The 122,916-nt window shown below is 46.1% G+C and overlaps 1 protein-coding gene across 4 annotated transcripts; it reads right to left on the bottom strand.

Moving 5' to 3' along the window:
* Positions 1-3,780: 3,780 nt before the first annotated feature.
* RREB1 (ras responsive element binding protein 1) lies at positions 3,781-120,811 on the bottom strand. 4 transcript variants are annotated; one of them, XM_072329096.1, is made up of 11 exons: positions 120,651-120,811; positions 66,247-66,366; positions 64,733-64,935; positions 60,134-60,223; positions 58,632-58,795; positions 41,765-41,903; positions 40,434-40,570; positions 27,017-27,206; positions 23,345-26,084; positions 7,928-8,674; positions 3,781-4,472 (listed from the first exon to the last, which is right to left on the bottom strand). In XM_072329096.1, exons 1-11 carry the CDS (start codon positions 120,688-120,690, stop codon positions 3,952-3,954), a joined length of 5,091 nt encoding a protein of 1,696 aa, XP_072185197.1. In that variant the 5' UTR covers positions 120,691-120,811; the 3' UTR covers positions 3,781-3,951. The 4 variants fall into 4 exon arrangements, with proteins under 4 accessions (XP_072185197.1, XP_072185199.1, XP_072185198.1 ...); XM_072329098.1 differs by lacking the exon at positions 120,651-120,811 and adding an exon at positions 119,941-120,219; XM_072329097.1 differs by lacking the exon at positions 120,651-120,811 and adding an exon at positions 89,693-89,787.
* Positions 120,812-122,916: the final 2,105 nt, after the last annotated feature.

Genomic DNA, 122,916 nt, shown 5'->3' with positions numbered 1-122,916 from the left:
GGATTGGGGAGGGAGATTTCACTCAACTAAAACCACATCCCCAGTAATAGCCATCAGCTGGGGCAAGATGCCGGGTTGGCCATGTTGAGAAAGGCCGGAGCCCAGACTTGCAAGCATGAGTTGGTGCAATTGCAGGTTGCTCAGGTAGCCCAGCACTGGAGGACACCACTGCAGCACGTTTCTTCCGCAGTCCAGCAGTTAGACACATCCTCATTAAAAGCCCCAATGCATTTTCCCATCCTTATCTTTTCCTGCATTACAAGAGAGGATGATATAAGCTGGAGCTATAACTCTGACTCTGCTTCCCTTCTTCACCAGAAAGACTCATCCCACCAGGAGGTAAGGAGACGCAGGTTCTCAGCTGCCCTGTACATCCCCGGCCTTCAGAACTGGATACGCAACTCAGATGATTCTTTGTCTCACCATCCTGTGAATGCACTTTATTTATACGAAAGCGTATAAAACGGAGCTAAGGCGGCTCCAGCTCCAAACCAAGCATCGACATGCCCACAAGAAGAGCCACGTCCACTCCGGAACCTCTAATTTTTAAATATAACATTTTATTGCTTAGATGGTTTGATACAGAACAACTTTTATTTTGAATTTGGAAGTACTGTACAACTGAATAAAAAGAGGAATAAAAGTACCAAAACAAACGTGTGATTCTCTGTTCATGTGGCATAAACCAGTCTTGTACACAATTCGTAGCAGCAGTTTAAGTTCCCTTTAGAAAAATATGAATTCTACATATTTATTACTGTTTCCTGCGTGGGATGAAATCACTAGGATTAACCTTCCTTTGTGGGGAGAGAAGAGAGAAAGGAGACACACAGAGGAGAGAGAAAACTGCGAATCATTCTGAAAATGGAATCAGTCTCACGTACAGCCCCGAAGAGTTGTTTCAGAATTGCCTCCAACAAGGTGGGGTTTGTTGGCTTTTTGCTTTTTAATTATTATTATATATTTTTTTTTAATGTTTTTTCTTTTTTTTTTCTTTTTTTTTTTAATTTTTTTTTTCTTTATTTCCTTTAGCGCTTTCACAGTCAAGTGCTCAATGTAGTGATTGAATCATCTCCGCGTTAGAAGTCCATTGCAACTCAGGCAAAAGAATTTCAGAAGATCCTTTTCTGTTTGTTTGTTTGTTTGTAAAAGCCCTGAGAGAGGAAAAACAAAACAAAAACAAAAACAAAAAAAAAAACCAACAAAAAAAACCAAAAAAACCCGAACAACTAAAAAATAAAAAATAAAAAAGATCCAAACAAAAATCGTATAGAGACAAATGAGCTGAACATGCAACCTAAAGCCTAAGATTCACCCATAGTTTAAACACATTATAAATTTCACAGTTTAATATTGGGGGGAAGAGGGGAAACAACAAAGACAACAACAAAAAAAATAAACCAACCCAACAACGGCAACGGTTCTCAGTCAAACTCAACTAATAAAAATGTCAATAAGATGTGGCAAGACCTTATACTCTACTAGGATACAGATAAAGGCTAAATAAAGCTTTAACTCAATAGTGATTATTGCTAGCAGATGTCCCGGCAGGCTGCTGGGAATTCATTACGTGCTACATCGTTCTGCAGCATATAGTTTAGTAATGGCTTCTCCCCCACAGTATTGCGCGGTTTAGTGTGGAGAGTTGCAGAAACAAAAAAACAAATTACAAAAAAAAACCCCAAAAAACAAAAAACAAAAAATAAAAATAAATCCCAACAAACGAGAACCAAAAAAACCCCAAAAAAACAAAAAAAAACCAAAAAACCCCAAATAATAATAATAATAATTATAATAATTATAATAGTAATAACGATTTAAGGGATGCGTGAACTGGTTTTAATTAAGTAGAATGCACCTGGGTAGTGAATTTAGTGAATCATTGGTTCTGAGTGACTCTCTCTGGCGTTAGCTTCGTTTCTGAACTGGTTCAAACATCCCTACTTAACAGAAAAATAACACAACAACAAACGACAAAGCGAAAAATAGAAATCACATATACCTCAACCATTCTCTTCTTATTCTATCTGCAAGAATATTACTTAAGAAAGTTTCTCTTCCTTTGAATTCCAGACAGTTACATTTCAGTCTCCAGAAACTTTCGGAGAATTTTTTTTTCTTTTTAATATAGATATAGCTATATATAGATATATATTATATAATATAGCATGGGTCCGAGGCCCACGTCCTCCATGTCTGATGAAAGCGGGAAAAGCGGATCTGCGGGGCGGGGAGATCACAGTGCGGGTTTGGGGCTGAGTGGTGGCATAGCACAGTGAGGCTCCGGCATCGCTATTATGGCTCTGTCTGTCCCAGAGGTCATGACTGAAGGACAATTAACAAACAACAACAACAAGAACAACAACAACAAAAATGCCGCCCGCTCCTAAAAGCGCGCAGCTACAGTAGGAGACATTTCGTTTAACCCCTTCAACATTGGCGGCTGGAGCCGCACCTGTTGCCGGCAACAGGAGCCATCCGGAGAAATTCCAGCTCCCAGCATTAAAGGGGTTAAATTACTGATATGAAATTTAGACGCACACCTCAAGTCTTCAAGCATCAACCCCAAAATCTCAGGAAGAATTTCTCTCTCTATATTTTTTTTTGTGTGTGTTTTGCTTCTGTTTTTTTCCTTTTTTTTTTTTTTTTTCTTTTTCCTTTTTTAATTTAATTACTTAATTTATTTTTAACATGTCTTATATCCGTAAGTTTTATCACCAGTAGTATTTTCTTGCTCCAGAACATGACGGTAAGTAGCAAGATGACGGTAAGGCTCGCATTTCTCTCTTGCTCGCGCTTTCGACTGGAAGACTGAGTCACCTCGCTCCAAAGGAAGGTGCGCTGCCACCAGGTGACGGCACAGAGATGGCCATCCTTCAGCACTCGCACCACGAGCAGCGGGGCATTCCCTGCACGGCCGCGATGACAACCTGCTGGCCTCCGATTGACTCTCCGGTCAGAGGAAGGGTTTCGATTAAAAGTACAGTAGAAGAGCTGCAACATAGGAGGTGGAGTTGGTGAAAGCTTGAAGTCAAAACATGTAGAAGAGGGGATCCAAGCTGCGTTATACGTCTGCGTGGGCAAATATTGCCCATTGGTTTCTGCTGACTGCAGAGACAAGCAAACTGATGAATTTATAAAATAATTATAAAATAATAATAATAATATACTGAAGCAAATCAAACATATATAACAGCGGGTGCGTAATTTTCATAGGTTACGTTGCTATGTAACTCTTCTCTGTAATACGAACTCAGTCCACGACGGCCAGAAGAAGAACCCTAGTATCTAGAACACCATTTCTAACGCTGAAAAGTGGAAACAAGTATGAGGTTGAAATTCTTTGCGCTTCCTGCTTTTGGCTCCAACCACTTTGAACACCTTCGGCTGCCACGCTGCTAATGCCTGGGACAGGCTTAATGCTCCACCGTGTGGCAAATGCGAGAACATCTACCGAGAAAACAACGATCGACATCTCGTCTGCGTTTCCTCTGACTGTTCCGTATGAAATTCACATAAATCGCTTCCAGTTATTGGCTGTGGTATCCAAGGGCCTCCCACCCCACTGCCCCATTTCCAGCTCAGAGAACAAACACAGAGACTATCAGATATACAAGACCAAGCTCACACACACCAATACAAAAGGTAACATTAATGCTTAAATGAAAAAGGTCCTCTCCAAATAATTCATTAAAATATTAAAAAAAAAAAAATCATTTTTGAAAAAAAAAAAAAATTCTATGATACCAAAAGATCTAATAAAGTAGTAAGGCACTCAAATCAGTATATACTGTAGTCTCTTGCATTATTATACTGAAAGGCATATGGCACTGCATCCAGTCTGCCATACTCTCCCCACAGCTGTAGGTCACTCTTCTGAAACGAGACCCTGGAAACCTTGCTCTGCTGGCTTCAGTTTGTGTGCTGGGATGGGCCCAGCCTCCTCGCAAGTCATTCCACCCCCAAGAGCTGAGGCGTGCTGTCTGCAGAGGCAAGAATGTGATTCATGGGAGACTTTTTGTTGTGCATCTCCAGCAAGTCTTGAATGAAACCCGGCGGTCTCTCTAGCTCGGAGCTACCCCGAGGCTCCTGGTCTGTTGCGGGCTGCTTCTGCACGTTCTTGGTGGGCTCCACGAGGCTGGCACCAGCTCCTTGCCCGCTCGGCCTCTCCTCTTCGCAGGGCACGTCCTTGGCCACGCCAACCGGGGACTCCTTTTGGCTTCTGGTACCAGATGGGTGGCTGCCAACAACCCCTGCAAAGTCGCACTCGTTTTCTGAGATGGGGTTGGTGCCACTGTGGCTAGACTCATTTTCGCTGTCTTCCCCGCACCTCGACTGGGTCTCTTCCTTGTCGCTCTCCTTCCCGTGGTTTCGAGTATTTTTGACTTTCTGGTGTATGCGCTGGTGACGAACCAGGCTGTGCTTCAGAGTGAAGGTCCGTTCACAGGTTTGACACTTGTACGGTCTCTCACCTGCAAGAGAATGAAAATACGAGGTCAGCCATGAGGTCACAAACACACCACCCTCTTGTTTCAAGCAGCCTAAGATGCTCCACGCTGGAAGTTCAGTACCTCCATCAAACTTTGGTGTTCCTTCTATTCAGGGTTTTTGCTTCTGTACTATCGTAGTATGCAAGCAGGTACAAAGACCCTTGGGCCCCTGTCACTCCAGAAATACAGATGAGTTCCGCCCCTTTATAACTTGATAATACCGGGGTACAATGTGCACTGGTGTCCAGTAGAGCTTTATAAACCTGTGGTTCTGATGTGCCAGGCTATTGAACCCACACAGTCCAATGAATCTGACTTCCCTTTTCCTCCACATGGTTGGAGGCAGCAACCATCTAGGGTAAAGATGGGCTTTCCATCCCACTTCCTCATATCATCTCCATAGTCACACAGTAACACCACAGGGTAGCACATTATGTACCCACTATATCTTCTCTTTCAGCCCTGCACTAAGGAGGGAGGAAGACCACAAGCCTCAGGTGCTTGTTAACATCCCTTCTACAGCAGCCCACCACAGGGGCTCCAAGTTACAGGCCCTGCTATATACAGAGAGATCGGATTTGAGTTAGGAGGACCCTGTCCAGAGACCTGTGGTCAGAAGGGCTTAAAAATGAACCAAACTGAACAGCGCATAAGAGAACATCTTCTCCTAGGTACTGGCAGATGAGTTACCTACCTAAATCAAAGAGAAGCTGTCATGAACTGCTCTTGACAGAACAACTACTACTCTTTTTGTGAAGCAGAAGGAGAGCACTGCTGTATTAAAATGGAAAGAGAAGCTGAAGGAGACAGATTTATTGGGCCTTCACAGGACACTAGAGGTGTCTGTCAGCAGTGGTCAGTGTTTACTGAGCAAATGAAAAACACAGAATCGCAAAACCACAAAGGTCATAAAAGCCCACTAAGATGATCTAGTCTGATCACCAACCCATCCCCACCATGCCCACTGACAACATCCCTCAGTGCCACATCCACACAATTCCTGAACACCTCCAGTGATGGTAACCCCACCACCTCCCTGGGCAGCCTGTGCCACTGCCTCACCACTCTTTATGAGAAGAAATTTTTCTCAGTATCCAACCTGAATGTCCCCTGGCACGACTTAAGGCCATTACCTCTCATCCTACCACCTTTACCTGAGAGAACAGGCCAACCCCTACCTAGCTATAGCCTCCTTTTAGTGAGTTACAGAGAGTATGTGCCTTGGGGTGCTGTTAAAAATCTGTTGATGTCCTTCAGCCCGCTGGAGCTCTACTCTTATTTCTGAAACACTTGAAAGCCCTTAAAGAAACCTCTTCACACCTGTGCAAAGAAATGCTACTCTCAGGACAAAATTCTTGCAGTCACTTTGCAGCGCTAAAAGCCTCAGAGCAGCTGCAGAGCTGCTCCTATGTTGTAATCAACATGGGATTTGCTCTGCTTTCAAAACCACTTTTTGCATCTGAAATGTTTCAATAGTTTCCTCAGCACAAGCACCTTGAAAAACAAAGCCACACCTCCACGTCTCTGCTGACAAATCTTCCCCCAGCTCCAGGCCAAGCACAGTGCCCCATGGTTCTGGATACCTGCCACCACTGCCATGCCAGCCCCAAAGAACCAAAAGTCCCATCCTGACAGCTTCATCCCATGTTTCTGATTGCCGTTGCTAAAGACTTCTCAGTGGTGCGATTCCATCAGGATACCACTGGTGTGGAGTAAGCCAGTCCTGCTGCCCGTGGGAAGCATGACGCTTCTAAGAGAAGCTTCTCCTTGCTGTTGACAGAAGACAGGACTCCAGCCAGGAGCATTTCTGGTCATCTGCTTTTGCCCATCCCAAAACAGTGCAGCTCTGCAGCTCACTCTGTGACTAGGACCCCGGAGCCCCCCAAAACTACATGCGAGGGTGAAGGAAATGTTTCAGCCTGACAGCCATTCAGCAGTGGGTTCCTTACACACTTTAGACCGCCTCAGAAGTTCCTCTTAGGAGAAAAAGTATTCGAAAAAGTATTCCAAAAACTTTCTATACTCGTCTTGTATAAAGCATGGTTAAAACCGAAGTATAGGCAATATTCTGCCATGTACCTGAGTGGATGGGAGAGGGAGAGGAAGGAGGAAGGCCAACCAGTTTTGAGTCCATCACAGCACTGAGGCAAAATCCGCATTTGAAAACGCATTATCTTAACAGTGGTGGTGTTTAAATTTGTTACATTTGAAGAACCGAGCCAGGTTTCTATTCCATTCTAACCTATTCTGTGTTTTTCTATGACACTGACATCTTTCGGAGTCAAATAAGAAAGAGAAACAAACAGCAAAATAAATAAATAAATAAATAAACAGGCATATCGATATGGTCTGTGCATCTCAGCATGCATTTAAAACACAGTATGGGAATCACTGGCATAGAACAGTTTCATTTAGGTCTAACATTTAGGTCTAACACTCAGCATTTTAGATATAGTCTCCTCGAATCTTCTAGATTAGTATGAAAATAGCCACAAGAGTGGGATCCATCTCTAGTTTCACTCAAAGCCAGATGAAAACAGGTCATCTTTGCACTTGAGAAGTCAATACTGAAGGTAAAAGGTTTGGTTAGGACACTAGTCTTTGGTGTAGCTTATTGAACATCCTCGTTCTTCAATTACAGCACAAATATTCTGTAACCAAAGTTAATTACAAAGATATTGTCTGCAGCAGAAAGCATTTCAAAAGACATGAAATGCCATTTTCCAACATCAGAACAGCCTACTGAGAGGTAAAATACATCATTAATGAGGATGCACAACTAACTCACTCTTGAGCTGGCTCATGACTTCACCTCCTTCTCAATGCACCCCTGAAATTTACTGCATAAAGCAATCCCTAATACTTTAACTATTGAGTAACTGGACAAATACTTTACTACCTGTATTCCACATTCTCTGCCCAAGGAAGAGCAGAATGCAAACGGTAGTTGTGCTTTTCACTCAAGCAGAAGGTCATGCGTATCACCAGCATAATACCAATACCAGGCCCAGATAATCAGACAAAACCACACGCTCTCTCTAAACTTTCACTTGGAAATGAAGTCTTACACACTGCCATGTTTCTCCACTGCTCATCAAAATACTGGGAAGACGTATAGCCACAGACACATTATGGGAAGGGAGAGAGAAGCTGGATCTGCACACCTGTCCTACCCTCCGAACGCTGTAAGCAAACATGGGGGAAAACTGTTTGGGAGCTGAAGAAAAGGTGGTGGTGTAACTACTCCTGCTCCTTCAATAGGCTTCGTGCGCAGTATGGCAGACTGGGGAAGAGGTGACACCTCACAGCTACCTTTAGGACTAAAAGCTGTGTCTCCAACTTCATGCACTAGCAGTAATTGTGCACCTACAGAGAAGATGCATCACTGTGGTGGCAGATCTGCTCATTATCTGCTCTGTCCTGAATTCTCCTCTTACCTGTATGAGACCGCATATGTCGTGTCAAATCTTGCAGAGACCAGAAACGCTTGTTGCACACAGTACAGACTTTCTTTCTTTTGTCTGCTTTCGCAGTACTCTTAGCCTCATCAGTCTTTGGTATTTTGTCATCACTGCTCTTCTCAGTGGACTTTCTCTCTGTGCCTTCCCCCTCAGAGATGCTTTCGCTCTCTTCATTCTCCTTTCCTGTTGCCTCACAGTCCAGAGGAGACTCCACTACTTTCAAGTCCATCGGAGACTCTTCCTGCTCAAGACCGGAGTCCTGCATCGAGGGAGCTCCTGCATCATCCTGGATGCTTTTGCTTTCATCCTCACTGCTCCTTTCATCTTTTCTGTCCTCACGAATGTGGGCCTTTTTGTGACGGCTAAGAGTGCCAGCAAACTTGAAGGTTTTGCCACAAACATCACAGGCATGTTTCCTTTCAGTCTGAGAACTGCTGCCTGTGCTCTGGTCACTCTCTGCCAGCTTGAAGTCCATTAATTTGCTGGCAAAATTGAGGTCAAGACTTTTGTTACTTACAGAATCTTCCTCAGGGCCCTCTTCATATTCATCTGCTTTTTCTTCGGCATCCTCTTCTGCTGGAGGGGAGTCAGCCTTTTGCTCCTCCTTGGGGCTGCACTCACTCCCCGGTAGCTCGCTGACTTCCTCTGGCTGCTCCTTCTCACAGGATGTCAGGTCCAAGACTTCACCCCCTGCAGCAGGTGCCTCCGCATCAGCCTGACTGTCTGCAAGCAAACAGAGAGAAACCTTCAGTGGGACACTCTCCACTAACACACAACTACCAGCAGTGAGGATTCACAGACCCACAAGCAGTGCTGCTGATCAAGTGTCCGAACATCTGCCTTATCCTATCTGTCACCCAGTAACTTACAGCTGAAAAGAGATCAAAACACCACAGAACCAATCAAAATGATGATTAAAAATCTGTTTAAAAGAAAAAAGCTTTGTTTTCCAAAATAAACTCACATTCTTAGCGATTTCTTCAAGTGTGGTGCAATCGCTTTTACCAGAGAATACAAAATGCCGCAACACCAAAGAAAAGCTTAGGTCACTACTGCTATAAATATACTGCACCAGAGACACGTGGATGTATTATTATCTGTAAACAGGTGTACAGAGTATAGATATAGACTGAAGTAATACACATCCTCATGTTACTCTAACCGATAAATTGTAAGCAGCGGGAAATGTTTTCCAAAGGGAATATAAAGGCCTCATGCAACCAACTGGTACAATTAAATGTCAAAGGTTATCGCAGGACAGTTAAAAAAACTGGCTATGTATCAGATAAGCAAAAGATGCCAAGGTTTGTCCAGGTGTTGACATCACCTGGATTTCACCTGGATATAAAACATTAAGCCAGGAAACAGTAGTAGGAAGCATCCTTTGCTGTTTTACCACCCCTCCAACAAAAAGGCAAAACACGCCTAAGAAACCCACCTTAATGACATTCTCTGTTCCCCTATCAGTCTGCACCATTAGCATCGCTAAAGACATGACAGCAACATGGAATGAGTAAAGCAAACAAAGGGGCAGAGCTGTACCTCTTCCAAGCTCCATACATAAGCATCTCAAGTGGAAATAAGCAGGACTGAATCTGGATGCTCAAGCTGACAAAGCTGCATGGCATGTAACTGCATCCCACGTGCTACTTTCCAGCAATTGTTCCAGGATGTGAGCTTAGTAAGGAAAGCTCATGCTTTCCTTGTGTTAAGTCCTCCCTCAGCTCCTTCTCGTTGATGGTGTGTAGCTGAGGCACCACACAACAGACACTGCAGCGTTTATCTGCAAGCCCAATAGCTGCTTGGTAACCGCAGGGATTTAGAAACTCCAGATGAGCAGTTTAAGTCCTCCATTTGACATAGAATCATAGAATTACCCAGGTTGGAAAAGACCTTGAAGATCATCAAGTCCAACCGCAGCCTAACCAGTACCCCATCTCTAAAAAAACCTCTGCTAAATCATATCCCTGAGTACCACATCCAAACGGCTCTTAAACACATCCAGGGATGGCGATTCAACCACCACCCTGGGGAGCCTATTCCAGTACCTAACCACCCTTTCGGTAAAGAAATTCTTCCTAATATCCAACCTGAACTTGCCCTGGCGCAACTTAAGGCCATTTCCCCTTGTCCTGTCACTTGTCACTAGTGAGAAGAGACCTGCCCCACTCTCACTGTAAGAACCTTTCAGGTACTGGAAGACGGCAATAAGGTCTCCCCTCAGCCTCCTCTTCCTCAGACTAAACAGCCCCAGCTTCCTTAGCCTCTCTTCATAGGGCTGATTCTCCAAGCCCTTCACGAGCCTTGTTGCCCTTCTCTGGACCTGCTCCAGTACTTCCATATCTTTATGGATATGGATCTTTATGCCACATAGCACAACATGCGCTTGTCCCTGCACTACATCTAAATATCTACCCATTAAAACATGCAACTATGCCCTAGTCGGTGTATAATGCTGGAGAATGTGAGAATGCGGGTATCTGGGGAAAAAAAAGGTCACCTACAAGTGCCCTACACATTTGCATTTGAATTCTGTGTTTTGACTCATTGCTTCTCGCCTGGATAAATTAAGGTAAAAAATTCAAGCAAAGTTATTACAAACATCAGGAGGCCGTTTCTAAAAACCCAGCTGAAGTCTCAAAGCGTAGTAATTAAGGAGCTGCACTGCTTTATAACTCGGAGAAACGTGAGACAGGCGTGGATGAGAAGCAGGGGGCACACAAAGCATTCTCGGTTACGTGCAGGCAGCAGGGTCTCGTGGCTGATGTTGAAGGCAAGGCAGTGAAACCAGAACCCAAACCCAGGCCACGTCTGTACAGGGGAAATGTTTTAAACAAAACAAAACAAAACAAAACAGAGGAAGCACTCCTGTGGGTTCCTGGCCTGCTGCCTTCTTCCACACATGGCATTCTGGGGACTGGAACAGCACATCTGTGTCTCACTGCAAATGCTTCAGCTTAGCCCAAGAGTTTGGATGAAAGGAAGGATTAATGACCAGAGACGTGACTCCACACTGCTGCTGAAAGGGTTCTTGTCCTTGACCACGGCCACCCAGCCTTGCTCCAACCTTAGCGGTGCTAACATTCACACACCACACAGCAAGCAGGGTCTTTTTCACCTCAGCGCAGATTTGGAGTGAAATGTGGATTTGGGGTGCATGAGAATGAAGTGACCCCTACAGTCGCTGATCCAAGAGCAAAGGGAAGGGAAACAACAGAGGATTTTCCTTCTCAGCAGCCCTCGGTTGCTGCCGTCAACAGCAGGTATTTGCAAACGATGGATGAAAAGACAAAACCGACCAAGTGGTCTGAAGTACAGAGATCTTCAAACAATGTCTATGGGAAGCACCTGAGTGGCTGCTGCACCCCTATGCTGGTGCTCACCCTCAGCAAGTTGAGCTCCATGGGCGAGGCCAGGAAACACTGCTGTGAGGAACTGTGTGTAAGGCCAAAGGAAAACTGAAAGCAGAATGAGAAGGAGGGCTTTACTGGGGAAGAGAGCAGGAAGGTATCTTAAGATGGAGACAAGTATGAGCATGGAGAGTCTGGGATGGAGGGAGCTTCACTTCTGTAACACCAAGAGCCACACTGTAATTCCTTGCTGCCCAAACACAAGGCAGCAGACGCAGAGCAAGATGACGCTTCAGACAGGAACTATCAGGAGCAACATGCAGGAGGGGAATACGAACCAGAAGCATTCCAGGAGGGGAGTAAGAACCAGAGAAGGCCAGAAACTGAATGTTTTGTTTTAAAAACCCCAAGTACTTTTTTTTAGGAGGAAATCGTTCAATTAATTGTACTCAAACTCAGCCTTCTTTTTTCCCCTCTGTGCCCTTCCCACCTGCAGTTCCCTCCTTGTGTTGCTGTCTTGTGAGTACATTTCCATGTGGAAGAGAGACTGGCTCTGAGGGACAGGTGATGTAGGTGGTGTTGCCTTACCAGTGCAGGCTAACGGGTGAGGATGACATCAAGTAAAAGAATATGAACCTTAACCATCAACATTCAGGAAGGAAAAAGATCTCAGACACCAGCAGCATGGATACACACACTTTCTCTTCCAAAACCAGCTCACCACCATAGAATGAACGCTTCCAAAATTCAGTTATGGACTTGGCCAGGAATATCCTAAGGTGTGGGCTTGGGTGAGCACTCTTCCTTCCCACCTGCACTAACAAGACCTGCTGCCTTTCTTGTCAAGGAAGAGCTTCACAGCTTCCTTATGAAACTACCTGCATATCACAAAATGGCAGCTCCTGACTAGTTGAGCTACTCTGTGGTTACCCCCAACCTGCGCGGTTGGTTTCACAGCTGGTGAAAAAGCAACCTGCTTTGCACAAAACCTGACTCTGGGAATGGGTGAGAACCAGCCCCGCTTTGCTGTGGACAAACTGGAAGAGCAGCACATGGAGGCGTGTGGGAAAGAGGACTGTCGTGAGGATGGCCTCACTGGTGCCTGGTGTGGGGTTCCTCCTGCAAGGCTGACGCTGCCGCTTTTAGCTTGTTTACAGGCCTCTTTGTAGAAAAACCTTGCTGGCCACACAGAATGCTGTATGACATGGGGAAAGATTCTAGCCAAGCCTTTAGATCTGAGCAAACACTCCTACAAAGGGCCCGAGTTCCTCTCAAATAGGTCAGTCAGTCCTGTTTCCAGAACCAGTGGCTCTATGATTGCATTTCATTTATCATGCTGTACAGTCACATGCATTTGAGGTAGTGAGGAAGGCATGGTACAAGGGAAAGGCCTGCTGTTTCTGTCTCTTACAATGCTGAAAATGCTCTCCGGTCTGCTTGTTATCCCACAGATAAACCTGGAGAAGACAAGAGCAGAACTGCCCTTACTGAGGGCCCTGTCCACTGCCACTTTCTCAGCACTTGCATCTTAGTTTAGCTACTCCTAAACCTCAGTTTTAGAAGACAGCTGGGAGCTGAGCACGTGGCCTTGTCCCAGAGGAACACAGTTTGAGTTGCTCCTCTGAGGTGAGGACATGAAGGTGTCAAGGTCTGATGAAGTCAGCTCTGACACAAAGCTGGAGACCGTGGGAGATGTAAGGGAGGGAGGGGATCAGCAGGGAGGTGAGGCCCTGAAGAGGAAGGCAAGGAGAAGCTGCAGCTCAGCTGCTACCTCTTCAATGTCTGGGAAAGAAACAAACTTCTCAGGAGATATATTCATAAGCAAAACTTGAACTGAGAATGCAAAAACTTTTCCTCCTGCATGAAAGAAAACACTATATACTTGTAGCCAAGATCACTTTTCTTGCAGCAGTTTGAAGGAAGAGTTTTGATGAAGTCTGTTTACAGCTCAAGCTGAAGGTTTCAGTCGGCCCAGTCAGAACAGTCCATCTTTTACAGGTGGCAAGAAAGAGAATGAGAAGTGAACTGCTTTCCTGTATACACAAACACAATTGTCCAGTGAGACACTGAACATGGAAAGTTTCAGATAAAAGAGCAGATACAGATCAAGGCGAGGAGGCTGCCGGTTTGATTCTGTTTTCCTGTGTCTGTCTGTCTTTCCCCTGGAACTAAGGCGGAATAGGGTATAGCTGGAGATGCTGAGTTGTTATTAGATAAAACAGGGTGTTGTAGTGGAAACAATTTTGTGACTTTAAAGCAAGTGTTTATTGCCAGACATTCCTGACATCCCCATAGAACTGTCAGAACACCCATCACATAAATAACACTAAAAAGCAGAACAGACAGAGCACTGGAAATAAAAGCTGGACAAGCAATTGGCATTACCAGTCAGATGAGCTGATGGCTTACCATTTTCCCCCCGTTAACTGAAGTAACCTGATTTATTTATTTATTTATTCTTATTTTACACTAGACGCAGCTACCGCTAGGTGGAAGCAGCCCAGTAAGTTTGGCACCTTTAATGACCTGCTCACACAGCTCTGCTCCTACTTACATCCACGGCTTAGAGAACAGCTTTTCAACCTGTGGAGTCAACTTGCAAAAACATGGGGGCTACCACTGTCCTTTTTTATCGTAAACACACGCTTTGCCACCTTTACCACATCACAATACATCACACGCAAGGTTAAATAGTTAAAACAGCCCACGGTTGAGGGAGCTTCAGCTGTTATGTGCATTACTCTTGAAATACAAACATTAAAAGACAGATGGCTGTTTTAAAAAGTGTAGGGAAAAGGAAAGGACCAATTCTAGAAAAGCAGACAGCTAAAACTACAACTAAAACCCTGGAGAAGAGATATATAGCATCACGCTGTTTGCCTTTAACACAACCTATGGTCCCCTCCAAGACCTTCAAGTGAACAGTTCAAGTCACCAACACAAACAAAGGCACTCAGGACTAGTTCTGACTGCACCTAGCAAGTAGGAATCTGCACTGAGCTGGGAGGAAAAAGCCCAGAGACTTTCAGTTCACAGTGAGCTGTGAGAAAGAGGGTTTTATGCAGAGCTGGCTATACATTCAAGTGAGTTATACATCATCTCCTCAGTATCTTTGACAGAACTGCTCTGCCATTCGGACCAACTTCAGCATCTCCTCTCCATTTGTCACTTACTCCTTTGCCAAGCAACTCTTGCCTTGCCATAAGTTACGGCTCTGGAGTGGCTGTTAAACTTTGCCTGACACCGAAACTGCAGTTGCAAGCCCTTTGTCCTCTAGGAAATAATGACAAATGTAGTTCAGAGGTACAGACAGCTACGACAGTTTGGAAAAACAACAAGTCCTCCACTATAACCAGGGCTCACATGATTTCTGGAGGGATCACAGAGTGGCAGATTTCTAGAGCAAAGATGAATTCTGCTTAAACACTAATCAGAAAATTCACTGTCGAGCGTACTTACTTTGTAAATATTTGCCTAGTTAACACAGAGTAGTTGTTTTTGACCCTCTCAAATCAGGTGCAGGCCTCTCTAAGAAAAGGACCTTTCCTTAGGATAGTATCTTCATGTACTGTCTAACAGATAAATCTCTCACCCCATTCCCGTCCCAACACCTCTCCTCCATCAGTGGTATTTGGTTGCAAGAAAGGAGCCTTCAGAAAGCCCCACGGAAGTGAGGGCAGGGCTGCTTTAACGTGATGAAAGTCCATGGAGTCGCTCCACAGGGCAGCTGCAGCGGCCTGCCCTGCTCTGAACCCCACAAGCTGCCCCCTCCTGCATGAGATGTTTCGGGCCCTGTTGTTAGGCTGCTCCCTTCTGTTTCGCGAAGCAAAAAGACACGCACAAACTCCATCACTCACACAGATTCCCTGTCTTCGACTCCTATTCAAAAGCACCATCCTGTTTTTTGTTTTATTTTAAAACAAGACCAAAAAGAAACCCTCTATAAACCTGTTCCCAGTGACACTCTATTGAATTGCGCTTCCTGCCTTACACCTCATCTTAAAGCTTTCCTCTCTGCTTCATTTAGAGCTGACCAAACACCACCCAAGCGTCTCCCATTCAGCACACAGTACAGCAACCCAGACTATGACACACTTGCAGATAACAGCTATTGAAAAGCTTCTCCTGTGAGCCCCAACCACACCACTTGCCCACCTTTTACAGCCAGCATAAGACGAGAAATGTCCCCCTTTTCAACTGAGCCACAGTTTCAAATTATAATTTACTTCCGCTGATTTTGAAATCCATTTTTCTTGTGCAATGGAATGAGGCCACATGTCCAAAGATGCTGAATGATTCTGGCCTGTGATTAAACACCAGCTGGCAAAGCTTGTTAAGAACACTAAGCCATGCTATGAAGTGCTCACGGTAATGCTACCAGCATAGGAGCCTTCTTTGCTTTCTGAAGCTGCTGCCTGAAAAAAAGAAGTGTTTGATGGCAAGGCCAATTTCAGCAGCATCCATCTGGTTCTCCCAGGAGATGCTGCCAGCTCCATCACCCTGCTGCACCAATGCACTCTTTCAGGGTCATACCATGAGCTGGATCTGAGAACTGATCTGAGGACTGCCAGTCCCTCCCCTTGCCCTTTTCATTTTTTTTTTTGGACAGCTAGGTCAGTTACAGACGTGGGGATGAACAGCTGGGAACAGGTTGAGCCAGTATGGCTGAGACGTGCTTTGTGTTATCCAACCATGGCCCAAGGCTCTGTCTGCCAGGGGCAGGTCGAACCACTCTGACCAGCCCAGCACCGGCTGCACAAGAGCTAAGAACAACATTTACCTTCCATCAGTGTCCTGCACATCCTATGTGTCATGCTCATGCTTGTCTGAGTGGCTTCAGAAAACCTTTCCTCCTGCTCACCTCATCAATCAGCTGAGCTGCCTTAGCATCCTTCTGACTAGTTTCTAGCAGATCCCATTAAGGCATTTTTACTTCATTCTGCTGCAAAGACCACAGAGGTGAGCACTTTCAGAGCCCTTTCTGCAGACTTTTGTTCTGCTAGGGGATCGTGTTATAACATGAGTCTTCTCCTCTCATGCTGCAACCATCTGTTGCCTGCAAAGGCCGAACCAGCTCACGTGACACTCTGGGTAACATGCTACAGCCCGGCAGAGTTACGGGCTGTTAACGTGGTAACGAGACATCTTTGTCCTTCGTGGCAAGCGAGAGCAAATCACGTTGCAACATGTTCTCTAGCATGGCAGATTTTACTGCCAGACTAGTACTGAGACTTGTGTGACTGCATCTGAATCACTGCAACACCACCTGCCGATTACAAGGGAAAGAAAGGATGTGAAGCAGACATTTCCAAACAAAGTTCTTGCTGCTTTTAGATTTGCTGTTTCAACAGCTCTTCCATATCACCTATTCAGTGATACAGAGCTGCCCTGTCTCTCCTGGAGGTACCTCTTTTGTGTAAGAGCTTGTCAGGCAAGGGATACGTACCAATCCACTGAGTTTCCTTCCCGCATCTATCCCGTTTGGTCAGCAAAGACAAACACTGAGCTACTGCACTCACCCACAGTTTGAGGCCAGCTCACTTCCTTTTGCTAAACGCCACTCACCTGCCTACAGCAAAGCCCCTTGTGATCTGACAATCTATTTCCTTTGCTGAAAAAGTCTCAAAATTGAGTGGGCAAGAAGATGACTGGGGAGCATCAGAGCAGACAAATTTAAGGTAAAAAAAAACTCTGGGAAAAAAAAATAATCTAAAGCAAACCTTCAAGATGCTGAAAGTGGCACTGGCATTCAGGAAAGAAGAGCCGTTGCATGTATCTCTCCAGGACCACTGCTTTGCCCTGCCTCAGCAGCCAATATAAAGCCAAGAAACGCTGTGTACAGCAAGCAAGAGTGGTGAGGGCAAAACAAAAGGCGTCCCTTTGCTGCTGTGTACTGGCCTGGTGTGCTCTCATTACAGGTTATGCATGCAGTTCTGGCCACAGCATGGCAGGAAGGACATAGCTGGGCTGCAGAAGACACGAAGTGAACCTAATCAAAGCAATGGGATGACACCAGAAAGGCCGAAGACCCTCATTTTTGCAGGAGAGGGGGTGATTATGATTGAGGCTTGTGAGCAGAGAGCAAACACAGAACTGCAGTTCACCAAATCCTGCAATGCTGGAATGAAGGGAGGCTCTCTGAAACTAGCAGGGGATCAGCTTAAAATGGATTTAAAAAATATTTCTTTACACAGCAGGTAGTGAACTTCTGGAGCTTGACGCCACGTGAGGTTGGAGGCACACAGCATCAGCAGGTTCAGAAAGCAACTAAAGTGACTGAGACAGCTGGTCCATGATCAGGTTCTAAAGGGAGCAGGCAGCAAAATGCCCTCTAACATGCAGCCCTAATGCAGTGGTGGATGCTGGCAGAGTGTAAGAGGAATAAACTGCAGGAAGTGGGCAGGCCCACAAGCTCACCCAAAACAGTAGATCCTACTGATACCACTGGAAACAGAGCATTTAACTGCATGAAGCACTGCTCTAACACAGCAGGGCATCAGGAGTTGGACGTGATGATCCTAATGGGTTCCTTCCAACTCGGGGTATTCTGTGATTCTGTTTCTTTCACCTTCGTGCTTTGCCCGTCTGCAGCGCTCAGCCCAACCTGCACGACTTGATCTTTCTATTCTATTTGAAAAGTGCCTGTGCTGTTGTGAGATCCAGCATCTCTTCCCTTAGACTGGGGGATAAACCCATTTCTCCCCAGGGATCAGATGGCAGGATCTGTGCAAATTCTATTAGATTTGGTATGACTAGCTGTTTTTTGTTTGCTTGTTTGTCTTTCCTCCTTTATAGCTTTCAGCCTCCCTTTCATTCTCAAGTCACCTTGTCTGTAATCTCTGGGACCAGCCTGTCAGAACCAAATCTGTTTCAGTGGAAAAGAACTCTAATTTCCCTACTCAAAGGTGACTTACTACAACATCCTCGTTGCAAGCTCCTCAGCAAGATGTTATCTTGAGATGACTATGTTCGAATTTGACAAAACTTCCATCAAAGCCATTGGGAACTTGATCCCCATAGACTTCGGTTGTATGAAGTCCTATGTAAGATCCAATTAATTCCCTGCAGGAGAAAGTTTTTCATCTCTGTAGTTCATTTAGATAAGTAGAAGAAGGGAAGAGGCCATATACAGGAAGAGCAGGAAGAAAAGCCAGGCTCATGGAGTGGAATGAGGAAAGTGGCCCCACAAGATGTATCTGTGATGGAGGAGGAGACTGTGAGGATGGGTACAAGTCAAAGGAGACCAGCTCCTGTCACACCTTCTCCCTCACATCCAAACCCCCTGAACACACACACACAACCTCCCAGACCAATCACAGCCTCTCTTTGATATGACACTGTGGGTACTTCCCTCACTTTCTTCTGCCACAAGTCGGTTCGGTTCTAATTAACGCCTCAACCTGAACGAGGGACTCCCCACATCTTGCAGACATTTCACTGCAGTTATTTCTTTCTCTTCCCTGTGTCAGCACAACGTTTTAGAAGCATCAAGGTACTGATTTCTGTAGGCTTTCAAGTTACTCACTTTTTCTTTATAAATGCCTGCTAAATCAACCAGAAATTTATGGCTACAAATACCACTTTCTGCACTTTTATTTGGCTTCTTTCACAATGCAAATACAAAACAGAACTTCAAAGTCCAGCAGAAATCTTTGTGCTTCGCGATCGCCTAATTCTTTTCACATTTCTTTTCAAGCATGCAATGACAGGATTAGCTGGGGATTAATTGCTTGAAACTCAACCTGCATCTCAGGTCACAATTTTCTCATATCTTCAGATTTTAAAGCTTTCCTATCAACCAAATATTTGTTATACAGACCAGTATCTACAACAGATAAGATCTTCTTTCCACACAAACATCCTATTTGGAGGTCTCAAAACTCAAACAAAAATCCTGCTTACTGCGCAAACTCTAATTCCCCCACCCCAAGTTACGGTCCTGTTCCCAAACAGAAACCGGACTGCTTTACACAAATGCCACCTTTTAAAGGCACAAGGAAGATCATCCAAACGAGCAGCATTCCTCACTTCCCATACTGTCCCTCAGAGGCACCTGCTCTTCTGATAAAATACACTTGCTGACTGGAAGGTCACCTCAGCAGTGATAGTTTAAGCACTATTTTATTTATTTCTTTATTTATTTCCATATGAACGATCATGGCTTGGATTAAAATACACCTGCAGCTGTGTATTGACTCAGAACTGACTGCAAAACTCAGTGAGCAGCATAGCGAGACCACTTGAGGCTGGACACTTCATGGAAGCCAGTCATTTGAACAGACTCTCTTTTGAAATAAAAGGTCATCTAAGCAATCATAGTGCATCAAAAGAGCATCACTTAATTAAAGTATCTCCTGCCACCGTTGTAGCAGTTGAAGCGCATTATTGCTGTGGTGAGGACCAGCTCTGCAAAGTGAAGATGTCTACAGTTCCACTCTTACTCAAGTCACACAGGCAAGGAATAGAACCCCTTCCAGCTCTTTGTTACAACTTGTATCCACCCATCAATAGGAAACATGCAGGTTCACAGGTTAGGCATAACTGTATTCTACTAACTAATTAATTTCTGTTGTTTATAGATATCTTCCCATCCGTTTAATTTCCGTGATATTCTGAATGCTTGGCAAGCAGCAGCTTATCTGCAAAAACAAAACGAAACAAAAAAAACCACCCACCCACACACACACAAAGAACCCCAACTAACCAAAAACACAAGAAAATCACACATACAGAACAAACAAAACCAAGCAAGAACCACCATCACACCACTGCATCTCACCTTTTACAAACATTATTGCTGGGCCAAATATGATCTGTTAGTATTGCTCTGAGAACACCCTCGAGTGATTCTCTGCAAACACATCTAGGTTATCTGTAACTAATGGCCACAGACCATTACTTTCATTTTGCATAGAACCCAGCTTGATTCATGTACCATAAAAGAGAAAAATTAACTGCATCATCTGCAGGGCACATCTTCTTTGCTGCTCTGAGAATGGAAAGAAGTCAAGAGATGGAGAGAAGGGCGAGAAAAAAAGGTAAACTGAGTTGAACACAGAAAATTAAGTAAGACAACATCAAGAGAAAGAAAGTATGAAAAGCAAGTGTTCAAGCATGTTCAAACAAAACACAGGTACAGCGCTAAACACTGTTTAAAAGCAAGCTGTGCCAAATTCCCAGAGCCCCACTTGTGAGCTTTGCATTACAATAAAAACCAATGAAGAAGATGTGTACTTCCCAGGGAAATGCTTCTGAAGTAAAAAACACATAGTGGTGTTGAGGCAAGACTGAGCAGCACGAAGGCTTTTATCAGAGGCTTTTGGCTGTGTGAAGGATATGGGTTACTCGCAGCATGCACATTTATGCCCTTTCACACAAAGCAAAACTAATCTTGACACCACATGGAAGAAGTTCTTCATGTTGAAATTCTATAGAACACGAAAGACATGCTTGCAAAAATCTTTTCATGACTGTAAATGGACGGAGGTTTAAAACTGGTAGTACCTACGCCACTTAAATGCTCAAAATGAAGTACCTTTTCCTCAGTCATATTTTCCCATGAGCAATTTCCATACTACAATAGGATGGAAAAGAGCTAGTTGCATCACTTTGCTCAAGTGACTGCGCTACTCTTCTTAAAGCAGTGTACTACAGTGATCTAGGAGTACAGTCAGCTTCACTGCTGTGATTCTATGAAATCTTCCCTGGGCAGCCTGATCTAGCATCTGATTTAATGTCTGACAACCCTGCCATGGCAGGGGAGCTTAAACTGGTCTTGGAGGTCCTTTCCAACCCAAGCCACTCCCCGATTCACTACAGACCAGATGCCTAATGTACACAGTTTGGGAGCACAAGACTCTCTAATTCACACAAGCTTAACTCAGAGAGAGAAGAGGCCAAGGTAGGGAGCAGCCACCAAGTTCAGACAATAAAGTTCCCTTTTTCTCTTTACAGTAAGATCAAAGATCAAAATCTTTCCTTGACTCCTTTTATAAAGCAAAGCTAACTAACAAGTCACTGCCTGTGTGACAGGTGGGAACAGAAGCACATTGCACTACAAAGCTGTAGATGTCTCCAGCAGAAACCTGTGTAGGACACAAACCCAGCAAACTGCTACATCACACAGCTGTCAAATTCTGCCCATGCCACCAGCACCTGAAAGCCAACACAGAAGCACAAGGCCCACTCAACCCCAGAGCATCTTGCACATCCCAGTGCATCTCAGCACTTGCTTTGGAACCACCTTCCTTGGCCTAAACCTCCTCTGTCTTCCCATCTTACCTTTCCCTTTCCCCTCCTGTATGTACACTGCTATCAGAGGGGAGCTGCTATGGAATCTACGAGCTCTCAGTATGTGCAATGCCAGAGTGCACCAGACTGAATGCAATCAGTGCCACTACTGTGGCACCACCAAAGTCCTGGACACGCACTGAGGACACAAGCTAGCTTCTGCTGCAGTGGTTTGTCTTCCCCATGGGGACAGCAGCACAGGCCTTCTAAAGGATGGTGTCCCCTTCCAAGCCCAGCAGTGGCAGGGGAGACAGGTTTTACCAGAAATGCATTTTCCTGTCTTCATTAAGGATTTACAGCAGTGCTGCTACCTTGGAAGTCCGCCATCAATAAGCAGGTCAACCCCCTCAGTCTGGGCAAAGCCTCTCTTTATTGTTTTCTGTCTCATGAAAAGTTCCTCAGTAACTATATATTATTTTTGGAGGGCAGGGTGTTGGAAAACAATTGGTACGAATAAAGAGCTCTCCTTCACTGCTGAAAGCAAACTGTACACTTAATAGGATAACAGAATTTGGTCTGTGCACACCAGAAAACAACAGCCTCACTGTTGCACCGAGTACCTTCAGGTTACATCCTCATGTCACTCAAATTGTAAGAGGGACTGCTCTGCAACTCAGATTCCCTTTAAACCTCTTAGCTAACACTTGACCTCTTCAGGGTTCCCCTTTAGTATTGAAATGGATCTTTTGCTTCATGAACCCTTCATTCTTTCAAAGTAAATAAATAAATCCTTTATCTCTTACAAGGCTGTACTCAATTCCCAGAAATTTCTTATGAATCTTCCTAACTTTTACTCTTTACATTAGGACTTGAGATTGCATAATGAGGAGAATGGTATTAACAACCATCCCTGACTTAAAAGAGAGCAAAGAAAGTAGAGTTTCTTCCTTTCCGTCACCAAGCAGGGTAAGAACCTACTAATTATTATAGTGCGAGTGGAAAAAGGAGTTAGCATCCGACTGACACAGTGTTCAATGAAGTCTTTCCTTCACAAAGAAGAATGAAAAAGAACCCCAAACTTAGAGTAAATCTCGCCCCCCAGTTCCTCCTTTGGTTTACCCCAGGTTTGAGGTTACTTGCACAGTGGCACAATATTACAGGTTCCGTGTGTAACTGCATGCCTCAGGGTCTAAGCCCACTTTAGTTGTCTAACAATAAGTAGAAACGTTTCCTAGAGGGAAACTACTACCACGTAATGCTCAGGATGCTATTTCTTGCATCCTCCTTCTTTCTGTCAAATGAGAGCCATCACAAAAAAAAGCTAAATGCTACATTATCTTCTTTCACTGACACAGTGTTACACTTATTGGTTCTCATTGTCGTGGCATATTTTCATCATTCCTGAAGTTGACAAACAGTCCCTGGAAGCATCCAAACAAACCGTGTAAGGCACAATGAAATATTCAACACATGTTGACTGTCAAGATGAGACAGAAATAACAGAAAACCTGAAACCAAATTCTTCTTCCGTGTATGCTAAGTTACACCACTGAAGTCAAATGGGCTTTAGCAGCTTAATTTGCCCCCTTGATACTCAAAGCCACAGAGATTACTCCATTACTACAAAAATGTAACACCATTACAATGCAACAGCAACAGCTGTGGCTTTACAAAGGAAAAAAGAACATGATTTGGACATTGGACAGAAGATGAGAAAGGAAGACTCTTGCATTGGGAGACCTTGCCTTCAGGTGCCTTCAGCGAGGAAAATCCTCGGGCACTCCCATCCACTTGAAGGACGGGGCACTCTTACCTGTGTGAGTGAGCACGTGCCGCTGTAGGGAACTTGCCCAGGAAAAGACTCGAGGACAGTAAGGACAGGAGATTTTTTGCGGGCAGTCTGAGTAAGTGTTCTTCTTCCCTCTCAGCAGCTTATCTTCAGCTGTTTCCTTTTCATCCTCACTTGTTCCGTTTTGGCCGCTTTCTTCCTTGAAATTGTCAGTGGACTGTAGAAACGGGCTAAATTTATTAGTGTCTGTGGTAGCCAGCATCTTCTCTATGCTGGCAAACTCCCCGCTTGACTCCAGATCCACACCACTGCTCAGTTTAGGCTTGTTTTTTGTTCCTTTCTTTCTGCCTCTTTTCTTAGTCAACCCAGTGTCAGCAACGGGAGGCGGCTCGGGGTCACAGGCCTGAGTCAGGTCACTGGGAAGGCTGGTGTCTCTCTGAATGGCGGTCACGATTGTCATTTTTGCTTTGGCATTCCCTGATTTGTCACACCCAGTGGAGCTGCTCGCTGCCTTGGGACTGGCATCTGCAGCCTCCGTTTTCAGCAAAGCAGGAGCAGAAGACACAGATGAAATGATCTGTGCAATGGAAGCCAGTGGTGGCAGCTCTTTAGTTACTGGAGGCTTTGGCAAGAGAGGTTGCGGTGGTGGTTTAGGCCTCAAGGGTCTCAGCAAGGCAGAATTGCCAAGGAGAGCTGGGGAAATGATTGGGACAGTCAAATGCAACGAACCCTTCAGTGGCTGGGGATGTCCGACAGCCATGTTTTTCTCTGAGTTCCCATTGGCACCAAAGCCCAGAGGACACTGCTGACAGTTATAGGCATTATCAATGATCACAGAAGAAGCCAGCTCTTGATTCCTGGCCTCACCAGGGATATCGTTATCCCTCTTCAGGACTTTGGGGATGGACAGGTCAATGGGCTCCATGGAACAGTCGTAGAAAGACAGGGGAGAAGAAACAAGCAGGTTCTCCTGCTTCACTTGCACAGCACTCAGGTTTTTGCTCTTCTGTGAGAAATCCAATGGCTCATCAAAATCCATCGGGAAGTTGCCCGTAGGTTCAAGTTTGATGGGAACATGAGATGGTGTCCCAAGCAAGAAGCCGTTTTGTGGCTCTAGGAAAGGAGTGATGGGCTTGCAGTCCATGTAAGTGCTGTCCTCCAATAAAGGAGCATCTGTGTGGCTCTCCTGAGCACTGCAGTCCACCACCAAGATGTAATTCTCAATCTCCCTTTCCTGCACGTGTAAATGCTGCTTCAGGATATGGTGAATGCAGTTCCGCTTGGCTGAAAAGGCTGTGCCACACTCCTTGCACTCAAATGGCTTCTTCTTCTGGCAACCACTGTGCGTCCTCATGTGGATGCGGAGGGCCCGGTAATGCTTCAGATCCTCGCCACACAACTTGCACACAGTGTCTGGGGAACAGAAGGCATCCACCATCTCTGCAGCATTGCTGGTGACGTACTCGATGTTCTTCTCTATATCCTTTCTGGTCACTTTGAGGTGCTTCTTTCGCAGATGCCTCTCGCAGTTGGCTTTAACTGTGAAAGGGTAGTGGCAGATTTTACAGATGTAAGGCCTCTCTCCACTGTGTGTCCGCAGGTGTCGGATCAGTGCTGCCTTGTCAGCTGCAATGTAGTCACAGATGTTGCACTGGTATGGGGAAATACCCAAGTGAGAACGGATATGAGCTCTCAGGACACCAGAGAAGGCAAACACCTGGTCGCAGAAACGACAGGGGTACAAGACTTTCCTCATTGTTGGGGCTTTCTTGTTTGCTGCCCCTGCAATGATGGCTTTGAGGTCCCCTTCTGTCACCTCTTGCTTGATCTTGGCTTCCATATTCAGAGGCAGGAGAGCTTCAATAATGCTGTCCTGCTCCAGTTGTGTCTTCATCTCGTGCTGAGTTAAAGGCTCTACTTTGGGCTGGAGGAGCAACTGTGAGGAAGGACTTGATTTGGCTCCTGGCTGGGAGAGGTGAGAGTTGGAGGAGGTCTCCACCGAGTTCTTGATCAGCCTCAGAGGAGGCGGTGGGAGGCTTGGGCTAATGCAGCCGGGGGAGGCTTGCTGGGCACTGATAAGAGGAGGAGGTGTAGAAGTTGCAACAACTGTTCGGGGTGTTACCAAAGGCTTTGGCTTCAGTGGTGGCATATGCTTGAAAATGGACTGCACAGGGACAGAAGGTGCCTTAGAAAGTGGAGGAAGACTGATTTGAGGAGGAGCGGAAGAAGCCATCTTCAAGATCTGCTGAATGTCTGCCAGCTCAATTGCAGATTCATTGGAGATGGGTTTTACCACAATACTGCTGTCAGGCTGGATGATAAAACCCTTCTGGAAAGGCTGCAGCGAGAGGAGCTTTATATTCTCCTTTGTAGGTGGGAGGACTGAAAATGACCCTCCCATAGTGGCAGCTTCCAGAGGAGAGAGGCTGAGCAGGCCAGTGCTGCCGGGTTCCTGAGGTAGGTTACTCTTCAGTGCTCTGAGCCGCATTTCTTGGACCTCGTCTTGTGTATCGTCTTCCTGCTTGACAGGTTTGATGTCTTTGGTGTACTGTAGGCCCAAGGATGCCATGAAGGCTTTCTGGTCTGGGTTCTCACTGGGTAGGGATGCGGACTGTAGCTTGTGCTTGTCTCTTCCTTGATCCATCACGTGAGTTTCTGTGTGCAGTTTAAGCGCCAAAAGCATGGGGAATGCCTTGTTACACGTCTCGCAAATAAACCGATGGAATTCGCTGATGCACCTTCGCAGATTTGTTTCACACCAGACCTGCAAGACATGCAGAAACATTTAGAGTAGACACCTCCAACCGACAAAGAAATCACATATTACTGCAAAACTAAACCACCTTCTCTCTCTCTTCTACTGGAGTTTAGAGAAGCCCTTTGGCCACCTAAGTGGCATACCTAGATTCGGGGCTGACTCCTAGAAGTTCCCTTGTATAGAGGCAAATTTCTTCAGAGGGTTATTCAGGCTCTAAAATACTTTTCCTCCCTAATCCACCATTCCAGAAACCTTTCTCTGTTCACTGACAGGACAGGAGGCTCAGAGGACTACCCAGCTAACTTCAGTAAGATGGGCAGTAAGACCACCTCCTTCAGCTCTTTTACTACAAAGAACTACAAGATAAAAAAGAAGGGTAAACAACAAAAAAAACCAACCAAGAATAACATCCCTCAAAATCAAATTAATGAAATGCAGAGGCAAAACCAGTCAGTCTTCTGATTAGGGAGTCTGATTACATTTACTCTTCCAAGAAAAATATTAAAATCACAAATAGATTTTATACCTGAAAACAATTGTGAATCCAAACGCTGTATTTAAATATTTACATGCTACCCAGGTAGCATTAGATGTGGAATTGTTTGAGGAAGGCTGGGAGGGAGGGGCATGGATCTAATACTGCCAAAGCGTTTGTTTAAAATAACTTTATATATCTTCACACCATTGGAACACTTTAAACAAAAAAAAGGAAGGCCAAATGTTCTTTGCAAAAGGGAAAAGAAATGGAAAGGGATAGGGAAAGGGAGAAGGAGAACGATGAAAAGTAAAGGGAAGTGTCTGAATCCTATTCAGACAGTAGTAATGTGGGCTCCACAGAGTATCCTATGCCTTGCCTCCGGCAGATCAAATCTTTCAATACATTCAGAAGGCACACGTTACATCAGATGGTACCTTAAGCTCCTAAGAACAAAGCGTACCTGAGAAATGCGGGGGAACTTCCTACAGGAGAAGTCTGTGAATCCCAAGTCGTGGAAGCCTGCTGGAATTGAAGGGTTGTTCTGAATGAAAGGCTTTCCAGTGGGATCTCTGGGAAGCTGCTTATGGATAACTGCATTATGGCGCAGTAAGCCCCGATGAGTACGAAAGGTAATACAACAGATGTCACACCTGGAAAGGGAAAGAATAAAATAACAATGACTTATTGACTGCTGTCAGCATGAGGACTAGCATTCTTCTCACATTAGGCCAGCCTCCTTCCCCTCACCCCATGATACTAAGAATCTGCTAAATGCAGAACGAAGTCATGGCACGTCAAAAATCTATCACCACAGAAAGGCCATTTCAATCACAGACACTTTCTACCAGTTTCTGGTGGTTAAGTTCACCAGGAGTTCAAAGAATACAGCAAATGAATGTCACACGTGAGCCGACTGGTAGCAGAAGCTGAGATTGCAGATTTCTGACAACCTTCCCATCGTCCAAGTACTTCAATGGTTTCATACAGTTTTATTTTCCCGATTCTTTACTAAAAAGTGCTACTAAAATAACGATTTATTGAGAAAATAAAAAACACCGGTGACCAAGGTTAAATCAGAGCTATGTAACACACAGCTGCAAATGTACAGATGACACGTATTTAACCACAACTTAAGACATGCTACTGCCCACCACTCAAACACCTGCGTATGAATTTTCCTCCCAATGTTTATACTGCACTGCTTTTCCATAAACTTCCACTGATTCTTCTCAGAGCTGTTATGAGAAATATACTCTCTTTAAAAGAAAAAAGGCTGCTCCTTGGAGGGGAAAAGGTCAGGAGGAAGATCTGAAACAGGCTCAACACTTCTGACGTTCTGACACTTCAGAATGCCTCCTTCACAGCCAGCGTGCCTTCTGAAAAATGCAGAAGCAACATATTTTCTGAGCCACTACTTGGGGCTACGATTTGTTTTATTTCAGTTCTATTCCCAAATCCGGGCAATCATAAGTTTCTTATGTACAGCAAACTAGCGTTAAGACAATCAAAAGGTGCTGGAAATGCAGCTATGCTACAGGTGGTAAGGAATACACAGCAACATTTGGCCAACATGTCAACAATGTTATCGCCTTTTAAGTACCCGGTGTTTGAGCTCTGCACTATGACAGATTATATCCACTCTGAATCCAACAAGTGACACACAGTTTCACTCAAAATGGTTCCAGCTTGTAACCGCAGGTTTTGCAGAAGCTACTAGCAGAGAATGTGAAGCAGACTGTTGTTGTGAGCGTTATTTGAGCTCGGAGTTCTTCACATCTCCCCATGCTGTCTTTGCCCTCCCATCGAGGAAAAGGACGTGTGCCTACTCATTAAAAAAACATCCTGCAATTAGAAATGACTTCTGACAAAATCCTGAAACAACCCCCTCCCTGTCCTGTCCCTAACAAACTCCCATTGTTGTGCTTATTATCACTACATAAACTTCCACAGACCTCTTTTATTCCCTGAAAATGAAGAGATAACCAAGTGACTCACAGAACAATTGGACTCGTAGTCTCTGAGTGGTGAAAGAAACAAGTGTGAAGTATATGTACCACTGCCTGTGTTATCATGGTACCCAAAAGGCTGAGGCATAAATATTATGCACTGGAGGTTTAATCTGTTTTATCTCCCCTGTCAATTCACTTGCATCCTACCTTTATAATGATTGCCAGCATAACGCTGGCATTCCATTAAATAGGGAACGGCGGCCATTTACAAAGCGAGTGTTTACTTAAAGAGATCTGCTAAATGTGACAACCGGCCCCGGTGGAGTGAGGGAATGCCGATGCATAGCGCTCCTCCGGCGTCAGGATTTGCGGCACTCTTCCAGCTCACTTGGCAGCACCTATCCGTGATGCATAGCTTTCATCTTGGGTGAAAACAAAAACACTCAACCCACCAAAACCACTGGGGGAAGGAGGGCATTACAGGCTTACAACAGTCAGCTCCAGAACTGGCAAGATACAGAAACAAATGTTCTTATAGAGGCGATGAAAAAGCCTGGTGTGAAAGCCAGCAGTGCTTCTGGCACACTCCTCCTGGTATCTCAGCACATGGACAGCGAGGGCTTGCAGGCCCAGCTGCTCTTTGAAAGCATGCAGATCCTCACCCTCTCCTCCATTGCCCTGAGGCAGCTCTGGGAGTCCCCTGTGTGCCTGACCTCCCAATGGCTGTGAATTCTCATGTTTGACAGGGCAGAGAAAGCCACTGCTGACAGGGCTGCAAGGCCACAAGGAGAGCCAGGGTCTGCAGCTGTACTCCTGGGATTTGGGTTAGGCAAGTCATAGAACCATAGCATGGTTTGGGTTAGAAGGAATCATAAAGCCCATTCAGTTCCAGCCTCCTGCCAGGGGGCTGGAACACCACCAGCTCAGGCAGCCCAGAGCCCCATCCAATCTGGCCTTGAATGCCTCCAGGAATGAGGCACCCACAGCTCCTCTGGGCAGCCCATGCCAGTGCCTCATATGTCTCACACTCCTCCACCCTCTCACATCCATCAGTTGTGTGATGGACTGATTTTAAGCACTGGTTTATTTGGGACTCCTACCAAAAGCTGTGCTTGAAACAAAACCTTTCAGGGCAGACCCGTGTGAAAAGTCCTTCATGGTACACCTGTACCAACTGTTATGCCCCAGGAGAGTGAAAATCTGCAATGTAAAAATGGTGTTTTCATGCAAAAGGAACCTCCCTCCCTCCTCCCCTAAAACACAACTCCTACTTCTAATAAAAGGCGTTATGTCCCTTCTCTCTTTTATGATGCACAGAATTAAGCAATCTCCAGCGTTTTTCTCAAGCAATAACAAAAACCTGGAAAAGGATTACACTCTTCTCCCATTTGGTCAAACCCAAGCTCCTGGTTGAATAAAGAAACACCTGGGTAAGTCAAGCCTGTCAGGGAACCTGTCAGGGAACATCAATGCACTGCCTCAGCTCAGCGCCTCCAGCGGGGCTGCAGCTTTCAAGACACAGCCCATTCACACATGTTTTTTCTCCTGTGTGTTATTAAATTACCTTCCCAGCATCTCAAGCACTAAGGGAACCCAGGTTTTTTGAGTTTGAATACAATGAGAGCGGCTGATGTAGATACAGATGTGTGCCACCTCCAAGGAAAACTCAGGGCTATGGAGCTTCAATACTAGTTAAGGCAGTCACTGTGTGGTGCTGACTAATGTGTGTTAATATAAAATGGAGCATGGTGCCATGCGCAAAGGCATTAGCTGGCAGCCCTGTCTTTTTCTTAAGGAAACTGATTTGCCCTTTTTGACATCAGTACTATTTTCCATCTCTAAGCAATGGCAATATTTACAATGCTTTTACATTCAGAAACACAGTAAGAAACAAAAGGGAAAGGAAAGTCACGTAATACGAACATCTTTTCATCTTGCTTAAATTCCTTTTTAAAAATGCAATATTAATCTAGAAAGTCCAAAAAGACCAGCATATCAAATAAGGCAGCTGAGCCATGTGGTAACACTTTGCTTGTGATGAGCTTAAAGACAAAACAAAACAAACCCTCTCTCCTTAAAGTTTCACAAGTCTGTCCCAGCGTAGTGCCAAGTCAAACAGGGATGATGTGACTGCAGAGAGCAGAGATGGGAACAGATTCTGAGCAGAACACGCAGAGCAATATCTCAACACCTGAGCACAGATAAAAGCACCGCGCTTGCAAGGTAAGTTTCCAGATGCAGCAAATAAAAGCTGCTGTTATCATATGGTTGCTAGTCCTGGCCGCTGCTCTCCATTTTTTTCTGTAAATATGATTATAGAACAGAGAGAAAAAGGCCATTTCGTTCTAAAAAGAAATTCACTGTAAGCAAAAATGGAAAAACTGCTGTTAGCAACTTAAGACTGCTTTACACTGAGCAGCTTTCTCAGTAATCTTTATGTAATGGAGTCACTCATATCTGTATAAAGCCAGTTCAGCACTAGCGCTTCGGTTTGCTGGCAGAGGTACACAAAGCAAGTGGGTGAGAAAACAGAACTGCTAAAATACAAAAGCAGAACCCTAACATATTCATGCAATGACAGTACAAAGCCCAGGCTGACCTTACAGCTCAGTCCACCTATCACACCAGGTGAGTTTGTTGAATTATTACTAAGGAGCTCTGAGGAGGAGGACCTGGGTGTCCTGGTGGACAACAGGTTGACCATGAGCCAGCAGTGTGCTCTTGTGGCCAAGAAGGTCAATGGTATCCTGGGATATATTAAATAGAGCGTGGCCAGCAGGTCAAGGGAGGTAATCCTCCCCTTTGACTTTGCCCTCGTGAGGCCACATCTGGAGTACTGTGTCCAGTTCTGGGCTCCTCAGACCAAGAAAGATGGGATATTTTTTGAGAGGGTCCAGTACAAAGATGATGAGGGGTCTGGAGCATCTCCCTTATAAAGAAAGGCTGAGAGACCTGGGGCTGTTCAGCCTGGAGAAGAGAAGGCTGAGAGGGGATCTCATCACTGTTTATAAATAGAATCATAGAATCATTCAGATTGGAAAAGACCTTAAAGATCATCGAGTCCAACCACAGCCTAACCATCCTACCCTAACTCTAACAAGCCTCTGCTAAATCACATCCCTGAGCACCACATCCAAATGGTTTTTAAGCACATTCAGGGATGGTGACTCAACCACCTCCCTGGGGAGCCTATTCCAGTGCTTAACAACCCTTTCTGTAAAGAAGCGTTTCCTGATATCCAACCTAAACTTACCCTGGCACAACTTGAGGCCATTTCTCCTTGTCCTGTCACCTGTCACCAGTGAGAAGAGACCAGCCCCACTCCCGATGTAAGCACCTTTCAGATACTGGAAGAGAGCAATTAGGTCTCCCCTCAGCCTCCTTTTCTCCAGACTAAACAGCCCCAGTTCCTTCAGTCTCTCCCCACAGGGCATATTCTCCAAGCCCTTCACAAGCCTTGTTGCCCTTCTCTGGACCTGCTCCAGCACCTCAGTGTCTTTTCTGTACTGAGGTGCCCAAAACTGAACACAGTACTTGAGGTGGGGCCTCACCAGTGCCAACAGGGGCAGGATTCCTTCCCTAGTCCTGCTCACCACACTGTTCCTGATACGAGCCAGGATGCCACTGGCCTCCTTGGCTACCTGGGCACACTGCTGGCTCATGTTCAGCTGACTGCCCATCAGCACACCAAGTCCCTTTCCATCAGGCAGCTTTGCAGCCACTCCTCCCCAAGCCTGTAGGGTTTCCTGGGGTTGTTGTGACTGAAGCGCAGGACCCAACACTGGGCCCTATTGAAACTCATACAGTTTGCCTTGGCCCATCAATCCAGTCTATCCAGGTCCCTCTGAAGAGCCCTTCTCCCCTCAGGCAGATCAGCACTCCCTCCAGCTGACTTCTCTCTGCTCCCTGGATGGGAACAGCCCCCTCAGCCTCAACCCCATTTACATGCAAAGAACAAGAAGGAGGGGATGGAGAAAAGATCATTTGAAACAGAAGGACTTTCACCCTCCTCTGAAGCAAAACTAGCAAGTTGCAGGAGCATTCCCCTCCAGGAAAGGATTTCTCAATCTCTCTCTCACTTTGTTTGGGGCAAGGCAAAGGGAGGGAGATGACAGAGAGCAAATTGGTTTCTGCTCCCGTGTAACCCCGCCCAAGACCAGATACTCATCTCTTTTTGGATGAAAAACCCTTTCTGGCCTCCACAGCCGGGGCCCTGGGAAATAACATCCAACAGCTGCACTTATCTCCCCCACTTGCTGCAGATGAGTGATGGAAAAGCAGCAGTAGTGCAGGCACTGCTCCTGCCTTCCCTCGGGATCCCTGCAGGTCCCCTGGGCACCACACTGCAATGGTTGTGTTCTGCTCTTTCCCATCTCCCCCTAATTGAGCACCTCCTCTTTCTGCCAGCAGTAAACAGAGGCAAACATTCCTGGAGCCCAGACTCTGCCGAGGGTCTGCACTGAGACTGCATAGTATACAGGGAGGCTGGGGAGATGCACAGGGGACCACAGCTTCAGTGGGACTGTAGCTTTTCCTCTCTCCTGCCTCCCCACCAAGGGTCCCACTTTGTCACCAGTGTGCCTTCTCTGTCATCCTCAGCTGTAGCCAAGGTTGAAGCTGCCCCACCAAACCTTCTATTTATAGGGAGATGCACAATGCCATGTGCATTCCTGCAGCCACGCTTTGGTCCAGGAGAGGAAAGTAGCATGCAAGGTCGATACAAGCCAGGGTTGCTGTTGTGCTTCAGAAATGTGTCAGTGCGCTGCAGAGCCAGCACCAGTCCTGGTGTGCTATAACTCCTGCTGTCAGAGCACCTCGAGTGAAGCTGACCAACACATGGCTTAATGGCACAAGCAATTCTTGGCACAAACCTCCACCTGCAGCTTTGCTTTTTTCCACTTCCTTCGTTTTCAAGCAATGAAAACCAGAAAAGAGCTCACCTTTTCCTGACACCGTATCAAACTGCATGCACTAGTAACAACTCAACAGTGCTGCATTTTAATACCTCAGCCCCAGCAGAAGAGGAGCTCGCTCTACCATCTATTTCAACGGGATAAGCATAAAACTAAGAATAAATAAAGGGAAATTGGAGACGGCCCACAGTCCCTTGCATAAAGCAGTTCATTTTTCATAATGACCTTTCCATTTAATAAAGGCGAGAGCTTTAAAACCGTAAGTGTCAAGAAAGTAGCTGGACAGAATCACAGAGTGAGAGCTGAAGATCAACATACAGAACAATGAAAGGCACACAAACAGGGCAGGTGTACCTGGAAAAAGGAAGCCTGAACAGTGCAGTCCTTTGCAGCGACCAAAATTCCAGGCTTCAAAGCATCCAGAATAAAAGTTATTTGCACACACAAACTCAAATGGGTCTTCTGGTATTCTTTTGGGGGGAAAGAAAAGGGATGTTCTTCCTGCCTGCTAATGCATTTCTCAAAAACAAACGAAGAAAAAGACCTACGAATGCATATCAAGTTTTCTTGAAAAAAGAAAAAGAAAATGAATGCCTTTCACCTAGCAATATGAGAAGAAACACATCTACAGGCACACATCTATCCTACAGCCATCTACTGATGACAGAAGAGTACACAAATAGGTGCAGCCCGATCTGGATGGAACACACTTGCCCTTATCTGCATTCACAGGTAAGCTATGCTCAGCACGCAGACATGGCTGTTAACACAAGCAGCAGCAGCCAGTACTTTGACAGAGCGCGTGTATAAACACACCCTGGACACCAGGATCAGACAGGCATGCTAATAACCCATTTTGGCTGAGCCCTCGTTCCCTCCTGTATTCCCTTTTACGAGAAGCTTTCCTCTGCAGTCGGGCTTTGCATTTTACCCACTTTCTATTTCGGTACCCGAGCTAAGATATTCAGTGCCATGTGACACGCCACACAGCTCCGCGTGAGAGCCTCACTCCCTGTGTCCATTCACTATCTGGTATTTTTACCCGCCTGCTCCTGACTCCCAGCCTTCTCGTACAACGAGCCCCCTGGTGTGAGCTGACCAGATCTACGATGCAGTTGATTTGAGCCGCTCTTCTGATCTTTTCCATCTCTCTTTTCCGAACAGAAACTTCAGAAAGTACTTAAAATGCAGTTCTGGTTTGCTTTTGCAAGTCAGCATAGAGACAGATGCTCAGCCCACTGATTTTACTTCCCTATTTTATTGGCTTAGTAAAAGATGCAATCCAGCTTTCTTGCATGCCATCTCCTTTGCCTTATGGGCATTGAGCTGTATTGTACCACAGAATATTTTTGGTCCCGGAGCTGGCTCATGGAATTGCTCCTACACTGAACATGCTACCAACTGTGATGAGGATTCAGCTCCCAGTTTGTATTAGCCAAACACCAAGAAAGCAGCTGAGCACACAGAACAGGGGAGTCGGCCCAATCGGAGCTGCCATTCAACTAACTGACCCTTGTGCACCTCTGCCTTTGGTTGCAAGAAGTTTGGTAGAAGTTACTCTGTCAGTACTTCGTAACTCTAGCAGATGACCCTAGAGCAATGGCTAAGAAGGGAAGCATCAGGGCTAGAGCGTGCCAAAACCAAAGGTCAAAGAGTCCACGAGCATGCCTGAGCTGGAGTGCCTTCTCTCTCTCCCCATACTCAACAGTCATGTAGGATACAACAACCTCAGCATCATCTACTATACCAGAAGACAAGTTTCCCATTTTGAAGCTCTGACAAGAAAGAAGGCTTATCTATGTGCACTCCAACGGCCCTTACAGAAAAGCAGTACAACAGTTCACAATGCTACAATAGCATACAACATTTGCTTTTCAAACACATTCACTCTTTCAATTTTGCAACGTCTGTAACACCCTCTCCCTACAAAATGCTGACCATGTGTAGAAAGCAGCATGCTTCACAAAAAAATTAAGTCAGCAGGATTATTCCTTACTATATAAGGAGAGAAAGTAAATTCCTCAAGTTGCTTAAGTAGGCATTGGCAGAAACGGGAATGAAACTTAAGGGGCTTTTTCTGGTGTTGGCTTTTCTTTTTCTTTTACATCCTGTACAATGTACTTTCACTCAGTCACACCGCTGCTCTGCACACAACTTTCTCTTGCAGTAGTCTTTTCTACTGGTGGTAACGACTGAAATAAGCTCAGTAAACTTAAACGTTAACTATTTTGTTTTCCTAGTTATTTTATCTCCTCAAAACCAATATAGAAAACCTTTGTGAAAAGCAGTAACCGGGCAAGAAATGTAGTATTTTAAGTAGCTGGAATAATTTTGACTCAAAATGCACTTGGTTTTGACTTAGCTTAACATATACTACTCACGTGCATTAGCTGAAGTGACTAACACAGAGCTGAAGGTCTAGGTACCCTGCAGCATCTCACTACTCGACGCTGTGCACTGAAGAATGGTAGTGTTGGCAGAGGGGGGTGAGCAGTCTGACTGAACCACAAACTGCGAAACAGTTCACCCATAGAGTCCAGGGGCTCATTCTTACAGCATTTAAACTGCATGCTTTCCTTGTGAGTGAAGCCATGTAACACCAAGACACAACGGCAGCATTTCCTTCCCGGGAGCTTTTTCAGAAACACAAGCTCAGGTTACCCTGGCAAAACTGGAGGTGGATGACAACAAACACCAATGGTCAGGGTGTCCTGACATTTTTCGTTCCAGGTCCTGAGCATTTCTGTTGCTGTGTCTTTTACTGATCTAGCTGTTCAAAACAACAGCTTTCCATGATGGCGCTCAACCTCTAGCCCTCGTGACCTTACAAGATCCAGCAAAACCTGGCCAAGTTGATTTGAAGAACAAGGTAGACAGTGAATGGCTCTTAGTTTTCTTTCTTTCTTTGGCTTCTTGGAAGTTTTACAGAAGCACGTTATCCTGGGGCAAGAGAACTGCTTTTGCTGTCCTAGTGAAAAAATGCCTGGGATTTGGCAAGTTACAAAGCTTCATATATTATATCACTGTTTGGACATGCATTCTAAAAGGTCAGAAAACTTCCATCTAGCCTGAATCCATTCACGGACACAGGCATCTACAGGTACTGGTGTCTCTAGGTCAGTTCAGGGCCTGAGGGAGACAAGTGCATTTCACACCCTGTCATGCCTTTTTGTTTTTCCTACTATCTATTCAGCTCCTATAAAAACACTTAGGAAAAAAAAACAACAAATCCTGTAACTGAAAGCAGTGACACACTGAACCAAACGTGATCAAAAAAGTGCATGTTGCACTCATGGCTTTTACCACGTTTCAAACCGTACAAGCTGTCCCTGCTGAGAACTAATGCTGAAACATGCCTCTAGGAAAGGTGGTAGCTGCCACATTATCACCACCTCCTTCCTCCTCTCCTCCAAAAGATGCAGGGCCACAAGAAGCACAATAAACGTCTCCCTGCTGCTGGGAGAAAGGAGAAACTAAAAAGCCTTAACTGTTGGTACAGAGAGTACTGTAGAAAGCCTCCTGGAGGAGAGGGAGAGAAAATAAAAAGGGTATGCTCTAGTTACAGAGAAACCCAACAGAGGAATTTTACACTGCATGTACTTTTTGAAAAGCCACACGTTTTACTTTAAGCCCGTTCCATTGTACTTGCCAAAGGAAAGAAGGGAAACCTCACAGAGCGCCTCGAGAGGCTTCTCCTCAGGAAATCCTCCCATCTCCTCAGCCTGGGCTGCTGCTGCTGCTCAGAGCTGCCTGTCAGGCGACCTTTAGAAGCGTGTTACCATGCCTGACAGCAACCCTCAGCCACAAAAGTTTCCAGAGGAGTTACTCTCCTCTGCGAGGTTTCTTATTTTCCCAATGGGCTGCACAGCATTTCAGCACTCTACTAATTATATCAGCGTTCAGATATAGCCCCCCTCCTCCCCCCCCTTCAAAATAGATGGTGTCTCAAAGTCCTGGCTGCAGGGAAATGGCTGCCGGCTTTAAATAATCCAGGTAGGGAGGCACTAGGAGAGGGATGGGGAGGAGGGGGCAGGGGGCAGAAAGCATGGCAGTGCCCCCTCCTATAGGCAATGGGGGTGCAGTCAGCAGGCAGCCGGCCTCTCTGGGACCAGTTCCTGTCACTAATTAGGGTGCAGGTCCTGAGGCTTCAAAGGGACAGGGGCTGGCCGGGGGGTGATGCGTGCAGGATGCAAAAGGCCACAGCCCACTGCGGTGGGACAAAGGGCTCTATTCTGGCTCCCCGCAGCAGGACAGTTCTTACCATAATTAGAAGACAAAGGTGTCCGATCTGGGATTTTATATAACCGGGAGAGACTCTCCCAAGCAGGAGCCTCTCTCACACAATCGGTGGATTAAGCATTGTTTATTTTGCTGCAAGTAAACAATGAGGTGCTCCCAGCTCGTGGCTCTGCATGAAAAAGTGCTCCTAGGGAGGACAAGGCTTTTCATCCGGCTTTGAACAGCTAACCCTGAGACTTCAAGTTGCTCATCTGACAGTATCTGGAAGGGCAAAGGCCCACCCTGTGAATGAGCTGCTCCCAGGCAGACCCGGGGGCTGCCACAAAGCCCCACCTCTGCACTTCCTTAATGGAGGGACATGACAGGCAGATGCTGGGGGACAGAGAGGCTGTACTTACCCAACAGTACTAACACAGCCTGTTTGCCACACGGTTTACAAAGAAAGGCATGTTGAGGCTGACAGAGTATCGCTTATTTCTTGGTTGTGACAAAACAGTCCGTGCAGGGTTGCCCACAGCAGTAGCTGCAAACCAACTGCCAGAGCATTTGGGGCCTGAGGATGCACAACATCTGATACCTGCTGCACAGAAGTCCTGATCAAGTGACTCGAATTTTACGGTGCTGGCAATAAAAAGAGACTGAATGTGTTCTGCTCCCTGCCCTTTGCTCGTAGCACAGCTGCTCTCCTTTTTAGTTTGTTTGAACTTTGTTTAAATAGAGTTCTTCCTCTTAGTCTTCTACAATAAGGAAACACTGGGATTTGATGAATGCCTTCTAACACTTTGCAGTTTGCTCCCCTGCCACAAACACACCCATACATACACGCCTCCTGCCCTATTACTCTATCACCCTTCACTTAAAAAGACACCTCCGTGTCTCACAAAAGGAATCATTTCAGTCATGTTGATTCAGGGCTGAAAACTGCACACCACAATTGGCCCATCTTGTTGAATCCTGTAAACAGTCCTGCAAAACTCTAGGAACCAGGGTATTGCAGCCCCTGCCTGCCTAGGACTTTAACTTATCTTGACTTGATGAAACAGTCACCTGAACAGCAGCCCAGACCGCTCTGCTTACCAGAGGATTTTCTGCTAGGTTGGGCCAAGCAGACAGTGACATCTGACTCGACAAAAGGTGTATTTTATGCCAGATAGGTAAGGTAAGTTGCATTTGAATGTGTTAGCTGACCAGGGAGAACCATGGCTTCCTTGTCTTACCCTATCTCTACTGACATGTCCTTAAATTGCTAAAGCAAACATTTAACAAAGCCCCCTTTGCCATTGTCTAGACGAGCCCATAAAGACCCAGCACTACATAAAGACCCAGCACTACCGTGCCTACAGAGCATGACAATCATGTCTTTAATTCAGGGACACATTTCAGCCTGCGTTGCTCAAAACAATTATGGGTAGCAAAATCCATGTCAGGAGAATGTTACCCAGAAGCAAGTCTGCCAATCCTAAGGAAAAAGCTACATGAAGAGAGAGATACATGAAGAGGCTGCTTGCACAGTGCCCTTCTGCTTTGCAGCAACAGACCGCAAAGCTGCCAGGTTAGGAGGGTGTCCATTAAATTGTCTTTATCCATCAACCAAAGCCAGAGAACCTTTCTGTCCACTCAGCTTCACAGCATATAGCCTAGCAAAGATGCTGTATCTTCGCAGAAACTCTGAAGTGAGGCTAATATCAGGTCAAGCCTAGCAACACAGACACTTTAGAGAAAGTGTGAGGTGTATGGCAAAGTTATCTAGAGGTCTTTTGGTGAGGATAGAGACCACCTGTTTCAATATTGCTCTGTAATGAGAATTTACTTGATTTACCTCAGAAGCAGCAAACTCCAATTAAGTAACTGCTATTTGCTGGGCTAAGTTTAAAAAAGAGCTTTCCAAATCCCCTCCACATTCATTACAATGACAACAACAAAGGTTGTAGACACATTCACCAATGTTTTCTAATGAAATAAACAAATAAATAACAAACCCCAGTTCTGCTCCATCCCATTCTATTAAGACAATGTCTTCCAGAAAGAATGTTAACACTACGAAATGTCAAATTCTGCAACCTTCTGAAAAGATCATTTGAGAGTCCTATGTCCTAAATAAGCCTGAAATGCTGACAAGTTTTTGCACATGGATAGCCTGCTTTTGTAAAATAGCAGCTTTTCTACGTGTTTAAACTAGACTTGGGATATCTCTTTGGCATCTTCATGTTATCTGGCTCTACTTTTCTTCTATTAAAAAGAAAAGGAAAAAAAAAGAAAGACAAAAGTACCAGAAATCTCAGGAGTAATTATTTGAATCAAAACACAAAGCCAAGCACCTTCCCAAACAATTAATAGCTAATTTTTCCTTGTTAGGAGATGCTGATTTAAGCCAAAACCCAAAACATTCCCTAACCTCAATAGGCAGAAAAGCATAACAAACTTTGCAGGAGGTTTGGAACAAGAAACTCATCTATCTTCACTCACTGCCACGACAAACAGCAAAACCTCAGGCAGAAGAACCTCATGTGCTGGTACCTGAATGGATTTATCTAGCTTTGCTCCCTGCTTCAACCATCTCTGGTTTAACTTATTAAAATTTTGCAGTGCTGACCTTTTGCCATTTTACCACCCTGGTGACAAAAGATGAGGCAGAAAAATTCACAACCAGTTCAAAATCAGAATGGAGCTCAGTTAACAGCGCACAGGTCTGAACGATGCTGGGTTTTTCTCCCCTCCCCGGCAGGCTCTCTGAGACCATCTGGTGACCAGAAATGCTCTCAAGCCCACTTCTTACCTCAGTGAGTTATCTGGATGTGTCTCCATGTGGGACTCCAGCGCATACTTGCAAAAAAAGTCTTTGAAACATACAGGACAATGGTAAGCGTCATCTTCTTTCCTATCCCCTTCACCATACTGACCATCCTCGACAACCTACAGAGAAAGGGAAAAAAAAAACAAACCTCACTAGACTGGTTTTCAAGCAACAAACCAAACACGCAACTCAAAGTCCTCCTCTTAAAAGCAAAGCCAAAAGTGACTTCCATCTGCAGCATTGCCAGAGGTGACCAGAAATTGATCATTCTGGCAACACAGAGAGTGTGAGAGGCAGCGCATGTGAGAATACGCGTGGCAGAAAGGAGGCTCAACAAGAGATGAAGCCCACAGCTAAATCACAGATACATCAGTTCTAATGAGAAACTGCAATCTGAACAACTCATAAGCCCGTATGTTTATATACCACTGAACCAGCATTCCTCCTCCTTCAGAGAGCTGGGCGAGCTGTCAGCCTAAATTATTTATGCCACTGAAATACTGCCAACTGCTAACTCAAGTGGTCCATGGAAAAGCAATGAACTTCTGCATGTTTTCTATAGCCCTCTTCTGATTACAGGGAGGAAAAGCATGCATGGAAACAAGGATACTGAGCTACTTGGGGCTGCTACTAGTTTGCCATTTAGAGACTAAGTAAAAAGGGTCGAGTCAATTTTGGCAGCCACCACACGTTCTGGATAAATGACTGAAATGCAATAAAATATTTCATAAACAAAACCCTAATGGAAATGTCTAGCCTTCACATAAATATTTTCTGGTTGCTCTTGCAACTCAAATAATGCAGGATTATGCTACTGCAAAAGGGAAACATACTATAGATTTTTTTTTTTCTCCAGTCATAACAAAAATGCACTTAAGTTGTTTCTTAAGTAAACACGTTTTTTGAAGTTCAAATTGCCACCCTGCAAGAATACTATAAATTAAACAGGAAATAAAATGGGGGAAAAAAGAGCAGTAGTGAAAGAATAGTTTGTCGTCTTCTCATCCAACATTAGCTAATATATGCAACCAATAGGCATATATGTAATCAGCATGCAAAAGGAGAAGTATAAACAAGAAAGAATAACAATAATTCCTTCAATCTCTGAAATCAGAAATGCATTTTTATTATTTTTATTATTTTTTATTTCAGACAACACTGTTGGCTGCAGAGGAAAAAAAGAGGTATCTTAAATCATATAGGGCCGTTAACGAGACCAAATGTTAATATTCCTGTGCTGACTGCACGAGCACAACGTCCAAAAGCATAGGAGGCAGTCAGGAAAGCCTTTTGCTTCATGCCTGGTAACAAACCTTTTTTGCAGGTGTCTCTCTGTCCATCTCAGCATCTTGACTGAACTTCCGCTTCGAAGACAATCGCTTGCGCTTCAGAGGAGATGGGGGAGTTGTACTCGCTGTGCTGTTTGGATCCTTCTCATGAATCTTCATGTGCCTGAGCAGGAGGGGGAAGAAGACACCATCAGTAGGCAAACCGGGTTGGGAAGTCCACACCAATCCTAATGCCAACATCAGTTCCAAGCTTTGCCTTTCAGTGATCCCAGCAGAGATCCCATGAACTGAACTGCACTCCTGACTGCCCTGAAATATGGCCAGGACACGTCCCACTCACGAGTGTGTGGGACTGTGGGCCATTGCCTCACTATTGCCTGCACCTGCATCCATCCCCCATTACCCCCAGGCCCTTCAAATTTCAACTGCACATGTGAAGTCGAAATGAGACTGGTAACAGCTGCAAAGCTGCAACAAGTATGGCTTATGAAACTCTGAACTGCTAAAATATCTTCCTAAACCCCCAAACCCAGGACAACGACTACTTATTGTCACAGTGACACTGGAGAGAGGAAAACAAGGCTCCACAAAGCCTGCTTATATTGCTCCAGGTTACAAGTATCATCGCTGCAGGATGTTCTCAAATCCAAACCCCCAGCAGAGTGACTGAGACACCTAGTGTATTGCTTTGGTTCTTTGGTGCAGCATGTAAACCCAAAGAATAAAATGGCTGCGGAAGCAATCTCACGATCGTCCATACGCTTGGCCCACTTGCCCCCCAGTTTGCTACATGTGCAACCAAGATGCTCCCACCCAGTTCACTCCAGTTAGATGACACATTAAATTCACCTTTCATTTTCTGAGTACTCAACGCTTAACTCGTACTTTTGAAAAACCAGATGTAGAGCTTTTTGCTTCAAATTGATAGTAGTCAAGTGCTGCTGACAGAAATCAAACTTAGATTCCTTCATTCCAATATGCAATGGAATTTTTTTACTTGGGAGTGCAGGAGAGAAGCAACTTTTGTGCACCTGACTGACTTCAAAGCAGCACAAGGCAGACTGTGTTAATGGCATCTAGGCACGCTCCTTCAGAAGCCACACCAGCTCAGGACGGTACCATTTCACTTGACTGCAAACCATCATGTTCAAACACGAGAGAATGTTGTAATCCAGATGAGTCTTACATGTCCTCGCAGCTGCTTGGGTGTTATGACATAAAGTCAATTTTAGTTTTGGATGCCAAGGGCGTGATGCAGCAAGATAACACACTGGACCAAAGTGACCCACGGGCAGAGGCTGCCAGATGAATGTCTCCCAGCACAATACTTTCACAATCCCTAAATCTTTTAAGAAAAGGCAACCACATTACTGTCTCAAACTACAGCCGGCTTCCTGAGGGCGTTATGCAGAAACAGCCTCCATTCGAGGCCCCAAACACAGCAGAACTGCTGCAAGATCAAAAATGGCTGTTCAGCTAGTGCCTGTACTGTTCACCTACCCCCAGGATTTTGGGGAATCAAATTCAGCTCCCAGGTAACTCTCAACGGGACACATAAAACAAGAGACGGATGCTGTGGGCTGCTTACACTGTGGGAGGCTCAAGAAGAAGAGTGCATCTGCATGCAGATGCTCCCAGCAGGCTGGTTAAGAGAGCACTGCCTACAATGGTTGCAGATAAACTTGAAAAGCAATGGGAAACAAAAGGCCAACAAGGCAGTATCCAGTTCTGGAGGCTAAACAAGACCTGAAAGGCAGTTTGATGCCCCCTTTTTTTCTTATCTTCTTTAATACATCTCCTTTTTGGTAAAGATTGCTTTCCAGTTTTGATTAAATCTTCCTCTTGCATGTGCCTGTCTGTCCTCCCACCGCAGAGAGAGGCAGACAGACTCACGGTCTGTGTGCTTATCCTGCTGGCAGTTTGGCTGGTATCTAGCCAGTATGAGTTGGCCGGTTACTTTCAGAGAGGGAAAGAATGAAAGCAATCAAGCTAAATCCCATTCAGCCAGAAAACAAACAAACGACAACAAAAATACTGCTATACATAAAGTGTGGGACTTTTTGTTTCTATTTTCAAGTCTCCTCTGTGTCAGAGAGAATTCCTGTTAGTAGATACCCATTGAAAATAGCTTCCTTAGGGCTAAGTTATTTTCCCCTGCTCTTCGCCCATCTGCTTAGCTCTGCCTGCTTTGATGGAGCTGCACCTACGGGAGAGGGGTGCAATGGCATATCCACAGTGTCTGTACGACAGGAGAAACTGTCGGTAATTACAGATAACTGCAAGTCCAGCCTGGCACCTCTGCCTGCCTCAACACAATACATGCAAACACGCTGGCTCCTGCAAGTCCCAAAAGCAGTCCAGCCACGTCTGCAATAAAATGACTACTAATACGGCAGGGCTTGTTAACCTGGGTGCAGCAGTGCAGTGACTGCGCTTAGCTACACCCGGTGTTGAAGCCATCAGCTGCCCTCAGCCTGCAGTTTTCCTTCCTGCATACCCATGCATACTTTTGCCATGCCCGGAAAGCACGAGCAAAATCCATACCCACAGCAAGGAATGTGGTAATCCCTTCATGTTTTGGTTTTGCATATTTGAAAGGAAGCAGCCTGAGCTATTGAGCTATAAACAGGAAGACACCCTGACTGCACCTTTGACTTTTACTGTGTAGGTCAGATATCACAGACACCACGATAGTTCTGTGCATGCAGTCATTAAGGAAGAGAAAAATCTGAAGCTAAATTAGCAGGTTCCAGAGTTCTCGAGGAGAGTCACAACCTGCCCACGTTACACTGAGCAGGTTTATTCCTTTGACAGGTTAAGCAAGTTTCACTACATCAAGTCAAGGGTGGAGAGGAAAAAGATTACTAGAGCTACGACCCAAGATAAGCAGGAAGATAAAACCAAGCAGTACAAAGGATAGACACAATCTTCATCTCTCTCTTTTACTTTGTAACATGGATGTCATTCTGCCTCAAGAAAACATTTATCACCCAACTTGGGTAGAACTGCAGCAGATGCCAAGTCACATCCATAACCATCCTGTGGAACACTCCCTTCACCAAGACTCCTTTTACTTTAAAAGGTTCCTGACTAAAACTAAAGGTGGGAAGTAATGGAAGTATTTGTGCTGCCTTATCCCTTATCCTCCTTTAGAAGAGTTTGCCTTGATTGGATCTTAAATCTAACACCAAAAATGCTCAACTTCACTGTTTAGCCTGCCAAGACACAAGAACAGGAACAAAGCTGTGCTTAGAAGTTATTTTCCCATTGTGACTATAACAACATATTTTGGCCCGACAACACTGGCATACTTTGAATACGACAGCCACGCTTGTAAGTCAGCCTGGCTTTCAGCATCTGCAGTGATAAAGGAAAATGATGCAACATTCATCAAATCTAGGGGGGAAAAAAGATCAACACTCAACACTTTAAGTGAGAATGGAATGCAAAGTAAGGACATGCATGGAAATGTTCACATCCAGCCACAGACCTGCATTAAAGTATCACCTGCCAAGGCACTGATGCAACCACTACCTTGACTCAATAGATACTACCTCAGAGGAAGTGGTGGAACTCTGTTTAGAATGAGTCCAGACACAGAGCCAGAAAAATCAGCAAAGAATAACCCTGAAACTGCAAGAGAAAATTAAATCTTTTCCAAACAAGGTCTGATTCACCTCTGAACTGAACTCTTCACGTTTTAAGAACTGCTATGCAAAAAATGCAGATAACTCGCTACACGCTCTGCTTCTCACAGCACAGCTGTATGTGAAAAAGTTCTCATAATCCGTTCCCTCCCCCTCACAAAAGGAATTTCACAGGTGAGCCAAGAGGATCCAACTTTGCTATGACTGAGTGCCAGTCAGCCTGCCCAGAATAATCATATTTTTCAACCGCTTCATTGCGTTTCATTTCATCCTCCCTGCGAGAATCACCTTCCGCTTCCCCTCTTGTGCCACAACTTTCTTCTTCCCTCTGATGTCATGTGAACGGGATGAGTAAGATGACAGTCGCACCAGAATTCCCCTAGCTTCTGAAAAAGCAAACGGGCTGAAAAACCTTCTGTCCCAACACTGCAATGCAAAAAAAGCACGACTTTGGAAGGGTGAATATTGGACCAGAACAATGACAAGTGAATACTTCAGTGCTTTTCACTGGAGAAGAGACTTCTGTGAAAACAAACACATGCACAGCTCGAGTGCCTTACTCCTTTTTTTCCCCCTCGGGTGGTGTTGGATCAGCGCCTAAGGGAGGTGACTCACAGCGAGGGGGAAAAAAAAGAGCATGTGCCCTACTGAACCAATAGGCAGTTTCTATTGGTCACATCCCAATCTTTACTGCATCTCCAAAAAGGGCTGCTGTATTTTCTTAACGCAGAGGGGATTTGCATGTTGATCATATAAGCCTTCTGGAAGACTCAAAACAGGGCAGCCCACGGCTCCGATGCCAAAACCAGAACGTGGGAAGGTTTTGACTGGCTGGCTCAAGGCTAGAATGAGGAGTCAAAGCATCCTGAAAGAGGCAACTGCACAACGCAGCTGCTCCCAGCTTCAGGTCCTGCTGAATTACGAATGAAACCAGGAGCTCCTGCTTTGCATGCACATAACCCCATCAGCACCTCTCTGGCTCCTAGGAAGGAAGCATCCCACAGCATGTGTGGGAATCCCTCACCTCAGTCGCCAGGGAGAAAAACCACACCATCACTGCACCCCAAGTTTTCAAGGCTGCTGATGTGCTCCACATCCCTAAAGAAAGGGCCTGCCTCCCTCAGAGGCCCAGGGAAAAGGAAGGTGTGGAACAAAAGGGTGGATGTGCAGCCCATGAGCGGGGACCGCAGTTAAAGCCTCTCCCTTCTAACCACGGCAGCACAAGCGCTGCTGGCTTTCAGTCAAGAGGTTTATGCCAGGTAGGTCTGATTAGAAGGAGTAGCGTGTCCAGAGGGGAGCAGCAAGCAATTTCAGTGGGGCCCGGTTGGGAAAGTCCCAGCATCTAAATCAAGATTAATTCTTGAACACAGGATCCAGTGCATGTATAAACACCCTCCTCCTCCCTCACATCTCCACTCCTGTGAAAACGCAGTGGGGAGGCCAATGAATCTGGGCATTATCAGCCCAGAGCGATCATCTGACAGTATCAAGTTCAGGTTCTGGTTTCATATCCCACATATTATTCTAAGTTTCTCCACTTTACCACTAGATGTACCCTACACGCTGTTGCACACTGCGGTTCCTCATCTCCCTCGTGACTTTTGAGCAGTCTGGTATCAGAATCTAGAGGATGATTCTCACACATCTGATGCTTATCTAAAGACACATCCAACCACTCAGAGACTGGAGGTAAAAACCAACGCCTTCTATGCTTTACCTTAAGTAAAATATAGTACTGTTTTTTATTTAAAATACAATACTTTTTTTTTCCTCCCAGAGTAAAGAGTTGCTCAAATACACCAAGCCAGCCTGGGAGGGACTGAACTGGTCAGATGCCCAAAGTACAGTTTAGCTGATATAATTGCCTGACCTCTTCCGTTGTTACCTTCCCTGAGATCTTTCACTTACTTCGCTAATTTCAAGTAACAGTAAACACTTTCTGAAGAATCACAACAACGTATATTCAGTAATATCCAGTAAATAGCATACTTATATTTAAACAGATGAGCAATTATATTTGTTTAAATACTTATATATATCTTTTGTCTAAGCTTCAATTTTGTGCCACTGTATCAGAATCAACAAGAGTGCAGGATGCACTCAAGCAGGTTGGAAACTGGACTGCGATGTTCCTCAGGGTCAGAGAGGAAGAGAAGATACGACTTCAAAACTGCACCGATGTCTCTTCTGAGCCATATCTGTGCCATGCCACCTTTGTCAGTGTGGTTTTGTTCTGCTTAACAAATCTCACTTCAGCCCAAACGGTCTAGAAATGTAGGAAAACACAGGAACTCCTCTTCAAGGCTCCTGCCATTTGACATACATGAGGAATAAATCCTAAGCAAACAGAAAGCAAAGCAGCAGCATTTCTAGGAGCAATCACTTAATAAACTGCTGCTAACCCCCTCCTTTGTGTCTCGTGAACATGACTGGAACTTAAGTCAAAAGTACAGTAACATTATACCCTTGGGTTAGAAAGTTTAGTCAGTTGTTTGTTTGTTAAAACATGTAGAGAATCTGTATCGACAATGAATTTCCAGTGCTAATTACAAACAGCAGCCACTTAAGAGAGCGATTCACTCAGCTCTTGCCAGCCGTAATCACAGGAACCAGAAAGACTCAGGTAATTTTGCAAATCAGACCTGATTTGTACTTGGATGAGTTTCTGTTTGTCTTCTCTTCTTGGCTCCTTCGCTATTTTTATCTTCAAAACAACAAAAATGACCCCAAAAGCCCTCAGACATGCATGCACACTTCGGAGCAAACCAAAAGACACGCCAATACTGAAAGCTCAACCATTTGGGAAATGCCTTCTTATAACTCAAAACAGATTTCAAGTACCACCAAGCAATCGACTCCTAACCAGCAGTGAACGCTAACGTGCGGTGAGGGACCAGCTGCAGTGCTAAGGGAGGGAGCCCTTGCAACACAAGCCATTCAGTCGAAAAAGAGCCGGGTGGGGCAAGCAGGTCCCAGGGAGGATCAGCTCAGGAAGGACTGACTCATTTTAGCCGCACGCCTGCAAGCAGGAGATGCTCCAGCAAGTGCTCACCGGCCTGCAATCTCGCGGCGCAGTGGCACAGCTCGTTATCCCCACAGAGGCCCCAGCGCTTGTGAGCTCCCTGTCTATCAGGGCTAGCAGGGCCCCGCCAGCCTCCCCATGCAGCAGCATTCCCCTCAGCACCCTTGGGAATTGATGCATCCCACGAGGCCACACTGACGTGCCTTCGGCATCCTCTGGGCAGCCTTCTGGGCCATCTAGACCGGCTTATTCCCTTGTGTAATGAGGCAAAGCAGAGCCAGCCTCGCAGCAGGGTGGCAGGCAGCATCATTAGGGCGACGTGAGCATTATTATTCAGCTGTGCCGGGACTACCCGCATGCACCTGTGGTTACGTTCACATGACAGCCCAGAAACCCTTTTTCAGTCTGCAAAGTTAACCAGCGCCATGCAGCCGCCAATACATGATACCTAAACATAGATACGTGATACATCTACATGCACACAAAGCATTTTGTATTTTTATCCTAGAATAAAATTCTGCTTTGCTGTGAATAAAGTCCAGTTGCACGCATGTGTGAGAGGTAAGATACACATCTACTCATCCAGAAAGTGGGGGGGAGGTACCATTTCTGAATAATTATGGTGCATTCACAGATATTTAAGCAACTACTTGCTACGCAGAATTAGCAAGTCAGAACAGGTTGAGATTGATACAACTGCATTCCCAGCCTGGCTCAAAGTCACTCCTGTTCTCTACCAGAAGCGTTGTCAGAACACCCCAAAGGAAAACAGGGAGACAAACATTTGCCTGCTGATGCTGTGACAGGGAAGTGATTCAAAACATGCTCATGAAGCAAAGCTTACCAAAGGACAGCAAAAGAAAGCATCCATTTGCCCATCACATCAAACCTTGCATAAGTGAGGTCAGAAGAGGTGAGAAATGCAGCGTGAGCCTCCCAGTATCACTGCACCCAACTGCCTGCAGCCTGCATCAAATTCAGAGCAGACCTAAATCGGCATTGCCAAATAGCGCACGGAGACTTCTAAGCCATAAGAAACTCCCTAATAAGTATTAAACGAGATCCTTCTGAGGCCCCCATGCTTCTTTAAGCTTGGAGACAAAAGTTTATTAACAACAGTAAAACTAAGCAGGAATAAGCTTTCAAAAAGCACACAAAAAAACCTGGCCTGGGACATTCTGAACTGCTGTTTTATTTCATCTTTTTGGAAATATGTGGTTTTCAGGCACCTCCTTTAGTTATCACTTGTCTAAAAGCTTAATTAAACGTTAAAAGGAAACAAGTGTGATTAGATGGTAAGGACAATTGGAGCAATGGTTAATAACAGCATCAGGGGGGAAAGAAAAAGAGAGAGAGAAAATCAGAAAGGGATGTCAGAAGGAGGAAAAGGTCTGTCCTCAGAGCAAACAAGGCTGGAGAAGTCCCAGGTACATCTTGCCTCCCCCCAGGCTGCACCCCTTGAACAACCAAGCAAACAGACGCCTCTGCAACTTCCCAGAAACAGGCAGAGTCCTCCTGCAGTTGCTGCCCTGTCACACTCCACTGTTGAGCAATCCTCATGGCACACAGCAGAGAACAACTTGCTGCGTCACACAGCTCGAGGAGGAAAAAATAGACAGCCACAGCACTGCTGGGGACACCGTGCAGATGGAGCTTAGTACCTCCCCCCACAAGCACGCCTGCAAACAAGGAAGCTGTACGAGATAACAGAGGCACATCTCTATTAAAGCAGGGTCTCCACGTTACCCTGGTATCAGCAGTCACCATGCAACTCGAAGGGCAAGGAAGTGAGGGTTATCGGGGCACGCATGAGCTGTGTAAACTTCTCCTAGTGCTGAGGACGGCACCCCAGCACACGAGGCTTCACGTGTTTAGCCCATTTCCTCTCCTGTTCCTGAACATGTGGTCCTCCTTCCTCACCAGCGGTGATCTCACAGCACCAGGAAAAGGTTTCTCATCATGTTCCACAGCACCACTTTCGACAAGCACAGCAGCTGGAAACAAAAGTCCCCGCACAACTAGTGCTGTTTGAGAGGAATCAGCAGGAACCGCTGCAGAATGTGGGGGATTTGGGACATCTTTCCATGCAATGCACTGGAGAGCTGACAAAGAAGAATCACTAGAAATCACTGCAAGCATTTAGAAAACCTTCACCTAAGAGAGCAGCCTGACAAAGGCAGCCCACTTGTTGATGCCCTCAAGGAGAAAGCAGTGTTGGTACACTGTGTGCTGTTTACTTGTTGCATGGCACGAGCACCTGATCATGCCTTTGCCAGAGCTGTGCATCATGCAGGTGAGCAATGCAGCTCAGAAACATGAGCAGAAGGCCCTGGCTAAGACCATTTTTTAAAGCTAGAGATGTTTCTCCAAATGCTGACAAGTCCGCTATGAATGAACAGTGTATTTGTAAAAGAGGGGAAAAAGGAGGAAGGCAAAGAACCCACTGACCCTGAGAGGGGGTACATACTGCAACGTACCAGTTGCAGCACGCAGAGCTAGAACAGGTTGAGCGGGTTGGATACTTGGGGGGAGAAGAGGTAAAGCTAGAAGATATACATTAAAGGTGGAACGACAGCAACCACAAACAAGGTACAAGACTGACTTTTCCCTCCTTCTCTTTGTACTTGGCCCAGGAGTCTTTTCAGACAACACTGAGCACACACTCATTAGGGAAGCGATGCAAGTATTTCCGACATGCACACACAACAAGCTAAGCAAAGATGACCTTAACACAGAAACCTTCCCAGCCAACTTTCTCAGCAGACAGCATTTACTACACAGAATTGTCCCAAATGAAGTACACAGGCTGGAAGACAAGCCACTGGCTGAAAAGCCAACCAGACAATGCATCGCTCGTTAACCTTGAGAGCTCACAGCTCTGCAAGCCTCATGTTACCACCGGGCTTATGGCAAAGGAATAACTGGTTGCTGAGACTGCCTGGATTTTCTAACGCTTGCAAAGCTGAAGCTTCTATTCATTCTGTAACTCCTCAATGTAAGAAGAGAAGGCAGCATCCCCGAGCATACTAAACCTTTGGAGGAGGTAACGTTCCCAAAAAGGTACTAATGCAGAAAGATCAAGGCCTCGTGCAGCAATGTGCTCTGCGACCACTGTCTAATCTGTCAAGTGGTTTGTGCTCGTTTGAACTGTGACATGGTTAACAAAGCATCGCTAAGCTACGCTGAATGCACTCTGTTACATGGAGATTTATGTTGCTGCCCGTGAAGAGGGTGGCACTACTCTTGATGTCAGACCACCTTCCCCTCAAGCACCACTCACACCACAAGCCTCAGCTCACCACTGAAGGCAGCGTCCCCTCCTTGTCTGCAGAAAACTAAAGCCTAAAAATCCACAACCTTACAAAATACAAGCGCAGATTTAGATATTAATGAAAGGCAGCGCATGCAAAATCTACGGCTGAAAAGCACAATGAATTCCTTCTTATGTTTAGGTACTGAAGAGCTGTGGAGATGCAAGTATAATGTTCCTCATTGTGTATGCTTCAGCTCTCAAGAACAATAGAGCTAATTAAGGTTAGCATATAAATCTTAACTCCGCACTTCCTTGCTTCGCTTGATTCTAATCAGATCTCAACATTACTGTTTTTGTGTTCACTTCCTTTGCTGGTCTTTAATGATAACTGAAGGGGGATGCTGTCCAAGGCTACAAGCAGTGTTTAACGCGTCTGAAATCATAGCATCTCCTCACAGCTCTCAGGGCTGACAGCGGTACTGTGACACAAATGCTCCTTTAGGAGCAACAGTGAGAAAGACGAAAGCTTCTGCCTGGACTATTGGTAACAATTTGTCCTTCTCATTCTCACCTAAAACACAGAGAAACAGGCTCTTACTGCTAGACACTGCTGTTGAAAAATCCCGGCCTTTTTCCTTCTTTTTGATATCTTCTTCAAAACACAGAAGTCCCAGCAGGGTACCAAACATTTACTCTGGACATCCCTGCTGACAGCAGAGACCGAAAACATTTCTCTCCGTTTCCCCACCTTTATTTACAAAACTTATTAACGAAAATATAAGAAATGGTTTTTAACCACAAAGAAAACTCAAGCAGGTATCATATCTCGCTCTTCTTCTACAGCTCTGGTTATCAATGACTAGAAACTGCAATTAGCCCTTTGTGTTAGTTATCCCTGCTCAAGAATTAGGGCACTTGTATTTGCTGAAGCTTATCTTTTACTAGCACACTGACAGCAGTTAAATCATCCCCCACATGTAAGGAATGGATTTGAAAGCCTGTAATACATCCTGCTTCTTCGTATTTAAGGGCGCTGAAATAAAAGCTCCTCAGGAGATGACCGAAGAGACATTTCCATTGTGCAAGACAATAAACAAGGGCCTCTTCACACATGTGAAGTGTCAGTCATTTGCAGTGTGGCGAGTTCCTTGGGCGCTCGTTTTTAGCTTCGAGGTTTTATGTGTCCCATCTCCCAAAGCTACCAAAAATTTAACACCAAATTTCCAACTGGCCATCTGCGCGCCAGAAAACAAAACGACGCTGTAATAAGACAGTTCCCTTCTGAGATGCTAAACAACAACAACATACAGTTCATCATCCCATTTGGCTAGAATCTGCCTCCAAAAATCTCCGTATTAGGCAAATGCCAGACCGCATGCATGTGCTACGCTGCAGAGATCCTACTTGTACTTTGAGGCTGGGCATTGTTACTGCACTGCACCCCACAAAGCACACACAGCTTACTGGAAGCAAGCCAGCATCATAAATAACATAGGAGAATTCACAGGTGGAACACAGGGAGAGGATGGATTTAGCCAGATCTTGATGCTAAAACATCGGCATTCACAGGTTCCCCTCCAGCATGTGCATCTTCCATTTTTTCTCCACAAAACCCACACTATGGAACACACACATACACAAGGTGCCATCCCAAAAATGTCAGTAGCAGAGCAGTACCATGCACAGAGATAACAAAACCAGCTGTTTTTCTCTTCACATGATGTTAAGAAACAAAACAGTTTGGCAAAATTATCTAACACTGGGAGTAAGACTGAGAAAGAAAAGCGCCTTCTTAATTAAAAGAAGAAATACCTTCTTTGATAGGAACCTTTGTAAGCACGCTTCAAAGCGTAGCTTCTGCAATCCAGATCTTCCAATTTGATTTTCAAAGACTTCTGCATGTGGCTGTTGCATGTGGTGTTCTGCATGGGCCAAAAAAGAAAATCTCCAAACTTGGAGACCTGTTCTTGAGACAGTATGTAAACAGCCTACAAGTAGGATGTAACAAAAATGCCACTATGAAGAATTCTTCCAGGCAGGATGGAAGGACAGAAAGAAGTTCGATAGCTGTGGCATTCTGGTTTCATACAGAACAACACTGCAGTCAGTCTGCACTATCACACGTACAGACAGCCTGGTGAACACCAGCCATAGACACTGCAGTTTAGTTTACCAAACTTGGGAAGTTGTGGTTGAAATACATGTATTATCCCTTAGCTCTTTTCAAACTTGCCACGGAGCCTGTAATTGCTACCCACTGGAAACTGGCAGGAAGGTCATTTCTCGCCTCTCTCCTGGCATTTATATCCTATTAACGTTTCCAAGTTGCGTGGAGAACGTGTCTTTGGCAGGGATGGAAATCTGATTTTAAAGTGACAGGTACAGACCATCCTTAGTTACAGAAACGGAGTAAGAGCTGTTGGCAGTGTCTCCTACCCTGAAGGAAACCCATCTGGAGCAAGTGGAGGCATCGCTCTTCCCTCTGAAGTGAGACACATGCTCTACTGGAATGCAGTACAGTAAATCAAGAGAACTCATTTCTCTACCTTCAGGCCCCTTGCTAAAGCTTACGAATCACCACCACCAAGACCCACATCCGCAGACTAACTCATCTGTTCATATTCTGGGGACATGCAGTGATGAAGATAGAACAAGAGGCTCGCAACTTCCTATTTGGCAGCAGAGTCCAGACCCAAAAGAGCTCCTCAGAGTTGGCGTGATTCACAGATAAACTCCTTAAGAGTGCTACAGTGATAGTACACATGGACAGCCTTCAGTAACTGCAAGCTATTGATTTCAAGCACTTCTCTGGAAATCCCCAGACTTCTCAGAGTCACAGAAAACTCTTTATACACACGACTTCTTTCCATAAGAGTTCATGCTCCTGCTAGAGATCTGAGAGCATTCAGCTTTAATTTACTGTGACCGAGACAAAGCTGCAGAGTCTCTGTGTCTCTGGTGGAGAAGTGTGAGGATTAGCATGCTCTGTACTACACATTTTCTGATGTACAAATCACAGTAGCACTCCAGTTACAGGAATTCAGAACTCAAAATCACTGTGATCTCCCTTCCTCTGAATTCCTAAAGGCCCCAAGAAAATAAGCCATCCAAACCCCACATCAGGCCCTAACACTCCAAGGCTTGCTCCTTCCAGTTCTGTTCAGCTTCCGTTAAAAAGGCACCATCCTCTCCAGTTGTACTTTGTCTCAGCAAATTGTGTTTCTGGTACAGATCCCAGACACGGATGGGAATCTCCCATCCCAGTTATCACAGCAGACTGCAACAACCCTCCTCAAATGGGAGTGGCAGCACTGAGATGGAGGCAGCTAGGCTGACAGCACATTCAAAGGAAAGAGGGAATATAGCTTTTCAGGCTATACACTGAGCACTCTCCAGAGATCCTTGCTCTCTCCAACTGTGACTGTCCCCATTGGAGGCTCAGGCCACTCTGGAGCAATCTGGCAGCTATAAGAGAGCTTTCTGAGATGCCCCGAGCTCACAGTTCCTTGTTGAAAATCCTGGCCAAGAGTCACCCTGGTCAGAAAAGGAAGCAGGTTTTAACCTCCTTTACTGAATGGTGCTGCACACGAGAACCTTCCTTCTCCACCCCTCTATTTGCAGTGCCCATTCAACTCGACTTGTTGACAAGGAGCCAAGGAGCACAACAAAAAGAAACTGGACCTTATGTGAGAGGCTCTGACTCATTTACAAATGAAGTGTTCGCTTGTATTGTGGGAGTCAGGAAGGGCAGCATCGATTTAAACAGGTAAAGAGTACAGGCAACACCCCAGCAGAGCTAGATGAAGGCAGAGAAAATAGTGTTCTCACTTGACAAAAACTGGGTATTGCCAAGAAAGCCTTGCTGTGATGCAAAAAAGCAACAAATGAGCACTATGGAGGGTTTTTAATCCCTCCACAAAATACATGGAGGGGGGGAGAAAAATTACCTTTCAGGATGACCCTGGCACTGATACTTCCTAATGGCAAAAAAGCAACTGGAACTTTCTCCCCTCCTCCTCTGCTCTGCTGAATGTCTAATGGCCTGGCTGCCAGAGGTGGAAAAATGGATCCGAAATTTCATCCTCTCAGAACAGAAGTAAGCACAGAAGAACAGACGTGGTACCACCATCAGGAAGGCCTTTGGAAGCAGCACACGAGGCAGCTCCAGGATCCTGAAGCAGAAGGTTCTGAACGTGATATTAAAAGCATTCATCCATAGCACTGAGACACGATGCTCCAGCCAGGCCTGAGGTGCCTATGGAATAATTCCCTTGAGACCATCTTAGACCAGAAATACCTGTTTCTGAAGGAAGTGCCTAGTGGGCAAAACCAACATCTTCCTTGTGAGTCTGCTATAGTAGCAGATAACAAATTTCATTTCACTTTGTATTTATCCTCATCTGCCTTCTTGTACATTCATACTTTTCACTTCAGCATCAGGATTCAGTATCATAGCCTGTTACAGCATCAAGAAATGGTTATTCACTGCAAACAATTGGTTCAGCACCATCCTGCCCAGCAGTACATTTCCTTGGCAAAGTTGCCCTGTTTCAGTAGACTCAAGATCTTTCCTATCACAGGCCTGAGGCCACTTGGTACAGTGCCAGTGAGCTCAGCAACACATTTTTGCAGTGTTCCACCATGCTGCTGCAATATAAGTCTACACAGAGAGGAGGAGTTTTACAGAGCAGACAGGAGCTGACACCTATGAGATGGAAAGAGCTTGCAACAGAAATCTGTTCCTTGCACAACTTAGGTTCTTCCTAGCATGGACAGTAAACAGCGCTCGATCCTGGCAACATCAGACAACACCCCATTAAGAGGAAAAATTTTAAATGAACAACCTTTTCATCGGAAGGATTTGATCTATAGTTACTTCTTTTGGGCAAGTCATTCAGTCTGGCAGATTTACTGCTAAAGCAAGATAACAGTTGCTATACAGGGAAACCTCGATAAGCAAAGGATACTACATCAACATCTGGCAGGCCTGGAGCAATGTCCCACAGGAAGTCTCCCTGCTTCTGGAGAGGACGAGGAGATGCCTAGTGAGCAAAAAGCTAAACAAACCCTGCAACCCTTCAGCAAGTAGCCTACTGAGGAACAGGACACAACGGCATCCAACATGAGGGTCTTGGTGCTGAAATTCACCCTCTGGTGCCAATGCTGGCACCAGCTGTAACCCAGAAGCCGCCCTGCCTTCCTGAGGAATGACCCAATTTGGAAAACGTTGCTCACAACTGACTCAGTAGAGACAGACATGATTTATTCAGTGCCCAAAGCCAGTATCTCCTCTGAGCATCTTTACGTCTTCCTCTTCTCATCTGATGTTTCTTTCTCCATCGCTCCTCAATTCTAATCAAGTATAGGTTAAATGAACACACGGATACAAAATTGCACACACTCCTATTTCTCCCCTTTCGCGTGACTGCTGAAACTGTCAGTAAGATCCAGATAGAGGCAGAGCTGCAAGCAGATATTACTTCCATTGGGTAGGATTATATTCTCTCTCCTGTTGTCACTGAAGTAATGCCTTTCATTCAGCCTATAGCACACAGCTTGGAAAACTCCTGGTAATAACCAGTGAAACAAAGTATCTTCCCTCGCACACAGAACCAATTTGTAACCATCACTCTTGCTACGCTGCTTATAAGCTACACTCCTTTTCCCTGCTTGCCTTCCAGTTTTTTGTAGGTTGCAAACTCTTATGAGATGGGGGTGAAAGCAACGTGGGAATTCACAAACTCTTTATCAGTTCTGAGGTGCTCCACCCATGCAAATAAATGAATACTGAACTGGGAGATGAGAGAGGGGAAGGACCATACAAAGAGTGGCAAGGAATTGGAACAGATAGTCCAGAGAAGCGGTGGAGATACAGTCCCTGGAGATGTTAAAGGAAATGTGTAAATGTGGTACTTAGGGATGTGGTTTGGTGAGCAATATTGGTGGTGGATGGATGGTTGGACTAGATGACCTCAGGGGGCTTTTCCAACTTAATGATTCTACGATTCCAGAGCAGTTTTAGAAATGCATGCCCAGCAGGAAGGGGGGAGCACGTTTCCAAGGAGCAAGAAGGCAACAGCAAGAGGGATGGCCCCAGCCAGGATGCTCCAGGCGCTGCTGGAGTAATAAACACAAATCCATACTTTCTTCATCCTATAAAGTTATGTTCTATTTCATAGGGCTGTCCTAGAGCTGTGTTACAGTTAGTGCAACTGTAACTAACCAGTAAATTCTGTTTGGTCTAGTGCAGAGTCAGGAGGTGCATTTGATGATCCTTCTGGGACCAGTGCAAATTCAGATATTCTATGACTCTATGTGATTTTACATTGTTTCCCTAGTTGTCAACTGTTGACATACTGCTACATCCCTACGAGAGAAACTACATGAATTATGTTTGGACACTCTGGTCACAGATAATTTCTTGGATCTGCAGTTCAGTAAGTTGCCTACAGAGCAAGTACTGACGTACGTATTTACAAATAAGACTGATTATTCTAAAGAGGCATCTCCACAGTGGTACTTGGATTCTTCACTGCTTAAGATCCACCACCACCACCACAGATGCCCCAGTACAACCATTCACATCTCCTCTTCAGAAGCTACAGAATTAGAAGTCCCTCTACAGCTCGGCTATATGTTTTTATCCTTAGAGAAAAATCCATCCTGTTTGCCAAAATAATGATAATAATAATAATAAAACCAAAATAGCAATACTTCTAGATATCCACAACAACTGAATACTATGTGAAGAAAACTAGAAGCCCTTTCTCAATTTTGGCTCCCTCCCACAACATAATCATCCTGGCAGTTGTGTGCGTGAGCTTGTGTCACTCCATACTCATATATCAGAATCCACGCTTTCTGCCTAAGTAAAGGTCTTTAGCTCGCTTCAAAGCTCTTCCAAGGAAACAAACCCAGCCCCCTATCCTGTAGTGCTTTCCAAACTCTTGGATCACGATCAGCACTCACCTGTGCATGTTTCCATTGGTGGTGAAGGACTGTCCACACACTGAACATTTATAAGGCCTTTCACCTGAGTGCACCAGCATGTGGCGATCAAGGGAGCTCGCTGAGCTCAGAGACTTTCCACAGATGCTGCAGGAATGGTCTGTCCCTCCAGTGTCAGTGTTATGCTAGAGAAAGCAATGATTTTTTTTCATTGAATGACTTACGAAGGGTGAGTAAAATATCTGAGAGTACTGTAAACATCTTAAAAGCAGCTTCCGAGAGCCACTTGACACAATACCTTATATTAGGTGTGCCCCATTGCCAATTTTTTTTTCACAGCCCTCCCCCTTAACTCCACCCTCTCCCTTTGCTTTTAACTCCTTAATGCAGCTGTTTTGTTGCAGCCTGGAATGCCCACCACACACTGTACTTTCACTGAGTGTGCAGCAGAAGAGGATAGATAGGGATCCAGCAACATCTGCTCCAACAAGTGGTACCTTGGAATATGTTAAGCCATGTAGTGGTTTGGAGTAGGGTAAATGGTAAGGGGAAAAAAAGAAAGAGAATGTAATTATAAACTTGATTTCAGAAGACACTTAAAAATAATCTTTGAAGACATTAATTTCAAAGTGACTGTGCAGTAAGAAAACAGAAGCAAGTGCTTCTGTTTTACAGGGAAAACATGGCTATCAGCTTACTGTGTTATATGTACCACTCATTCTTGCCTGCATTTGGAGAACTGAACATTTCTTCACACACCAAAAAGAAAACAACAAACAAAAGCAAACAAACAAACAAAAAAATCCAAGCTAACAAAACAAAACAGAATGGAGAATAAGGAAAAAAGTAACAGAAGGGAAAACTGAAGTAATATCTAGTGGGCTCACAGTTGGTGAGCCACAACTTCAACATCCCAAGGAGAACTTCCTGACATAGAAAAAGCCAAAGCTCCTCGTAACACACATATACATATTTCAAAAGGAGCAAGATGAGGCCTGTATCTGACAGGAATAAAGAGCATCATACATCTGAAATGGGTATTTTAAATTCTGCCTCCCAAAATTGCTGTATCCTGTAAAGGACACAGAGGCTCTTTAACACCGAGATGATTTTAAAGTTGTTTCTTCCTGCTTCTTATTTGCATGAACAGTAAAGGGAACTGTATTCAAACAAGATAACAAAACAGGACTTATGCCTCATGATGGAAGTGGTTTTCCGGATCCTTAAGATACCTTAAGCTGTGCAGAACAGGACACACATCCTTATTTGAGCCACTGGGGGAGTAGGGAGGGGAAGGAAAGGAGAGAAAGAGAGGAGAATTATCCACCTCCTGGTTGGGGATGATTTTTTTTTTTATTATTAATACCATGGGAAAGCTTAAAGAAAAGCAAAACAATTGTGGAAAGTTATATCCGAGCATTTCTGATTCTCGTGTAGAATTGTTTTTCAGTGCTGCAAAATGCATGCTGGCAATTGAGACACTCTTAATAAAACAGGGAATCGAGAGCTTGTACTTTACATACCTGACGAATGTGCATAGTTAGCTGGTGCTGTGTAGTGCAAATCTTTTCACACAGAGGACAGGTATAGGAAGACTTCTCTTCTTTTGTTTCCTGCGAAGAAAGCAAAATAAAAAATCAGGAGGGGTACAGATATTAAAGAACTGGAAAGTTGTTACTGCTGTGGATGGAAAAAGTACAAGCCACCTCCAGTACAAAAGGCCACTGCTAAGAGAACAACTTGTATGTGCATTTATCATCCCAGTAGATCCCTCAGGGAAGTTTCAGAAACTTCTGAATTTATAAATAGGGGCCATTTCAACGACCACAGAAGAACAGCAGCTGTTTTAACAGCACACAGATACTCAGCAGTAGCAGTTTAGGACAGGAAGTGAAGGCAATTACTGCAACCAGCTCAAACTGCCAAGAGGAATTTAGGTGAGCAGAAAGCAATTACCCAGGCTGGAATCCTGCCAGAATATGCTGGCAAATGCAACTAATCTTCCAAAAAGATCTTTAGGAAGCATAAGTCTTCAGGACTTTGGGTTTTCCACCCCACCTTGATGGCAAGTTGCTAGGCCAGTGCCCTTTTCTCAGAGCTCTGACTCAGAAGGAAGAACAGCATTTACTGAATCACCAGCACCACTTCCTTGAGCATCCTGTGTTTCTCCTGGAAGCATCCCATCCAGGCACACTGGCCAGGCCCAACCCTTCTTAAGCTTGCAAGATCTGATGAGGTCATAACAAGAAAGAGGTGACAATGTGGGAGACTACGTGACTCCAAAAGAACACATTATGAACCCGGTTATTCTCCACCCAGGTGAGAAGGAGGAGTAACCACAGTCAAACCATGAGTACAAACAATGCAGAAGACCTGACCCGGATTGCTCAGTCTGATTTAAGTATGCCTTTGAGACACTGGGGAAAGCCTCCACTCTTGCACAGCTGAGGATGGAATGGCACTCTCACAGAAACCAAAGGCATCTGCCTGAGTTGTCTGCAAGGATGACATACGGTCATTTTCACCAGATGTGGCTTGTGAACCAAAGCCTGTATGACTCAAAGCAAGAAGGTCCAGCACTGAAAATGAAACCTCTGTTTTCTGCAGAACTAGGCACAGCTTTACCAGCTAGGGGTCCACCATTTGTTACCTAAGTTCACGTGATGAGAATACAAAAACCATCTCTGCATGACTGATGGGAAGCTATAATATTTATGCTAAAATGATGTATTCTATTGAATCTCTCTGCTGGCTATTTTAGGTAGCATTAGTGAAAACAAGACAAAAAAACAACAAACAACAGCAAAAAACCCCCCAACAAACCTAAGTAGCTCTTTAGTCAGAAACAGGAGGGAGCTGATGTGTGTATATCTACGTGTTTCCTCTTTCCAAACAATTTTTTCCCCCTTTGCTGTCCTACAAGCTATCAACTGAGAAAGGACCACTTCCAGGCCATTAGACACAAGCATTTGTATGGAGCACCAACAGTGACTGGCCTAGGCCTCTGCCATCAATCCTGTGTCATTTTACGAGGAAAGACACTGACACGGTGTTAGAAAAGGGTTTTTTTCTTGATGTCTTGATTTTTTTAAAACGTTTCAACTTAATAAAGCGATATTCCTCTCAACGCAATCTGAGGAAACACACTGTGGAGAGTTCCTGGCTAAAATCTAACATTACGTTTTCCAAAGCGGGGTCGTGATATTTTTCCATTAACTCCAGTGACTCGTGGATGTGGATGCAGAGCTAGTTTCTCATTTTGCCTCAAGTAAACAAAGCGACTGACCTCCCTTATAGAAGCATTAGGAACTGCAACCACTAGGCTCTCCCAGCCCCCCGCCCCGTTTCCCTTGCAAGGCTCTCCATGCTGAAGGTGATCACTGTAGGCCGCCACGCACACAGGCCAAGGCTCAATGCCCTGTTACTCACAAAACGTTAGAAAGCAAGTAAGAAAGACTGCCATTACAAAGTCTGAACACCCCAACAAGATGAAAACACATTATCCCTGTGGCCCACACACACATACAGTTCACACGTATGCATTCCATCCTACTGATACAACTTTAATTTTACTACATGCAACCAGTCTGTGGAGTAGTGTTCAGCTCCAATTATATTGCAGCCCTGTTAAAGTTGGCTCAGGACAGAGAACAAACACAGTGCACTGTGAGGAAAATCCCTGCAGCTGTGCTGACAGTTTAGATCATGTTTAATCCCCAGGGTATTTATGTGAAATTATCAACCTACTACTTCTTTTTTGCCCCCCGTTTAAATAAGTGATACAGTTCTACGCGATGCAATCAATGAGCCTGCATTCTCAACTGCCTGCTCTTCGAATCAGCAAATTAACAGCAGATAGAGTAATTGCTGGTTCACCTTGAAGCAAAGATCAGAAACACACTATAGCTCTGCCAGAGCTGATTAGTATTGAATCTGGGGTTTATTATTAACTAAAACCCAAACTTTCTCCAGTGGTCACCCAGGGTACATGCTGCATACCGTAACACAGCTCAAGCAAATCAAGGGTAGCTACAAGAGGAACACTGTTGACTGACTCGATCCAGACCAAAATACATTAGCATCCCTACTCCAAATCACCTCCAGAGAACACAGCACTCAGCCACCTCACTGGAGCCAGGGTGGGGAAAACACACTTCCTGAATCAAAAGATAAAACTAACAGTTAATTTGTTACCTGCTTTCTTTTCAGTCAACCTGGTAAGACTGCTCTGTATTCAACTGATGGCAAATGCTTTGGGAACTGTGCACAAGGGCTGCTTTTCTCCAGCTCACATTTGTCACCTTTTTCCTTATTCTCTTATAGAGCAAAGCAAATGAGAAGTTAAAGTGGATGCAGGTTGATGAGAGCACATGTTTATTAGACTATAGGTAGACCAGAGCCAAGATAAAGCCAGCATTATAAAGAGAACCATAGACTTAGGACAAAGGTCCACAGCAAAGTATTTCACTGCCAAGAAACACCAGTCAGACCCAGAAAACTAACAAACTGCTACTATCCTTGCAATTAAAATCAGGGGCACGTTCTGATTGGAATCGGAGATCTGCATGCTGCTAAACACTGAAACAAATCAGTGCTTTCATACTGCTATGCTGAAAATGGAAATTCACTGTACTAGATGTTGTTAAACAGATTGATACCCATTTATTATTTCGCAACTTACTTCTAATACCTCAGTAACGCAGCCATTTGCCCCTCTGGCAATAATGGTCTTTCAGCCTAATAACAACAAGGCTATTTACTGTGTTTTCCATGTATTTATTTATTTTTACACCATAAGAATCCCTCTTAATCCTGTCACATTTACTCCAGAGCTTCCTTTGATTCAATGCCCATCGAAGTATCAGGTGGAATAAAGGTCACCAACACTAATAAACTTCTCCGAAGCCAAGCCACATGGTGTACCAGCAGACAGCAGTGCAACAGCACTGCCTCTGAGTCTCATCTGAACTCCAGTCCGTACTTCACACGATGAAATCAAGGAAATAGGGTAGCTCTTAACAGGGAACACTGCAAATAAACCATGAATTCAGATGCTAGACGGTGTGACCCCACCAACACAGTTGCCTGTACACAGCCCAGGCTCTTCAATTAAGAATTCCTATGTTCATTTATTATGCCTATGTTCATTTCTTATTAACGATTTTTGACTCATTTTAAGCAAGAAAATTCAAGACGAGTCATGAGTATGTCAGTTGGGCAGCCACACTGAAAGTTATTAACGAAATACTATAGGACCATCATGAGTCACACTTCTCAGCCTTTCTGATCCCGTTTACATCTTGATTCATTTACAAATTCTCTGTGCTAAAGTCAAATAGATGCAGGGATTTGGGGTATTGCTTGCTGTTCTGCAGCACCTTAATTATAGTAAGGCTTAACTCAGCAAATGAGAAACATGGATGTCAATAATCACAGCTTGAACTGGCTCTCTCACTTCTCCAGATCAATAACAGCTATCAACTGGTGCCATCAACTGGTAAATGGAAAAAAAAAAAATAATCTGATAAAAGCTACATAGATTTGCTCTGCAAGATTTACACATAGCATTCTGCAACAGTTCTTCACATTTTCATTAACTACAACTAAGGGCACCTTACGGTACAACTAACTGTGTGAACTGAGCGCCTTTATGGACATTTTGTTCTAGCACCAACCTTGAAGGGACCCTCTCAACAACTGAGTCAAGCCCCACAGCCCCCTGGGTCAGGCCATTCCCTCACTGAACTACTTCAGTTTCAGATATTTTCTCCTAGGTTAATGAAATTAACTGTCCTTCTCAACAAATCAGGGAAATGCAAGAACATGGACAATGGATGTAGCAGGAAAGAAGCGGCAATTCTGGTTTTGCTGCTGCTGGTGTCAGCTGGTAGATCAGCTTGCCCACTGTATAAGCCCAAGTAAGCAGACCCCTTCCACTCCCAGTTGTCTTAAGTGAAGTTCTGAAGGGCCATCAGGAAACATGCAGAAAGAAGCAATGACAAAGACAAAACAAACTCACTGAGTGCAAAAAAAAAGACAAAACCACCAACGAAACATAATCGCATCATTTTCCATGCAGCTGTTTGACTTCCCAGCATCTCCCTGTACTTGGGTTTACAAACCTGATTCCTCCTACCAATCCGATTTGGTGCAGGAGACTTCGAGGGAGATTTGACAGTCTGAGAGGTCCCCCCATTTTCAGCTATCTTCCCCACATTCATTACTGCTGACATCATGGCATCAATGGAGGACAAGTCTGCTCCGTCCGAACTGTTCGGTGAACTTGGTGTCACCTTGTAACTGTTTAAAGTTTCCAGCTGCTTCTCTGGAATTGAAAAGAAAAAGCACACTTAAAGAGTTGCTAGGCCATCTGAAAAATTAAACTAAAAACAATGCAAACAACATAAAAAAAACCAAAGCAAACATTGAAGACCCCAAGGTATTTTCAGCTGCCTGCAACTCGCATCACACTGCCTGATTTCATGGACAACAGCTCATAGGAACTGAAGATTTTCTTGTTATAGTGAAAGTTTCTCCTATTGGAAGGCACAGGACAAGGTGCAAATCTCTCCTTAAAGGACGTTCACATCATCTTGACTTCCAAACTGAATTCAGTATGGGAATTATGGAGTGATTTACCTGCTGTAAAATGGTATTAACTACAGTACCTTGCAATCACAACGAGTCATCAGATCAGTGCCAATGAATGAATGCTCTGGCAAACACCATCATTCAAGCAAGCCTGTATTTTAAGCAGAACTGCAGAACCGAGGCATCAGTAGCACAGTCTACCAGTTTCTCTGTCTCTCTTACATAGCTTAAGTCAGATTTGCAGAAGCAAAAGGCTAAATTTGAAAAAATCCAACTTCAAATCCCCTAAAATATGTTTTACTGCCACAGCTGGCAATGATATAATTTTCTTTTTCATTTTGTTCTACCCACTCGTATCAGTCCATAGAGTATATGTTACAGCCACGGCTGATGTTGCCCTGCAGGCAAAGCTGTTCAGATTCAGACTTTTCCATCTCGTTTTGTACATAGCTTGTCAAACACAAAGGTAAGGTCCTCCACTTTCCCCTTAAGGAGTTAAAAAGGAAAATGCTTTCAAACTGAACATTCCCTCCTCCAAGAAAGAATCTCTCAATCAAATAGGAACACTCTGCAAATCCACAGCTCTGTCATCTCAGGTGGACAGCACAGGATCTTCGTGTGCTTGAGTCATTCTAACACAGAGGACGTGAGGGTGAACAAAGAGAAACATGTTTGCTTGTGAACATTTCATCTCTGTATAATACTGCTTTTGGAAGATAAGTTTGAGCACAACAAACAGGTGTTTTTTGAGGCTAAGTAACGTGGTGCCGAGCTACCTGGAGCCAAGAAAATCTTAGTTAGGAAGCCTACAGTGCTAGCTGAGTATGTATGTGCCCACATTTCTACTCACTGAATTTTATATACTTCAGGCAGATAAAGGTTAGGGACAAGGAAAGAAATGCATGCACCAGTGCCACTGCTCAGTGTATGTTATATCTTTGACACAGATAAGGGTTATGGATTGGGTAAGAAATACTTCTACAAGTCTTAATCAATGCCCTAAATTAAAATTAAAGAGTCACTTGGAGCTAGTCGGACCAGTTACCTTCATTGCTATCCCCTGATTGACTGAGGCTCTCTTCTTGCTTGCTGGTCTCCTCACTTAGTGTAGTAGGTTTAGTAGCATCAGGCTCTTCAGCCTCTTCTTCAGTAGCACCCTCTAGCACTATGTGAGGGAGACAGGAAAAAGAGAAAGAGATTAAGTTTTGGTGGAAGCTGTTTTAGCAGAGTCTAAAGCCCCATTTTTTTTTTGAGAGCTCTACTGATGGCTACATAGGTTTGATGGTGGAAGCGTGTCAACAGAGCCAATGCAATCAAGCGCCCATAGCCTGAAGCATCCTGGCACAGGAGTGGGAGATGCTGCTGCTGCTGCCACCAGCAGTGAAATCTGGGCAAAGAGAGGAAACCCTTACTCAGCTTGATCCCCAGCATTCAACCACAAAAAAAAAGGAGGAGGGAACAAAGGACTGAGCAAGCCAAAATACCACTGACAGTCATGAGATATGGTAAAGAACCTGGAAGAGTATTCTGCTGTTGGAGATTCACTAAATAATTCAGTTCCACTCACAAGCATCCCACCCCTCAATTTCTCTTCTTGGAGGATTAATATTTACACCATTAGATGAATTCAGGGCAACCTTCTTCCTTCCAGCAGCAGAGAAATGACTACTGAGGTTTTTGGGGCCATCTGGCACATTCCTTACACCCACTGCCCAAGGGTTTTAGATGGACAAAAGACAAACAACCACCATATCACCTGGCAGAATTTCTCCACACCCCTTTCTGAGACCACAGTCTTATCGTGCTTTCCTTGGGGTTTGGGGAGGGATTCCTGCTCTGGCTGGAGAATGACAACGCAGTTGAACGTCACTGATAGAGGTGAAGGTGAATCATCAACACCTAACAAAGAGAGGAGTTCTCTCTTTGTGGCACTTGTGGTCATAGCCTCTGAAAGAAGGTGATACATAACACGGAGATACCAGTATCTTTTTACCAGAGAAATATGCTTTTATAACCTCATATTGGAAAGCTCCAGATAAAATCAACACCATTTTCAGTCTGCATCTTCAGAAACCAAGACTATTTTGATGCTATCCTGAACAGCTCAAGATAACTCTTTGAAGGTAACTCCTGTATGCTTCTCTGCTAAGCGAAACGCTAGTGTTCCATGTGATGGCAGGGACTTCTTGATTCAAGAAGCCAAGCATCCATCCTCCTGTATTTTCTCAAACAAGTATAGGACCTGCTTATTTGATAGGGTCTTCAAAAGAGGTCATTTAAGAGCAACACAGTCACTTCTTTCGACCACATTAGTGCTTAAAAAGAAAGTAAGCGATTTAAGCTTGAAGAGAACAAGTACTAAGGTGTCACTTGCAAGTTGCTTGCTGTATCTGCTTAGTACCACCAAGAACAACGATCAGTTGATATTATTTGGAAGGGCTTCTGTTCAAACAAGTAAGTGCTTTACTACTTAAAAACAAGCAAACAAACACGTCAACAAAAAACAGCTCCTTCTGAAGTAGACTTAACCTTTCCTCTTTCAGTCAATACCTCTAACATTAATGTTACCACCGTTATGACCTGGAAAAAGTTACTCTATAGAGTAACCCTGAAGATTCAGCATTTCTTAATTTTAAGCAGTTGAAAGACCGAAATTCAGGTTCTGCAAAAATAGGATAATTGTCTCATATGTATTTTACTCACATACGTATTTTCCATTTTCTTTGCATGAAGCAAAAACGCACCACTTAAACAAAGATAACCACATGAGCAGGACACACTGATTTCAGAGGCATAACTTTCTATTTGCAATAGGATATAGAAACAATAAGGATACTGGGCCAAATCACTCCTTCCTGTGGGAAAACCCATGGCAGAAAGCCTTCAGGCAAGAGAATACGGAGAGGTTTCTCTTGCAGCTTTTTTTTTCTTTTTTCTTTTATTTATTTATTATTATTTTTTTAATAAATGCATCACTGAGAACGAGGAAATGGTTTTTTTTCCACAGCACCTATGAGATCCCAGTGATCGGCAGGGATGCCCTGTGGCCCTGCCCTCAGGACTCTAAACACCACAGCTCGGAGGTCACACTGATGGAGCCTCCTTCCTCCCTTTCCCCAAAAGAGAACAAAGACCTCCAGGAAAGAGAGACAAACAGGAAAGAGGCTGGCAAACAGCATGGCCTCAAGTTGCGTTCAACATCTGAGCAAAGCCTCTAGGAAACAGGGAACTGGTTAACAAGCATTCAAGTCATCTATTCTGGAGACCCTCCCTGAGCATCGCAGTCACCCTCTCTTACGAAAGCAGAGGGTATACATGTGAGGGGGCAATGAGCAAAACAAAATCCTAACAGCCTTCTATCCATGGCTACAGAAAGGGACCCGGCTCCCTCCTCTTGGTGTTGTTTCTGAAGCCATGAACCTGGGCAGCTGCAATCCCACACAGAAGGCTGCAGGGCCTTCAGCTCCTCCTTGTGCTGGAGGCCCGCCCTGATGCCTCACATAACAGGAGAGCTGCTGAGAAACAGCGAGCTCGGGGAAAAAAAATGCATGAAAAAAGCCTTGTTGCTTCCCATTCAGTCTGTACAGGAAGACACTTGCTAGACCTACTTCCTCCTCTGGGATAAAGTGTGACTCCACTGTATGCTAAAGCTGAGTCCATCAGCAGCTACTTCCCCACTCTGCTTATGTGGATTTGTTTATATTTAATTTTTTTCTTTAAAGACCACTCTCAACTGTTACAGCTGTTTCTCCTTCTGGGGACAAGCATCACAGATGAAGCACACAAAAAAAGAACACAGGCCAGCACGGGCCACGGGGGAAGGAAGAATAAAGGAGAAGAGATGATAAGCCTTCAGAGTCACGGTCACTTGACTTGCCATTGAGAGGCAACCGCACTAACATGGAGCTGGTACAAGTCCCTGCTCTGGTCTACTCCCCTGTCTCTGCACAGGAGCTCTCCCTTTGGAATAGGTAGGAAGAAACACACAATACAGGCAAGGAGGGTGAAAACCTGGTGTGTAGCACAAAGCTGCTCATTGTTCTGCCTTAAAAAAAAAAATGTTCACATCAATGTTAAATTGGAAGCCACGCACTAATTGGACCAGGGCAAGATTAACACTCTCAGCCAAGTACCTTTATTGGTTTCATTAAACACGCCATAGTATGCAGCACAGAACGCGGTGGGAGGAGCAGAAACAGGGGAAACAAATGATAGCTTTAGGAATGCACCCCCCACACACATGCATCTCAAACCACGCTTTCCTGTGAGGCCCAAACAGGAATCCTGGACCTTCTTCATCATTTCCATCTTAGCAACGCTATTATCTTACTCACGGCTTTCCCACTGATTTTTGTTTGGTTTTGTTTTTGTCTTCTTAGTGGTAGAAAAAAACAAAAACATATCCAACGATCATTTAAATGAAGGCCAGACCTTCCTAGTATACAAATTTAGACACGAACAGAACTTCAAAGAGAGAGGCTGCATTTGAATAAACAAAAGTTTATGGTTTACCCTCGAGATTATAATACCTAAGAATCACTACATCGCTTTCAGAAAGGTATCTGATGCACTGGTCTTGTACTGAGCTCCCACCAAAGGAGTAGATTTCCTTCCCGCAGCACACAGAGACTCTCCCAAGCACAAAAGCTCACTCCCACCCCAAGAGATGTGCGCAGCCACCCAAACTACTTTCTGAATGCGATTTGGCTTCAAAGCTGGCAGGAAGGAAAAGAAGATGAAAAAAATGTGTTGTGTGGGAAGCAAAAGGGGTTAACACTATTGAAAGCCACTGCCTCAAGGCAAAGGAAAACCAAAAGAAAAAAGTCTTCCCAACTGACCTTTTTAATACCAACTGTGCCCTTGCTACTGAAGTGTTGGTGCTGACTCGGCACCCCAGCGGTAGAGAAATATACTGGCAGCATCACCTCACTGTCACCACTGCTGGAGCACCAGTACAGAGCAGCCTACGGGGAAAGGAAGACAAGCATAAAAAAAAACAGTGGCATGGGAGTAGCTGGTGGTCGGTTATTTGTTTAGTATTCAGAACAAGACAGGCACTAGAAGGATATTACCCCAAAGCTTTTGAACTTGTGCCTCTAACTCAAATTCTCCTCTGGGGTTAAAAACAAAAACAACAATACGAACAACCCAACAACAAACGAAACCTCAAAGACAGCAAACCAAAGGAACAGCACCTCAGGACGCGCGCTTTCTGGGTACTAAAAGGCAGACCGCTCATCTTACGATGATCTCTTGGGGTTCTTACTGACACAGCTGTCTCACCCCTATTAGCATGTGTGGAGTACTTCATTCTGCAGAAGAACTCTACAAATCCACCACATCCACGTGCCTCTTCTAATTTAACACACACACCAGCAGATAGGCACAGACGCTGACTACACAAGTGAAGCATGTGCTCATCGCTGTGCCTTGACGCAAGGGTTGGTTGCACCACCTGTTTTAGGGGCAGGGCAAATAAGAGCAAGAAGACCTCCATTATTTATGGATTATTTTGTACACTGTTGCCACCACACCTAACAGCCTGAATTTTGAATATTCAGAGACATTTACTTCTTCAGTTTGATTCCCTAGCATGCATGACGAGACCTGTGGGTGCATTCGTTTTTTCACTAGGTTCTGAAATCTGCATTCTCATGATCTATGGACCATTAGCGGTGCTCAGGACTTTGGCTTGGATGACCAGAAGCATCACTCCACAAAACATACCGGAATTTGAACTTTGCTACTGCTTTAAGCAAACTACAGCTCTGAATCAGCATGATGCCCTGGTACGATGCTGATAAGTCACAGGGAAAATGAGGAAGCTGTACTAATGCAACAGTGAGACGCTGTGCTGGAAAAGCAGGGGCTTCCTGGATGGAATTTTCCTGCATTGTTCAATGGGTTTACAGCAACACAGGGAGAAAAGGGGCAGCTTTTATATAAGATGCATTCATACCTGTCTTCCTGGCCCTGCAGTTTGCAAACTTAAAGAGCAAGCACACTCCCATCTGCTCTTGCATGCAGTGGGGATGGCACGACATGCAGCAGCCTGTGGTCTTGCTAGGCTAGAAAGGAGAAGCAAAGCACACGCTGCTGCACTGCTGAGAGCGAAACCAAAATCTGACAGCCCCATCTCCTGATGGGAAAGCTTTATTCTCTGTAACCACGCTTTGCACATCTGAGGGTCTGATCCAAGCCCACAATGAATTCCTGCCCAGCACCACTGTGCCCAAAATGGCAACATCACACAACTGACCTGCTCCTGATGAATTCTGAGCTCTTCTAACGTCTTATTCCTCTTTCCTTGTATCAAAGATCTATCTAAAAGCTGTTCCTCATCCTCTCTATCAGCTTGTGGGTTAGCACCTGGCCTGCCAGGAAGCCTCTGTCACCAAACTGCAGTCAGCCTTGAGAACGTGCTCAGACAAAAAGAATACTGGGATTTCAAGACAGTTTAGCAAACCTGGAGCCACAAGAGCTGATTTCAGACACGCACAAAAAAATGAAATCAGGAAAACAGCAAAGCAAAAGTTGTTAGCACACATCCTTCTACTCTCTCCACATACAAACTCCCCTCCATCCTCATCTTGTCAGCTCCCCATGCAGCCATTGGGGTGTAGGAGGCCACTGGGGAGGCTGTCCAGCCCTCCCAGCTCACTGTGGCAAAGGAAGCACATTGGACAAGACAGACCTTAGGCATCACCGAGTATGCCCTGCCCCTGCTCCCTCCCCTCGTGCTGAGAAGGGACACAAAAGCAATACTGTCTGTCCTTATAAGCTCTGCTTTGCATGTGTTCAGCAAGCTAGGACAGCTGTGTGGACAGCTTGCAGAGTTCCAGGAAGTTGATGTGTTTCTTGGCTTCGACACCAGTTTATTTGCCTTAGATGAAGTGGCGACCCGAGAAAGTCTCTCTGCATCCCCCTGGGCTGGCAGGCTATGGGACAGTGGCATGTCTCAAGACGAGGCGCGGGGTCTCTCCCCACATGGATGGGCCTTCCCCAGCCTGACTGCCGAGGCTCTTGCTCAGGCTGGGGCTGGCCCACATCCTGCTGTGTGAAGAGACACGGTGGAACATGGTGCAGGACAGCCTGAGAGTCTGGGACCACATTCCTCAGAGCCAGGGGCTGCCAAGCCTGGCCCTGAAGGCTTCCTGCTGAGGTGGGAGGTGGGTCTGAGCCCCCCCTGCAACTCTCAGGGAAGCAAAACCTCACTGCTGCTGCTGCCTTGGAAGGGCAAGGAAGGTAAAGGGAGGAAACAATCTCAAATGTAGTAAGTAGAAAGCCCTGTGGTTTCTTTCAATTTTTTTTTTGCCTTGTGCCAAAGGGTAGAACCACAAACCCAGTGAATTTAATACCTTGGAGGAAAGAAAAGAAGGGAAAAAAACAAAAAAAAAAGCTATCCATTGATGTACCATCGCCTAGATGGCTAAGCAAGCAAGGACTGTGCTGAGGTAATGGGGTGCTTGTCGCAGGGCCTGAGGGGCGAGCTAGACAAATTGCACTTGGGAGAACCAGACAGAAAACATTTCAGTGTCAGAGAGAAGAAAAGCCACCTCCTCTCCAGCCAAGGCAAGCTGCAGCTCCCTTCAGCTCTGGAGAAGAAAATGCTGCAGGATTCAGTGTGAAGCGGGACACTCGGTTCTGCTGGGAGATGCTGGCATCCCCAGCAATATACAGCCTGTTTGAACCACGGGATGTCTTGTCCTTTTAAGGTGGGCCAACAGCAAGCATCTGTGCAGCAGCAGCACAGCTCGAGCCTGCAATCAATAGCCCCCGGTGTCACATTAAAAAACAGGGGCTTCTGTGCCTTACCAACTGGCCGTGCAGATGCCCAGGCACCCACCCGGGGGGGAGACAATCAGTCTGGTTGTTCCTCCTCGCGGCTTTGTGGAAACAAGAAGAAACAGCAGCGGCGAGAGGAAGAAAAGCCACGAAGCTATGCGGCTGTGCCGCTCGCTGGCAATCGGTGCCTGCAGCTGTCGGGTCAGGAGGGGGGCCTGCAACCCCACAGCTTGGCCCAAAGCAGCCCCAGGCCCAAGGATGCAGGCAAAAGTCCCAGGCAAATCTCTGGAGGATGGGGTGGGAGAAACGAGCAAGCATTTTGCTGCCTCATGCTTGTTTTTCACACATAGCTGGAGCCGCATGTGTGCAGCAGGACAGGTTTGGAAGGGATTACTGAGAGGCAGGATGAATCACGCAGAGGAAGACGTAGCAAATCTCCTGTGCTAGTGCCCTGCATCTTGCGTGGTGAGCTGCTTGTGATCCTTTTCCTCCAGGGATGTGTTTAAAGAGGGCTTCACCCACCAAAGGGGACAGCACTGGTTTGCGCCCTGCAGAGCCCCAAGTGAGAGCATCCTTTGCAGGTGATGGCAGTGTGCTCTGTGCAGCACCTTTTACCAGGCAGCGCGTCAAAGCACAGCACATCTCACAGGGTAGTGCAGCAATGCTATGTGCAAAGGGAGAGAAGAGACAGAAATTACAGTGCTCAGAACTCATTTCCTGGTGGTGGCGGTGCTGTCAATCATTAAGACCTCATCTCAAGCCTTGTAAAAATCTGATGGTATTTACTGCACAAGAATTACCAACTTATTTTCAGTGAAAATTCTAGTTTTCCAGGTTGCATAGAAAGGATACAAAAACATTAAAAAAAAAAAACCAACAAATTAAGGTATTTATACTTTAAAGCCTCAAGCCACAAAGGATAATCACGACCTCGGACACTCAGCCTATAACTTCTTAACACATGGCAATACCAACACAGAGCAACCCGTCTTTACAAAGCAGCGTATTTTATACCCATGAACACACATCCTCCAAAACCAAAATGGCTTTTTCTTTTATCAGAGGGGAAAAAGAAAAAAAGGTCGCAACATCTCGATGCGTCTCTAACATTCAAAAGCCAAGGCAGTTGTACCCTAGCGCTACTTAAAGATGAGAGCCTCCACCAACTTACCAAACTCATTTTAAGCAGAAAGGGATTCAACATGCAAATGTTTTGCAGGGAGAATGACTCAAGAGTCTGCTGCTCTCCTCGCTGCTCTTTTCCAGGGAGCATGACTTGCTGACAGGATTAACTACTGCCAGGCTCACGAAGCTGGGAGACAGCTGCCACATGGCAGCCATTTATTACAAAGCTCCGCTCCTCTCAAGTTAGGAAAGAGGCAGACTATTTCATCTGTGTTATCAGCAGGGTTCCTCTGCTCCGCAGGCTTTGGAGACCAGGCTTCTTCTAAACAAACACCTCCTTTTCTAACTCCACCTTGTTAACATCCTTATCTTCCCGTCTTCTGTTTCTGGTCAGCACAGGAACTATTCCCTCCATCACACTCTCCAAACAAATAAACAATACATTTATAAGTCCATTTATAAGCCGATTTAAAATGTTCAGAAACACACGCACTGAAAGGGATTTTCAGAGAGTTTTAGGTTGATGTTTTAGGAGGGGGAACCTCCTGTCACAGGGAGGAAAGAGAGAAGTGTTGGAGCAAAGGGATTCAGAAAGATTCAGTGCAGGCCTCACTCTTCTGTCCACCTCAGATAGCATTTTTAATGCCAACCTCCAGTATAACATCCAAAGCAGCTACACAGCCTTTTGTGAGCAAGATAACCTGCAGTGCTGCTTCATACTTATATCTCCACACCAGGCAGACCTCACACAGACCCACAAGCCAAAGCCACACTCCTGCCTTTTACCACACAAGGCACAAGAGGCTTCAAGACAACCACCTCCTACAGTCTGTTAATGACCAGGAACAGATAGGCACCACCAATGTCACCACGTGGTATTAAATTTAGATGACCGTTGATTGCCATTCTCCCATCATCCTGAGCCAGAACTAAAAGATACGAGCTAGCTGTTCAATTTTACCTGGAGCATTCTAATCAGATATTTGCCATAGGCGCCAGAGTATCACAAATCACTCAAAGTGGAGTTTATCACTTTCTCATGGTGAAGGAAGAACCCAGCCTTGAGAAGAATGTCTCTCCCCCGTTGCTGATGAACACGCTGCTGCAGCCTTGTGAGCACTCACAACCGGCTTACAGCAGCTGGGCAGGCAGCCTTGCTTCAGCGTTGTTTGGAGAGCTCTGCATTCTGAAAGTCAGTGTTTGTTTTTTGTTTGCGTTAGGTAAATTAATTACAGCAGTAGATTGCTCTGGCAAGTAGGCAAAGCATCTCCAAGCTGAGACCCACACAGGAGAGCCACCAGGGAAATTTTAAACAACAACGCTACTTGTCAATAGTGCTCTTCGCTGCGAGTTCTCTTTCTATTTTGATGTAAGTACACTGAAACTAACCCGTGGGAGGTGTTTCCTGCACACTAACAAAACGAAACAGCATCTCTTAATTTTCATAGACTGCAACACACATGCTAAAAAAAAAAGAGCACGGGAATCCAGTTCTGCAATTTCTTTCCTTTACCAGATGAGCAGAAGAAGCATCCTCAGAAGAGACCTCTCTCCATCTGACCTGAAAAAGATGCATTCTAAACCAAGAATTGCCTGTACTCACACAAACACAAATCCCCTTCATCCACAACTATATCCAGCTGCCTGATCTTCTATGTTCCTTGCCACATAGTTTTTGCTCGGGGACTTTAAAAGCCTAGGAGGCATTTCAAAAGGATTTTACAAAGTACACAGGCCCAGCCTTGCAAAAGCTCATGAGGAATCCACGGAGGTCATCATGGAGCTTAGACAGTCTGCAAACAGCATAATCCACGTGCTGGTGGGGTGAGGAATGCCCACGGTCAGGCGGATGGGCCTGAAGACTTCTGCAGCAGTGGGCTCCTCCAACAATGCAGTAAACTGTGAGGAAACGCCTGCTGATCTTCAAAGCACGTCAAAGGGAACAGTGTTAAGTTCGCTGAACAGGAGCATTTTGGTGGCAAGGCCACAATCCTCTTATATGCTCAGAGAAAAACAAAAAAACCCATGGTAAACGAACAAACATCCACTAACGTTAATAACTGCAAATACTGGCAAGACTGACTCTCTGCTCTGCAACAAGCCTCCAGATCCATACAGTACAGTTCTGAAGCTCCTCAGCACAACAGGCACAGGGATTAGGCGAGCAGCTTACAGCCTCTGCAGCCTTCTTTTTTTCTATTATGGGCAGTCCTACCCACATGCAGACTCCTGGAATGCAACTCTCAGTTGTTCAGACAAAGGGAGATGCTGCAGCCTGTAGGTGTAAAAGGTACCCAGTGTAACTCCGTCAAGACCAATGCAATGCATGGCCCCATCGGCAGAATGCTAGGTGCAGCCCTCAGCTGTCTGGCAGGCTGTACAAGTCACTGTGAGTAAAGGGGAGTCTGGACACCTGCACACTGCAAAGAATTGCAGGAAGTTTATTTCAGGAAAGTGGAGGGGAGGAAAAAAAATAAATAAATAAAAATAAAATAAAAAGAAAACAGACCAAAATGTGAACAGGTTTCTTCAGTAAGTGAAGTTTCAAGATGCTGTTCCTCCAGCCAAAAATGTCTGCTGCTGGTCCAAAACCATCCTCCTCTTCCAAAAGAACAGTTCCACTACTTCACACATTGCCACCAAACAGATGATACAGACAATTCTTTCCAAACTCACGTATGAAAAGGACAGTTCACTTCCTTCTGCTCAGTCCCTCTGACAGATAAGATCGCACACCCCAAAACATTCATCTGAAACAAAGTAGTACAAATTATGCTCAGCTCGATTGTGTCGCAGTTGCAAATGTTAACCACAAAGAGAAACACAGAATCATGGGCTACCCCAAGTTGGAAGGGACCCATAAGGACTATAGAGTCCAACTCCTGACAGACTCCAAAACAACCGAGCTCACACACACGGAACAGATCAAGTGACCAGTGCATCCACTCACAGCCATCTCAGCTTCTGCAGCAGGATAGCAAGAGTTTGCTAAGAGGAACCTTGACTCATCTCTTTCAGATACACACGCACAGCAAAGCAACATTAAAGGATCACAGTAGGAGTCAAGATACTGAAATTCATACATACTTTCATGAGGGATGTTCCCATGTGAACATCTTCCCAGTCATATATATACATACGTACACACTCACACAGCCACTCTCTTTTAATTCCAAGAATAAAATCACCTTGCTTTACAGTTTTAAGCCAATCTGTACTGTGGTAATATGTTGCACTAAAAGTAACGCCTTCTATGTCTTTCCACGTACATTGCAACCAATATAAAGAGTACAACAACACTGCTTGATAGAGCAGATTCTCAGCTACAAAACCCTATGTTTCAAGACAGTCACCACCATTACCACTGTACTTCCACCAGTGATGAACAAGACCCAGCATCTGCACCAGTGGAGGTGACTATCTCTGCCGCCACTGCTGAAACACACCACTTGCTGCCTCACTGTGCTTAATTCCACTGTTTGGTCTCCATCAACATTCAGCAAACATCAATGAATGCCAGTGGGTGCCATTTTTCTCCACATGGAGGAATCCAATGGCACACCTCTGCTTCATACACACTTCCACGTCAGATGCCATTTTGTCAGATTGCCCCTCTGCTGCCATCTGTCCCACAGCAACAACACTTAACGGAATACTGGTGGGAATGTTCAGCCTCTACTGCCATAGCAACCAACATCCACTTCTGACATTGTGGGCCTACATCAAAAATTGGAGGCACAAAATGTGCTTCTACCCAAAGTCCCCCCAAACTTCATATGTAATAGATGTTAATTCTACGCAAAAGCAAGGGACAAAGAACATCTCAATGGCAGAAAAACCTTAATTCATACTTTCCCCTCAGATACTAAATTGCAGGAGCTATTTTTCTTCTCCAGTTCAGGCATCATTGCTTTTCACAAAGTTTCATAAGCTCAAATATTACACATAAAGAGGTACAGGGGAAGAATTCAAGGAATTAGTACCACTTTCACCTGTGGAGAAGACAAGTGTGTATTTTAATGAGTTTAAACAAGCAACTAAAGGAGAAACCAAACAAAACCGCCGGTTAAATAAATAATTTTTCACTGTAAGGTGAAAAACGTTTCTCAGCCTACCCACTCATTTCACACATGGTAATGTGGAGGTATAATTCTACCAAAAACTAGAAGACAGTCGCCAGATTTGTTTCGCTTGTTTGTTCATCTGAACTTCAAAGAGGGTTTCCGAAGCCAGAAGATTTCGCCAGCCCGACTTTACTGACAGCTGAAGACAGAAAGGGGCCTTCCTTCATCTGTTAGGGTCTTGCACCACACGGAGGCTATGGAGGTAGCCACTTTTTGAAACAGAAGGAGCAGCAACGTGTTCAGCATATTTCACAGTGAACTCAAAACATTATTCAGTACAGATCCGACATTAAAAAATATGGAAGCTGACAAGTTCAGAGGTTCCTCAGTAAATACACCGCTATTCAGCTTCCTAAACATGCTAAAACAGGGATCATTTCTGAAATAGCAAGGTTTTTAAAGTAAGCAAGCTCCAACAAGGGTTCAGTACTTGAGAGGGTTATCAGACCTCTGGGGGAAGTCAGGGGCTCCATCTTGGCAGTGTTTCATCCCTTCATATACCCAAGAGACCGATTACTCCATGATAAGCAATTAGGAACCCCAGGGAGGACAGTTAACTGTCCTACCAAAACAAAAAGGCTGCACAAATGTAAGTCTCACCAGATTAAAGGAACACTATCTGAAGAAAAGCAAATTGGTGTTTGCTCCTTTCTACTGGAACTTGCAAAGATTACGCTTTGCCTACATATGGCACACAAAGATCTCCGAAATCCCAAATTTGAGCACGTACTTGCTGCTAAATTGGTAACAAATGCTCTGAAGCATTTTCTTTCCCAAGACACCAGCGCCGTGATGCAGGAAAAAAGGAGGAGGGATGGAGGGGAAGAATACAGTAAATAGTGATTAGAAGACTTGAAATAGTAATCTCATTCAGTTAAATTTGTTTTCCTCATTGTTAAAACTATGCCCAGTCGAGGGTAAGCTACAAAAGAGAGACCTGGGGAAGGGCTGTGGGAGGCTCCTGCTTGCAGCAAGGCACCTATGTGTATCACCATCCTGCCCATGTTAAACATTTATCTCCAGCAAAGCCGAGGGCCGAATTCACCTTTCGCCTGCCAGCTGATGTAGAAGCTCCAGCACACACTGCCACTGCCAGTGACAGAGTAAGTTCTGACTTACGTCAGGCACAGTACATTTCAAAGTACTTTGACAGCTTAAAATATGAAGGAACGCTTTCCAATAAGACGACCCCCTGTTCGTTTCTGCCCTTTTATCTTTTCTTAACAGTTTGCCATCCAGTGATAGGAGGGAACTCCAGCTGCATAGCCTGAGCTTTTATCTTCTGCTGACCATGCAACAACACAAAGCTCAGCGCTGGATTTCCTGCTGCTTGCCTAAAGGGGCTGTTCAGCTTGTTTAAATATTACTTGCCTTGAGAGCCTTGGAGTTGTGCCCAAGCGCTGTACTGTATCTTCCCAGCATCCATTTCAGCATGTACTTTAAAGGTCTTTAGGTTCGATGTACTATGCTCTCCCTTGCGACAGGAGGAGCCTGATGCCTCCAGGAAAAAAAGAAAACCCACACAACTCCTCCCTCTCCCCCCAGTTAATCCCCACGCCTCATTCTGTTACACAGCGAAAAGAAGTCCCTCTTCATCCCAAAAGCATGCAAACATATTTAGTTCAGTAAACTGAACCAATTACAACCAAGGCAAAGACATTCCAGCATGAAAGTCGGCAGCTAGAAGAAATCAGATGCCATGTATCACTTACGGCAAGCTATCAGAGCCCTGTGAGCAAACAGCCGACAAGGTACAGGACCAAAAGAGGACTTTTAAGGCGAGCTGTGGCTTGGTAGCCTCCTGTCATGCTGAGTTTAGGAAGTCTCCACAGTGGATTTTAGAAAGTAAAAATCTTCAGATGGGACCTCCTCAGAATTTGTGAACAAAACACCGTATTGCTATATTGCTGTCTTTCCTACTTCAGAGCGGGGATGCAAATAAACTGCAGCTTTTACAAAAGCAAGAAAGGATCGGTCTGTGCAGACTCTTTCAAAGTCCCTCATGTTCACAATTACCATGCCACAGAAAGGCTGAGCTCTGCTACAAGGTCAGCAGTAAGATAACCTTGGCTGAACAAGAAGCCCTGTGCCAGCCAGCCCGGCAGAGCATAAGGTGGCTGCCATGTGGCCCAGCAGGCCCGTGCTGCTCCCCAGCCCATTCCAGGGGAAAAGGATGGCAGGCAAGCCCAGGCTAAAATAAACTCGTGGAACTTGTGGATACAGACATGCTAGTAAGGAAAACTTTAGCCAATGCTGACTGCCAGAACTGTCCTGGAAGAAGATGCCTCTCATACCCCATCTTGCTCCTGAGATGCAGTGATACACGTCCCCCCACAAGCTGATTTAGAACTACGGCTGCAAGGAATCTCAAGGCTAGATACTGAAAACAGTTTTTAATCCATTCCGCTTTGCCTCAGTCTGCAGAGCACAGACTGACTTAACCTGATGTAAGCCATGGCTGTCATTCAGAAGGACGGACAGCCAGTCCTTGCTTAACCTCTCAGCTCCCGCTGCACCCTTTTCCCTCAGGCCTAGCAGTGATCTGGGACCGTGGAATCAGCCATAGATTTGTGGTGTTTGTATTTTGTGTGTTTCTCTATACGTGCATGCAAACATATTTCACCATCAGCCTTCGAACAGGGTAGCTGAAGCATCGTCAAATTACACCCTCTATTTGAGTGCGGGATGAGAGACCTGAGCAAGAATGTTGTCTGTAACTCTACTCCTGCGGTGCTGCAGTACCAGCGAAAGATGAAAAGATGTCGTGGAACAAACTCTCAGCCAGATCCATCTGCAGAGTCCCTCCTCCTGCTTCCCTTCGCTTCCTTCCCTCCAGCTCAGAGCTCATTTGCAGTCCTTCTGGCATAGAGAACACCTCTTACCATTTAAAATTCTACCTGAAGTTCAGCTCAGGTAAATATATTACCACAATTACAATGTTCTGCACTGCATCTCTTCCACGGCATCCCTGGAAGAGGGGAGCAAGAGAGCAAGAGCAGTCCCAGGCAGTCTGTCAGTCATTTTACTGCTTGTCTATCCAATCTCTCCCAGATCAAGGACTGGGTGTACCTTTTGTGCAGCACTAAGCACAAAGCAAACAAAACTCCAGAATATCTCCACCCTCGGCCTCCCCCAGAGTTCTCAGGGCTGATTTAAAGTGCATTTTCCACATTTTTGTTGGTTCACAAGCAGCTGTAAAGGGCCCTGTCCCCATGCACAAAGTTATCCCTGCCCCCCCCCAAAGAAAAAACAGCTCATGATTCATTAAGCTACGTCAGCAACAATGCTGGAACAGTCTGCCACCATGTACCACTACGTGTCTCAACCAGAGCTACAGAACGGTAAGCAGGGCAAAAAGCTCACCTGGAGTTCTCAGTTACTTTAGAAAAAATATTTACAAACCTTGGAGCCTTGGACTTAACCTGCAGCTCAGTGGGAATGGCACACATGCTCCAACACTGGCAGCTGACCGACTCCAGAGAGCGGCCTTTACTGCACAGTGCATCACCTTAAGGGGATGGAATGGGACAGAAGTGGAGAAAAGAAACCAAAGCTGCACGGAGCAAGGACATGCAGCCTGGCTGCGTGTCCTCAGGCGCTGCTAGCTCACATTGCTTGCACCATCTGATCGCTCAAAGCTAAACATGGAATGTAGGTAGCAAGTCATAACGCTGTGCAGGGCTGGAGACGTGACTATCAGCTGTTTCTGCATTATAATTACTGCACTGAGGTACAGCAGGACCAAACGTTTGCCTGTGCGGATTTCTGTACTGCTTTAATTCATTAAAAATAACAACGAAGGCTGCAGATCACTTACAGATTCAAGATCACCATCACTTTTCTGCGGGCCTGGAATTTAAGTTCTCAGTCATCCAGACAAGAGAAGGGAGCAGTATTATTTTGCTTTATTCAAAACAGCATTAAGAAATCATTTCCTTATATTATCATATTCTCTGGTGAACTGAATAATACTGACCCTCGGCTCCCACTGGGCCTTAACTGATGCAAACTGTTTCCTCAGGTTCTTTCTTTCTCCATGTTATTTTTGTCCTAACATGCACAAAGTACAAGCACGGGGCTGGGTTTTGCAACTCTGGGCTGAAAATGCAAATATCTTCATTGGTACAGCTGGAAGGGAAGGCTTAACTTTTAGGCAATTTGTTACTGTATCACGTTCAGAATTAAGCCAAGCTCAAAGCACTCACGTCAGTGAGGAAATGATTTAAGCCAGTGATTCAACACAACTTACTGTCCAGGCTTTGCCTTGCATGTGAAGATTAAGTTATTGCGAGCACAAACTGTCAGACAGTGCCATTAATTTTAGTACAACACATCAGCAGAAGAACAAGAAAAACAGTACTAGAATCGACCGAGAACTTGCAGCAGTATGGACACAAACCTTTTATGTTACATAAAACAATACAGGCAGCACAAACCAAGACAGCACAGACTCTTTCCAAACGACTGAAGGCCAAGGGATGCTTCCAAGAGATTATTCCAGAGCTACCTCCATCTTCCTGCTGGAGAGTGGGCTCCCCTCACCCACCCATCCCTTAACAGAAACAAATGAAGGAGCACATTAGCACTTTTCTAGATAAAGATGCTTTCACAGCAGAATCCCTGTGAGGGCTGAATACAAAGGGATGCCCTCCCCCCTCACTTCAAAGTTGCCATTTTTTGCATGAGCAGCGATGCACCCGGATGCAAGGTGGTTATCAGGAAGGTGGCAGGAAGGGACCAGTGCAGCATGAGCCACAGCTGTGCTCTAGCAGGTCAGAGAAGCGCGCTGGTGGCCAGCAGACCAGAACTTCTGTTAGCAGCAGCAGAACACCAGCTCTAAGAAACCACTTCCTATCCGATTCTCCCTCCTGACGCCTTGCTTCCTACTGCCATTCAGAACAGCCAGGCAACTGATCTCTAGCCATCCAGCAGAATTGGCCAACACAACCTCACCCAGCCTACCGCACCAACAAAAACCACCAACGAATCGAGCTGGTGGTTAACTGCAAACTTGTGCTTCACTGGCGGCATTGAAGCAAGGGTTCTCTCTTTCCCATTCCACAGACGCTGCTCTCTCAGAAATCCACTCCGCACAACCTCTGATTTACAACTACAAACATCCCACACATCTGCTTCCACCTGGTGGATTACCAGAGATTCAGACTATAGCACTTCTCAAAACAGTCGTGTAAACTCACCCCTGAAATTGGCAGCACGGTAATGCTGTGGGCAGCACCAGAGGGGAGGAGCATTGGGTTTTGGGGGGGAAAGGGGAGCTGGTGAGAAAAGGAATACCAATCACTCTTAAACACCTTCTCAGACTTCATCTTTTCTCTCTTGAAAAGCAAAGAAGGGACTTTTCTTTCATTCTGATGAGTTCCTCAAAACAGAAGAGAGCAAAGCTATTCAATCTTGCTCCTTGCTGCTTAGCACGAATGAATATCCTCAGCCAAAAATCTTGTCCAACAACTTAGAAAACACTCTTTCTGCAGTTTCTACTTCCATAACCAAGCAAAAAAAAAGAGTTATTTTTTTTTAAAGTGTATATTAAAAACACACACTACACATACATACTGCTCATAATCCAAGCAAATATACATACATATATATATATATACATATATATATATATATACATATATCCTGAAAAGTTTTATTTATTGCTAGCTTTAACTATGGAAACCTGGGGCTATTGTAACACTTCAGCAAAGAAAATGAAACAGGCCAAGGAGCATCCTGAAATACTCTCTGCTGTAAAACCTTTCAGACCTTGCTTCAAAACATGTCTTTGCTATGGTACCTGTAAATGCAGCTCTGCAGCACCTTCTAATTCCATTCTCATATGCATGTTTTTATAGTTCCAGCACTGGTGGTATCTCATTCTCAGCACTTGCAAGCCCAGCAAGACCCACTCTGGAGACCCACACTTTCTGCTGCTGCAGTTTCCCCTGAATGGAAGAAAAGGTGAGCAGTGCTACAGCCTTACTCCTTTCTCTCACTATGATGCATGCAGGCCATTGCAAATCACGCTGAAGGGCTATATACAAACCAAGGCTACAGTCTTGGTCTACTCAGGCCTCTGTCTCCTTCTACTGAGTTGACCCACTAACTTTCACAGAAGCTTCAAACAGACACTACCAAAGGCTCCTAGGGCCAGCTATGGTCTGCAACAGAGGGCTACTGGGGACCATGCACTACATGTCCAGGTACTTAGGAACTTCTATGCCTTTGTTTTAATTTAAGAATCATAGAATGGCCTGGGTTGAAAACGACTTCAAAGATCACATAGTTTCTAGCCCCCTGCCATGGGCAGAGTCACCAACCACCAGACCAGGCTGCCCAGAGCCACATCCAGGCTGGCCTTGAATGCCTCCATGGATGGGACACCCACAACCTCCTTGGGCAACCTGTTCCAGTGTGTCATCAGCCTCTGTGTGAAGAATTTCCTCCTAATATCTAACCTATATCTCCCCTGTCTCAGTTTAAAACCATTCCCCTTTGTCCTATCACTATCCACCCTCATAAACAGCCATTCCTCCTCCTGTTTATATGCTTCCTTCAAATACTGGAAGACCACAATGAGGTCTCCCCAGAGCCTTCTCTTCCCCAAAGAGACCAGCTGTGTTTGGCAAGGTGTGCAAATCTTGCCTGACTGCTTTCAAGCTACTCATACATGGAACAGAAGCACCAGTAAAGTTAAATACAACCAACAGAACAGCTTTTTTGGTCTGACACCAGCAAACCCCTCATGCAGAAATTCTATACCTCTGGGTCACAGCACTGGAGAAAATATTTGGGCATTCACCGTGTTGTTTGCTAGTGAAACAGCACACAGATATACAGGTACAGAAAGCTGCTAAATTGCTACATCAATGCCAACCTGAGCATTCACAGAGATGATCCAGCTTACCCCAGTCTGGAGTCAGAGGGACAAGAGGATGCTTGGCTTTCATGGGATCATGTGCAGGCTTTTTCCCCCACACATACTGCATCAGACATAAAGAGCAGAACACGCCATAGTATGCGCTGCTGCTGACACCTCTGCCAGCTTATTTCATCAACTGCTGTACCTGCAATCTCCCACCCCCTTCCCACATCTCAGCACTCCTGCAGTAGAACTCTGAGGACTAGAAAAAATGGTCGGACACCTCCCACTCCCCACCTTTTTTTAGGGTAGCATAGATTTGCTTTGTCTTCTAATAAGAAAAGAGAGGACATGAAAAAGAATTCAAAACCTGAAGTTATTTTCCCTTAGTTGCACACTTAGAAATGGCTGAAGTCCTTTTTTTTATTATTAGTTTTATTACGTATTTCTCTTTCAACCCAAACAAATGTGGCCTGAAGCTAAACACCTGAAATGTGGTGTTCCAGTACAACTGGTTAAAGCTTAGTAGAGCTGCATGCAAGTGAAAACAAGGCTCAGAATAAAGGTGCCCAGTGATCTCTGACTGAAATACCCGTGGCAGCCCAGCTTCTTGCTCACATTGGAATTTACCAGCATTATTGTCCCATCTGGCTCTCTATGTATACCTTGACATTAGGTAGCTGACTAAGCTCCCTACAAACTGGCCTGGTCAGTCCCAGTCACCCCCATCCCAAACCAGTGAAAGCTGACAGCTTGACATCCTCTCAAAAGGTGAAATGAAGTCTTGAACCACAATGGTGGAAATGCCAGCAAATACTACAGGTATCTTTTACCTCTTCTCTAGTTGCTGTCCTAGCCCCTCGTCCCAGAATTCAAGAGGGATGTTCAGGGCATTTTTGGGTTTGCTGACTTTAGTTCCATTGGATAAACTCCAATCCTGGTTGTTCACAAGTCGAAAAATGTTTGCTTGGAAAAGAAAGCAGAAATATGCTGCACTTCTCTCACAGTCACTCCATTCCAAGAGCCACAGCTTTAGCACTTCCAGTTTCCCATCTCATTAAGTGTCTTGCAATACTTGTTTTTGTAACCATTTTCCATGCTGTCTACACAAAAAACTATCTCGGAAGCCAGAAGAACTACATTCCTTACATATGGACCCTTTCCAGACTCATTCCAATACTTTCTGTGCTTAAGGTCCTATACACTCATGAACACAGATCACTACAGGCCCAGCAGTTAATTCATTTTCAAGTTGCCCTAATTTTGAGGCTAAACACTTTTTAAACTTCTCAGTCTCTCATGTTCCCATAACTTCTTAAGGAAGTTAAATTGCCTCCCAAATTCTCTCAGTTCTCTGTTGCAACAATGGCATTTCAGCATCCTCACTTGCCCTCTGATAAGCCACTGAGCCAGTCTGCATTTCCGTGCACGCAGAGGGCAACTTGTATTAACTACAACAGACACAGCATCTTTCTTTCCAAGGACTTCTGAGTGAGATGCCACTTGTTTTCCAGCTTTTCCTTTTCAATTCTTTCAGGACAGGAATACTTCCTCTTTCCGCTCTTTCCTCATCACCTTCATTCTGGAAGTTTACAGCTCACGGACCCCATGGTAGACACCAAGGCCTTTGGCGAATCAGTGCATGGCTATTAGCTACGACATTAAGGTTCAGACAAGATACAAAGCATAAACATGCTTCCAAAAACTTTAAAACCCAAATGCAAATGTTCTGCCCATCTTCTTGAATGTCAGACAATAGAAAATGGTAATAAAGGATGCCACAGCAAGAGAAGCCGTCAGCCAGCTGTCCATGGTCTGATGACAAGTCCTTGGCAGGAGGGGATGGAGACCCAGCCACCACTGGTGAGACATATGGGCCTTCGAAATTCATGCCCACCTCAGTCTCTGCACAAGATCTGGTCCTGCTGACCAGGCCCCACGTTCATCTCACCGTGATCCTTACACTGTGATCTCTTTGACACAATGAATGATCACTGAGCATCACTGGCGGCAACCTGAATCTCCCGTGGATGGCATATACGACTTCTCTTTCTCCAGCTACGGCACTACCATTCTGGGGCTCAACAGCGCAAACTCAAGAGTTACAGCAATAAGTAAACAGGTGGTCACTTCCTGAGGTCAAAACGTACCTGCAAATGCAGGTTCACAATGCAATGCACAAATATTTATTTTCTCTGCGTACTTTTACATCCTCTATGCCTTGGAAAGCTTTGGTGGTTTTGTATTTTGTTTTGGTTTTTTAAAGGAAGAAAAAGAAAGAACAAAAATCCCCAGTTCTTCCAGTTTCTGTACAGGGAGCAAATCCTCCAATACTCCCTTTGTGTGCTCGGGCCCCAGAAAGCTGCCAGAAACAGTCGAAGGATGGGGGATGAAGGAAGTTCTCTGTGATTAATCCCGCTTTCAAAAGGCTTTAGAAGTAACTATGATCAAGCACATGCAATGCATTGCTGAAATCAATATGAAAACTCAGAATGGAAACCATTTTAGAAATCACTACAGCTTTAGGTTTTGTATTTATTTACATGTTTGACAGTAAATGATGAATGGGTTCCCATAGAATCAAACAGATTTTCGAATTCAAGATATAATCCCACACAAACTGGTATCCTTACGTCTTTCTTGTACATCTGTATCATAGGATCAGTGGTACAAACATGAGGATGAATACCTACGAGGTTTATAATCAGACCTTTGCATCAAAATCTTTACTGAACAATCTGACAAAAGGATGCCTACTTTTAGTATATATGGTTCCACATGACTTGACTCATTTACAACCTGTAGTATTTAGCTCTGGAGACAAAAGGAGACACGCTTCTCCCCCAGTCAGATGTAGTAAATCCATGGCAGTCAACACAAAACCCATCAGAGACACAAGAATCAGGCCTTTGGGATGGTACGCTACCGGCTCCTGCATGGTTAAGCCTGATGAGTTTGCTGAGGCACAGCTTTTAGCCAAGTGCTTTTTCATACTAACTCACCCACAGAGCAAAGACGATTAATCACCATTTATTACTCACCTTCTGGCAACACCCACTCTAAGCTAGGCACCGTCCAGACACATCAGGAAGACAGTCCTCATCTGAAGGGTCTGCCATAAAAGGGAGCCATTTCTGAGACCCGATCCCAACAGATACGGCTGCCAGGATCCACCAGATTAAAGCTGCTCACAGGATACCTTAAACGTGAACGCAGTTCTTTCAGAAAGTGACAGGACTTGTAGTAAATACACCAGCTGTACCTGGTTGGCACTGCCTGCCAACTCCACTGGAGTTACAGTACAAATAATTCTTATGAAAGGATGTTGCTGAAGAAATATGGAGAACCTTCACAAGACTATCACAGCACTCAAATGACCAGAGCCCATCACTTGGTTACAGTACATAGGAAAGTTGTTATTCTCTTCTTCTGCAGCATTAGTAACTTCTCAAACAAAGAAGCCTGATTGAGGCAGACAGTGAGGGGCTTATCAGCTTAGGAAATGGGAAGGATGGTCCAATTAACCGCCAAGCAGTCAGACATAATTCAGTCTGACGAGGCCAATGAGAGACGAGTCAGAGAAATACATGTCCTGTCCATTTACATAACACCTAAACATTCCCCCACCGCAAACTCTTCTCTTCTGCAGCACAGGCCGCCAGGGGAAAACCTCCCTGCACCCATCTGCAGCTAATTGGCACTCTCTCTGACTAAGAAACCATCTCTGAGGTACTGGAGGCATCACCACGCACTAAGCTGCCAGGCACTAAAGAGCTGCCACAAGGCAGGGACAGAAAGCTCCGAGCAAGGTTACCTGGGGTCCTCACCACCACACTGTCACCTCACAGTCCAGGGAATGGGGAAAGAAGTAGAGAGCACAAAAAAAAGGCAAACAAAACCTACCCCGGTCTAGGTTGACAGGCTTCGTCTCCTTTTCCCAAACCACTTCAGAAAGAGTCAGAACAACACTAAAGTCATTTCACAATGTTTAACAAAAAGAAAAAAAAAAAGAAAAAAAGAAAAAAGCTGAAGGCAATCCATATGTAACAGCTGATGAAGAAAGCTGTGAATCCAGCCTGAGAGCTGCTTCTCACATTCTCTGCTGCGCTGAGTGCACTGCTGGCACCAGGTGAGCAAACGGGAGGCAGAGAGAAATTCCATGAAAGATGCTAGAATGAAAAGAGAAAGCTCTCAATGGATCGTACCTTAAGCATCACCTAGGAGGCAACAGGTATCTGAAACAGAGAGGGAGAAAAGGAAAATGCCTCAAAAAGAGTCCCTGAGCCATTGATTCATAAACATGAGCCTTGCATGACATTTATGGCAAGAGCAGCATCTTTACTCTGCAACAACAACACACGCACAGGACTCAGCCCATCCTTTGATAACTTGTGTGTAACCCCCCCATTTCTCAAAGTGCCAGACTTCAGGCTACTGTAATCCAAAACACAGGCTGATAAAAAAAACAAGTCACTGGTGGGATATATTTACGTTACACATGGTGACATCCTATTTGCCAGCTGGTTACCAGGAGCTAAGGAATTTGCACGGTACCACTGAAGTTGCAGCAGGGTGTTATGGCGAGCACTCACCAGGCTATATATGGTATGTTTACTGAAGGATCAGGCATAAACATGTTACAGAAGGACTGATGTCGTGCACCGGACACCGAGCTTGCTGCTTGGAAAGCAGTCTGTCACATACCCCTCGTGCTCCTGGCCACAGGTGCAAGTGAAACCTCTAGAAAACAGGAACAGGTTATGCTGCGAGTAATGATTAACTGCTGGGAGTATCAGCACAGCCAGCTCCACCCGCCTGCACTCTCCATCTCCTCTCTGCCTCCACGGGTACTTCGGGGCCCGGGGAAGTCCACAAGGCAGCCAGGCGCATGCTGTGCTGTGCAGAAGGGATGATGGGCACAAACAAGTGCACCCGCTCCTTCTCCACAAACAGCTGGCAGCAGGCGAGCCAGCGCCGCAGCTCCCCGCCTGCCAGCGATGAAGCCGAGTCCGCACAGGCCTATTTCATAACAGGGGGGAGAAAAATCCTGAAAGGGCAGAGGGAGGAGGGTGGACTAAAGATGCCTTAAAGCGCAGCAGAAGGTTCGTATCTGGCTTCAGAGTCCTGCCTAACCTGTTCTATGGTATGTTCCGTTTAACTCTCGTTTTGTTGGTTTGCTTTTCTGTTGGCAGCCGGAGCCCAGCTGCAGCCCCTTCTCTGCTCCGACACCTTTCACACCCTGTCACGCTCCAGCACAAACACCGGCCCACGGGAAGGGGATGCCAGAAAACAAAACGTTGAGCCCAACACAGGCTGATCCTGGACACGTGGCTTCTTTATGACAGGGAACAGAAGCAAACTGACCAACCCAGCGACACTGCCAGCCCACCGGTGTCAGCTTGTTGCCTTCATCGCTACTCCTCTAGCGCCTCAAAAATACAAGCTACACAAACAGTAAGGGGGTGGGGAAGTAAAGCAGAGAAAACCCCAAACCACACGCTCAGAAGACTGCATGCCCCGAAAATCTAAGCAGAGAGTGGGGGTGGAAGCACCGGGACACGTTCTCACCACTGCAGCAGATTTATGTCTTCACTGTGTGCAGTACCCACGGGGTTAATGGACAGCCCAAAGATCAGCCATCTACCTGCTAAGCAACACAGGCATCAACTCAAAGCTCTGCGGGGGGTTTGACATGGGCTGAACAGTTTCTGACCGATGGCAAGAACGTGGGCTTGCTCAGTAGCCATTTTAAGCAACAGATGCATTCATCACGGGAGCACGGTAACAAAGGAACCGGGGGCAAAAACATGGGGCAGAAACACAGACCCCTAAAAGCTCAGTAACACACAGACGGCTCGATCACAGCAGCAGCATGCGTGAAATGCACTGAAAGAAACCAACAAAGAAGAGAGATGATTAAACGACCTTCCGAGCACAGCAAATCACTCGGAGCAAAAGCAAATCCCTCAGAGCAATGAGTGCAGGGCACAAGAAATGGCCTGGTTTCCCGTCAGTTGTTTCATATGTTTTCCAGGGAGCTCTCGTGCTGTGGGAAAGATTTCTGCGTGCATTGAAAGTAAGCCTGCAACATCCCCTTCCACTCCCACAGCAAGTATGCAATCCATAAAAGATTAAAGTGCTGCAGACATATGCTTCAGCTAAGACTCTTCTTTTTTCTTCTTTTAATCATATCAACAGTTTAGCACTTGCTGCGTTTTATCAAGCTATTTTGCCATCCCTTTTTAAGGCAGTAAGGGACAAGGGGAAGAGATGGAGTGCAAGTGCGTGAGCCGCAGGCAGCCTGTAACTCAAACGCTGCTTTACAGATGTATTTACTACACGATTTGTCTTTGGGGGCTTTTCAGGCCAGGGAGGCCTTTGTTTCTGCACGCTATGCACTTGCCAGCTCCTAACAAATGAGCAATCACACGGAGAGCAGATCTGCATCCTTCCGTGGGCCGTCCAAGCTGAGACATGGAGATGTGCCTGAGAAATTCCCCACCAGCTACTAGAAACCATCTACCACCTTGGTCACGCGAGCACCTAAAGCCTGCTGCAGTTCTTAACTGTGCTGCAGTCACATGAAAGAGAACAAGTTTCCTCCTCCCACCCGCATCTCGTGGGTAACATTACGTGGGCAGTGAATATACAGAGGAACACGGTGAGGGTGGGCTGTAAAGTTCTACGTATTTCTTTTTGGTGGGGGGATTATTATGTTTCAGTCAAACCTGCCCAAGGCTCAGAATGAGTATCCAGAAGAGGGTGAGGTGGGGAATCCTCATCTTCTGCACCACCGCCTTCCTACAAGTGGGCACTACTAGTTTCCCCTGCTTATTAAATATGGTGGAGGAGCATGGAAAGGATTTCTACATAGTACAAGCTCCGAGGTGGCAGGGCCGCCTTAGGGGTGTTCTTATTTGTTGGAGGCACTCAGCAGGTAAGTAAGCAGAGAGGCGAGAAGAGGGCACTGCGCTTCTGAGGAGAAAAGCCAGGCACTGTGACAAAGGCAGCAAGCAGAGAGTGTGGATGAGCAGTGATTTAGCTGCTGGGGCCAGACCCTCACACAGCCTCCCTTGTGGCTGCGATGGAGCTCTGTGCCACGCAGCCCCTTCTGCTGCCCCAGGCACAGTATGGCCGAGGGCTGCAGGCCTGTGCTATGGCCAAACTACACTTACCACAGGCAGGGAGTAATTGGGGAGAGCAGCAAAGAGAAGCACCGAGTTTCACATGAGATGCCATTTCCTCAGACACCGAAGCACACAGCATCATCTATACAGTCCCTAGCAAAATAAGCAGCAGGTAGGAGGGGAAATAGAGCGGTTCGATGAAACAGAATAAACATAGGTAAGCACCAACATGTTCAGTGTGCTAAATGCATTTCCACTGAAGTTATAACTGAGAGTGCCCCCGATAACACAACTACATCTGTAACGTTACACTCCGTATCCACTTCATAAAACATTTAAAAACTTGTTTTTTGCCTCGGCCCGCCTACACAAAACAAGGAAGAAATCATCAGGAACTCCCTAAGAAAAATCAGCCTTCAAGTGGCAACGTACGCTCACTGAGTAACACTTATTTCTGCAAAACTACTGTTCTTTATACATTTTGCATCTGAAAGCTGCAAGTCTCACACGCGCGCACACAAAAGACAGACAGACTGCTGCTGTGGACAAAATGGTGCCATTTAATACAAAAATCTGGTTTATGCACAGACTGGCTGTAGTGCATGCTGGTCCGAAGCAGAGTGGGATGCAGCCAGTTATATCGAACAGTTGTGCCCTCAGCAACAAACGGTGCATTCATAAAGCTGGGAAAGCCTCTGTCTAGGGGCTCTAAGCACTGCAAAGGAAACAATCGGTTGCTGACATTTTCTGAGGGAGGGGATGGTGAAAAGAGGTTGAGGGGGAGCAGTATGATCTACAGGAAAGTTATGTGCTGAAGAAATATCAAAACACAGGGAATGAAACAAACTGCCACTGAGCTACCTTTGTACCCTGACTGCATTAGCTAGCATGTAACAAATGAGCAACACCACCTGAAAAAGACAAGCACTTGGAAAACACTTGGCCAGTCAAGAGTGCAGAAGAAAAGGAAGAAGAGAAACTCCAGCCTTCTTGTAGAACACTGGCCCATGAAGACGCGACAGACATCACGCAGGCTGCAGCACACAAAGCCGCATCTGACAGCTTCACACAAGTCTTTTACCCTCGCCTTTATTAGCTATGCCACCTCCACACTGGTAACGAAAAGCCAACATCTGGTGCTAGCTAAATGTCAGCACAGACAATCCCTTTAATAAAAATTTAAAGAGTCTGCATCCTAACGAGGAAGTCCCTCGTGCTTTGAATGTACGACCCTCCACCAGAGCTGCAAGGCTGAAGCAAGCTAGGCTCTTTGGCTGCAGAACTTTGTTGGGCCCCCTGCTACCTCAGCATGGGGATGCTGGCCCTGTGTGGCCCATCTGGAGGATTCACCTGGTCAACAATCCACACCCAGCTGTCTACCAACAAGCCACAGGATGGAGAAACCCCGCCAAAGTGGCGGCCCTGACCAGGCTCCTACAGGAACAGCAGGTCGTACGTCTTATGCTTCCCACTTCATAACGCTCCTGGCCTGAGGGCTGCCAGATGCAGGCTGTGGGTGTACTCCTGAAGTCCCAGAACGTCCCTTGTGCGCAGACATGGTCTGTGGGTGCCCAGGTTCTGCTGCAAAGTGGGACCGTGCCGTACTGCCTGCCCTCAACCCAGGAAGTGGGTACCAGGCATCCTCCAAACTGCAGTGCTGAGGTTAAATCCTCAGATACGTGAGACACACACAGAAGTGAACATAAAAGTCTTCCTAAATGGAAAAGTACAGCATATTAATAAACGCATACAACCTCCTCTACTGAGACTGAGTTCTACTGAGACTGGCCACTAAAAACCAACCCCAAAAATCACAGACTGTACCTGAAGTTCAGTGGGAAGGCCAGGGAGAGTTCCTCTCAGAGGAGAAATGAGCTGAGGCCTGCCTGCACACTGATCAAAAAGGAGAAATGTCTCATTAATCATTCTTGGCTGCCCCAAGGCTACAACAAGGCATCCATCGTGTTTTCTGCAAGCATTTGCATGGCACAGAGGTCTCTCGTGTCTTACAGGAAGACAAAAGTTTTGTAGTAAGCTGAGCCTGAACATGGTAGTTAAAGGGTAAAGGGATATCTTCTCCAGACAGGAAAGACCCAGTTAAAGGACAGACTGCAGAAAACTTGGGTAAGAGTTGACAGAGTCCCTATATGATAATATCAAAGGACTTTCTACACCACAGATTTCAGAGAACGCACTGAAGACTTTGCGAGGGCATCTAGAAAAGGACATACGTAATTCTTCCTGCCCACTGCGTACCTGACCATTCTTTGAGATCCTTCCATGAAACAGGACTGCGGCACTGACAATATATGTGTTTTTCCACAGAACTTCTTTTTTTTTTCTAAAAACAGGATGAGTGGTTCATCAAGAGCGAGCCCTTCCTGTGCCTCTATGATACGAGGCAGACAAAACCCATGAGTCTGTTGGAAACGAGGAACAAAAGCCGGGAGCACACCCAGCCAGTTATGGCAGGGAAAACTGAGCAGGCTTTCCACAGGGTATATCAAGGCAAGAGATGAATGGTAATGCTTTGGTTTACCAACCGAGAATTGTAAATAATTGCTATTGCAATAAACACTGCACTGTATTTGCATAAATAATCTCAAAAAAAAACCAACAACAAAAACCTGCATGAAAAGCCACTTTGTTAGTGCTTCTTATCAGTTGAGGACCTACAGCAGCTACATAACTGCTGAAGTCTTTGCAGAGGCATTAAAACAATCTAAAAACCGTCTTTCCTGCTTTATTCCTTGGAAAGTTTCCAGATAAGGCCAAAGTTGACACACACATTCCCATTAAACTTGCCCTTAGTACTAAATCAATATATTTTAGAATTCAAATTCATAGAATCATAGAAACGTTGAGGGTGGAAAAGTTCACTAAGCTCATCTAGTCCAACCATTAACCCATCCCCACCATGCCCACTAACCATGTCTCTGAGTGCCATATCCACATGTTTCTTGAACACCTCCAGTGACGGTGATTCAACCACCCCCTGGGCAGCCTGTGCCACTGCCTCACCACTCTTTCTTTTTCCTAGCATCCAACTTGAACCACTCCTGGCATAATGGATGGCTATTACCTCGCATCCTATTACTGTGACCTAGGAAAAGAGGCTGACATCCACCTCACTACAATCAGTCACCTTTCAGGGAGCTGTAGAGAGTGATAAGGTTTCCCCTGAGCCTCCTCTTCTCCAGACTGAACAATCCAAGCGCTCTCAGCCGCTCCCCCATAAGACTTGTGTTCCAGATCCCTCACAGCTTCATTGCCCTTCTCTGGACACACTCTAGGGCCCCAATGTCTTTCTTGTAGTGGGAGGCCCAAAAATCAAACACAATACTTGAAACGCTGATTACAGGGTGATGATCACCTCGCACATACGATTCAGTTTCTCTTCAGACTTACACAAAAGCTGATAATACCATACATGACCTGCTTATTAAGAAAGGAAGGGAGATTTTTTTGTGTTATTTGGAGTGGGGGGGAGAAATCACTGGGACAGCTATGGAAGAACATTAATAGAACTAAAAAGAAAACCACACACCGGCCTCCTGAAAAACTGTAATGCTCTTTTAAGGGAATTTTGTGAACAAGAGATGAACAAAGAATTGCTCGAATTCAGAAAAAATGCCTTCAAATCTGAACACCGAGTCACACGATACGAGTGTCCACACCACCTTACAGAAGAAAAACAAAAAGGAAAATCCTGCCTTAAATGTGTTGCTTTTAGCTGCTGTTTACTTTGTAGTGGTTTGCTGAAATCCCACAAATATTTAAGACCAAAACCACAGTCTGTATTTTATATTTAGATGAATGAGAGTCACTTCGATGAGGCTGCGATCGCAAGCCTTCACCCACAGCTCTTCTCCCCCCACCACTCCTAGCAGGGAGCCACTGCCAGAGGAAGGACATGAGCCACAAGCAATGTGGCACCAATGGTCTCCATCCACCAGCCTGCCACCCTGCACCTCCTGTCACAAGGCACTGCTAATATCCACAGTTAAAATTAAAAGAAACCAACAGCTACCGATTCCCCTTTTGCCTTTCTTTGCTCTCTCAGCTGATCCAAGTTACAGCGAAGAAGAAGGGATTTGCCTCTCGCACGATGCTTCAGGTAGCAACCCTGATTCAGATCAGCAGAACATTCAGGATAGAAAGGAGCCCGAAGCCCTCTAACCGGGTGTGCCGAAACACCACGAACCTCACACCCCCGCCCCACAAATGCTTAGCTGCTGAATGAGATCCTTCTCGTTTCCTGCACTGAATCATCTGTGTCACCACAAAGATGAGATTTTTAACCGTGCCTACAGACGTTTCTGATTTGAGGGGCACGCAGAAGAGGGTGTTTCTCAAACTACCGTCAGATCATTCACAGGCAGCTTGGATTTCTTTCGCGTTTGATGTGTCACTTGAGGAAATCTGTGTTTTTCCAACGAGTACAACCTCTCGACGATTTTATCTTCTAGGAAACACGCAGGTGAACCCTGCCGCTTCTTTCTTTCACAGAACGTTATTTGACTGGAGTTAGGAGGGGACAGGATACGTTGATTTGCACAATTAAAAATAACTTCAGAATTTGCCAACAGGTCAAGGGAAGTTTTTCTCTTCCTCTGCACTGCTCCGCTGAGGCCTTATCTGAAGTAGTGGGTCCACATCTGGGCTCCTCAGTTCCAGAAAGACAGGGAATTTCTAGAGAGAGTCCAGCGGAGGGCTACCAAGATGGGGCCTGGAGCATCTTCCTTAGGAGAAAAGGCTGAGAGACCCGGGGCTGTTCAGCCTGGAGAAGACTGAGGGGGGGATCATATCAATGCTTATAAATACCTGAAAGATAGAAGATGAATGGATGGGGCCAGGCTCTCATTTCAGTGACACAATAAGGGGCAATGGGCACAAACTGGAACACAGGAAGTTCCATCTGAACTTAAAACAAACAAACAAACAAACAAAATCCAACCTCTTTAAGGGTGACAGAGCACTGGAACAGGCTGTCCAGAGAGGCTGTAGAGTCCCCTCCTCTGGAGATGCTCAAGATCCACCCAGACACCTACCTATGCAATGTACTGCAAGGAACCTGCCTTTAAGCAGGAGGGTTGGACTTGTTGATCCCCCAACGTCCCTTCCAACCCCTACAGCTCTTGATTCTGTGATCAGATGCTTCAACCAAGCTCACTGAGGTAGGTCACGTGTTCTTTTCAAAACTTTCACATCTCCACTTCAAATCACTTAATTAACTTCAGTTTTCCCCATTTTCATCACTAAGCTGATCAACTATTTTTTCATCACTACAGCAAAAATCACTTTGCAACAAAATTAGCAGCGCTGCACCCCTCAGAAGCAATAACAAAACATCCAAGCCACCCATGAGGAAGAAAGGTGAGGCAAATTGCTAAACCACACAGTTTCTTAGCCAACTCCTCTAATCAGGATGGCTTTGTGTCACTGCTTCACGCAGGCAGAGAGGGGAGGAAATCACAACCTCCTGCTGCCTGTGAGCACTGCTGAAGTCAGTGCAAGCTTTGTGGATGCTGGGCAGGAGCAGGTCTATATAAGGATATGACAGTGATAGCAGAGATCATACTTTGCTCGGGACTGGTCCAGGGCATAAAGAGTTCATGTTGCCCTGAATATGAGCATGAGGAAAGTTGACAACCTGAGTATCCCACTAGAGTAGAGAAATACTGATGATGCGCATCCTCTTCACAGAACACCCAGCTGCCTTCACTCAGACAGAAGTCGAAGGGCAAGAACCAGGTTTCTCACACAGACCTACTTTTTCCACCGAGTATCGTCAACCTTCTCCACCATGTACTTTAATGAAGGAAAAATCTACCATCCTTTTGACCTTGGACTTGTTCATTTTCTCTGTCCCTCTCAGTACATGCTCTTTGCTAACCATTCAGCATGCTGTGAGCCCTGATAAAAGTGGTTAATGTTTACTGAAACCTGTGTATGAACTGTACAAAACCTGATGGGGAGGAAGGCAAAGTTCTGCTAGCAGCATCCGTGACCAATTAAAAAAAGTTGCTGTTTTTTCTCCCCAACTTACCCTCCCCTATACTAAGCAGATATATCAGTAGATCAGCAGGCAGCACAGGGAGAACACACTAAAATGCTTCTAATCCATCCACCTAGATGTTCAAAAGCGAGGCGCTACTCTGAGAATCGTATAGGTAGAATGATGGAATGCAAGACTGCACAAAAGCAGCAACAGAACTGACTGCTGGGAGTTTCTCTCCGGGGATGTGTATTTTACTGCCAAATAATCATTTTCCAAAACAATCTGAAAATCCACAAGTCTAGCAGAACTGCTAGTATTCCCTTCCAGCTTTCCTTTCAGGAAGCAGATATATCTCCACTTGAGCAACATCTTTAATATATCCTCTGACTTAAGTAATTGAAAAAGCAGAATATTCCTACTGTAAACCGAAATGAAAACTAACATCTGTCCAATATGTTTGAAAGGTCCTATGTTCGCTGGCATCCTTATTATTAAGTGTTTCAATGGCTGTATCTGTGTACTATGTATGGGTTATGTTTTGTAATATAAACCAAATGCATGCATCTCCGCTTCTTAGATAACTGACATTATCTTTGCCTTTTTTTCTAATAAACAGGCCAGAGATCAATACCAATCTGCTCTTTCCTCCTTCCCACCATCTCTAGTGACAGTGGGATGCTCTCAGGTGTTTAAAGCCATTTTAATTTTGTACTAGAGGGCAGCAACAGAGCCACAGTCACCTTGGAAACAAACATCACCCTCTGTTTGCAGAACAAACAATGGTACCTTTTCAGCCAGTATGAGGCAGGCAGGGCAAGGGGCAGCCAAGCAATTCTGGGGCTTACAGGAGCGTTAACATATTGCATTCATTCACTGCGTCAAAAAATAGTTCAGCACGAGAAGCAAGTCTTTCTCAAAGTGGGAGCCTTTGGCTGAAAACCCAGACAAGCGCATGAGGCTAAGGAGGTCAAACACATCTCCCATGTCAGCAGTGAGGACTTTCCTCCATTTCTGTTTTCACTTGCCCTTCTGTTCCCCTCTCTCATAAACACACAGAAGCTAGAAAAACTCACCTATTTCAACTGTTCTTAGCCAGAAGAAGTCTAGTGTACAGCTCTCAAGTAGCACCCACTGAAGTTTTCTCAGCGTGCCAAAATATTTTTGAGAACTATTTACCTGCACTTGTAGTGCTTTGTACCCGGAGCATCAAGAGCCGTTTCCAGAAGGGTCCCTTGTGAAGCCAGCGGGAATTGCGGTTGTTCAGCATTTCAGACCCTGTGTCTGAGTGCTCAAGCAGTCACACAGCCCTCATCTCAAAATCATTCCACCTTCATAGAACCAAGGACCACCTGACTGTTTAAAAACCAGACAACGCACAGCTGGCTTAACAGTAACCAGTGAGTGGTTTCCTATCTCCAGAAGACTTTTTTTTCCCCCGGTTTCAAAATAAAATCAAAACAAAACCAAGCCTTTCTACCTACTATAAGCAGGAAAAAGAGGTAGACGTTTAGGGGGTCCACATTTTATCAGCTGTAATACTCTTTCATCAAGTTCTTGCTCTTTTGGTCTGTCATAAGTGGAACATTTAAAAGAAGAAAGCCCAGCTGCCCTGGTCATCTGTAAGGCCGCTCAGCAAAGCATTTCAAGGTACAATGCAATCATGCTGCCATTTAACTTGTGCATAGAATAGCATTCAGGTGTGCTGTGAAGGAGTGCCAGGCACAACACACCCATGTAAGAACTGCACCAAGGTGATGAGAGCTGCACAAAGGCCAAAAAGAAAAAAAAAGCATCTCCTGGTTTAGATCCATAGATTTCAACATCGCAAATATGAACCTTTTCCTACGGCTTTGGGGAGGGAAAAAGAAACAAAAAAGGCAGACGATCTTAAATCATCTTAACTAGGCCATTAGAAAGACTGGAGCTGGTCCTGCTAACTTAAGCAAGCTTGTCCATGTGGGCAAGACGGGTTCGCTGAGGGCTACCTCCATGTCAGCTCAATTGAGTCAGATTAACACTTCTAAAAACCCACCTTAATGTTCATTAAGACGCAGGTTAACACAGTAGATGGTCTCACACAGCCACAAGCACAGCTTCAGACACGGCAGGCTGTACCTAAGGAGCATCAAGAGGGCTCCGTGTGTTTTTTTTTTACTGCGTTCAGCTAACTCAGCTGACCTCACGCAATTGAGACACACACCCTTTCTGCCTGTCAGGACAGCGGCCTTCTCTGTCTTTTGCTGCTGGGACAGGAGAAGTTAGGTAGGCGCAGAGGTGATTCACAATGCAACCCGTCCTTCACTTACTCCTGGTGGGGGGAGGAGGAGGAGGAGGAGGAGGAGAGGAAAGCACACAGGTGAAAAGCCACAGCTGCACCAAGGCTATTCCAGTTTTACAGCACCTGATTTATGGAAAACAAAACAAGAACAGAAAAACGGGATTTAAACACCAGCAACCTGCAGGAATCATTATAAATGCCTCCTGCTCTGCCCAAAGGCTAGCCTGGACTCCATCTGCCTTCAAGGCCAAGGAAGGAAACACTCCACTTGAACGGCAGCCAGGATTCACAGTCCACTTTCCAGCAGCTCACACGGGGGGGGCTGTCCCTGCGGCAGGACAGCAGGTAGCACCTCAGTGCAGTTTCAACACCTCTATTTGGGACTTCTGTGAGCACGGCAAGGGGGACAGAGGGGCTGCTCTGTTCCACAGTGCTGCCGCAGCACCTGGCAGCAGCACCCAGCACGCTGGGCTCCTTGTGCCATATGAGTTGTGTGCGCAGCTCAGCAGGCAGGGCTGGAAGGCCCTCCCGCACTTTATGACAGGCTGCACTCTGAGATGCTGTGACTGTTTCAACAAGCATGTTCCCTGTTGCTTGGGCACGGCTGTAAAAGCTTCCCAGCAAGGCTTGCAGCCAGGCCTCTGTCCCCTGCGCCACGGCAGGCAGGCAGGAGCAGCAATTGCTGCTGCTTGCTGCACGGCCGGCCCTTCCCTTCCCCTCCCTTCCCCCCGCACAGCCGCCCCCACCCTCCAGGAGCTATCGCAAATCCCCAGGCTGCTCCGACTGCCAGCTGACATAACTGTTTAGTCAGCAAGCAGGCAGAGCAGCGACCGGCCCCCTCCATCCTTCCCCTGCTCCTTCCCGTGGTACTTTCCATGCTGCCCGCCTGCAGAAACAATCTCTGTCCCTCCACAGCGAAGCATTCTGGAAAGTTGGTCTTGCTTCACCCGTAGTCCACAAATTTGGACTTTTCCTGTTGTCTCCACCTTGGTGCTGTATGTACCCACATCCAGCCCCACAGTGTAAGAACATCCAGCACGAGGGCTGCTGCCAGCACCACTTCCTCCATTTGCTGCAAGAACGTGGCCAGGCAGCCCTGCTCCGCACAAGGGAAGTGCAGCCTAACAGCCAGACCTCAGGCACCAACTGCTCATCCTTCTCCTCTCCCCAAGGTGACTTACAGACTTCATGGAGGTTGAGCAACCATCTTCAAAGCAGAGATATGCGATCCTGGCCAGCACAACAGCAGCACAGTCAGCCCCTACCTGCCTGCTCAGACTAAACAGTTGCAGGTGGATAGCTGTACCTCTACAAACCTAAAGGAGATCGTAGGACTGCTGGGTTCTGACTCCTCAGGCAAATTCCACCTACCTAACTGACTGCCTGTACAAGAAACGGCTCTCACCTGGACACCTTGAAGTGGGTCATCTCACCTCTCCTGTGCCATTCTGCTGGACACCCACATGCCCTGGAACACAAGTGTTCCCAGTGTCACGTCTCCTCTGTCAGCAGGGGAGGTTAAAGGCGTTATGATGCCATCCATAGTTTGTACAGAACCAGCTTAAACACTGCTGAAATGATATTACCTGCGCTGACATTCCTAAACCAAAACAACATTTGGCTTACACACAAGCCTATATCACTGATAAAGCGTTCAGCCTCCTCTTTCCTCCTCTCTTCCCCTGAAGAAATACACACATCCTCTTTTTCACGTTTCCTCCCAGCTGGGTATCAATGCAACTGACTATAATTCATCTGATAGAATAAACTGTAGAACAACTGAGAAAAGAGTTACTGACCTGTCTCAGTTTCTCGTGTTTTGAGTCTAAAGAATTACTGAAAGAAATAAACACCTCTGCAAATAGCCTCCAAATAATTAAGCGATGATGAAGACTGAAATCCCCTGGAGAAGAAAACCATTTTAAGTCCTGAACTCCTTAATTCACTCTTTCATGCTTCAGCGCTGAAACATCACATTCTACACCACGCTGCCTGCTGCCAAGAGATAGACAGCTGCAACACGCTGACACAAAAAGGAGGTGTCTTTTGGCTGGAGTTCTGGCTTTCTACGGGTCGTCCTGTTTTACGTGCTGCTCCCTGGAGAAGCTGGAACTTCAGAAATCTAAAAACAAATGGACTATTGGCACTGGCGACAGCCGCTGACGGAGCCTGTACCAAACGTGTATATGCCACAAAGCCCCTTCACAGTCCATCTTTGCTCGCAATATGGCAGCTTTCTTGGAAACATGCTGTTGCAGCATTTAGTTGGCCTTTAATATAAATGTACCCCTCACAAGAGAAGTTTGGGCTCTCTGTGCGTCCTCACTGTTAGTTCAGCTCCACGGGTACATCCTCTCTGCAGCGACTGATACTCTGCTCCCGATACTTGCTGCAAACTGACTTCCCCCACTAAAGACACTGCACCAACGTTGGCAAGGATGCGTGAGATTTGTACCAGCTCAGCCAGAACAAAACCTGGACCACAATCTGACATGATGAAACACGACTTCCTTACACAATATCAAGCGTAATTAAGAAAGATACTCTCTCTTAAGATGGAAATGACTCTGGTAGCAGAAAGAACAGCCGAAGACGATGCAGTTTACAGAAGCAACAGATTTTTTGCACAGCTAATGCAATAAAGAGCTTTGCATCAACGCATGGTACAGTGGGAAGAAGAGACCAGCTTCACAGCTGAAACTCTCAGGTCTATTTGTGCAAACAGCACGTCGTTTGGTGATTCCTGCACGGAGGGTAAGCACCTCCCAGAAGCTCTTCCTTTCTCCCCAGCTGCTCATTCCCATACTGGGAAAGCCTACAGTTTGCTTCCCTTTTAGCAACCAAAACAAAAGTTTGCAGGGCGTGACTGCTGTAAGACAGAAAAGAATGGAAGAGGACTGTCGACTCAGACCGTTTCCGTGATTTCATTCCCAGAGGAAAGCCCACAAACACTTGTATCAGCACCTCTGAAGAGGATGCAAGCTAAAGTACATGGGCAGGAACCAACAGCCAGAGGTGAGGAGATAAATTGTGGAAAACAAAAAACAGAAACCCCTCCTTAAGCTGGTTTTGCTGTAGATTATAAACTGCTTCTTCATGCTGTGATGTCAAACGCGCATTCGTGTTGCCAAGGAAATAATTCTGGGGTCACTACTTTGACACTAGTTTGTCACCAGCCTTTTAGTTATCCTGGCAAAGATGCACCAGAAAAGGGAAAGAGGGGAGGAAATGCCTAAATATCAAAAGAGTCCTAAGAAAAAGGCAGCTTCAAAGAGATAACAAACATCACGCGCAGATCTCTGCTGAGATTGCTCCCCTTGCATTGTTTGTAGTCACATACCTGGAAGAATACTTGCCTTGAAGTGGTGGTAAGGGGGAAGCCTTAAACACCAATGGTGTTAAATACAATCTTTGAAGGCAAGTACCACAATGTACCTGAAAGACAGGGCCAAGTGGGAAAAGAAAAGGGGCAAAAGAGGGGAAAGTGACTCTATTTAACATAAGCCTACCACTCTTTCAATACCTTACTGATATCACGGTACAAAGACGCCGATGAACTGATAACAACCATGGAGTGGATGCTCGCGCTTACCTTCAGTGAAGCTGGAAGCCACAATGAAGGTAAGAATACACTAATATTAAAAACAAAGCACCTAAAGGACCACGCAGTTCTTTCCACAGTGCAACTCCAAGACACTAAAGATTTAAGCCCCGCAAGAGAAACAGAGCAGATGCAGTTCCTATGCACCAAGACAGATAAAACAGACACAGCTAATGATCCCCCACCCATGGAGCAGAGCCTGGATTAGGCTCTGTGAGCAGGAATTAATCGACCCAGCAGCAGAGCTGCATGGATTCCAGGATCCATCCCAGTAAGCAACGCTTTCTGGTTCATCCGAGGTTGATTTGGGAACCCAGCAAAGATAAACTGGCAAAAAGAGATTCTCCTTGGTCCTTCCACTTATCCTCCTGCCCCTTGCTTTGTTAGAAGATGTAGGCATTTCAATGCTTTGAGCACTGTGTTCAAGAAACATGCAGATGTGGCACTGAGGGACATGGGTTAGAGGACATGGTGGTGAAGGGTTGATGGTTGGATTAGATGATCTTAGTGGTCTTTTCCAACCTTAACGATTCTAGGATTGCAAGAAAACAATTATAATCAAAGCAACACAGACGCGCTCTCCTGTTCAAACATATACAATGCAAAACCATGACACCTTCACATTACATTTTAGATTTTCCTGCTTTAACACCCAAGAGTAGAGAGGTCCTTGCAAAGTACATGCCACGCTAGAGCTACATTTCTCAGTCCCTATGCAAGCCTTTGGATACTATATTTAAATGCAGGATAGTAAATGCATACATCACCAGCAGAGCACTACAAGATGAGCTTCAGATTCAACAGTCAGAGCTACAAACACAGCTTGACAGTTTAAAAGGACAGCCTTAACCTCCTCTCTCTGAACAGATATGCTAGCTACTTCCAAACACAACATAAATCACGGGGCCCACAGAGCACTGGACTAAGTGCTCAACAGCTTGTTAGAATGGTTTTATACACAGCGACGCTGAAAGATTATCATTATAAAGCAGCAATACATGATGAATAGGGTTTCTCACAAGATTGCTATATTTCATAAATCTTGAGATGCTTAATAGAGGGAATATGTAACCTAGACAAATTTCGTTTCTGGCTGTAAGATGCTTTCTTTACTAAAGGGTTTGAAATCACCATCGTCACCGTTCGAATTACCTGCAATGAAGTTCCCAGTTCTAGCAAGCTGGAATAAAGTTTTGTCCACAAACTAAACACAAATCAAGGAGCACGCATAATTTGGGATACAGGTTAAGTAAGGTAGGGCTTTAAAAGCCGTGGTTCCCTTTCAGGCTGTGTCAGTACTGAAGAATGTGCAACACTTTACACAGAGAAAAGGGTTAGCATGACCTGATCTCAACCTCTCCTTTTTTTACCTTCTACTTCAGAAGTGGCTGCATTTCAGTAGTACCGATTTGCAACGTGCCCTGGGAGCAATCTAACGTAAGTAAACACCAGCAGCATGGTTAGTGTTGAAGCAAAATTCTTCTGGTTGCAAGAAGGTAAAATTGTCAGGTTCAGCAACAGGCAGCAATCCTACAGGTGGACAAGTAGGTTAGGAGATCATCAAAAGAAGAGGACAGGAGTATAACAGAGTTACAGCCATAAGCAATTCACTTCAAGGAGCACAAAGCAATTCCTCTGACAGCTGCTGAGACCATACAGATGGATGAATCCCAGCTACCACCCTGGGAAAGCAGTACAGCATCTAGACAAGGAAAGCAGGCTAACTTTTGGTGGCAGTACCACTTGGTTTGGGCAGAGCTCAAAGAAATACCCCCACAGCTGGCAAGGACTGATGCCCCTGTCTCTGAATGGATTCCACTCCCTAAACTTTCAGATGTGCAGTGTACGCTTCAGGCTGCCATCTGTAGGAGTAAAAAGATATTTAGTGGAGGGATGCAGGGACACCACTCCTAGAAACCAGGAGCGTACGTGGGGAGGACGGCAGAGAGCAAAGCGTGCTCTAAACAAGCAGCTCTCAAGTTATCGGGATGAATGCAGCTGAGCCAGACCTTCACACACCCTCAGCAGTCAGCATCTCCTGTCTGTCATGTGCCAGAACTGAGAAAGTTCCCCCCCAAAAAAGAAACTGCTGAAGAAAAGAATCCTGGCCAGCACCTGTAAATCTTTAAGCCTGTCCAAGTATATGTCTTACAGAAATAAACATGTAGGCAAATAAAGTACGTTTGGCATGTGTCTGTGATAGATGCTAACAAGGCAAACCATAGCTTTCACAGGTGAACAGCGTAATCAAGAGCATGGAACAGCTTCTGCATAATCACTGACACTCAGATGGAGACTCCAGCATGAGAGGAAGGCCACTGAGGTGATGCAACAGAGATCCACGCAGTCCTGAAAGGCATGGAGAAGGTCAGCAGTGATGCATTACTTATTATTTCCTACAGCCACAAATGGTATCAAGTGGAAGATATCCAATGGCGGGTTTAGAAAGCTGGGTTTTTACCTCTTCTCCAACAAAGCACGCAGCTGAAGTGCAAAGCTCACCTCAACATGCCAACTGTCTGTGCAGGTTCAAAAAGCCAAGCTCAGGAAAAAGAATTCTTGAACCCAAATACCGAACTGCTCTAAAAATTCACTGGCTCAAGATTCCAGAAGCCGTGCCTGGAAGACTACACCAGGAAAGCACCAACAACAGGTATCCCTTTGCCACGCTCTATCCTGATAGATCCACATCATCCTGAGCTAGAAGGGATTCTGGCCTGCCTTGTTATTAGACACAAACAGGATTCCCTTCAGTATTCAGTTTCGCAGGTGAACGCAGCCTGACTTACTCCACAGGACTGAAAAACCTTCAGCCAAAGATCCAGAGGCATTTCTTCCAGCAGCAGCACCAGCTCCAAGAGGCATTCCCTGCTCTGACCCCAAGTTTCAGTGGAGGAGGAGGTACCAGGAACTGCTAATTCCAGGACAGGGCAGAGCTGGCGAAACATCGCTGGAACCGCAGCTTCAGCATGGTTCAGGTCAGGACGAATTCAGAGGTTACCACACGACAGCTGTCTTCCCTGTCTGATGGCCAGAGATTACCATGCTTGCAGCAGGGACATGTCCAACACCAGAGATGCCCATAACTGAAGTTCAACTCAACTGAATTTAAGCACGGTGAACTCTGAAATGCAGCACACAGGAGGAACAAGACACGCTCACCCTTCCGCCTTCTCATCTACGCTAACCAAGCCCTTCACCTGGGGCCAGAGCAAGCAGCAGGATGAGAAACCTCCAGAAACACTGAGGTCATTTCTATAGCAAACATTTGCCTAAGGCCCTCACCTAGGCAGCGAGCTCAGGCGCTCTTATTTTCCAGAACTCATGTGAAGGCTTTTGGGCACGGATAGCAGTGAGAGACACATCTACAGACCACCTCCATCAGAAGAGCCCAGCACAAAGCCAAGCCTCTTGCTGGCATGGCCGCAGGCCATATTAACTTGTCGCCTTCAATATGCACCCAGCAGAGTTCAGGTCATGGATTTGTTGGAAGTTCATCGCTTATTCAAGCTTTTGTGCGAGGGGTCATTGCTGTCAAACCGTCTGCTTTCACAAGCACAAAAGCTCATGTTAAAATGTAAATACTTACAGGTGTTCCACCAGGCACTCAAGATGAAAGACAGAGCAAATATATTAGCCCTAGCTGTATTTTACCACGCTGTAGTACTTGAAAGTCATCTGCTTCTGAACCAGGGGTTTTATGTGGGTTCATCTGCCTAGACAGGAAGCGTGATCTAATGGTGAAGACACAGCATTGGATACAGAGCATTTGGGTTCTTTTGCTGACTCTGTTACTGTCTCTGTCACCTTCATTAAACATGTTTTTCATGCCATTGTCTGGATTGAAAAGAACACAAGCAGATGCTTATTCTGTCTCATACAACTGCTGTGACCCTGTGTCATTTCTGCTAATTACTACAAGAATACCCAAATGACATAGGAAATGTTAATCCAACTTGTAAGTTAACCTGAGTTAACAAAGAGCATCGGCCATATAAAAGAGCACAAAGTCCTTCCCAAATGCCTGTGCCTGTGCTGTTTGTTTTTCAAGACAGACTCTCTGCAACTTATTATTATTTCAGTCTTGATGGAGACAGTGTTTTGCACATTCAGCTTTCCAACAAGCCTGGATAGGCTGGCTTACCCCTGTCACCTGTATTGGTGCACTGTATGGCCCTTGAAAGCCATTCAGATACAACTTCTGCGCAGGGGTGACACTACAATTCGAACAGCAACATTGAGCTGGCACAGCCCTACTGGGAAAATCAACTCCCCAACTGTGGGAAGAAGCAAAGCCAATGGAGGCAGCAATCACCACGTCACCCTGGAATCCAGTTTCATGTCCAGTCCAACCATGTTTTGCGATTGAGCAGCACAGTACTGGAAAAGCTGGTATCTTCCTCCTTCAGCATTTCAGGCCACATGTTGTGACTTTGGGAAGCTGCACGAACACTAAATCAGGAGTCTGATTTAGTAAATCTACGGCCTGACAGCAACTTGCATTCACTTCATTATCAGGAAATTTTGCACTGTGAATCCCACATCAGAGAGGCCAGAGAGCCCCACAGCCCTCACTCACAGAGCCTTTCACCATCAGGGACTCTTGCTATGAACACACAAGGAAAGGCAGCTTCAATAAACCACAGCAGTGGTGCGGGTGTCATCTCTGCAACAGCACAGGGGAGCGGAAGGGAGCTGCCAACAACAACATGATTGATGTGCACTCCCCTCCCCTGCTCAAGTAATGGCAGGAGGGAAAGGGAGCGCACACAGGACTGCAACCTGCTGTATCTCATTCAGCATCCCGAGGCAAACCAGATACTTCTCAAACACAGTATGATGTATGAAAGTACGATCTGCCACAGTACAGCAACTTCTCAGAGACAACACGGGACAAGAGAGAAGGGAATGGTACTGACGGATTTATCCAACGGCACCCAACTGTTCCCAGTCCTATTTCTCTCAGAAGAAAAGAGCAAGCAAACTGACACATTGCAGACACTCACAAACCTTACAGTGTTTCTCCTTCCTGCTCCTTGCTTTTGGTAACTCGCTCTACTTCAACGCATTTCTCCTAACTCTCACTCACTCATGCAAAACGTTCCCATCCCTACAGAAAGGTCTGTTTCAGAGAGCAAAAAAAAAAACACACAACCAACCCAACATAAAAGCAGTAATGTTTTTTACGCCCTGCCTTCTCCTCTTACTGCAGCTCCCAGCTGTGCCCCCCGGCCCCCCGCATGCGGTGCGGGCTTTAAGGAGCGCTGGTTCTGCTGACATCAGTGAGGCTCCGGGGGCCATCCCGGCAGCTGCTGTTGCTCCTGTTGGTGGCGGTGAGCCAAGGCGCTGCTGTGCCGTTTGGTGATGTTCCCTCCTGCTGGCTGCCCCCCCCCCCCCTCCCACCCACACGTCTGCAGGGCTGGGTGAGGTGGTCACAGGCAACCTCTCTGAGGAGACCTAAGCGGGGGAAAAAAAAAGAGCACCTTTCATTTCCAGACTCTGGTCTAAAAGCAGTCGGTGACGTCTGACAGCCGCACCATAAGGTGAAGGAATAGCAGTTCTCCTTACCGGATGGCCAAGGTCCACACTGCCCTTAGGACTTTGCCACGTAAAGGAGAGAAATGCACGCTCTTTCTCTTCCTACTCTTCCCAGAGTCCCGCTCCGTACAGCTGTTGCCCTGTCTTAAACCAGACCCCATCCTCAGAGGCAGCTGTTCCCCAGCCAAATGCTGACAGCAGAGCAGCAGAGCTCGCCCAAGAGCGCGACGTGTGTGCAAAGCCATCTTCCAGCAGCAGCAGAGGGGCCACGCTGCAGCCCTTCCCCTTCACTCTGCCTCTCCCTTGTGAAGGCAGAGTGGGCTGTGCCAGGGCACCCTTTGGCCCAGCTGACCCCACAGGCACAAGATTTCTGCAGCCAACGATCCCAGCAGCGGGGAGCATCCCCACACTGAGCCGCAGCCAGATTCGGAGAGAAGAAAGGTGGCAGCCAACTTCACGCACGCCTTCAGAGCCTGCAGCTCAGACCCCATGTCAAGATTAGGAAAGTATGCACACACAGAGAACACATGAGCTGCCCGAGCGTTCGGCTTTAACTCTTGCAGGCACTGCCCGTGGATGGAGCTGGAGCTCAGCTCAGAGCCACTGCTGTCACCACATCTCATCCAAGCCGGCCCCTCTCAGGCCACAAGAGCAGCCGCACAGCCTCGAGCTGAGCAGTGCCTTCTCAAGTAGGTCAGAAACTGAAGCCAGCGAGACGCGCTCGGAGCTGCAGCTCACATGGGTTAAAGATTCTGGCTTGTGTCATGAATACTTTTTCTGCAAGTTAAACACAGGCCCCAGTCCTGAAACACTTCCCTTCGCTTCACCCATGCCAGTATTTTGACTTAAATGGAACAACCTCCTTAAGTAGAATTATATCTATGTTTGAAGTGTCTGCAGGATCAGCGCTTGGCATGATCCACGCTTGCCTCCGACGTACACGCACACCAGCACATTTTAAACATACCTGAAGAGCCACTAGGCTGAGCTGTGCTACGATGGAGGGGAAAAAAAAGAAAGATGGTAAGTCCCTCCACAGCAAATGTTCCGTGTTTGTGTGTGGTAGGGTGGTTCCTTGGGACAGGAGAAGTAGGGATGTCTAAAGGCTACGGCTGGAAGCAAGAGGAGGGACCCCGACCCTTGGTTTGGCTGGGCAAAGCTGAACCTCAAAGCTGAGCACACACGTACACCATCAGCTCCAGAAACAATTCTAGGTGTCACTTATGATTATTATTGTTTTTAAGTTATTATTCCTTAGAAGAGGTACAATTTAGTGCAGCAATGTCAGCAGTCCTAAACTGCAAAGAAACCTCCTTTAGCCAAGAAACCGAATCATCACCTTACTCTCCCGTAGCCTGAACAAACACAGCAGATATCAGCACGAGTTCCTCTGGAACAAACCAGTCAAATTCATTCAAATCTTCATGAAGAGCAGCAGGGCAAAACCCATTCCTGTTTCCAGAGCTTATTACAGTAACATGACTAAACATGCTCAGCAGCCCAATGTGATAGGATGCATCCATTTGCTGATGCCAGACGAAGATGCATGTCTCTTACACATGGCACCCGCTCTCAGAGGCTGCTTTTCAAAAGATGTTTTGAAAAGCGACCTGCTGCGTACATTCTTAACAAGTCATAGTATCACCGGCTGTGCGAGTGTTTGACCTCTACTTGCTATGTGCTGCGGACAAAAATCTGACATCAGCTTATTCCAACCTTAGCAACACCAAAGCGCTCCGACAAAGCTGACAGCAACAGGCTACTGCAACGCACCCACATCGCCCAGACGGGACCCCCGACGTGCTGAGAATGCAACTGGTTTAGTACGTGAGCCACATGTTTTAAATTTGGGTTGGTTTAATCCCGGTAAGTAACCTGATTAAAATGGGAGTCTTCTCTGGAGGTCTAATTTCTAGCTGTTTCCATTACTCCATATGCTTTCATGTTGTATAAACATAACAAATGATACATACATCACTGTTGGGGTGACTTAAGAATCCAGTTTAAAGCTACGATGCAAGTCACTCGAGGCAGGAGAATTAGATTACATTCTGAATGGCAAGAGCCAGCAACCGCACTTCATTTCACTCCTGGGAACATGATGTATCAAGGGGGTGATTCCTTTCTATTCCCAGTTTCTTCTAATTTCTGCCTTTCAGAATAGTAACACTTGCCATTTCTACATACAGGCCTATAGGTAAAATGAAAGAGAAGGACACGGTCTGATCGCGATGCCTTAAGACTGGTATTAAACTGCAGAGCATTTCTGCTTCTAAATCAAGCAACACACCACCTCCTGAATATAAACTTGTACTACTACCCAGGAAACAATCCTGACTCTTTGTCCCTCACGTGCAGTCCAGGCGTTTATGATGAGAATGTTCTGAATTCTGCCTTGCAACCAAAGCTCTCCGTCAAATAGGCAGACACCTCAGCAGCAGCGCAGGTTTCCCAGCATGCCTCAACCTTGATATCTGGAAAGCCTCCGCTACGGCGTAAGAGGATAGTTATAATTAAACATTTATACTGAGGTAGTGCTGAGCGGGTCAGTTCCACAGTGTGTTAGGTGGCTTTTCAAAACTCGGTAATTGAATGCTGATCCCTGCCCCGAAGAGTTTATAGTGTAGGAAATCAAAGCGTAACACTTGGCATCTGTATACTGGGAATTAAACAAAGACCACCACCCGCTCACTTTGAGGGTCTCTGGACTACGCGCCTCCTATAAACATCCATTACCAGAAATAGTGGAAATTTTTAAATCAGCACCCTGGACTTTCCTACTACGCATCTGTGCTACTGAGTTGTGTCTGAATTACTCACCGGGACAGCAAACACAGCGTGCAGTTTGTACAGTGTGCTGACATCTTCTTGCCCAATGTAAATCATTTTTGGCCCAAATACCTTTTAGCGATCATTCGGAAAAGAAAGCCAGTGAGCACACAAACAGAAGCGCTTACTGCATGCAAGTCACACGACTGAGGCACTGCTGGCAAGAAGGGCTGCCAATGCGCCCAGTCACAAGCCAGGCATCAGCAGCTCCTCCTGCACAGGGTCACTTCAGGCTCCCAGCCGACCCCAGGCAGGCACCAGCACACGTTGGCTATTGGACCAACTGCAGCCACAGGCAAGCCCGTGGCATTCCCAATCTATTGACCCACATCTTTTCCTATGGAGCTCGAGAGTTACGCAAGGGCGTAAATAAAAACTCTGCCCCCAAACACGCAGGGGCAATCTGCCCCATGTCCATCCTCAGGGAAAATTCTCCACACTCCCCTTTTCCTGGGGGGAAGGATTGGCCTGGGAAGGACAAGTCTCTTCCCTCTCATCAGAGAGAATGCATTCATGAAAGCTAAACCACAGCCTCTACGGTCAAGAGAAAGGATGCAGCAATGCCCATGCTGTATCAGTGATGTTCAAACCCAAGACAGAAGAGAGTTTCATCTAACGGGCTATTACAGCTCAAGGTCAGTTTGCTGTTTATCAAACCGAAGTCCTAAAGTAGATGCACTGATTTTATAAGTACACCTGTAGGAATTCTGAGCACCAGAAAAACACAAAGGCACTATCAGTGCTTCTGTTTTTTAAAGTTTCCTGGTATCTTTCGTGCTATGAATGCTCAGGAGCTTTCAGCTGTGTACGCCCCACATAAAACCTTCGAGACAGTGAAATCTGAAAGAATGCCGATTCAAACGAAGCCACGTTTTCCACCTCTACATGCTATTTACACATCTGGTTTATTAAACATGTCAATGCAGCCAGAATGAGACACGGCCTGTGTTCAGCTTGGCCCACTTGACAGTTCTGCCAACACCTCAACTTTCATTTGCTGACTATAGAGTATTGAAGATGAGAACCCTTACCACTTACTCCAATCTTTTTTCTTTTTTTTTGCCTTAGGAACTATGGAAAATCCTCAGTCAGCTTACACGTTCCAGGAGCTTTCAAAGAAGAGACTGAGAATGGCTTGAGTTGTCTTTAATAGGCGTGCTGAGCTCATGGAATCCACCAGTTTCTTCCTGCAGAGTTCACAATGGGCATGGCTTGTTCCCAGGGTAACTGGCATCCATGGGGAGGTACAGGTCACCTCACCCGCCCCCAGGAAGTGGGGACAGACAAGATTTCTCCCACGAAACGCAGGTAACGTTGATACAGAAATAACAACTTCTTCACGACTTAAAGAAGAGCACAGTTCCCATCAATAACCTACATTTACAGCAGGGAAGGAGCATGGTGATACAGCTCTCAGCCATGTCACAACACGGCAGTAAGGCTCCTGCCAATTCAAGCACTGTTAAGAGACCTTCCCAAGCAGAAAAGCCACCTATCTGCTGTGAAAGCTGGATGTTGATCCAAGACCTGTTCCACAAGCTGCTCAGGACCACAGTTTTGAATCTTACTTGGAAACCGGTAAGTTGTACTGACACCTGGTTGGATCACCTGATAAGGAAGAAGAACCACTGACACCTGCAGCTGTTTGAAAAAGAAGCCAAAAGAAATACATCCTCCAAATCAACTAAATGCAAGGCGTAAGGTGTATCTTCATCGAGAAGCACTTGTCATTGCACTCACACTTCTTCCCCTGGAACGTACAGACAAACCTCATAAAGGGGAGCCTTAGTAACACAGCTATATCTCTCCCACTCTCTGGACCTGCAGTGTTTCACCTGCAAAGCAATCCTCCTCGCACAGCTTTCCTTCCTCCTGTCCAAAAGCAGCAGGACCTATAAACTGCAAGATACTTGCGTTGCACTACAAAGTTACTGATGAGAACATCAATGCAGGATATCTTCAGGTTTTTGGAGTTAAGGAGGGGGACAAAGCTGGCAAGGGCATGCACAAGATGCCACAGCCACCTGTTGTCCTCAATACACACACAACTGCATCACCATCAGAAAGAAACAATGCACACACAGAGGAAGAACAGCACACTGGTATTCACATCCTGGTGCTTCACATCTGCTGAGAGACAGTGAATTGAATTTGATGAAGAAAACACATTCTGTGCAGAAAACAAGGAACTTTAGCTAGGCTCTTTCCCCTGCCCAAAGCTGTAAGTGGTCCAAATTAAAAGCGATGTTGCTCCCTAAAGGAAATGAAACAAAGTACTGCTGCTTAATGTGCAAAACACAAAGCAGTTCTTCCTTGTCCAAGCAGCAGCAATAGCAGTGTGAAGGAGCACGACCTCAACACAGGAATGGAATTTATTGCTGTGATGCAAGTACTCCGAGCAGAACACTCCCAGGCACCGATACATCTGCACACTGACATCACCTGCTGTATGGAACGGGACTAACAGGGGCCCTCGCTCATACCAGCTAATTGCACACGATAAAAGAAAAGGCAGCCATGCTTTAATGTGAGCATTTTGTTCCTCTCATCTTGAGGGAGCAGGCATCTACCTATGTTAACAAAAAGGAGGTTTGTCAGCGGTTGACCATCCTGTTTTCAAAGGATGGATGATGCTGACAACCCACTCCTACAGCACCTACAAGCAAGTCCGCGCTGAATCAAGAAGGCATGTGCTATTGCACCTGTTAAAATCTCCACCAGCAGGTGACAACTGGAGAAGCCTTACGTCTATCAGGGACTGACACCTGTATTATGAACCACAAAACACATTAATTTTCAGAGGCAAATGAGCAAGTCACCCAGGCACACCAGCTCCGAAGACATCTCTGAGATGCTTTTTACTTACAAGTGCCTTAAAAGCCAGAATTTCATCTTTCCAAGCCAATAGCAATTGCACCGTCCGAGTCCTTCAGCCACAGAGCGAAAGCAGCTCACCCAGCACTTTCTGAGGGCTCTACACAAAGTAACATCCCCTGTGCAAACAGATGTTTATAGAGACTCCAGACCCCAAGACCAGGGGATGCCTTCTTCAAAGGCAAAGTCGTCCAACAAGATGCTAAGATTAAACATATGTGATTAAATAACTAAATAAATACAAAACGTTGTGGTTTTTTGCCGAGGAAGGTTTGATGCAGGAAAAGGATGGAATTTCAAAGTTGCATTCCAGCTGCAGCAAAGGAGATGGCGATCAAAGTGTTAAAGGCCCCTCTCCCTAATGGTCCTTGGAGTACCTGCTTCAATCCAGGAGCCTAACAACGCCCCTGGGGGACTCTGGCTGCTTTTCTTTTCCCTGCCTCTAGCATCTCTATGGATGGCCAGGGCTCCTCAGGTGAATCCTGCTGTTAAAACAGCTGCCTTTCTCTGCATCTTTAAAGAGGCATTCAGAGTCCCTTAGCATTACTTAGTTGAATCACTCTGAATAAACAGCCTCCACCCATCAACTCCTTCTTTTGTGTAAAGCACCTATTCAAAGGCAGCCACCTTTATTGATTGCTAGGCTGGCCAACCTGAAAGCAGAAATACCACTATTAAAAAAACAAGAAGTTAAAAAAAAGCACAACAGGATACAGCAGAGCACCTGCGCTCATTTCTAAAGGAAGCACAGGTCCAGGTGTTGCTCAGTTGCATCGGACAATTCATCTCTGCCTTCAGCAAGTATCTGTGAGCCCGGGATCCCACTGACTCTTCTCACTTTTGTCCAGGCCCTTTTCCTCGTTCTGACCATCTCCCACTGTTGCAAGAGAGCAGCACGAGACAAACCAGCCATCCAACACCAGTTCGCAGCCTACGCTCCAACTGGCAATTATTGGCACTTGTAACATTTCATCACAAAACATCAGCAGGAGCTCTGAGCAAGTTTTGTCACCTTGCTGGGAGTGAGACATGAAGGGGAAAGAGAATGGGATGCTCTGGTGCTGCTGCCCCAAGCTCACTGCTATGTCCTGGGCCCTCAGGGCTGTGATAGGGACAGCCGGAGGGGAGGGAAGGACTTGGGGTGGGAAAATGCCACAGCTGGCAGACATCAAAGATGAGCCACCAGAGCTCTTGCACTGAAAAGCAAAGAGGCAACGCTCCTGAAATTCCTGTTCAGAAGTACCCCAGAGCCAGACCAGCGCTTCCCACCCCAATCTCACCTATTTTCATTTGTAATAAAACACTGATAACCAAACCTGACCTGGCAAAGCTCTCCAAGCCCCAGGCCTTCCCAGCCCTGGTTCTGAACAACAGCTTGGCAGGTCAGATCTCCCACCTCTCGCAGCAAGCAACTTGCTATGTGTCATTTCAAAAGGCAACTCATGTCACCCCCAGAGTTTACTTTTGCTCCTCCACATCCTTCTCCCAAGAGTCGCAGGGTACCTGAGCACTACATCCGCGATGAAGCTGCACTTAGAGGAACGTGAAACAGCTCCCGGCTCCTTTTCAACGTGCCAAAAACTCTTGAAGAAAGCCTATTTTCAAAGCTGTAATCCCACACTTTGCTCGGATTCGGAAAGGAAGGAAAGGAAAAAAAGACATGGAGCAACAGGCTTTCCCACTGCCGCTGGGAGACCTGCATGCTGCCGTCCCCCTCCAAGGACAATTACCTCCAAGACAGAAAGCAGCAGGTCAGCGAGGCAGCCGGCTCACTCTGCTAGCACGGCCCAACAATGCGCTCGTTTTACAACAGCCTGCATTGCACTGCAAGCAGCAGGCATGATTTCACACGCTGCAAGAGTGTACACCTAAAACACACGTTTCCAAACCCAGGCATCATCCATCAAAAAGCTTTAAAAGGGGCTTTTCCTGCACACGCATGGAGTTGAGCCTAACAGGACTGACTTGTTTTCTGCCCGTTCCTGGGGAGCCTCTGCAGTCCCTGCAGGCTGCTATCCAACATGCATCAGATGCTCCCAGAGAAGTGAGCAGCAGATAACTCGGCAAGGACATTTGCAAAGGGCAGAGAGAGCCCAATCCCGGTCACATTTAGGCATACTGGAGGAGGGTGGAATTACTTCTGTGCTTAGATAACCTGACTGCTCGACGCAGTCCTCCAGAAAGCTTTCTTCACGCTTCTAAGTAATTTCTGTCCCATGTTTTACTACCAAAAATTTGTATTCGAGGTCAATCAAAAAAACAAACAAACACCAAAACAAAAGATTGCAACTTAAAAAGTGAATCCCTTACAAAAACGCTCAGGTTAATTTTAGCATCCTTCTGTTTAGCTGCTTAGCAACACTTATCCTATGACCTTCTAAGCACCACCTACTTTTACAAGGGATAATGAATATAACCAAAGGGGTTTATCTATATGTTTTTAATCTATACAATGCAAGTACACAAACAGGTTATACTTAAATAAGAAATCCTAATGAAAACAATCCAAGCTGTATTTCTGCCTAAGAAGAAACTTCTGTTGGCTGAAGCCAAGCTATTGTTACGGTTGCAGCGCAACTTCAATGCAGACGAAGCGATAACATCCTTAAGGACCGAGAGGAGCACGATGCACGGCGGTGCCTGTTTGCCTTGGGAAACACTGCGCTTGCCTTCGGTATCGAAGAAGATTATGGATATTACTCAAAGATCATTAAGACACTCGGCTTGCCCAGTTTTGAAACATCAAGCCTCTCCTGCACCCTCAAAATCACAACACGAAGGGCAGGGGGGCAGCGCGTGTTGCAAGGTATTAAGGACGGCTGCCGCACAACCTGCAGGAGCTGAGTCAGAGCTCCTGCTCCAACATCCGCACAGCCCAGCTCTGGGTGAGGGAAAACAAAAAGCCAGCAGACACCCTGCTACTTTCTGCCTTCAAACATTTATTTTTTAGGGCCACTACTTATCGAAAGCAATGGGAAATAGTGGCCGGGAAAACAGTCACTGGCAGACAAACAGTTTGACAACTACCAGCTTCCAACAAAGTAGGAAAGGAAAAGTTTGTGCTGTCCTCCGCACTGTACTTAGAGGATAGTGTGTTTCCAACCACTGCCCAGGGTGGGATGCCAGCAGCAGGAAGGTGGGGCAGCAAAGGGGCTGCATCCCACCAGCAGGTGAGGGCGGCCCTGGTCCTCGGGCTGATGGGATGATGGGCTCCTGCTGTTCCTGGATTTCTAAGGAACAAAAGGGCTTATTCTTCCCTGGGTGTACCTAACTCCAGTTAAGGCTAAGGGGCATTATGCAGGCGCACCAAGAGCAGACTGTATACCCCTAAATCTTCAAAGGGAAAATCAGAACCTAAAACAAATATGGCTGGCCTGACCCTGAGTCACCGCATCCCTCTCACTCACACTGACCCGGTGGAAAACAGGAACTGCGGTAACAAAACACAGGGCTCGTTTCAGGGCTCGTTTCAGCCCTCGATGCGAGAGCCTCAGCCACCCTAACAGCTGTGTGCTGCGCGCTGCAGGGTGACATGACGGCGTTAGTTAGCAACTGCTCCTCTTGTTAATAAGCAGATATTTTTTTTCTTCCCCCCCCCAAAGCAGAGCGCTGGAATGGCAGTGCACACCAACTGCGTGCTGCCCCAAACTCGGCCGTGGGACTCCATTCTCAACACCGAGCGTGGCGAGGTGCTTATCTACACCAGGCGAAAAGAAGGAGCTGGGATGGCACTGCTGTTCCCCACGTCGTCGTCGTCCTTTCCTCCCTTCCCCCCCCCCCCCCCCTCCCCGAATGCAGCTTGCCGCAGGCAGGATGCTGGCGGCTCGGGGCAGCAGCGGGGCATCAGCGGTTGGGCCTGGTGGTCTGAGGAGGGCTCTGCTCTCCCCGCCAGGGTGCAGCTGAGAGGTGGGACGAGGGAAAGTTTAGAAAAGAATCACAAGAAATGAGAAATGCTTAAGAACGAGAAAAGCAAAAAAGAAGCCGCGTGCGTGCAGAGGCGAGGCGGAGGGAGAAGCACAGGGAGAAGAAGCCAGAGGAAACTTATCTGCGACATGACAAAGTTCAATCCACCGCCCTCCCTCCTCTGCTCGCCGAAAAAAAAAAACCACCACCCGGTTGCAGCATCTCGCTGCCCGCGGCCCTACTCTGCCCGACAACAGCGCGGCCCCTCCTCGCCGGGGGTCGGCACGGGACCCCCCCCCCCGTGTCCCACAACGCGTGGCTCCGGGGACACCGTGGGAGGGCGGGAGGGGAGGTTGAAGCGGCGCTGCCCCAAAACTTTGTCTCGGGTTGGGCTGGATGAAGGGGATCCCCCCCCCCCCCCTCCTCCCTGCTCGGATGCGGCCCCGCTCCGCACAAAGACGGCGGAGGGAGGGGGGACACCCTCCCGTCTCAGCGTCCCTCTCCTCGGGAAGGGAAAGGACACGCACGTCCCCGCTGGGGGAGAGGGGGGAGGACGGAGGAAGAGGAGGAAAGGGGAAAAAAAGAAGAAGAAAAAAAAGAGCGAGAGGAGAGAGAAGGGCGGCAGGAGGAAGAAGGGGGGGGGGGGGCAGGGAAAGGGACGGAAAGTTGTTGGGGGGGGGATGCGGTACCTGCGGAGGGCCGCCTGCATCCCGGCCTCCTCGCTGCGGCCTCCGGGAGGGCCCCGGGGAGAAGTTAAAGGGCTGCGGGCCGGGGGCTGCCGGCGCCGGGCTACGAGAGGTGGCTTCCTCGCAGCCCCATCCCAATTGAGGCGCTGGCCGGTTAAAAATAAACTTTGCAGCGGGAGGGGGGGATGATCTGGCCGGATTCCTGAGCTCAGACGGTTTAATATGGATGAGCATCAGGTCCCGAAGGCAGAACGCCGCGGCCGGTGCCGCTGGTTGGTAGAAAGTCTGCAACAGGGAAGGGGGAAAGGAAAAAAAAAAGAAAGCAAAGCCAGGAGCCGCGGAGGGAGGAGAGGAGAGGGAGGAGCGGGGGAAGGGAAGAGGGAGGCTGCACGAACTCATCATCATCTCCACCGCTGGCAGCCAAACTTTTTTCCTCCCCCTTTTTTTTTTATATATTTAAAAGGAAACTTTTCCTTCCCCCCCCCCCTCGACAAGCGCTTCAAATCCGCACCGCCGCGAGTTGCTCGCTCCCCAACCTCACTCATCCACCCCCCCCCCACCAAGCACGCCCGAAGTAGTGGTGGTGGTGGTGGAGGTGGAGGGGGGGGATGAAAAGAAAAACCCCACTTTATTTTCCTCCTCTCTCCTGCTCTCTTCTCGTCTCCTCGCAGCGGGCGGGGAGCGCCGCGTTGCGCGCGGCCCGCGGTACTTACGGCGCACTTTGCTGGGGCTGGGCTGCTTGCGCCGCGACATGCCGCCGGGATGGGCGCCGGGGGCAGCGAGCCCGCCGGGGAGCCACGAACTTGTTCCGGAAAAAGGAATCAAAATGGCGTTTCTGGGGATGTGCAAAGTTCATCAACTCCGCTCTAACTTCCCGTCCTCCGCGCCTCCCCGCAGGGGAGCGATGGGCGCGCTTCGGGACCCCGCCGCGCCGCGCTGCGCGGCCGCCCCCGCCCCCCGGCCCGCCCCCGCGCTGCCCCGCGCGGCCCGATAAGGACCGCATCACGTGGCGGCCGGCTCCCTCCCGGGGACGCGCCGCCGTCGCCGCCTGGGGCGCGGAGCATCCCGGCCCGGCCCGCGGGGTGCCCCGGGCGGGGGGGAGCCGTTGCCACGCGGCTCTCGGCGGGGCCTCCCCGCAACGCGCCCGCGCGGCCCCGCACCTCGCCAGGTGACAGCCGCCGCCTGGCAGCTCCCGGGCACGGCCCGCTGCCTCCCGTCCCCTTTTTCTTAACTTTTTACCTCAGAAAACGCTCATCCCGCACGTTTTCGGGTCCCCGCGGGGGCCGGGAGTCTCTCGGAGGAAGCGAAACACGCTGAACAAAAAGCTCGCTCCAGGAACGCGGGGTCCAAATGTGGTGTGCGAGCAGGGGCTTTGCTAACACCGGGTTACAGAGTGCTCGCACGCAGCGGGGTGTGCTCCTCTCTGTCACTGGTACCGCAGTGTGAGCTGGAAGATTCAACAGGTGATGGAGGCAGGTTGTCACAGGGATCTGACTGGAAAGCCAGTCCGGAGCTGTGTGGTGAATACTTCAGTTTCATGCACTCACAGTGTGTGTAAACTCTCCATCCCGAGAGCTCGGTGGGGAAAAAAAAAAGAAAAAAAAAAAAAAAAGTCAAATAAAACTAGTTGAGAGGAGTGCCTCAATGAGGAGCTGGCTTTCTCTTCAAGGAAATGGTTATTTACGCTATTTCTAAGCTAATAAAGCCAGGCCTCTTAGCGCTGCTATTCAGGAGGTGGGACCTGAAGTCACTGGCTGGTGCTGAGGGAGCTCAGGCGTGGCCTGGGGGCACCCGGCTTGTGCCAGAGACCTGGTAGCCTAGCTTAGTCTGCAAGGGGATTCACATGGAGAGGGATTCACATGGAAAGGGAGAGGCATCCCAGGTGCCAGCTCTTTTGCCTGCGAGGCATCGGAGTTAAGTTTGTCTTAACTCTGCCCATCCCGCATAAAGGCACGCATGTCAGGCATACACAAAGCCCACACCAGAGACATGATCTGTGCTTTGTGCCAGGGATAACCATCCTCCCTTTCAGACTGCAAGGAAAGCATCTGCTGTTCTGGTGATCTGGGAATGCCAAAACTGCAAACCGAAAAGGCACACAGGTGTATTCAGGACACAGCACTTCAGCTTTACCATACAGATCTGTGCTGTGGAGGTGTCAACAAGCTGAGCTGCTGCCTGCTGGGCCTTGTGCGGTGCTACCTGTGAGGTTCATGTGCAACTTTCGGTGCCAACAGATCCATCAGAGCCAAACTGATGACTGACGGAACAGCTGCGTGAAGCTTACCCCACCAGACAGAAGGCATTAGAAAGTGCAATTGTTCTGCTATGAGGTTCTTGCTTTACGAAAACAAGCAAACAAACAAAAACAAAGAAGAGAAATCATTAAAAATAAATACGGTGCAAAGTGCCTTCACCCTTTTCATCCCCGTCCCTATTCCAGCTGCCAGCCTGCAGTGGTAAAGCTGTCAGTAAATCTAACAGCACCGCAAGTGGCTCACATCTTTACTTGAGTTATCTTTGCTTTCAGGCATCGCCTTTAACCCTGAACTGAACGGTTGTCCACTGCAAGCTTGGCCCTCAGAACAAACGTTTATGTTCACACCAGAAGACTGCCATGGTTTGGTTTCAGCTCTGATGCACATTCACACAAACCAGCCGTAGGTTAGGCCCAGAGTTCACAACCTCAGGCCTTGTTTGCACAGATATTTGCATACGTTGCTGTCGTTTAAACCGGTGTTCTTTAGAGGCTGGCACCTCACGTCTAATTCACCTGTGGCTAAAGCCTCTGGAACGCTCCTTGAGGAGCTTCCGGCCACCTCTCCATCACGTTTCTGACCCACCCTCACTGCATTTCCTACCTTCAAGCTGCTCAGGCAGACCCCACACAGGAGAGCTGACCAGGGAAACCGGATCTGTGTTCACTTCATCACTTCAAATCTGCCCTAGAAGCGTGGAAATGCAAATAATGCAGGTATT

The sequence above is a fragment of the Excalfactoria chinensis genome, chromosome 2 (genome assembly GCF_039878825.1).
Source record: "Excalfactoria chinensis isolate bCotChi1 chromosome 2, bCotChi1.hap2, whole genome shotgun sequence".
Lineage (NCBI taxonomy): Eukaryota > Metazoa > Chordata > Aves > Galliformes > Phasianidae > Excalfactoria > Excalfactoria chinensis.
The sequence above is the reverse complement of the archived record's forward strand: the minus strand, read 5'-3'. Positions and strand labels throughout refer to the sequence as shown.

What these genes read in the sequence shown, in the direction of transcription:
- RREB1 (XM_072329096.1), bottom strand. Translation starts at nt 120,690, where the DNA reads ATGTCGCGGCGCAAGCAGCCCAGCCCCAGCAAAGTGCGCC. An exon ending in GGATTGGTAGGAGGAATCAG is followed by an intron (nt 60,224 to 64,732) that starts GTTTGTAAACCC and finishes CTTTCTTCGCAG; the next exon opens with GAAACAAAAGAAGAGAAGTC. An exon ending in GAGAGACACCTGCAAAAAAG is followed by an intron (nt 40,571 to 41,764) that starts GTTTGTTACCAG and finishes CTTTCTCTGTAG; the next exon opens with GTTGTCGAGGATGGTCAGTA.